The sequence below is a fragment of the Varanus komodoensis genome, unplaced genomic scaffold, assembly GCF_004798865.1.
Source record: "Varanus komodoensis strain SLA01 unplaced genomic scaffold, ASM479886v1 scaffold74, whole genome shotgun sequence".
NCBI classification, from domain to species: Eukaryota; Metazoa; Chordata; class Lepidosauria; order Squamata; family Varanidae; genus Varanus; species Varanus komodoensis.
In genome coordinates this window covers 1-130,342 of record NW_025336401.1, presented here as the reverse complement: position 1 = coordinate 130,342, position 130,342 = coordinate 1, and the positions used below count along the sequence as shown (strand labels likewise).

The 130,342-nt window shown below is 52.2% G+C and overlaps 2 protein-coding genes and 2 long non-coding RNA genes across 5 annotated transcripts; 1 reads left to right on the top strand and 3 right to left on the bottom strand.

The window, feature by feature from the left end:
- Positions 1–13,324: 13,324 nt before the first annotated feature.
- On the bottom strand, positions 13,325–40,510 carry GABRA3 (gamma-aminobutyric acid type A receptor subunit alpha3). The gene is made up of 10 exons (XM_044452782.1): positions 40,468–40,510; positions 34,306–34,433; positions 31,588–31,712; positions 27,668–27,735; positions 22,495–22,715; positions 21,655–21,737; positions 20,033–20,167; positions 19,200–19,352; positions 14,798–15,009; positions 13,325–13,669 (listed from the first exon to the last, which is right to left on the bottom strand). The coding sequence occupies exons 2-10, from the start codon at positions 34,392–34,394 to the stop codon at positions 13,325–13,327; spliced, it is 1,431 nt and encodes a 476-aa protein (XP_044308717.1). The 5' UTR covers positions 34,395–34,433; positions 40,468–40,510.
- Positions 40,511–65,501: 24,991 nt separating this feature from the next.
- Positions 65,502–110,008, top strand: LOC123034984 (gamma-aminobutyric acid receptor subunit beta-4). 2 transcript variants are annotated; one of them, XM_044452806.1, is made up of 9 exons: positions 65,502–65,596; positions 68,116–68,204; positions 76,799–76,866; positions 94,781–95,001; positions 101,787–101,869; positions 102,693–102,830; positions 105,784–105,936; positions 107,761–108,005; positions 109,616–110,008. In XM_044452806.1, exons 1-9 carry the CDS (start codon positions 65,517–65,519, stop codon positions 110,006–110,008), a joined length of 1,470 nt encoding a protein of 489 aa, XP_044308741.1. In that variant the 5' UTR covers positions 65,502–65,516. The 2 variants fall into 2 exon arrangements, with proteins under 2 accessions (XP_044308741.1, XP_044308740.1); XM_044452805.1 differs by having other exon boundaries at positions 65,517–65,596; positions 107,761–108,017.
- Positions 102,246–127,524, bottom strand: LOC123034985. Its single transcript, XR_006416868.1, has 3 exons — positions 127,168–127,524; positions 106,772–106,776; positions 102,246–102,258 (listed from the first exon to the last, which is right to left on the bottom strand). It is a non-coding gene; the product is annotated as an uncharacterized LOC123034985 (long non-coding RNA).
- A 1,672-nt stretch (positions 127,525–129,196) lies between these two features.
- LOC123034976 lies at positions 129,197–130,002 on the bottom strand. Its single transcript, XR_006416867.1, has 2 exons — positions 129,791–130,002; positions 129,197–129,518 (listed from the first exon to the last, which is right to left on the bottom strand). It is a non-coding gene; the product is annotated as an uncharacterized LOC123034976 (long non-coding RNA).
- Positions 130,003–130,342: the final 340 nt, after the last annotated feature.

Below are 130,342 nucleotides of genomic sequence, written 5' to 3'. Positions count from 1 at the left end.
CTGTTGGCGACATGCAGGTATGTGAGGGGGTGTCCCACGGAGGTGGGTAGAGACCTGTTCTCCCCTGCAGAGGAAGGCAGGACGCGCTCCAACGGAGCCAAGCTCAGGGAGCCAAGGCTCCATTTGGATGCCAGGAAGCACTTCCTGACAGTCGGGACCCCGAGGGTGTGCAATGGGCTTCCACGGAAGGCAGTTGAGGCCCCCTCAGTGAGGGTGTTCAAGGATAGGCCGGACATGCACAAGGTGGGCATGTCGTGAGCGGAGCCGGCTGGAGCCGGGGGTCAGACTAGATGGCCCAGGAGACCCCTTCTGACTCACTCTGTTTCTTTGTTTCCTTTTTGGCTCAGAGGAAGCGGGGCTCCTCTGTTCTGGACTGGGGTGTTCCACTCTTGTGTGTCTCCCTCCCGTTTCCTCCCTCCATGTCCAAGAGTCAAAATAATGAACAATGAATAGGACACAAAAGGCTGTCCGACTAGAAACAGAATTGTAGAAGTGGAAAAGCCACTGAGTCCGATCTCCTGCTCCACACAGGAATGTAGTTTAAAGCATCCCTGGCAAAGGGCTGTTGAATCTATGCTTGAAGGTCACCGCAGGGCAACAGTGCTCATACCTCCAAATTATCCCACCTGACTGAGTTTGGAACTTAATGCCCAACCCTAACCCTCTAAAGGGGGGGCATTACTTACTTCATAAGGCATATGGCTGAAACTGTCACCACCCCCTAGATATTATAGGGTTCCCTGTGAAATCCAGGTTAGGGTTGGAAAAACCATGGACCTCCTGATGTTTTTGAGGTGTGGAATTTGCTTAGAATGGGCAGATAGAATGAGCTGGGCAGAAAAATCTCCATAAATGTGGGATTTTAGAAACCAGTGGGGTGCATGGATAATTGTGCCCCATTTTAGGGTTCCCTGTGAAATCCAGAGCCTGGAATGTGTTTAGAATGGGCAGACAGAATGAGCCAGGCAGAAAATCTATGTCATCACCTTTGTGCATCTTAAAATATCCATTCTGATGGCCTGTCCTGGGCCAAACCTTGATCAAACCATTTAATATTGCTGGAGTCCAGTGCACTTAGCTGGAACTGTTTCAAGAATGAATACCTACTTATATCAAGTGCGAAAGCACTGAAGACAATTAACATGCAACAAGAAACCTGAATATAACCTCAGCTCCTGCCCTCTCGGCTTTACACATTCTCTTTCCTTTTCCTAATGTTGATTTTCCCCCTTTATTGAAAAGGCTGCCCTGCAAAGCAATGAAATCCAGTTGGTGGTTTGCACATCTGTGGTCCCAGTGAGTTTGCTCGCTTTCTCACATCTCTGGATCTCAAATTGTTCTTTGACTGCAGAGTCCTGAAAAGGTTCAGATGATTTGGGGACTGGAAACAAAGGCCCACCGGGGAAGGTGGAGGAGAGAAGACTGAGGGGAGCTGCGATGTGAGGCTGCCACGCAGAAGCGGCCCCAGATTTCTTCCCCGTCGTCCCAGCATGCAGGACACATGCAAAGCACAGGGAGCCGGGGTGCAGCAGAACATCCAGAAGAGCCTGCTGGCTGCCAGAGGGGCCCGACAGAGGAACCAGCAACGTAGGGAGGCCATGGGCTCTCCTACACTGGAGGCATGAGAGATGCAGATGAACTGCCCTCTGCCAGGGATGCCTTCAGAGCTGCCAGGCTGCTGACGGGGACGGGGCGTTATGCTCACAGGACTCCAGTCCTCCGTCAGCTTCACTGGCTGCCCATCGAAGCCCGGGCCCAATTCAAGGTGTTGGTGATGACCTACAAAGCCCTAAACGGCTTGGGTCCTGGCTACCTGAAGGAGCGCTTACGTCCGTATATGCCCAGCCGTCCCTTGAGATCAGCAGCAGAGGCCCTTCTCCGGGAACCTTCCGTGAAGGACATTAGGAGGGTGAGTACCCGGAGGAGGGCTTCCTCTGCGGTGGCGCCCAATCTATGGAATGCGCTCCCCAGAGAGGTCCGCCTGGCACCGTCGTTACTGGTTTTTCGGCACCAGGTAAAGACCTTTTTATTTAAACATCATTTTAATTGTTAAAACATATGATCTGGCCAGGGCAACTTCTTCTTCCTTCTCTTTCTCCTCCTATATTTTTATTTACTTAATTTATACTGATAATTTTAATCTTATATTTGTAAATCAATGTATTTTTTGTATTTTGTATTTAATGGTAATTTATTATGTGCTATTGTATTTCATTGTATTTTATCGTGTTGTAAGCTGCCCCGAGGTTTCGGCAAGGGGCGGCATAGAAATGTTATAATAATAATAATAATAATAATAATAATAATAATAATAATAATAATAATAAATTCCTGCACTGAGCCAGGGCTGGACCTGATGGTCTTACTGGCCCCTTCCAACGTGGTATTCTATGATTTTGATAAAGCTCTTTATTTTCCAGATCTGCCTCTTTCTCGTCCTTGACAGCTCTTCTTTTTGTTATTTAATCATTCTCTTTCCCCTAGCCTTTTCCCTTCTCAGCTTAAATTTGTCTGAATTTCAAAAACCCCAATCCTGTCCTGACCCATTGCTTCCTCACAATTATTTCTCTTTTGCCCTTTGTTTCTAAACTTTGAAAGGGTAGCTCTGTTTTCTGTCTCTGTTATTCCTGGCAACAAATCCTCCGTCCATTCAAGTCCAGGTTTTGACCTTTCTGTGCAATGGAAGCTGCCTTCACTAAGGGCTTCCCCTGATCATTTCTGTATGTGACACAGGATTACTTCTCACACAGAGTTTGTGTAGTCTAGAGATCCCTTTCATCTTTCTTCATGACCAAGTCTTGCTATTCTGTATAATATTTCAAATATTCATTCAGCTCTCAATTTTGATGTTGCTAAATCTTTCCAGGTCCTAGTTATCTCAGTCTGGCCACTGCCATTTTCTCTTGGCTGGTCTCCCATTTTTTCCTTTTTAACTTTTTGACTTCTGAAGCCTAAGTTGCAATGCGCTGTCTCCATTTGATTTCTGCACCTTAGTCATCTCCAAATTAGCTCGATAAATTGGAAGCCCCTCTCTAATGCTGCCTTTTTTCCCTTCCTTCTTCCTCTTTTCTATATTTGCCCGCCTGCTGTTGACATGCTTCCAATTTGTATTTTCTCTACAATGTCCTGTTTTCCAACTCCTCCTTACATTTGCAGCCTTCTCCCAACTGACCCTCAGTCTGCTAACATCTTCAAAAAGAGATGCAAACTGACTTGAATGTTGCTTCTGCCTCCACCCTGTGCCTAATTCCTGACTCCGACAGACAGACAGACAGAAATACATTGCATCCCCCTCCCCTCCCTCCCTCCCTTTTAAATTTAATGCCTGCCTTCTTAACACTTGTGGGCCTTTGGGAGAGACTTTTTACTTTACCTAATTAGTGTACTAATCTCCCAATCATTTAGCCTTGCAAATTGATTAATACCGTTTAAGAGCTGACAAAGAACAAGGGTTGTCTGCTCAAAAGGCTGCCCACTCCAGTCCACACGAGAGGCAAAAATCCTAAGAAGAGAGAGCCGGAGGGCGTCCAAAGTGGCAGCACCTCGATGGCAGTCAAGCAGGTTGCCAGGATCTCACCTGGCTGCAGCCTTCCCAGGTATGGAGAGATGCTTTCTAGCAGTTCTACTTAACTGATAGCCATTATCTCTGAAATGCCATCTATTCACAACACTGTCAGAGGTATGTGTTACGGAACTCTGTGCCGCTCTTGTCCCTCCTTGGTTTCTGTGCAGGCTATTTGTTGGGTGGCCAGTTACACAATGATGTGGCGAAGAAGAGCAGAGCGGCTTCATTCCTTCCTGGGCATCCCCACTTGAACTGCTGGCAGAATCTGATGGCGCCCTGGCTGCTGCAGAGGAGCCCTATTCCATGCCTCTGAGCATGCGGGGCAGGCGAGAGTTGGACTCCACCCCTGGAGGGTAGAGATGCCGCACCGTGGGACCAGCCCTGCACAAGCTTCCAGCCCTGCAGGATTCATGCAGCACGGACACCGGAGGGCAGTTCAGAGCTGCTGTCCGCCATCATGAAGCCAACCCCCTGCTGGCACCTGTCGCTTCCTGGCCGTCTTGGCATAGGTCATGGGTCCTCAAACTACGACCTGCGGGCCGGATGCAGCCTGCCATGGTCAAGTACCTGGCCCAGCTCAGAACTTTTGAACTCGTTCAGAGAAAACGGTCTCCGAGCGAGTCCAAAAGCTCTGAGCTGGCACAGGCATTCTCTAAAACTGAGCGGAGAGCAGGCGCACATGCCAGCTTGTAACAGCTCCCTTCAACTGCGCGTGTGCCGGCTCCCCCCCCCCCAATTGCACGCATATACTGAGCAGGAATACGGAGCGGGAAACAGAAGAGAGGAGGACGGAAGAGAGAAAAAGACACTAAAAAAGAATTGAAGTTAAGAAAACTATAGCTTTTTAAATCTATCTTTAATTATGGGAGCCATGTCCCTGGGCTGCAGACCAAGCCGTGGCCGCCTCGCCAAGCCTGGGGGCGGACAGACTGAGGCGGAGCGGGGCTGTGGCTCCTGCGCCTCCACTGCAGCCTTCTCTGAGTGGCAGAGCGGCAGCCATGCTTCCCCCTGTGGTGGGGAAAGGTGGGAATCGCCCTGCTTGGCCGGCCACGGCCCGTCCCTCGCCTCCCCTCGCCTCGGAAAGCAGCCTGCACCTCCCTCCCGGCCGGGGGAGCCGCCCCATGTCTGCCTCTCCAGCCTCCAGCTCCTGCTCCCTCAGAACCGGGGTGGCAGTGAGGACTACAATTTCCATCATGTCCAGCCAGCATGGCCAATGGAAGTTGTAGTCCAACTCATCTGGACAGTACCAGTTTTGGCAAGGTTGCACGAAAATATGGTAGTCATTAGCTCTGCATCCAAATACAGACATTGTATTGTGGGAATTGTTCTGGGCCGAGTTGCTTCAAATACTAAGAGTGGCATCAACAGTATTTATCCTTAGTATTTTTGCTTCAGTCTTTGTAAATGCCAGTTGCAGTCATCAGCTACATTATGCAAAATACTGTATTTAGCGCCTTGGTTGTGTTGTAGCTCTGTCCTCGAATATGGACATGCTCTTCCCCACCTCATCCTGGGCTTCTGCTGCAGCCCGAAGAAGCAGAACAAACATTTTTTATTTTTAATTATTTTTTAAATTTTAATTTTTAAAATTAATTTTAATTAATTTTAATGTGCAGTGTGCAGACGAATTTTTTCATATTTTTTCAAACTATAGTCTACCCCCCCCACCAGTCTGCGGGACAGTGAACTGGCCCCTTGTTTAAAAAGTCTGAGGACCCCTGGCATGGGTGGTCCCTTTGCAACTGGATATGATCTTGCATTTGCAAGGCAATGGGAATCCCCTTCCAAAGGTTCCTTGGCCATCCATCCCGCTTGCCCCGTGGGCCCCTCAGGACTAGCCAGTCCGTCTGCTTTGCTTCCTTCCACGGAGCCTGCTGTCACACAGAGCCCCCCCCCCCCCCCCGCCCCAGCTGGCCCGGCAGGTTTTGCCCAGGATCGCAGGAGGCCCCCAGGGCCCTGGCAGGATCTGGGCAGCTTCAGGGCTCCCCCTGCTGGCCAAATGCCAGGCTGACAGTCCCCCTGGTTGCAGGATGGCTCCCAGCCTCGGCTGGCTCTGGCATGGAAGAGCTGGCTCTTCCCTCGGATGCTGGCTCCGTCATCGTGGGGCCTGAAGCCCTCACTCCTGCTCCTGCTCCTGCTGCTGCTCTGAGGTGGCTGCTGCCTCTGCTGCCTCCCTGGCCGATGACCTCCTTCGGCTCGTTTCCCGGACTGTGCTTCAGCAGACACCCGCTGTGCGCTTGGCCTGTCCGGCTCTGCAGCTGGGACTTGTGGCTGGGCCGGCGGGGGGTTGGTTCGGGCTCTGGGCACCTTGCCAGCTTCCGGGCTGCTGCAGCTGCCCCAGCTGCCCCTGACCCAAGTTGCACAAACGCCGCAATTGGAGGTTTGATCCAGATCTTGCGGGCGCAGGTAAGTGTGCTGCAAAATGAAGTGCTTGCCCTCTGCCAAACGTCTTTTCAGGGGAGCAAGAAACCCTGTGCGGCTTTAGTCCTCGTGTGATCTGCTCTTTCACGTGTGTCCAGGTGCCCTGATGGGGAGCCTTTGCCTGGGCTTCGCCCCTCTGGGAAGCTGATCGCCCCTTCGGGCTGTCTGGGTGCGTTTCAGTGGGCCTTGCTGGAGTGTTCGGCGATGCCAGCAGACAGCAGGTGGCGGGGTCGGCTCTGCACGCACAGAAGGAGGCAAAGGGAGCAGGCGGCCCTCTTGCTGTCCCAGAAGTATCTCAGGCTTGGCTGCTTCAGCTACATTTGGTACTTCATTTCTGCTGAGCAAATACAGTGGCGCCTCGGCTCACGAACCTCATCCGTTCCAGGACTCTGGTCGTGACCCAAAATAGTCGTGAGCCGAGTCCAATTTCCCCATAAGATTCAATGTAAAGAAGGTTAATCCGTTCTGTAACTATTGTTTTTAATCAGAAAAACGTGAAGCAACGTGACGAAGAACAACAAAGATCGCGGCCATCTCCCCTGCACTCGTCCGTCATCCCAGCGCACTGGGGCGGCGGGGGGAGGGGGACGGTACGATCGCGGGCGTGCTGGGGGGGGAGAGATGGGAGTGAATGGGGTGGGCTGGGGGGGAGAGACGGGCGCGAACACAGGCACGCTGGGGTGGGGGAGATGGGTGCGATCGCGCTGCGGGGGCAGATGGCCGAGATCGCGATGGTGCTCCTGCAGGAAAGACAGGCGCGATCTTGGCCATCTCCACTGCCCCCCCCCCCCCGCCCCCAGCACGATCACAGCCATCTCCCCACTGCAGGGTTGGGAGATGGCCGTGATCGTGGTCGCCACCCAATGTGGAGTTCGCAACCTGAGTTAAAATTTTTATGAAATGTTTGTTCGCGACCCGATTTGGTCATGAACCGAAGCGTTCATGAGCCGAGCTACCGCTGTGCCCTAAAAGAGAATTCAGTGGACTTGCTGGTGCATGAGACGCATGGCGGTGCTGGTCAGCAGCCAGAGCCTGCACAGGGCCGGCACCAGATAGTCCTCCATTGCCGCATGTGCGATTTATGGCAAGAAGGGCTGGGCTGTGGCTTGCAGAAGGACGCCATGCGATCGGGTGCAATCCAGGGCCGTACCTTTTCATTGCAGGGCAGTCCTAGGCAGGTCTACTCAAAAGTAAGACATGGTCCATCCAATGAGACTTTCCCCCAAGAATGTGACTATAGGACTGCAGTCTTGGTTAGCTTAACTGATAAAGTGGAGTATACGTAATTAAAATAGTGCCCCTGCTTAATTAGGCAGGATTTATGCATACAAATATAAAATACATATAAAATTGCACATGATTAAGTCCAAGCACTGAAAAATAATCCTCCAGGCTGTGGGAGCACAGTGATCATGAGTTTGCCAAATATGGCTCTAGGTTAAGAAGTGCTGCAGAGTGGGGCAACCCCCTCCCAATTTGAACACCCACACTGGTGTGGTGATGGCCGACCAGAAAGTCGCTCTGGTTGCAGGCAGCCAGATCAGTGAAAGCATCAGCCCAGAGTGCAGCAAAGAGCAAATTCTACGGTAGATTCGTTAGGAAAGGTAGCAAAGCAGAATTGCCAAGTCAGGCTGCCCTTTCAGAAAACTGTGGGATGACCGCACTCGGACTGTGGTGTGGGGGCTCGGTTGCCGAAAGGACGAAGGGACGTGCATTCTTCCCCTGTCAGACCTCTTGGGGCAGGAACTCTCTTTTGTACTCTGAGAAGCAGGAGTGGAAAAGGGCCTGCGTCCATTTTCGAGCGTTCCGGGGGGGGGGGACATGCCCTGCAGCAGGGGGAGCTGCCGAGGGCAAATGGGCGAGGGCAAACCTGGCATTGGTTCACTCTTTCCGTTGCTGTGCCTTCAGAGAGGCATTTCAACCATTTAGAAAGGGGGCAAAACTGCACCAAAGCTGGGAGCCACCACGGACACGTCTGGCAGCCCCAGTACAAGAGCCTCTGCCACCGAAAGCCCCACTGGGGCAGCACAATCCATTCCCTGGTGGTCCCTGGCTGATGGGGGGGTGGGGGGCATGTGGCGGCCTAGATGTGCAGCCGGCACCAGGAAGCACTTGGTCACTTGAAGGATTCCTCAGTATCGTCTGTCCGCCCATCCATCCATCCATCCATCCACCCGCCATCTCTGTTTCCTTTCTGGTTTGGAGAGGTGGCGGCTGAGCAGCAATTCTGGGGCCTCTGTCTCCTGCTGCACGGCTAGTGCTGGCCAGAAGCTCTGAGGGATCCGAATGCTGGTGGGCACAAGCCAGCCAGCTGGCAATACGGAAGGAAGGCCGTTTTCATTTCTTCCTCACACCTCCTTAGCCATTGACAGAATCCTCCGTCTTTGTCACGTGGTTTCAACCAGAGGGCATCGTTCCTGCCTGGCCAGGACTGACATTGCTCAGGCGGCCAGTTTGGGGGCGGCAGTGACTGTGTTGCCCCGTTAAACAAACACATTTGTACGCTGATGAGTTGAGCAGCATTTTCGATTCCAAAAATGTCGGACTGTGCAGTTGCCGCTTCCGCTGGGGTAGTGTAGTTTGCTGGTGACTATGTGCTTCATACAGTTTTGTGCCTATGTGTGAGGGTGCATATAAAAATATATACACTATATTTCTACCCTACCTTCAAAATGAAACAGTCTTCAGGGTTAGCAGTCTTCTGTGGAAATGACGGATGTGCTGTCAAAGCTGGAGAGCCGGATGGGTCTGCTGCTGAAGGAGCCTGGCTGTGCCGCTTTGGGCTCTGGGAGACCAGCGGTCTCACACACCACTGAAGCAAGCAGGGAATTCTCTTAGGCTGCCTCTGATTTTTAGATACCCTGTGAAAAGTGGAAATGGGATGGGGCCACAAATGGCCAAGTTGCTGCCTGTTGGGGCAGCCCTGGAGACACCAGAAAGGGCGGGCGTCTTCTCCCAGCCCCAGCCCCCTCCCCAGCCCCAGGCCAGCGGAAAGGGGGTCTCAAGTAGCAACGCTGGTGACCTTCGAGGTGTGCAAAATACGTAATGGGATTTTGGGAATGCATTTGCTTTGTTCCCCTCAGATGTTTGTGTGTTTATTAATACAGAATGCAATTTTCAGCAGACATCAAAGGAAACACGCAGCATTCAAATCAGTCCGTGCTGTAATGTGGCTACAGAAAGGAGAGCTCTGGGGAGGCTGGGGTTCCCCACCTGCAGCCCTTGCACCCCGTGGCTTCCTAGCCCAGCAGGCCCCATGGCAGTGGGACCTGCATTCAAGGTAACATGCCCGCTGCCCAACCTCTTTGGGGAAGGCTCCCCACCTGCCATGCGTGCTCAGGAAAGTGCGCTTGACTAGAAGGTGGGGGGCAGCAGGTGGGCCCCTCCCAGGCTGATCCAGTGGGATCCACCATTCCTTGCCCTCCAGGGGACTGCACAGGCAAGGATAGCTGCACCGGGACACCGGGAGACAGGCAGCGTGCTGTGGGCACAAGCCTGCTTCTAGCTCGGCGTAGTGGTGTCCAGAAGGCATTACCTGAAACCAGCAGTGCCCAAATGTGGCTGCACAGCCTCTTCCGCAAGCAGCGTGCAGGGACAAGCAGGAGCCCCGGGCACCCGCCGCCCCTGCTCCAGCAAGTGACGCTGGCCACAACCGCACGCGCGATGGCCTTCCGGGTAAGCAGGACGCCGCTGTGCCACGCACCGCTGGGCCAAGTAGGGCAAACATCATGGAGTTTGGGCATTTTACAACCCGCCTGGGCAAAGTCCCAGGCTGTTCCTCTTCTTGTGTACCACCCAGAGAGCTTCAGCTACTGGGCAGTACAGGAATAACAGTCGTAAGAATAACTGCGTATATCCACGGCTGCCCTTCATGAGCAGAGCTCCCTTACTCAGAAGGTTTCAAGGTCTTGTGCTGCTTCAGCTTCACTGAAAGTTACACTAGAGTCCAGTGCCCCCTTTCGACACACACTTGGGCTTGCAACATCCTATTTATGTTGACAAAGAAAGGGGTGCGTGGGCAAAAACCCAAAGTCAGTGTTCAGTTTCCCCTCCCCAACTCCAAAAGTAGGCCTGTAATCCGAGTAGGGCCAAGTGAAGTGAGACGGAAATATCAGAGTTGAGAAAGGAAAAGCAGGCCGGTTGCAACCGAGCTTGTGGTCCTGCCTCATGCCTTTGGAGGCAAAGTGAGAGAAGGGCCCCCCGGGGGCGGCTCCTGGGTGCTGGCACCCCTGCCAAGCGTGGGGATGGCGACCCTGCAGTGGCCCTTTCCCTCTGGCGCACTTCAGAGCCCCAGGGGGCCCACAAATGTGGCTTTTGGTGTGTTTGTTTTGGAGTCAGAGCACAGCAGTGTTGGGATGGGCCCATGGGGCCCTCAGGTCTAACCCTTGCTCAACTCCAGTTCAAGAATCCTGGCCCTAATCAAACTCTTGCATATTTTTCCTTGTTCTGTGATTGCAAGCTGCTTGGAAGGGCAGTTCCCCTTCAACAATTAATGGTCTGACAAATAGACAAAATGATTGCCACCTTTCCTTGTGCGTGTCCTGCAAGGACAGGCCATAGATATTGCGATGCCATAGAATGCAAAATGGAGCCGATCATACGAAGGCTTGCTCAGAACCCCCAAAGCAGGAGTCCTCAGGTAGCCGCCTCTAGGAGCAGGGTCTCTGCCTAGCAGTTGTGGGGAAACAAAAAGAGAAGGGGGCTTTGCACTTGCATCCTGCTGGTGGGCCTCCTGGGGGTGCAGCTTGTGAGGCACTGTGGAAATGGGGGTGCTGGATGAGACGGCCTTGCAGGTGTGACCCAGCACTGCTCCGCCTCGAGTCAAAGTCTGCCGGGAATGGGCCACTCTGCACACACTCCGAGCGGCAGGAGAGAACGGGGAAGGGGGCAGAAAAGAACTTCCCACTTCTGATGGTAGAATGTATTCTCAATAGCTGCCAAGTACAATAAACCCCTAGCCTAAAATGTTCCAAGTGAACAACTTTTGTGAGATGAAAATTTTGAATACACAATTCAGGATGAATTTTGATAAACATTTTAGGTGTTCAGAATTCAAAAGCTGGAACATTTGCACCAAAACTTGATGGAAGAGTCAACAGAACTCAAATTGAACATTTTAAGCCAAAACAATTGTGAGACAAAATGGAATCAGAAAAGCAACATTTAACCAAGAATTGCATGTTTTATGTTCATTATTTCAAAACTGGAAAAACAAAAAGCCCTCTCAGACAAACATTCTTTTTTAAAAATAGAAATGCTGTACCCTACTCTGAAAGGATGGGCTGGGACCGACTCTGGTCATCCCTAGACAGGAAGAGATGCGGGGCTACAGGAATGGGGAATGCGGAATTTGCTCCTCTAGATCCTAAAGAGCATGCATAGAAACCAGAAAGTTGCCAGAGCAGTTTTTACAATCCTGAGATTTAGCTTTTTTTCCCCTTCCTCTCTGATGATTCTTATTGTCCAATTCTACTCCTGAGTCACAAAAAAGTGTACTAGTTTTCTTATGGAAGATTGTCAACAGTGACCTTGCAGGTAGGGCTTTGCAGAAAATGATGGATGCGAAGATCTCTCCACTGCACCCCAACCCATTACATGGGCCTCCTCTAAATGGACGCTGCTTAGCTTTCTGCTCAGTCCTTCCCGACTTCCCATGGAGAATTTTAATTTGAGAAACTGCACTTGTGCGATTCAGCCTCCATTCATCCTCATTGTTTCCTCTAACTTTCCCCTGCAGGTGAACACTCATGCGCATGGAGACTGTGCCTTTGAAAGGCGTGTGGCTGCACTCCCAGGGTCAGGTGGGGAGGTGATGCTGCCCCCTGTGCCCCAGAACGCCCCCCCCCCCAGCAGCGGAGGGCACCGCCAGCAGGGTGGCTGCGTCTGCTTGGGAAGCACTGGCTGCCGCAGCCCCTTCACCTCGTTTGCCAAGAGGGCGGCCCCATTACCTGGAGGGCTTCAGGGGATCACCCACCCGCCCGGGTCCTGCTTAATGTTAGTCAGGACGAATGCCCGCCGCTTGCCTTCCCTTCCTCCCGTCGGTCTGCCTGTCCACCCATCCGCCCGTCCTTCCTTTTCTTGTCTGTTTCAGCAGCTCAGCTCCTCCGATGCTGGAGACTGAGCGGGACCGGCAGCTGAACGCGTCCCTTTCCCGCCCCAGGGCTTAACGCAAGACCCGCTGGGCAGGCCTCCTTTGCTCCGCTGCTCTTCTCCTGGGCTTGCCTGCAAACTTGTCCCCTTTTCAAGAGGAGAGGGCTGAGGGTCTAACTTGATCTCAAAAAAACAAATGCTTTTTGCGTACAAACATTTCTATTGCAACGTTTCAAAAGAGATTATAAATCCACATATGAAGAAGCAAAGTCAAAATGCTTGTGTTGATTCAGTCATTCACACGGATACATTCTCCAGAAACCATGCTGCACGTTTGCCCTTGCGCGACTCGACCGGGGGCGGAAACAGGAGGGGATGCAAACTGCAGCAAGAGCCAACTGTGCACACAACAATATTTACAAAATCCGAAAATCCATTCAACATGACAGATAACCAACACACGGATGCCACTCTGTGACCACAGATGGATAATTCAGAGCCACAAATCCAGGGAGGAATTCCGAAGGAGCTCCCCCGCGGAGAACAAAATGAGGAATGCGAGGAGACACACACTGCAGAGGCGGGCACAGCGTGTCACCCGCTCCCACAGAGCCCTGGGAGCTGCCGTGGCGCTTCCGCCGTGGCCAGTGCCCCAGTCCTGCCAGGCCTGCCGGACTCCGAGACCCCCCCGCCCCGCTCGCCCGCTCCCGCATCATCTCCCGGCGGAAACCCAAGGCGGAGTCCCCGAGTCAACGGAGCTTCCTCAGCAGGGAGGGGAGCAGCGCGGCGGGCGGCTGCGGGCTTTCTCGGAATGGCGGGCCAGAGCCACCCGGGCAGGCCAGGGGGTGATGCGGGCGGGAGGGAGGCAGGGAGGCAGTGGCGCGACACTGGCGTCCACGGGGAGGGGTGGGGGGCCAGTCGGGGTCACAGGCGGGTGCAGGGGAGGTGGCTGTCATACTTGCGATGCCGGGGCCCACTTTCCCGCGAAGCTGCCCCTCCACCAGCCCCATCGCACGCACGACAAACATAAAGATAAAGAAGGAGCATGTTGAATGGGGTTTCTAAGGAAGTCTCCTTAAAAAAAATCACAGTTTGATTCTTATGAGAAAGGAAGGCAGTCAGCGGAAGTAAAACGAACCCGAATAAAGAGAACATGAGCGTGGAACCGTGAAGTGAACCTTCACCCCACAGAGGAGCCTCCACCTGGGGGTGTCCGCGTGGGCTGGCGGGAGGGCCGCTTCCTTGGGATCACTCCTTGGGGATCATGCCCTTGATGGCCGACTCCCGGTTGACGTACGTGGCCCAGTACACCATGTTGAAGATGGCGAACAAGATGGGAAAGACGATGCGGGACAGTTTGTCCACTTTGCTGACACTGTTGTACGTCTTTTTATTCTCGGGGGGAGGCTTCTCTTCCAACCGGGGCACCTTTGGGGGGACAATGACTGTGGCAGGCACGGCCGCGGTGCTGGCCGCGCTCTTGGCAATGGTGGGGAGGGCAGGCTCTTTGGGGGCGATGTTGAGCGCATAGGTGGTGCCCACAATGTTGTATGTGTTGTTCGTCTTCTTGGCCAGCGTGATGGGCTCCTTTTTCTGGGGAGAGAAGCAGAAGCCTTGGGATGCTGGTGCAGCTCTGGGGCACCACGCACAGCCCAGCACGCCAGGGCCGGCTGCAGGACAGCGAGGCCCGTAGAGCTCGGCCTGCCGGAGGAGGAGCCCTGTGCCAGCTGCCAGTTCCCCATCGCGGGGCCGCTCCCCAGCAGGGCGACCCACAGCCCCACGGGATGAGCTGGAGCCTGGGAGTGCCGCGACTGGTGCGCCAAATGCTCGTGATTGCCGGATCAGGGGATTATCTTGTGTCGTGTGGGGGCTGCCCCAGTTCCTCACCCCCTGCCTGATGGGTTCCCAGCGTTCGCTTTGAAGCCCTGTGTGTCCTGGCCTTTTTGCCTGGAGGGGAGCCCTCCCTCTGCCAGGCCACCCACGCCCAACGTCATCCCGGAGGGCCACCGTCCCAGCTTCGCTGCAGTGGTGCTGCTGCACAGGACGCCCGCCTTGCCGAGCGGTGCCTGGCACCACCTCTGCCCCCGTTTGGGGACAGACTGGGCCCTTCCTGTCTACGCGGGTGTTTTAAGGTGCTGATAGGACTGAGCTGCTCGAGGCATTGACTGCCTTTGGGAGATGATGCCATTTCGGCAGCTGTAGTGTGCAGGACATTATAGCAGCCTGGACTCTACCCTCTGGGATCTGCAGGAATGGACAACAGCTTAAGCCATCCTAGTAAATAAATAGAGTACGCAGCTGGATGTGTCTGGCAGAGTCTCGCATATCACCTCCTTCCTGCTGAGGGACAGCAGAGGCCTCTTTGCTGGTGCCTGCCCATGGAGGACAACCTTCGGCTTTCTCAGCCTGGCTCCCACGGCTGGGCAAAATGAAGTCATCCTTATTCTAAACACTGGGGGACACTGCCAGCTGCACTGAGGGAGAAGCCATTTGGAAGTGATTTCCAGGTCGCCAATATTTGATCAGCTTGTGCTGGGCACTTGCAAGGCATGAAGCAGCAGCCGGAGGATGCGCGGTGGCTCTTTTTGTCTTTCTGGGGCGCAGCCCGCAGGTCAGCATTGCCAATCACGTCTGGAGCGAGTCCTCCAGAGGAGGCAGTTCTCACATGCACGCCCCACTCCCCATGCGCTCTTCGTACCTCGCACTCTGGGGCTTCCTCACCTTCATTTCTTGGGCCTCCAGCACCTTCTTGCCATCCCAGGCCCAGCTGCGCTTTGTGAAGTAGTTAACTGCGGCAAACTCAATCAGCGCAGAAAACACAAAGGCATAACAGACGGCTATGAACCAATCCATGGCCGTCGCATATGCCACTTTGGGCAGTGAGTTTCTTGCGCTGATGCTCAGAGTGGTCATAGTAAGCACAGTGGTGACCCCTGCAGAAACACAACCAGAGAAGATGCTGTTGGAGATGCCCCAGAAGGACACCCCCTCCCATCCCACCAGGCCACCAGGCCTCCTTGGGCCACCGGGCCACGGCACTGCCCACAGCATGCAACTAAGAGGTCCCGGAGACCAAAGGAGCTGGTGCTGTATCTGGGCACAGTCCCACCATCGGCACGGATGGGGCCGTGCCCAGCTGCATCATCAGCACATCTGGCCCAAAAGCAAGACACCTGATGCCAGGCAGTGATGCCTAGTGGAAGGAGGCATGGCACCTGGTGAGAAGGGGCGGAAGAGCTCCGTTCACATTCTGGCAGTGACCTGCCAGCGTTGCCCCATGTACATGCCCTCCATTACCCAGAGTCCCTTACACTGCACCGGAAACTGTTGAAGGCCACACATTACAGAGGGCTATGCGGGCTTTGTCCATGAAGGCCAGACCTGGAATACTGCGCAGAATTCTGGTCTGTGCACCAACACACATGTTGAAGGACCAGAAAAGAGCAACAAAAACCATCAAAGGGCAGGAGCAGCACCCCTGCCATCAAGGTTGCAATATCTGGAACTGTTTTGCTTAGAGAAAGTGGGATTGATGCAGGAACACAAAATGATTCATGGGTCACAGAAGGTGGATACAGAGGCATCTTTGCCCTATCCAAGAATACATGAATGCAGTGGGGTCCTCACATGAAGCTGATTGGTATGAGATTAAGGACAGACTGAAGGAAGTCTTCTTTTCCCAGTACCTAGAAAAACTATGGACTTGACTTCCACCAGAGGTAGCGATGGCCACCAATTTATGGAGCGTTAAAGTGGACGGAGCCCGTAGGACTGCCAACGGCTGCTTGTCCCCAGTGCTGGAGGCTCCATCCGTATCAGAGGCAGTAGGGCCATGTACACCAGTCCCTGGACAAAAGGGAGGGAGGCTGTGTCCTACTCCGGGCTTCCCGCTGGGGCTTCTGGTTGGCCCCCGTGGGAACAAAACACAGGGCCAGCGAGGCCTTCAGCCCGATCCAGCATGCCTCTTCTTAGGTTTCGAATGCCAAGCCCTTGATCCCAGGGCTAAGAGCCGCCCCATGGGGAGCACAGGTCAGCTGTTGTCCCTCTCAAGCCAGGGATGGGTGGGAGGGAGGCAAGCCTTGGTCGCTTTTCTCTCTCGTGTGGAGGCCAACTGGGTGGTGACCTGGAGAGCTTTGGCAATGTCCCAGTCAAGGCAAAAGGCCTGAGGAGGCAGCTGAGACTCCTGTCCGACTAGAGCTGTGCTGGGAACATCAGTGGGGAAGGGGACTTTGGGGGAAACCCCAGGCCAAACCCTCATCTAAACAAAACCTTCCCCCTGCCGACCATGAGATGGTGTGTAGGAACTTTGTTGGATTTTGGCACAGCCCCCTTCTTTAACCATCCTCCAGACCCTGCCCCCCCCCCCCCGCACCTCCCTTTCCTCCCATGGACTAGCACAGGCCTGTGTTAGGAGTTCTGCTAGGAAGCCGTACAGACTCACCCCCGTTTGATTACCAACACCTGTGTGGGGAGGGAATGAGAAATTTCGGTTCAGCTGAGAGCACAGCAGCAAGGCAACTTCTCCCCGTCTCCGCTCCCCTCACCACCATGGCTGCTGGGCTGGGGCACGGTGATGAGGAGCAGGGAAGAAAGCTGTGTAGCACAGACAGGAGACACGTCTTCCTCAGAGGCCTCACCCAGTGCCAGCGTCCTGGGAATCACAGCAGCTGCTTCTGGGGGCACCACACGCCTCCTTTCTTAAGTACAACAGTACCAGTGGAGAGGGCTGGGTGAGGCGCTCTGAGGGCAGCCTCCCAGAGACTGGCCGGAGCATCCAGGAAGACCCTGCAGGGAACTCTCAAGAAGGTTGCGTCGTTGTTCGGCATCCAACAGGAAAGCCAGAAAATGAAGCAGCCAGCTGAACTTTGTGCATCAAATGCAAGAACAAGATCTTTGAGATCCTGAGCACCCACTGCGGCTAACACTCAAGGTCCTGTCAAGGCTGGAAGCGACGCTCCACTCTGGCTGTCAGGTCACCCAGCGTGGTCTGAGTCCAGCTTCCCTGAGATGCCTAGCCAGGCTCCAGCAGCTGCAGGTCCAGCTCAGAGCACCTGCATGCAAACAAAGGGCTGGTCATCTGCAGGCCACTAGGCTGGGCCACTGCGGAGAAGGCCCTGTGCGGAGAAGACACCAGAGCACTACAGCTCCCACCTGGCAACCGTCAGTCCTCTTTGGCTGCTGAACCCAGGAACTCTGCAATAAGAACTGCCCTTCAAATCCATTCTGGCTCCGGAGACCTTCTAATCGCACTCCCCAGCACTTCTGGAGTGAAGAGTTGACGCAAGACCAAAAAATGAAGGAATGAAATTAATTGGCGTAAAAGCGGGGGGAGGAAGGCCCCAGGGACATGCTGATGGTGTGGTGTGGGTGGGAAGCTTTACAATTTAGACCTAGCGTGGTTCCAAAGAGATCCTTCTTCAGGAGTGCTATGAATATAACCAGAATGGAACTGTTATATTGTTCTGTGTCACAAGAACTCTGATAGCTAAGCTCATAGTGCTTTATCCACATCATGAATAAGCAGAATAATGAAATGATTTATCATGTAGAAATTTCCCAATTAAATACCAAAGCATAAACAAAAACGCAAAAATATGGCAAGGAAAGAATGTGAGGCTAACCAATGTAGGTTGCAAATACTTCAGCTTAAAGGAATAAACCAGTTTGTGGGAAAGGTTTATATTTTTCGGGCCTAGAAAAATATACATTCATATATGTCAACAATAAAAATGACTGTAGTCATTTAACCAAAAAAATGTGTTTTATACAGACGTGCACAGAAAAGCAGATCATCTCACTGTTGTGCATTCTGAAAGCTCTAAAAGCTCCTCTGGGACACGTTTCTGCAGAAGGGGGCGGAAAGAAACCGAAGGCTGCAGTTCTGTGCCCAATCGCCTGAAGGAAAGTCACACTGAAAGCACCGGGATAACTCTGAGTAGACAAGCACGAGAATGAGGCTAAAAGCCCAGAGGGAAAAACAGTTGAGCCTCAAAACTGGTTATACCTGGATAGACCTAAAATGCCTTGCAGAAAGCAAACGCCAACATATGCGAAAGAGGTCCTCTTAAAAGCAACGATGAGAAGTTATGCTATAACAAAAAAGAGGCACTGCTGTAAACCACCCAGAGAGTTTTGGCTAATGGGGGTACAGAGATGAGATAAGGGACAACGAGGAACCATGCTGGCTGGGAGGCGCAAACGGCACTCCAACGTGCGTCGCGAGGTGAGTGGGGGGCACAAACGTGATTCCTGTGAACAGTTTTCCTATTGATGTTTTTGTGTATACACACACCCTCCGGTCCTACTTTGCTGATTTCATAGTGTTCCTGAAGAAGGATTTATTTTTCAGTCTTTCTTTCTTGTGTACCTGGAAATTTTCTGTCTTCTATTCTTTGCTGCATCTACCCAACGATTCTAGTGCTGGAGGACCAAATGATCTTGCCTCCCTTTCCAACTTAATTAGATTGCATGACTGGGGCTTGGAAAGAAGTTGCTAACCAAGTTCATTGGTTCTGCCCAGGCCTAACCCAGGAAGACCAAATATTCTGGTGAATTCTGCTCCCCAGACATCAGTTTTCCCTGCCCTCGCCCCCCATCGGAATGCTGCAGGACCTGCTAAGACAGTGTCCTCCCAGGGGCTCATGGAGTCGGAGGACTTTTGTGAGCTCTGGGGAAGATTCTGCAATTTAGAGCCGCTGATCCTGGCGAGGTCCTGCTTTGGAATGGAGCGGTGGACCATCAGCATGGTTTCTCCTCCACAGCGGCCTCCCTGGTGCTGTAACATGTGACTGGTTTGGGATTTCCTGCAGCGCGTCGGATGGGACGAGCAGCAAGACACGCAAGAGCACCTTTGGTGTGGGACTAGCAGTGAGGATGGCCAGACGCGTGGTCTTGCCAGGTGTTTGTTAGTAAGACAGTTACACCGTTGCTCTGTCCCTTTCCTGGGGAAGATCTTTGAGTGGGGCCTCATAAAAAGTTCACCAGCATGGAGTTCGAGAGGCTGATGGAGAGGCAGGCAGGAAAGCCTTGGGGCAAATGCAGGTGGATCTTCTCCCCTCAGCACCATTCCCTCCCTCTGCCTTCTCCTGGTTGCCCCCGGATCATGTCCCTGCCAGAAACTCACCGAACACTGTCCGTGCTGGGACGCTCTCCCTGTTGAGCCAGAAGGAAACCTGGGACAGAATGACGGTCATGATGCAGGGCAAGTAGGTCTGGATGACAAAGTACCCAATCTTGCGCTTGAGGTGGAAGTAAGTGGTCATCACAATGTAAGTTCCTGGAGAGATTGAGGGGAGGGGAGATTACCCAAGAGAGAGGCATTCATATCCTGCAGAACAGGCAAGGCAATTCTCTGGGGGTGTCCTTAAAACTGCCAGCAAGCCCTGCATGGTGCAGTTATCGGCTGCATCTACCAAGCCTGTTGCTCCCAGCTCTGGGGCTCTTGGCAATTCACGCAGGCCAACCTAGTCATCTCCTGGCAGCCCATTCTGGCAGCCTAACAGCTTGGATACTGCTGGAGTTGGGACTATATGTAGTCCTTCCACCTGCAACATCTGGCTCCCCAGTTGGGTTGCTGGAGGAAAACAGAAGGACCCTCAGACCGAGCCTTCTTTAACATCATGGCTTGATGAACTGGAACTGTTCTGCTGAGAGGACTTGCTTGCAGGAACTTTGTTTGGGCCTGTAATTAAGGTGAGAGCAGAGACTTTGGCTCCACCTGCCCGCCATGTGGCAAAGCCAGAGTAAATAACCCTGCTGAAGGAAAAGGAAACGAAGCGTGACCTTCGTGCTGCCCTAAATGACTTTTCCCTCGTCCTAACTGGCCACAAGGGCTGTCCCCACATTGCCTCTTGCTCCCTGCCTCAGCTACACGGCCAACTGCCCAGATCATTTAGGAGGCCACACTGAGCCCACCAAGGCAGCCCGGAATCCTTGCGAACTTGGCCGCTGCATTACCTGTGCTAGACTCAATGGAGTCTCTCCCAACGTTGTGACCAAGGAGGTCATACTGATTGAGGCGGGACCCTCCTTCAGCCACCTCCACCTTTCCCAGAGTCCAGGTGTAGATCACCTCTGTCTTGGTGTAGGCATCTGTGGAGGACAGAGGGAGAGCAGGAGCAGGAGCGATGCTCTAGCAACCCGGTGGGAAACAGGGAAGAAACGGGGTGTGGCAGCTGCCTGCAGGCAGCCCCCCCAGATGTCCAGGAGGACGTGGCCTCCTGTGGAAAGCCCCTTTGCCACGCGTGGTTTGAGAGGGAGGCGGAGGAGATGTCCCCGGTGTGCTCCACGCTGTGCAGGCCATCACTGGGACTGTGGGCTGCAGCGGCGCCCTCTCCTCGGCACCCCTTTGCCCATGTGACACTGGGGCCACAGCCCAAGCGGAGCTCCCTCTGTGCCAGACTTCTTCCAGTCAATAGCCAAGCCCCCTGGAGCTTTCCTGGTGGGGAGGCCTAGGACTCTTTCCTCAGGGCTCCCCTGAAGCACCTGCTGGGGAGGAAAGATCCCCCTGGGGCTGTTCGCTCCGGGGCCGCTTGCTGCCTCTGGAAAGGCTAGCCCCAAGGAAGCCGCCGGGGCCACCATGGCAAGGGTGAGTTGCAGGACCCACCGTGGAGGGAGGAGGCCTCTTGCCAGATGTGGCCAAGCAGGAGGGCCACCTCCACCTCTGGACTGGCGGCAGCAGGGGGTGGGCAAGCTCAGGGGGCTCCAGTGTGGCACAGGATTAGATTACAGCATCCACAGCACAAGCAAAGGCAACCCTTTCCAGAGTGCATTTTCGGCCCGCCTTTCTTCAAAACTGTCCAGCTGCCATTTATTCGCAGTGTTTGAGGGGAGCCCGGTGAAGCCTGCCCAGCTAAGGAAAGCCACGTTCATAGCGTGTTTTACTGTATCACACTATATATTGAACTGCAACTAACTTTGCACTAATTGCGTGACAGCCATACTAGAGGAGGAGGAGCTGCAGTACAGGTTGAAAAAAAGGATAACGTTTTGAGACTACTGTGTTCAACAACGGATCTTCAACAGATTTTTTGAGCATGAAGAAGTGCATCAGGGAGGAAAAAAATATGGGAGTTAAAATGGATGAAAATAATAAAATCTTGAGCTGAAAGGGACCTTGGGGATCATCTAGTCCAAATTTCAGGGTCATCTAGACTGTGGGGCCCAGCAACTTGGGAAATGGTGATTATGAGTCATTTGTTCCATTCCATTCCAATGCCACCAAATAACTGAAGCATTCTGGGCAGTTCACAACAGTTTATGCAAAAAAACGAAGTGTGCACCTACAGAAAAATAGCATTAAAATCAAAGGCAGAATTTAAGATAGAAAGTAAAGCCCTCTGAATACTCCACGCACATTCAAGAGACTAGGCCTGCAAGAGATCCTTGCCTACCCGGACACGAGTCCTCCACAGGTCATTCATAGCTATTAAATGCCTCGGCAGGCTTGCCCAGGCGCTGAAAGGATGCAAGCGTGGGCATTCTGCCAGCACAGCTCAGAGGCCTTGGCTGACCAGACTGGTGGGCCGCTGAGAACCAAGAAAGCTGCCTTTGGATTCTGCCGACAGCAAAGTACTTACAGCTCCCAAACTTCAGTGGACAGGCATGCACATCCATCGGGAAATCCTCCAGGTGCATGGGGCACTCGGCATGGATGGTCAGTCTGCAAGACATTGTGGACAGTTGGCGTCATTAGGTGTGGACACCTCAGGAAGAATCCATGGCTGACCTGCTTCTGCCACTCCTAGCAACGGTTGCACCGGTAATTTGGTTTGCCAGCCAAACTGAAATGCCCCAAGAGCGACACAGAGCCCTGTAGCTTGAGCTTTTCCACTGATTGCTCTCACTGGGGTCCCAGGCCTTGCTGCTGTGCATGGATGCCTGTCCACAAGATATCATGTTTCATGTGGCATCATGAGTGGCACACGTTTAAAACAGTGTTTTCCCATGTGTGCCTGGTTTTCTTAAGAGTTCCAGGCATTGCAGACCAGTAGTCATGGTGGCATTTTTTCATTTAATTTTATACTGCCCAAAATGCAAAACTCTGGGTGGTTTACAGCCCTTCCCAACCATGACCATGATGTAAAACCAGCCATTAAAATCCCTGCAACACAGAATTTAGGAAAATCAGAAGCGGTTTCCTTAGATCCCGCACAATGACTCCTGCACGGAAGCTTTCCAGTGGCCTTCGCAGCTTCCCGAGGCAGAGACACAAGCAGAGCCAAGCCCAGGAGAGACACTGACGCGGGGTCACTGGCCTGGCTGCTCGGTCAGGTAGACAGGAAACCTGCTAGAAAGAGCTTGGGGCATTGGTGGGCTCTTTTAGACGTGCAGACTTCTAGCACCTCATTCGAGGAAGCCATGAGGGCTGGGTAAGCAACAGGAGGTTATGGGCTGGGAAAGGGAGAAACCCTTCCTACCTCATGGTGTAGAGGAGGGTGCCGTTGTCTACTAGCCGGAGCAGTTTGTTGGGCGTGGTCATGTTGTGCGCTACTGATTTCTTGCCATTGTGGAAGAAGGTGTCTGGGGTCCAAATCTTGCTGGCCAACAGGTTGTTCAGCGGGAGTATCTTCATTGGACCATCAAACTTAAGCCTCTCATCTCTCCAGGACTGCCGGAAAAACACATCAATGGTGTACTCCTGCCAGAAAAGAGGCTGGTTAGATTTTAAATATTTCCATGGTAGATGAGTTGCTACTTTCACAGAAATAGGCCAACTGACCTTATAAAAAGAGAACTGGGTTTCTCAGGACTTTACACCTTAAACAGCCTTGGCAATGCCTTAGGAAGACCCCAGACTGTGCCACAGAGCTCCTTTGTTCCCCCCGCGGGTGGCAGTGGGGCCCCTCTTGTGCCTTTCAGCCAGAACACGGCGAGCTGCGGGAGGGAGGGGAGAGGCCAGCCCCCCATGCCTTGGCCGAGCTTAGAATGCCCATGGGCAGAGCAGGGAAACGCCTGGCAGGGTGCTGAGGAGGCCCCGGGTCTGGCGGGGCAGCCAGCTTGCGCACTGTGTCTGAATTAGGCACGGCTGGCCCTCGCTGGCCGGCGCTTCAGCTCCCGTTCCATGCTATCAAGCTAACAATCACCGCCTTCATTTCCACACCACCCCATAACCAAAGGTCTCTGGATACTTCACAACTGCATAAAAACAAAACAATAAAATGCAATACAAGTACCATAAAATCAAAGCAGCATTCAAGTGAATGTAAAACAACTCAGACATACAGCAGAATGACCTTGTACAAGGAAAATCATCTAGGAGGGGCTAGCCCCTCAAACTCTAGTAAGCCAAGTAAAATATTCAAAAGTCTCGGGTTCTTTCAGTCTGGGGACACCTTGGCCATAGTGGGGAAGTGGCTCCATAGATGGGGAGCCACCTCAGAGGAAGGCCACCCCTTGCGGCCGCCCACCCTCGGAGCAGGCGCTAAGAGGAAGGCCACAGAGGTCAAGCATGAGGTCCAGGCCGGTGGGGAGTGCGGGGTCCTGAAGTCCCTTGGGGCCTTGGGACAGATGGAATCTCGCACACGTGGCTGCTAAAGGGGCAGTGATGCTTGGAGGGGGCCCGATACAGAACAGGCTGCCCCCGAGGCCAAGGGGTTCACCTGGCAGGCCATCACATCTGTCAAGCAGAGGCACTTGGCAAGCAGCGACAAGGCCCCCGCAGCAAGCAGGGGGTTGCTCTGGGCTGCTCCCTCCTCCGCTGTGCGCGGATTCTTGTGGACCTGCGCTTTCCTCTCCCCCCCGACCTCCAGGAAGGAAGGAAGCAGCTCGCCCAGACAGGCGTAGCCTTCTCCTCACTTCTGCGGCTGGGATGCCACACTCCAGGCATTGCCAAAGCCCGTGGGCACCAGAACGGCCCCCTCAGCAGCTCACGCACCACCCCATCTCTTTCAGCCAAGCCAAGGAGGTGAGCCCCGCTTTCCACATTCTGCCTCTCCTCCCAGTTTTGAGTCTTTCTTTCCTTTGACCTCCCCACCATGCCCCCCCACCCCAGATTCCGGCCCTGATATGATTAGGCCTGGCAGCTGCTGCTCCCTCGCTTCTGATCTGCCCCTGGCTCTCTGCTGACAGCATTTCCTTTTGGTTAATCGCCGGCTCTTCCCTTTCTCCTGCCTCAGCAATGTCCTAGCCTGCTTGTGAGCAGAAGGACCCCCGTCTGTGAGCGGCATTCCGTAACCCTGCGGGCAGACCTCCGCTGCAGGCTTGGACAGCTTTCCACAGCCAGGCTCCCTTCTCCAGGCCCTGACTACGGGGGAGGGCAGTGGCAGGCGAGCTGCCGGGGGTCTCCCGATGGCGGATCTCTGCAGCAGCGCTCTGGGGATCAGCATGACAGCTGAAGCCACGCAAGATGCTACGGAGATCCTCTCCGCATGGGAGACCCTTTGGAGGACCGTTCCGGTCCTGTCTCCTCTGCAGTGGGGTGGCGGAGGCAGGGCTCTCGGCACCTGGACGCTTTGGACAGAAGGGCTGAAGGCCTCCTCTGCCCACCCCGTCCGAGCAGTCTCAGAATCCGCTGCTCCCGCTTAGCTCAGCTGCAATCTCCACACTGGCTGGGGGGGGGGGGCAAGGGGAGTTCCTCAAAAGCAGTGTATTTTCATGAGCCGTTCCCGCTGCACAATGCAAAGTACTGGGGCAGCTTTTGCGTATATCAGTAACTGACCGATTTAGCCTGACAAAACTCGCTGCCGGAGCAGTTGAACATTGCTAAAACGGGCCTGCTGGCTCTTTGGCATTAGCATGTTTTTCCCTAGCCCTGGGAAGCTGCACTCCTGAAACATCCCTCCCTCCACGCACGAATGGGCACCCCAGCTGCTTGCAATCTCTGCCTCTCACTGGGCAGAGCAGCAGGGGCTGCGGGAGGGTCACTCCCATGCCGCGCGTTTTCTGCAGCACTGGCGGGGTCGGGGCCTGACCTTCCCAAGACCCTGTTTCAGGGACCTGGACAAGGGGACCTGTGGGTCACAGCTCTGGGGCTACAGCAACGTCTCCTTTCCAGCTGTAAGGAACAAAGCCCCCGGGAAGCCAGAGGGCCCGAGCAGCAGCCGCCAGTGCCAGCGAGACCTCCTCCTCTGAGTGCTCCTTTCCTCCCTGGCCAGCTCCATGCACCCGTCAGCTGAAAGGGAGGGCTGACGAGCGGTGTGCGGACCTTTTCAAGTCCCCACTCCAAAAATGATTTGTGCTGAGCACTGGAAGCCCAACAATAAGTGCAGGTGAACCCCCCCCCCCCCGCAGCAGTTGCCATGGTAACAGTGCTGTGGGTGATTACTGCTGAGGAGGCTGGAAAAATGGACACGGCCAGCCCTGGGCAGCTGCTGGGTCCCCTCTCTTTCCATCTCCTCTCCACAGCAAAGGGCTGCTGGCACCAACTGGAAGGGCTGGGCACCAGCACCGAATCTGCCCCATCAGGTGGCTGGGTCGAAAGGGCTGGGGCTGGCCACAGATCTGCTGCTGGCCTGGCCTCCTGTCCCAGGGCTCTGCCAGTCCACTGGATGAGCCGGCAGCCTGCCAGCGCCTCCACAACACCCTGGACCCTGGTGAGGGCTCGCTACTGCCATTTGCTCCCAAGGGTCCCAGCTCAAGAGGACCAGAAGGGGACTCTGCAAGGGCTCTGAAGGAGCAGGCAAGGGGCAACCACCGCCTGGGCAGCAGGCAGGTGTGTGTGTCTGTGTGTGGCGGGGGGGGGGGGCACGTCCTTGGCCTCTTCTCCCTCAGTCAGGGGCCTCCAAGGCAATGCTGACTCAGGTGTTCTGCAGGGATGAATGGCCCAGAAAGAAGGCCGACAGCCCAACACACGCGTGTGCTTCCTTCTTTGTCTGGCCTACTCCTGTTCCACACATTTTGTAAAATCACACAGCAGAGAAGGCCTCCCATTTCTCCTTTCTTCACAGTTCATTATACATGCTCCCTTAATCAAATATGCTCCACCTTAGAAGTAATTATGAGATACTCCCTGAGGGCTGGATGATTGAATATATTAAGTTGCATGACAGCAAGCAAGAAAAGCCAGACAATATTAAGAGCGGCAGCTCAAGTGACGTTCCTCTCTCTAGCGTCTCCCCCTGCAAAGCGGAGCAGCTCTTCTGCGGTGAAAGTGGCTCCGTGAAAGGGAGCATTCCCAAATGGGATCCGAAGAAACATTCCCCGTGCCACTCATTCTCAGTTTAGCCCCACCATCTGGAGGAGTCGAGCTTCCTATGCCTGGATGGTCCCATCCTAGTCTTTAGCTGTGGGGGAAGTGGTGGGCAGCCTGGGGGGACCCCACAAGACACTCCCTGCTGCAGCTTCACCAAGCTCAGTGGACCAGGGCCTTGCACCGGTTCCGCTGTGGAAGATGCGTCCAGCCACCCTGGGCTGCAGGGAATGTGCAGATTGGTAATTCACAAGGTGGACTTCAGGGCTGTTTTAATTAGGGCCTTGACTCAGTCCTTGTGGCTTTCGTGAACCATTTCCCCAAAACTTCTCTGCGGGTTTCCCTTTCCCAATTTTTTTCACACGGGAGATTTAAAGGCTCTTTTTCCTTCTTTGCAGCAAAAAGAACCCTTTCCATCAATCTTCTCCAACGAAGCCCTCCGGATGTTTAGAACAACAACTCCCATTACCCCAGATGATGGTCAGGGATGATGATGGCCAGAGGTGCAGTCCAAAATGGGGCAGGCTCATCCTGCCAGTTCCTTGGTCCCGTTTCTGGAAGGCAGCAGCTGGGGCCAGGACAGGATGGCCATGCAGGGGGCGGGGGAGGGTCCAGCCCCCAAGGTGGGAGGCCTCTGACATCACAGGCTGGGCTCCTGTCCTTTTAGTCTCACAGATGTTCCGTGCCTGCCCAGCCCAGATGAGTTGTGGCATCCTTCCCGCCAAGCTTTCCCTCTTTTGTCCTCCACAGAAGCCCTGAAGGAAGGGGTGCCGTGCAAACGCTCTTCTCCCGGGAGGCTTGCTTCCCAGGCACTCCAGGCAAGCCACAAACAGTCACGTCTTCTGAGAAGTGTCGCATGTCTCCAGGTCTCTCACTCGGAAGGGAGCAGCCAGGGAACATGCACGCAGCATCAGGCTCCCGCAGCTCCTGGTCACGATGGCTATTTGAGAGTCAGCGCAGCGAAGCCGGTAGAGAACTGGCCGGGGACTTTTCAAGTCCTCACTCAGCCGTGAAGTTCGCTGGGAGACTCTGGGCCAGACACAGGCCCACAGCTGTTGCTGTGAGGATAGCACGGAGCTATATAAGCCACCCTGGGTTCTTTGCAAGGGGAGGGAAGATGGGCTGCAAGAGTGGAATGGAATGGAATGGAATGGAATGGAATGGAATGGAATGGAATGGAATGGAATGGAATGGAATGGAACTACTATAATAAATTAACATTTATTATAGTGGATATCAAAAGTGGCCTTTCTATACCAGCTTCTGTGGAACGCAAGTGGGCAGGTTGAGGCCTTCTCGTGCGAGGCGTCTGGCCGGCCACAGCGCACCGTGTTTCCTCTGAACCAGCCTGTCGCACAAGGAAGCTTTTTTCTCTCCTGCTTTTAACGTCCTGCTCCTCAGGAAGGAAGTGTTGCCTGCACCCCCCCCCCACGCCACAGTCCTCTTCAAAGAGCAGCACCTACCATGTCTGTGTCTGAAACAGGACCGAAGCTTGTCACATAAATGTTTGTCTTGACTTCTGTCACAGTATCTACGGAAAGCAAGAAAAGCGTGTTCTTAGGGCAATTCGCATTTGCAGGGCTCATGCTGTCCTTACTGTCCTTTTCTCTGAAACCTCTGTGCCGACTGCTTCCCCAGATTACGGCTCAATGGCTCAGCCACATAGGCCACAGCGTGGCCAATTTCATAAATGAAAGGTGGAGCTAGTGGGACTCCCTGCGCTAACCAAAAACTAGGGTCTACTCTCTTGGGGCCATTTTTTTACCCCAGACAAAAGTACCTCAGGCAAGGAAAAGTCTGTTCTGGCTGAAAATTTCCTGCAAGAGGTTTCAGTTAGCACAAGAATGGCTTATCGGCAAGTTCAGATAATTTAAGGTTTAATTCTTCTTGAAACTACACAAAACAAGAAAATCTCCATAACAATGCTAGGACTAGTGACATGTTCTCTAAATAAGTGGTTTGGCATACTAACTTTAAAAAGGCATATCAGAGCTTTCCTTTAATGGATTTTAATTCTGCTTGCTAAGAATCTTAAAAAAAAAAGATTGATGTGACCTGTTCTGAACCTTCTGTTGTTACTTTGGGGGGTACTGTTTGGGGCATAAAAGTACCCCATACAATTACTCCAGTGGAGATTTTGGTGCACTCTTGTACTCTGTGCATGTTCTGGTCTATAGGGGGGAAAAAATAGGAAAGGCAGGTGGCTGAAATTTTGGTAAATTTTAGATAAGACTCTTTGTACAATGTCCAAGAAAGACAAATCGATAGACTACTTATGTCCATTCTGATAAGCAAATTAGCAAAAGTGGACTAGATAGAAAAACTATTAGCTGGATCCAAAACTGGCTGTTAAATTGGGACACAAAGAGTGCTCATCAATGGCACCTTCTCAAACTGGAGCAAGGTAACTAGTGGGGTGTCCCAGGGTTCAGTCCTAGGCCCAGTGCTCTTTAACATCTTTATAAAAGATTTAGATCAAATTTGCAGATGATAAAAAAGTGTGTGGCATAGCAAACACTCTAGAAGATGGAATGAAGATCCAGAATGATTTTAGTAAAGTTGACTGCTGGGCTGAAAACAATAGAATGAGATTCAGGAGGGGTAAGTACCAAGTCCTCCGCCTAGGAAAAAGAAACCAAATGCACTGACACAAGATGGGGCGCATGTGGCTCAGCAGAACTGTTTCCGTTTCTCTGTTTCTTTGCAACAGGCTTGCAAGCCCTGCTTCTCGGGAGCACAGGGCCAAGGCTGGAGAAGGGTCCCCAAGGCGGCCCCCAAGGCAACAGATCCCAGGTGCCCCTTTCTCTGTGCAGAGATAAAGTCTTTGCAGGGGAGGGGGAGGGGGGGGCGACTGCTGCACAGTAGAAGGCAAACGTGTCTCTGCTTCCGTGTGCAATCCACAGTGCCAAATTGTCCTTCCTCCTAAATAGTTCCTCATGAGACCACACCAGGGCCTTTCTTTGCTTTTCAGCATCTCGCTCTCGCGAGTCACTGCGTTGCCATGACAGCACTGCCAGGCCATAAGCAAGGAGTCTGGCTCTTTGAAGCCAGCCAAGCTAGCGGGTAGCCACACAGCCATTTTCCTGGAACTGGAGGAAGGGGCCTGGAGTGGGTCGGATGTGCAGGAGGAGAGGATGCCATGGCTACACCCTCAACCGTGGACACCGGTGAGCAGGCCATCCACGCAGGCAGCCCATTCCCTCTCTCCCGCTTCTCTGTGCCTGCCCAAAAGGGCCGTGGCTCTTCCCAGGAGGGGCACGCTGGACATTCAGCATCCCATGGTGCCTGTCGCATCCCAGGCTCGGGCACCGGCAAACACAGCCTGGAAATTCCCTGCGAGGCACCGGGGACCCACATGCTTGTCTTCCTTACTTGCCCATCTCTCTCTTGCATTGCCTGAGCCTTCCAGGTCATTTCAGCATAGAAAAGGGCATTGTTTCAGGCTGGCCACATGCAAATGTCAAGCCTTAGTTGCTATGCAGGCAGTTTCTGCCCGGTTCCCTCCTAGATCAAGAGGAGAAATGCCCAGCCCAGGGCTCTAGAGGCACGCTCTGCTGCAGATGCTCTTTGCCAGTGGTGCCAGCTCCCCCTGAGGCCCCAACGGTCTGCTGGGACCCCTCCAGGGCCATGGAGCCCAACCTCCCTCCTGCAGAGAAGAGGGCTGCCTTTCAGTTTCAGGCTGCCAGAGGGAGGTGTCCTCGCTACAGGAGTGCCATTCGGAAGTGCACTGGCAACCCCCTTGTTCTTACTGGGGAGGGGGCAGGGAGGAGAGGACCAGCAGGCCTGCCTCTCATGGCATGCCAACATCATCGAGCAGCCCTGTGGGGGCAAGCACTCCGCTGCTGCATGGGGGAAGCCCAGTCTTGCAGTCTGACCGACGGGGTAGTTCTGCTCCCACTACACTCAAGGCTACCGAAGCCCCTTCGCCCCAGCTGCTATCCTCTGGGTGCAACAGGCAGGGCGACGCACGTGCTGTGGAGATTCTGGGAGGCAGCACATGCACCTGGCCCGTTCTGCAGCACCCCGAGGGGAAGGGGTGCTTGCTCCCCAGGACAGGGGCGGACTGCAGCGCAGCCCTTGGTGTATCATTCGTGTCCTGCCACTCCAGGCTATCAGTGCAGAACAGGAAGGGGAAAGGGCCGCAGGCTTAAGCAGCTGGGATGTGGAGCTGCTCACAGGCTCCATCCGATCGTCCACCTATCCAAATGCAGAGGGGCTGCGCCACGGATTCATTGCAGCCCAGCAAAGGGATGCTGGCCCCATACAGGGAGGGGCAGCGGGGACAGGCAATGCTTCTTTGGCTCAGAAGAGCTTGATCACCTCTGACCCACAGTTCACAAATGATCCTATTCAACCTCCACCAAAATGTCGCCAGTATGGCACAAAAGATACCTGGAGCACAGCTGCCAGGCAGCCACTGTGGGGCTGCTGTTGATTCCGATGCAAGTACACACCAGTTTACAGTGTGAGTGTATGCAAACAGCTTGGGGGAAGGCAGAAGTTGTAAAGGCTCTTGGTGGTCCTTTTGCCCCAACTGAGTGAAGGAGGGAAGAAAGGGATGCACACAGGCCTCACTCCGTCCTGACTGAAGAGCTTCCTCCAATCACAGAATCACAGAGCCACCGAATGGTGGAGCTGGGAATGGCTAGAGAGCTGTGGGGTCCAACCTCTGCTCAGTGCAGGACACCAAGCTAAACCGTCCCATTCCAGCTGCCTCTTGAATGCCTCCAGTATAGGACAGCCCACAACCTCCCTGGCTCATGCGTTCCATTCTCCTGCGGCTCTAACTGTTGGGACATTCTTCCTGACAGATAGCCGGAATCTGGCTAGTGGAAGTTGGATGCCAGCACTCAAGAAGGCAGCTCAGCCATTACATGCCTTGTATTCTGCCAGCTACTGCAGCCTTCTGGTCCACAGTTGCTGAGTCTGGAGGAAGAAGGAACATGCACCTTCCTGAGCAAGGTAGCAAGAACAGCAGCCTTGCCTGCCTGCATCACCGTCTTGAACTTCGCTTGCTGAAAAGCCAGCAAACTCAGCTCCTCGCTCTTCTTTCCTTCCCCAGCCCAGTCAGGGACTCTGTGGTGAGAGAAAGAAAGCACTGGGGTGGAGGTGCCTGCAGGAGCTGAGCAGGATGCTTGGAGCAGCCTGGACTGGACGATCTTACTGGGCAGACCTCAAGCGCTCTGCTGGAGCGGATCCCAGGAAAACGCCATTCCTTCGCCAGAGGCTGGTTCTGAGGCTGAGCTGCTTCGGCTCAGGGGAAGGAAGCCCCTTCCATGCAAGGAGGCCTGAGGGTGCCTTGAAGGGGAAAGCAGCTCCCCTTGGATGCTACAGAAGGGCATGGAAGCAAATGCTCAGGCACAACCAAAAGCAACAGACTCACCTCCCAGGCCGGGCCGCAGCCGGTTATCATAGCCATCCAGCAGCCGATCCAGGATGCGTGTGAAGATGGTGATGTTGTCCTTGTTGTCGTCATCAATGATATCTGGGCCGTGCTTCTGCGCAAGGCTGGAACATCAAGAGAAAGCAGGTGCAGTCGGGGTTGTGCCTCTACCATGGCGGCGCACTGACAGCCGCTTGAGGTAAAATTCCAGTCTTCTGCAAGGGCCCTTTTCTTCAGAACTGCCGGCCTGTCGCACATTTTTTACGGGGACTCTCCACCACACTGCTGCCAGAATATGCTATCCAGCAGGCTCTGCTCCCAGTGTTAGTTCCCCCACCAGGCCTAATTCACAGCTAACTTGCTTGCGAGAAATTGCAACTGCATCTTAGTCAATATGGAGAGGCAGGGCACCGGAGGCTCTCAAGGGCGACTGCTGTGTTCATCAAGCGCTCCGTCTTTGCAGGCTCTGGCCTTTTTACTGCATCCTGCTCAGAGCAGCTCAGAGTTTTGATTAATTGCCCTTTGTCCTCCTGCCTACTCATGTTAAATTACTGGGTGGCACTGCATCTCCTTGTGCCTGGAACATCAAGATCACAGTCTGGGATTCTGCTATGGAAAGGAAGGGAAATGAAGAGAAGCAGCCACTGCCAGAGGAGAATTCATTGCTGCTGCCAAGCCTTCCTCAGCTCGGGAGAGGTGAGCAGGAGCGGCTTCCTGTAAAAGTGCTGATGTGACGGTGGTTGTCGCAGTCGTGGTGGGAACAGTGCTAATGCAGGCTGGCCCTCGTGGATGGCGGGCCCATTCCAAGGGTCCCGGGCAGAAGAGGAAGGCAAGCGTGCCTGGCTCGGGCTGTGAGTTTCTCATGGCAGAGGAAGAGCGCATGGCCCTGCTTGCCAGAGCAGGGGGCTTTCAGAGGAGGCCTGCATTGTCCAGCTGTTGCTTCACCAAACTCACAGAATTTCATGCATGGGGCAGGGGGATTCAGATGACGGCTTCTTTTTTCCGTCACTGCATCTTTTTCTTTCCCCAGAAGCCCCCAAAGGAGGGAGAGGCGGGATGGATGCCCCATGGCTCCTCACAGCTAGCACAAGGAGTCCTTCCACTGGACACAGCCAGAAGCAAGGGCTGGTTGCCCTGTGGCCTAGCGGGGGCCCCATCCTCCTGTCCTGCACCTTCTCCTGCTTGCCCTCTCCCTGCGGCCCATCCCAGATACCAGATTCTGGCTTTCTTGCCATGATGCCTGCCAGAGGTGGGGATGGCAGTGGGGACAGGCTTATGTCTTCACTGCTCTCTGAGAAGCACGTGTGTGCCTCTTCAGTGTGTTAAAGGGGTCTCATTGCACAAACCTCTCCCACAGAGTCTTAAAGCCATATTCCAAACCAGACGGGATAGAACTTGCCCCCTGGATGACCCTCACCCACTGTGGCAGGCAGGCCAGGCAAAGAGCAGCAGGAGCAGGGACGGCCGCCACAGCCAGCACAGGATCACGATCCAGTGCGGCTTGTGCTGGGCCGGTGCCGCCTTATTATTTCAGCCCCCTTTCATCTACATTCCCGGAGAAAGGTGAGAAAGCAGCAGCCCCAGACAGGAATCCAGTCGCAGTGCCACGCCTGCCCCGCAGCAGTCCTCCTGCCGTCGCCACAGAGGCCTCAGCAAGAACACGGCTGCGGACAAGGGGAAGCTCGCTCTAGTGGCAGCCCCTTCCAGGCCCGTTGGCAGGGGATCGGCAAAAGGAAAGAGCGCTGCTGCACCCACATCCTCTTTGCAGACCTCCCACTGGGAACGAGCCTCGCAAGAAGCACTGCTGGCTCCAGTCGTGCAGCTCCATGTTCAGGGGCAGTCTGAGGTGTCCGGGGGTGCCAGCTGCCCCAAAGGTAAGCGGCAGAGGGCAACGGCCACCACTGTCCGGCCTGTTTCTGGGCTTCCTGCAGGCCCCTGGCAGGCCACAGCTGGACAGTGGAGCTTGGCCTAGCCAGGCCATGAGTATGGTAGCTGCAAGTTATGGAGCCATTCTTCCTGTGAGCAGATCAAGAAATGGCTCATTCTAAAAACCAATTTCTAGCTACTCTGGGCTATGCTTGGCCCAGCACTCCTGAAAAGAAAACTCCGAGCAACCCCTCAGGCGTAAGAGGAAGCTGCTGCCCTCCGCTTGGCTCAAGCAGAACTCAAAGAGGGAGCCAGACAGAGAACTTGGCCCCGTGCAGAAACCCCCGGAGCCTGAAGCGAAGGGCTGCTCGCGGGCACAGCCGTTCCCCACCCTCATGGCTGCTGCCTGCCATGCGCCGGAGCCGCTCCACGTTCCCAGCAGGCCAGGCATCTACAACAGCCCCCAGTGGCGCTGGGGGCTTGGATGAGCACCGCACCCACCGGCCTGGGAGAGCTGTGCTGCCTCGCGGAACGCTGTGGCGAATGGCTTGGTGGTGGCTTCAAGGGCTACCTGGAGAGTGGCTGTGTTGGGCTGCCGAATAAATGGGTCAGGGTCGTACTGGGGTTCTTCCCTGTGCAGAAGAGAAGGAAGCAAGTCCTAGTGGGACAGGAGGAGGCACATGACCAGGAGTTACTGCAGCCCTTGCAGCCTCCCTCGCTGCCCGTGAGTGGCAGGTACAGGTCAGGCTGAGGCGGGGAGAAGAAATGGCCCACCCGACTACTCAGTGTGTTGACTCTCCCCCACTTGTGTTGCAGAGCACAGGCGTGGCCCCCCAGCCCGTGGGGCCTTACCCTTCTGCAGGGAGAACATAATGCATGAGCACAATTCCAAGGCTGGCAGTACAGAGAGGAAGCTGTGCCCAGGCCCTCCACAAGGCCATCACTCCAGGATGCAGCAGTAGCCAGTAGACTGTCCACACCTGTCAGAGAGGAAGAGAAAGGGGGGCTGTCACGTGGGCTGGCAAAAAGGGTGCTTCCTTTGCCCTGATGGCTTTGCACTGGGCGCAGCCCCGCTTGCGGTGTGGGCCTTGGGCTGTCTGGACCACCAAAGCCTGCAGAACATCACGTGCCGAGGAAGCCACGCTAGGCATCCGCTGGGCACGCTGTTTCCACTGTGCCCTCTTGGGGCAGAGCCACACGGACCGCTGGAGAACTGGCAGCAGGACCTTGCTTCCGGCTGGCCAAGAAAAGAAGAGGACCGTTGCCTCAGCTCAGTCTCCGTGAGGCCACCTCAGCTGCTCGCACATGCACCAGTCCACCACTGGGCTGACCCATGGTACCCTGCAAGCGTGTCCTTTCCAGCGGGACCCTCTCCACAGGCGCAAGAACTGCGGAGTCTGAATGTTCGCCAGGTTTCCACCAAGGCATACTTTTTCTGCTTCTCTGAACCCTAACCAACCTGCCCTTTCTAGGGCAAATTAATTAATTATCCCATTAAAGAAGCCCAAGCCCTTGTCCCATCCAGACCATGATATCATGGCACAGTCCAGTGCTGAGGCCCAGAGGGAACCCGTGACAAGGGGGCATTCCTGCAGTGGGGGTGAGGGTGCGCTCCAGCCATTCGCCCCCTGGCAAACCCCACCAGGTGTGCTTCCTGGGGGGCTCTGCAACTTTTCAAGGGCTGAATTCTGTTTCTGAGTAGTGAGTCATGAGCAAAGGCAAGTAGACAAGGCCCCAAGTACCAGCACATCTGGCTGAAAGCTCTGACCACTGGCTAGGGTGGGAGGGGAAGCGGCACAAAAGCCCGGAAACACTGGTGGACTGGGGAAAGGTGTGGGGCCAGCGAAGGAGAGGGAATCTTTTAGGCCCCGCTTGACCTATGGATCTGAGGCTCTGCCTCTGCACTGCCCCAGCCTTCAAGTTTATGCCGCAGGGTGCTCCCCTGCTCAGCGACAACGGAGGGCTACTGTGCGCTGTGGAGATGAGTGCCAATCGCCTGTCCTTGGTGCCCTGGACACCAGAAAGAAAGATGTAGGGCCATAACAGAAGATGAGAACAGTTCAGTTTGGAGAGAGAGGGTGGGACTCGGGCGGGCTTTATTTGTTTTGCTAGATAATATCCAGTCGCTTAGGAGGCCACAATTCACATTGTGCTGGAAGTCGGTCCTGCTATTGGGTGGTGCCCGTTCATAGGTGCAGCTCTGAACTTAGACTGCTTTTCCTCCCCCAGCCATTATGGGTGAAAGCCCGCTAAAAGCCATCGCTGCATGGCTCCTGCCATTTGCACCTATGGCGCCCCCTGAGGAGGGGCAAGCAGCGGGGGGGGGGGGCAGGCTATGCCTCTGTTCCTCAGCCAGCTCATCCCCCCAGCCTCACATTCTGTGGACGGCCCATCAACTCTCCCCCTAATGGCTGAAGGTGGCACTGCACACTGCAAACGGACCGGTCTCTTTAAATTAACGTAGATTAATTATCGAATTTTTAAAATCACTCTCCAATAAAATCATCGCCAACCTCTAATAACCCCAAGGAACATATCCATGGTATTCCCTTGGTATACATGTCAAACATTTACTCTGTCGTTAGCATCCCTTGCTGTATGTCCCTAGTCTGTTGAAGGGTGGGGTGTACAAAAGGCGAAGCGGGAGTCACTAGTGGTTTCCCCTGCGAGTGATTTTGCACTGTGAGGTAGCACTGAGAGCTTCGGCATTTGTGGAAATGGTGAGCCCCAAAATGAAGAATGCAGCTTAGGAAAATGCTGCTAATGCTTTCAAACAGGGCTAGGCAGCGGAAAGCATTCCTGAGTGGGCCATCTTTTTTCCACAACATCTGGAAGCCCTTGTGAGAAAATTGTGCCTGTGTCATCTTTTCACAGCCCACAAGCCTCCTGCTGCCTAGTCTATCTTTTTACCCTGCACTAGTCCTGCCATTTTGAGAATTGTCCTGGTGGGCCTTCCAGCCTCATGATGGCAGGCATCAGCTTTCGAGCGCAAGAGCTGGCTCAGGGCCTGCTGGCTGCCTTGCTATCTCTGTCCCAACTCCCCTGGCAGGACATGACTTCCAGGGGATGCTTCTACCTGGAGTGACCTAAGTAGGCTTTTACACATGTGGTAGTTAGTCTCAATGCCCACCTAACTGTGGCAAGCAGAGTTTCACTGGATCAGGAAGCCAGCTGCAAGGTCACCAGATAAACATTATGACAAGATAATAAATGATTCTATCATTTCTTTGGGATAACATTAGCCCCTGACTCTCTCTCTCTCATTCTCTCTCTCTCTCTCTCTCTCTCTCTCTCTCTCTGTGTACGTACGCGTGCATGCACGCACACACACACGGGAGAAAAAAAGATTGAGAGTGAGGGAGACGCTGTTTGTAATATACAGCCAGGCACTATGCTGAGACAGGCTGTGGTCTTGTGTTTAAGCTGCATTCGAATCCATGAATTGCTGCAGTCGAGTGTACGGGAGGCATTCTCTCGGCACTTGCTCATTCTCAGAGATTCCACTTTGCTTTGGCCTTGGACAAAATAGAACACAAAAGGGAGAGAGACACATAGATCCTGGGCCACCACCATGTCCTTAACATCTTGGAAATATGCCCATTTCTCTCTCTGTTAAGTGATGACCAAGCAATCCACACCATCCCTATATTTGGCATAACAGCCATGTGCTACCCATGCTCATGAGAATTCAAAAATGCCAGCAGTTGGTGGCATTTCTCACCTTTTGATGTCTCGCCTGATCACCCATGAACAGAAATGCAAACAGATCAGAATCGTGAGACTTAATTTTGCCTTGCAGCCAGCAAGGAGAGAATTCGTCCCACACAACACACACAGACGGAGCAGCCAAAGCGCACCTTGGCACCACACAGCCAAGCCATGCTGTAGGTATGAAGCGGCTCTGCCAGTGGAGCCATTTGCTGGCAATGTCAGTCCGACGAGGTGGCTGCTCCGCAACGCAACTTACATCAATGTGCCCTTTGCTCATTCAGGTGAGGGCATCAATTCCCAGACAAATCTCAGACCTGGCTCCACCACAAGCCCGAATCAAGCAAACCAGCAGAGGCAGCAGCCAATGCCTGACACTTTCTTGGCACTGCAGGCCAGCCTGCCATTCCAGCCCCTGCTGCCAGCTGGGCCACTCGCTGCCCCAGCACGCTAGACGGGCAGCTCCAACAGACACCTGCCCTGCTCACCCCGACGCTGGGCATGCCAAGCCCAGCAAAGTGCTGGGGCAACACCGGGGCCCGCTTATCCTGCCCCAGCCCTTTTGCCCGCCCGCCCCAAGCCTCCATTTCTGCACATGTTGCTCTTCCCTAGGAAAAGGTCTAGGGGCTCAAAGGCCACATCATGGACTAGCCCATGCAGAGGTGCCTCCAGTTGTAGCTTCCATGGCAAGTGGGACAGATGGAGGCTGCAGCAGTCAGACATGACACAAGCAGAGGCGAAGGGGCCCGGGCTGCCAGGTCCCTCACCCCACCTTCCCGAGTGCGCCTGTCGGTCCTGGACCCGGGCCAGCAGCTGTGCTCCCTCTGAAGGACTTCAGAGGAAGACGAAGTCCTTTGGCTGAGCCTGCTGTTCCAGCTCTGGCTTGGAGCTGGCATCTTCCCTGTGCCGCAGGGCTTATTCTAGGCCCAGCGAGGCAGCCACTGCAGACAGCAAGAGCTGAGCAACGGAGCTGTGTGCATCCTTCCGCCTCTCCTGCACTTGCCCTCTGTCCTCGGCCACTGACTCTCCCCACTCTCCACCCAACGGTGGGCTTTCGGACGTGCACTGAGGGAAATGCATTCTCTCTCCCCAGGCTGCTTTCAGCAATGTCACCCATGGGCCCAAGAGCAGCCTAATGCCTGAGAAAGGGGGGTTCACTTGATCAAGAGGCAGTGAACCTGAAGGACACCGCAGTCGCAATAGCAGCTCTAGTAGAAAAGTGGGCGTATTCAGCAGCTGGCATATTTACTACAGTGTCTCTGTCTGTGTGTATAATTATGCTAGGGATCCGTCTGTACAGTGAGCCACTTGTTGTAAACATTTGGCAGGAAGACACCCACAGAGAGGATGGGATGGGGAGACAAAACTGAGAAGAGGGATGAGAAATGCCGGAGAACAGCTCAGGGGGCATGCTGGATGCGTGCGTCTGTGTCAGAGAAAGCAGAAAGAGAAAGGCGCCAAAGGAAAAGATCTCTCTTTGTGTGTGCATGAATGAAGAGTGGAGGGGAAAGGAATTGGCTCTTTCTTTAGCCCCAAGGTTTTCTTTAAGAACTGATACAGATCAAGGAAAAGAAAATGCAGCCAACAGTGGGACAGCTCCAGGGAAGAAATGCATCAACAAGCAGTGCTGAGAGTGCTGGATGTGGGGAGGGCCCTCAGCACGGGGACTCCCCCAGCTGCTAAGAGCAGACTCTGGACAGTGCTGGAGCGGAGGGGCAGCTGCCCTGCGCTTGTCTGCAGACTCACCCCCATGTCTTGTGAGCATTCGCAGGAAGAAAAAAGGTGATCTCGTCCTCCGGACGCTTGGAAGGACTAGAAGCGACAAGAGCAGTGGGCACGGCCATCCCCTCGTGCTCTGCTAGCCAGTGCATGGCAGGGGCCCACGAAGAGCTGCAGGTGCTGGCACTGGTCAAGCAGACTTGCCCAGGCAAGAGACGAATCACTGCCCAGGCCTCCAGAGCCACCAGGACCCACCCCACCTCACTGCCGAAGCTGGGCAGGTGCTTCAGAAGCCCCATGGAAGAACATGGAGCTGCTGGAAGTGGCCCTCCTTCCCCCAAAGCCTTTCCAGGAGGGGCAGCAGGCTGGAGGAGGGGCTCCAGAAGCCCTGGCAGCTGCAGCCCAGCCCCCTCCAAGTCATCTCACCCCCGGCAATGGCAGCAGCCCATCGCAGGCCAGGCAGAGGGTGTCCCCGGCCCCTGCAAACCGGCACTGGGGGTATCACCTGGAAAAAGCCTGGCACGGAGAGCTTTGCCATCTCCAGCTTTGCAGCCCTGCTCCCTCAGCCTGCAGCACCCCATCTCAGGTCGCTGCTGGCCGCTCCCCACAGCCCCGCACCTGGCCCCATGGTGGGGTGGGACTGTCGCTGCCTGGGCTGCAGAGGCCAGCGAAGGCACACGGACGGAGGCAGCCGGCCTCTCCCAGGACGGTCGCTCAGCGTGGGGCCTTGCCTTCCCGTCCCTGGTCCTCAGGGTCTCAAGCCGCCACCCGGCGGCTGTCAGTCGTCGGAGCCCGTGAGCGAGCGCTCTTCAAGGCTGTGGCACTGCGTGGGGGCTCCCGGTGTCACACTGCCAGCCGCCGGCCAGGCATCTCGAGGCGAGGCTGGCTGAAAAGAGGGACGGGGCCGGGAAACGCGACCGATACCCCCCGCCCCCCCCCCCGCCGCCTTGCTCAAGTCGCTTGCTGGCGCTGCTCCGTCCGACCTGAGCGCCGACGGGCCGGCACAGCGCGCTCGCGGGCGCCTCGAGAGAAGAGGCCGGGCGGCTTGGCGGCGGGGTGGGGGCACGCGGGTCTTCGGCCCTCGCTGCAGAAGCGCCCCCGGCCGCCCTGGCCGCTCGGACGGCCAGCACCTCCCGGGGCCACGGGGGAGGGCGGCTGCTCGGCCCAGCCCGTGCCCCGTTCCTGGCCGCCCACCCCGGTAACTTCGCTGTATGCGTGCCGCGTGCGCCATGCGGAGCGCGACGGCGGCGAGGCGAGGCGAGGCGAGGCGCTGCAGGCGCAGAGCCGGCCTCCGGGCTTCAGGGTCCCCTGGCGGCGGCCGGCGGCCAGCCAGGGGCTTCGCGGGCTGCCCGCCCGCCCGCCCGCCCGCCAGTCTTCCGGACCAGCGGCAGCTCCGCGAAGCAGCCGTGCGGAGCCTCCGGTGTCCGCACAGGAAGCCCCCGCAGCTCCCGCCTCGCAGCGGTTGCGCCCCAGAGCTCTGAAGAGCGGCTCCCGTTCCTGGGCGCATCCGCACACCGTCTACGACCGCCGCCCGGGAGGGGGAAGTCCGGCGCACCGACGCAGCCCGGGAAAAGCAGTCGCCACTACCTCCTGCGGAGCGGCCCGAGTCCGGTGCCCGCCTAGGCGGCTCTCCGCGCCGCGGCTCTCCGGCCGTTCTTCCCTTCGGCCCCCGCGGCGCGCCGGGCTCTTCTGGCTCGGAGGACGGCTGGGCGCGGGCGGCGGCAGATCCAGCGGTGGACGGAAACCAGGCAGCGGGGGAAGCGCATTTATCGGCGGCGCGGCTGCGGCTGCGGCTGCGGAAGCTCGCGGGCTCTCGGTGCACCGGAGGGCTGAGAGCGCCGCCTCGCCTTCCGCCGCGATCGCCGACAGCCGAGACTGGCAGCCCGAAGCCAGGAGAGGAGAGGAGAGGAGAGGCGAGGCGAGGCTTCCTCCCGCGCTGCGCTGCGCTGCGCTGTGCTCCCTCTCCTGCCCTGCCCTGCCCTGCCCTCCCCGCTTTGGAGGAGGGCGCAGCTGCAGCTCGCGCGTCTTCTCGAGGAGCGGCGGCGGCGGCGGCGGCAGAAAAGGCGCGTCAATGGCGCTCCGTCTCCCGAGCGAGCGAGCGAGCGAGGCACGGAGCGCCTCCCTCCCCTGCCCGCCTCTGCGCTGGCGTCGCCGGGGCTGGACGCGAGCGGGAGGCCTGCCGGGTGGGCAGCGCACGGAGTGGGATCCCTCGCCGCAGTGGGAGCGGGTGTGACGAGGCACCGGGCGACCTGTTGGCAGGAAGGAGTCCAACAGGCTCCTTCCTCGGGAGGTCGCCCTGTCCCCGGGGCCAGCCAGCTGTCGCGGAGCACAGGGCGGCTGCCGCCGCGCCGGGTCTCGGGGGTGGGCAGGGATATCCCGCCGGCAGCCTGGGAGGGGATGTCCTGTCGAGCAAAGGCGTCCTGGAAGCCAGGCGCAGGCAGAGGGCGATCAGACAGGAGCGAGGGCCCAGGGGCAGAAAGGGGCTGCTCTGGCGGGCAGAACCAGACGCTCTTGCTGTGTTCTGCGGTATCCGACCATGGCTGCCCTGGGAAGGGAGGCTTACCTTCCAAAGACAGCTGGGTTCTGGGGAAGGCAGCTGAGGTGAGGCACGAGGCCACGTGCGAGGCCATGGCATGGGCCAGCAAGAGCCAGAGAGCCCTGCTGGGAGGGCCCTCCGCTGGAGGGAGCAGCTGGCCAGAGTGCAGGGAGCGGCCAGGATCCCAGGGAGGGAAGAGACTGCACCACGGAGCCGTCCAGAGGCAGGACGTGGCTGCAGCCACCCAACCCTGCTGCTGCTATGCGGTGCCAGCGACACTGTTGCTGGGGAGGTGGCCCCACCAGACCCTCTTCTGTGCAATGGCGGGTCCGTCTGAAGGACCCTCCTTGCAGGCTGAGCTGGGGCCCCCTTTGCACAGGAGCTGACTGCATCTCGGGCTTGAAGGATGCCAGGGTTGCTCAGGCCCTTGCCGCTGGTTCACTCTCAGGCTCAGAGGCAGGTGCTGAGCAGCTATCAAGAGACCCCCAAGCCACCAAAGGATTCAGGTTGATCCAACGGCGACTGTGTCCCTGTGAGAAAGAAGGGGTCAGCCCATGAGGAAAAGGGCAGTGCTTGTGCACAGTCCCAGGCAGTGCTGAGCTGCAGCACTGGACCGGTGGGGGGGGGGGGGCTCTGAAGGATTAGGTCTAAGGGCGGAGAGAGCTGGAATAAGGTCTCAGCACCAGACTTGCATGCTGCTTGAAGTGGATTTCTTCTCTGAGTTTGGACTGCCTGCTGATCTTGCTGTTGGCATTGCTGCTGACCATGACTTATGCCCTGCAGCTCCATCCCTTTGCTAGCACAAGTGGGACATTTAACTTCCAGCAGGAAAGGGGCTGAGTAGGGCTGCTGCCCTGGAATCTCAGAGATCCAGATACAGCCAAGTGGCCACTGCGCTCTTGGGCACATGGCACGGCCAAGAAGATTGTGGCATGCTTTTTCTGAGAAGCACATGTAATCAACATGCTCAGCACTACTGAGTGGCATCTGAAATTGGGCAGCCCATGGAAGAAGTTGAGGAAGATCCTGCTGCAAAGCGGAGCAAGAGAAACGTTCTGAACTATCTCAGGCACTGGCAGAGGTTGGCCAGAGAAATCATTTGCATGGATGAGGGAAGAGAACAGGGAAACGGCAGAGAGATTATGTCACCTGCTTTCCTTTGTTTCTTCTTCATGGAAAGAGCCACAGCAGAACCATTGTTACAATCTCTTCCTGTATCCGAAAAGCCAAGAAAGGGAGATGGCCAAGAAAGAGGATTTAGAACAAATCAGCGAACTAGGCTGGCATTCACTCAAGAGTTGAGCTCTTAAAGAAATGAAACGTGGATTCACACAACAATGAAACATCTAGCACAACGTTAAGTGTAGCCTTTCTACCTTATACCTACAAAGTGGTCCGTGTGAAACCGGGTCTTTCTCACAGGGTATTCTTTTGTTTATTTATAGCGTAAGGAAGAGAGCAGAGGCAGCTGAAGCTAGTCTTACCAGACTTGCTGGAAGAAAACATTCTGAGTCAGATGGCTCCTTTCATTGGCTATTCCTGTGTGACAATGTCCCAGAGAATCATGGGATTCCCTGAAGCTCCTCGCCAAGATGACTTGCACAACAATAGGTGAGGTGGAGTGACTGGAAAACAATCCACTGCATAAGGAGAAGCCAGCAAAGCAAATTCCAGGCTACTCCGTGGGCCTCCACCACCTATATGCTCAGGCAGCTTCTTTATTAGATTAGCATCCTGTTCCACCCCTCCTGGGAACTTGTCTGATCCATCAAGAATGAGAAGCCTCTGATTTCAGAAGAATTGAAGACCAGCAGATCTACAAGCAAGGCCCATGTTCCCCCTTTCCTGTCTGACATAATGCACTGCTCATACGTGCTCTTGGCTGAATCCATCATTCGCCACAGTTGTTTCGTACATTTTTCTATGCTGCCTTGAACGGCTCTCCAATCAACTGCACAATACTTCCCTTCCCTTAGCAGATGGAGAGGATAAGATAAGTAGCGGACATCTGCGCCAGCCCCAAAGGGCCAGTGATACAGATGCAGGGGTCATGTCCCCTCAGGCCAGAGGAAAGATTGGTCGTGATTGAACCTGGACTTGGCAATGCCTTGGAGGAAAAGTGCCTCTCATGCCAGCTGTGCCATGTGAAGGTTTCCACAGGAGGGTCTCCTGGAGCTCCCACAAGCCGTGAAAAATGGAGCAGAGCCTCAAGACTCACATGTGGGCCAACAGCTTTTGTTGGTTTGTTTCATTTTGTTTTGCTAAACAAAATTTCTTGGAAGGAACATTGCAGCGCTCACAATACTGGACTTCCTGGGAAGCACCTTCACTTAAACCTGCACTGCAGGCAAATGCAGGAGGTGCATCGTCCTTGGCTGTGGCTAAGTGAGATTTAGCATTAATTGTGCAGGTGGGTGGGGAATTTCAGGGAAGTTCTCCTAATTTGCAGAAGCAGACATAGTTATTTGATCTACATTCCCTTAACTGGAAAACTCATCAGTCCGTGTTCAATGCTGTGTTGAATTCCCCCAGCCCAGGTGTTGATGAGGGAGATACAGGTGGTATAATACTGTGACAAGAATGTAAGCAGACTGTGTCGGATCAGGTCCAAGGCCCATCGACTCCTGCCTCATATTCCCTACAGTGGCCATGCAGTTGCCCCTGGAAACCCACAGAAAGCAGGACATGAGTGGAACAGCTCCCTCTGCTGGCGTTCCCCAGCAATTGGGACTGAGAAGCATTTTGCTTCTGATGCCCAGAAGGTAGAAGCATCCTGACTAGCAGCTGGCTAGTTGCTGATAGCCACTGCCATGGGACAGAGAGCACATCTGTTCTCTCCGCCTTCCGGCAACCTTGGCTCAGAAGCATCCCCGCGCCTGTTTCCCTCTGCCCTCCCTTGGGAAAAGTCAGCCCAGCTGTGGTTATTGCTACTTCCACGGCCCCCAGCCTGTCCAGAACGTCTCAGCTGCCAGTTGTGATTTCTCAATATGCAAACACAAAGGCAAAATCCAAGGCTTGTACCCTGGTACCTTGGCTCACGAACGCCTCAGTTCATAGAATCAGGTCGCAAACAGAAATTTCAGGAAAATTTTTCCTCAGGTCACGAACTCCACATTGGGTGACAATCCAGGGTGGGGGAGATGGCCGCAATCATGCTGGGGGGGAGATGGCCGCCCATCTCTCCCCCCCTGCCCAAGCGCACCTGCTGATCGTGTTCGGAGGGGGGGGGGAGATGGCCATGATTGTGCCCCTGTTCCCTGCCTGAGCGTGACTGCGATTGTGCCCATCTATGGCGATCTATGATGATGTATGGTGATCATGGTCGTGCTGTGCGGGGGGGGGGGGGAAATGGCTCCGATCTTTGTTGTTCTTTGTCACCTTGCTTCAATTTTTTGTGATTAAAAAAATTAGTTACAGAACAGATTAACCTTCTTTACATTGAACCTTATGGGGAAATTTGACTTGGCTCATGACTAATTTGGGTGGCGACCAGAGACATGGAACAGATTAAGTTCGTGAGCCAAGGTGCCACTGTCCACTGGAAAGCCATTGCGCTAAATCTGCATGTTCCCAGTTATGCCGTATGATTTTTGCAGCTGAACCCCACAGAGAAGAGCTTCTCCTGGGGGCCCAGCACTAGGAGCAGAGCCTTCCCCGTGGAGGCTCACCCGGCAGCTTCAGACATTGCATGGACTTTAACAAGAGAGGGAGAGTCACTTCCGTTGCAGCAAGTGTCTCTTCTCTTTCTGTCACCATGGCCATTTTAGACAAACAGGTCCCAAATCTGATGCTCAGCCTGGACTTGTTTTCACTAGTTTTTCTTAATTAAGCAGCATTTGGAAACTAATTAACAGATTATGTTTAAAATAACTTCTCAGAACATTCACACCTCGACACTGGAAATCTGGGTCAGAAGCCGCTACTTGGCAGAACACAAGGTCAGGCTGGTCTTGACTCACGTGAGACCGTCAGGGCAGGGCCACCACCGCCCCCCTTTCCTTTTGCTTGGGACACTCTGTGATCAGCTCTTTATTGTCTGATCTGGGCAGCGGAAGCTTCAGCTCGGACTCCGTGGGCATCAGTCCAACCAGAGTGAGCCCCATGGCTCTGCTTGTGCTTCACGCTGCCAGCTGTCCTGCCACCCTCTTGCCCCAGCTTCTTCCAGCGCCCTTGCCTTCCCCTGGGCGCTCTCTGTCCAGGGCAGCGTCCCTCGCTTCTGGTGCAGGCCTGCTGCGTGGCGGCTGCAAATGTTGGCTGGCTGCAGAGGAGCGTTCCGGTTGGTCCCATTTCCAGCCTAGACCGCCCATTCCGTCCTTCTTTGTGAGCCTTCCTGTTTGTGCGCATCCCTTGGCTGGAGCCATGCCATCTCTCCAGGCTGCCTCACCTTGCCCCGTTCCTTCACGGGACCGTGTGTCCATTCGGGTAAGGATGTTCAGGTGAAGACAGGCCTGAACCGAGCGGAAGAGCTGAGCCGTGCCGGCCACCACCTCCATGTCCGTTGCTCCCGTGGGCCTTGATCCGTGTGCGCATGGCCCTGCGGAGAGCGTGGCGACGGGTCCAGTCAGTGTGTTGCTGGCTTCTCCAGCTGAATGGATGACATGAAGTAGCAGAACGGAAGCCATTGTTGGTAACTCCCATCCTTAGAAAGGCGACTCTTCAGGTGAAGTCCGTGAGCCGAGAGGTTCTGGCTGGCAACTCATGGCCTCTCTCGCTGGCCCGCCCCACAGAGGCTGTGAGAACTGTCTGGAAGAGATGCCATCAGACGGCACAAGGCCAGTGGTGCCAGGGGTCATTTTTCATCTCGGCAGGTAGGAAAAGCCACCCAAGCGATGAAGGCGCCAATGACTTCTGGCACTTGGAAGTTTTATGGCGACATGGCTAATGAAGACACAGGGCTGCCGCCCGGCCGCGTGAGGCGTGGGCAGCGGCGGCGGGAGAGGCGTGGTGTGGGGAGAGCAGCCGGGCCCCGGCGAGCGCTGCCGGCGGGCTGGAGAGGCCCCTCTCGAGGAGCGAGACAGGGCTGGGAGCACCTCCGCGTCCCCCAGGCAGCCCTCGCCGCAGGTGCCCTGGAGAAGCTAGTGCAGGCCGTGGCTGGGACTGCAGGCGGAGGGGAGCTGTTGGGGAGGGGGTCAGGAATGCCTGTGGTTGCTAGATAAGCGGGCTGGCGGAGTCGCTCCGCGTCTCGCCCCGGATCTCTCGTTTGGTCAGCCCTCTCCTGCGCTTTGCTTTGCCTCTGGCAGGGCCATGGAAGGCCTCTGACATGCTCGCTGAGCATTACTCCCCCCCCCACCACAGGAGAATTGCCTCGCTCGGGACTCGCCCCTCCTCTTGCCCCCCCCCACACACACACTCAGTTGCTGCTGCAATCGCTTTCTGCTTCTGAATCGGGGGATGCATTGTCAAAGCCAGCTGCTCCACGAGCTCATTAGCTGGTATCCATAGCAACCCATCTCCAGCTTAACTCAGAGACACCCCCCCAACTTTCCATGGTGAAAAGACGAGCACCCAACTCTGCACCCCTGTTCAGGGTGGATTGCACCCCACATTTCACAAGGCTTTCTGTTCAGTTAAAGATTACATCCTTTAACTCCGCATGAGCACGTCTGCTAAAACGGCAGCGGCTCCCTGGTCCCGTTTGCAAGCGCAGCAATGCACGAAAGCTTACTGATGAGGGAGCTGAGTGAGCGCTCCCTGGCCTGTCCCTCCAAGGCCTCCATCTTCCATCTTCTCCCTCCAAAGCTGGCATTCCCACGAGACAGTGAGGCCCGGCCATCGGAATTTGGCTGCAATGAAACACTACAAAATTGGGCTAGAATCCTATATTACCTCCTCTGGGAGCGAGTGCCCTTAAACTCAGTGGGGCTTGCTTCTGCACACACCTGCACAAGGGCGCAGAGAGTGTTTGCGTGTTACCGCAGTATCATTGCCAAGGAAAAGGAAAGGGGCTTCTGGGACTGTACAGTCGGGTGCCAAAATAACTTGACTCACCATGGTTGCCATCCAAATGCCTCAACATCAATCCACAGTGAGACCGTACTTGGAGGACAGTCTGCATTTCAGATCACTCAAAAAGCATATTGTGTTGTTGGGAAAGGTGCAGAAAGAGGCAACTGAAATGGTGCGGTGACTGGAGCCACTGGAGGTACCAGCCTGTAAGGCAACTCGCATGGGAGACGAGGTTGATGTGCTAGGCTGTTCTCGTGTTTGTCGCATCTCAAGCAGATAAGACAACCTCTAATTTTTGCTTTGCTATTTCTGGTTTCAAGAGTCTTAAATGCCGGCATGTACAGGTATATCTCTAGAAAAACAGCAACTGTCTCTGGAGCCTCTCTGCCCACTGAGAGACAAAGCACATGAGTGAGGCTGGCTAGTGCCAAGACAAGGAGCGTGGCGGCTCCCGGCAGAGACCCTAGAAATATTCACAGTTCTTTGTTAGAGCTATTTGTGGATTTTCCACTTTCGCAGGCTCCTGCTTTTTCAAGCTACTTAGAACCTACGCCTGGGCTTGGAACCGATCCCCCATGGCTGCGGGGCCCTGCGGTACAAGGAACACCTTTCCCCCGGCGTATAAAACGGCCCCTCCCCCATTTTTGCCTTGCCGTTTCTGGTTTCATCTTGTACGCCAGTAGAGCTACCGTGATTGGCAGTTTGGCAGGCAGTGCCTGGGAGAATGGAGGAGGAAAAGCTCTTAGAGCAGTCATGGGCTGCTTCTTATTGGAACAGAACATGTTTAATAGTGTCTGTAATAAGCAAGGAACTATAACTGTGGGCATTTGTGGGCCTTTTCATTGAACTACCACTTTCTCCCTCAAGTTACAATTGGTACCATCTGTTGTGTTTCTGAGAAGCTTAATTGCACGGTTCTTTTTGAGGCATACCTGACGTATTTTGTCTCTTTGCTTTCCAGTCAGTTCCAGGAGACTGACTCAGCAGAGACTGAGGATATGCCCTCCCGCCCCCTGAGATCGGCGGCAGAGGCCCTTCTCCGGGAACCCTCCGTGAAGGATATTAGGAGGGTGAGTACTCGGAGGAGGGCCTTCTCTGCCGTGGTGCCCCACCTATGGAATGCGCTCCCCAGAGAGGTCCGCCTGGCGCTGTCCTTATTTGTTTTTCGGCGCCAGGCCAAGACCTTTTTATTTAAATGCTATTTTAACTGTTAATGGTTTAGTTGTTGATTTTAAATTGACCAGGCTGTGTCCACTGTTTTATTTTATTTATTTGATGATTTTTTTTTGTATTTTATGCGGGATTTTATGATTGTAAACTGCTCATGTGATGGGGTGGCATATAAGTTGTTTAAATAAATAAATACTTCCTGCCCACTGGTCGGCAAAAAATGGGGACCTGGACCTGCACAATCTAAGTAGTGTTCTAAAGATGGACTGTTCGAAAGAAGCCACCCACAGCCAGTTCTGCACTGGCCACTCCGGAACCCCAGAAGTGCCATCGTCCACTCACAGAGCACCGACAAACCACACGTGGGCCACTGAGGACACAACCCTGGACCCGGGACAGGAGCACACCTGCTGCACCCTAGAACCTTTTGCCCGTTGAATTCTCTAGGCACCCAGAGGTCTTCATTCTTTCAGTAAGAATTGAATTCGGGTTGGGTTAGGGAACACTCCATTTTCTACCTACAGTTAGCGCTGCTTCCCCGTCGTTTCTACCCTCAGTCTCCTTTTTCCTATCCATTCTTGTATTTTCACATTTGATTCAGTCAGGACTCCTGGGGAACACAGATCTCCATGCTCCACTCCGAGTTTTCCAAAACAAAACTTGAAAATATGAGAATACTGAAGGGATCTCCTGAAAGGGCCCCTGTGAGCCCCCTGTTCCCACCACAGCATCTTGGAAAGTCAGTTCCAGAACTCACACTCAGATCAACAGCTTTCCTAACCTTTCTTGATATCTCTATTCCATAGAGGGAACACAGACCTTTCTGCATGCTCTCTTGCCCATTTCCCAATTTCTCAGTTTCCTTGGCTCTGCTTCTCCCATGGCCCATGATTGTGACGCTGCACTGTGGGTTTGCCCCATTGTGTCCAGCTCTGCAATCCTGCTGGCCAAATCACTTCCTCCTCGTTCTGTAATCAGCACCTGTCACTTCCCCACCTCTGGCATCCCATTTCTCTGGCCTACGTATTTAACCAAGGTGGTCGCTGCCTGTCCAATTTAACCAACACTTCAGTTCTGCATCAAAGCCACATTTTAGTAAGCTCATGTAAAGCTTCTCTTCTTTGAGCCAAGACTTTTTTCCTGTGCCTAATAGCTAAAACTGCCTTGGTACCAGTCCGCAGCTTTTCCGCTGGGGCAACTTGTCTTTGGACCGAGGCTCACGGGGACCTGAGAAGAGCTTTGCAGCCAGGCTCAGCTGTGGTGGGAGTGCTCCCAAGCCCAACGTCCTCAGTCCCGCAGGGGCTGGTTGGCTGCACCCATGCAAGGGCCACCATGACTGTGTGCATGAGGGTCCGTTGGATGTAAGCACTTCTGTGCCGGGGCTTGTGTGCAAAGGGCAAGCAGCAGCAGACACACCGAGCAGATGCTCCCCACCATCTCCTGGCCATGCATGTTGGTTTGAATTGGAGGCTCATGGGGCATTTATTTATTTGTTAAATTTACTCCAGCACAAAAATGCCCATATTGTGCAAACAAAAATAAATTAAAAATGAACTACTCAATTGTAATTAAAATTATAAAAGTAAATCCATTAAAACGTATCCATAAAAATGAAAAACAGTACCCTTCAGTTCAAATTTACTTCAGCAGCTAAAATGTCAAAGGCGTGTTAAACTAAAAATGTCTTTGCCTGCAGGTGGAAAGACAGCAAAGGTGAGCAAACCAGGCCTCCTTGGCATGAAGTTCCAGAGTCTGGAAGCAGCCAACAATCCTGCCCCAGGGCTTTGTTCTCCCGCCTGGACCTGCATCCCATTCCCTGGAAGTCCGGAGATTCTCTGGGCAAGGTCAAAGGAAGTGGCACGTGAATGTTTCTGTCATCAGCTGTCCACACAGCAAGCAGAGGCTGCTGCAGCGGGCAAACAGCAGGCAGCTCTGTGGCCACTCACAATGTCCCCCCGTGTTGCATGAAGGCTGTTCTCGAACTCTGTCGCCTGCAAGGGTGTGCCAAAGAGCTGCTCTCCCCACAGCAGAGTGGATGAACTGGGGGAATGCCCCTACAGGGGAGGAAGGGATGTGCGGGGGGGGGGGAGCCATTGCCATTTCTTAAGGCACAGAGAGGGCCCCTTGCCCTGCCACGGCAGTGGGTCTCTGTACCAAGCTGAGTCCAGCCCTGTGCGGGGGAAGGTACGGAGCTCCAGACCTGGAGATGGCTACCTCCCACCACCCAGCACAGTCCGGGAAGCCGCTGGTGGCTATTCCATCGTGTGCGGGCGACGTCTCCCCCGCTCCCCTCAAGGCACGACAATCAGCCTGCAGATGTACAAGTACCTAACATGCTTCAGTTCATGGAGTGCAGGGATGCCGATGCAGAGCAGGCTGGCCGCTCAGGGAGGAATGTGGGAAAGACTAGAGGTTTGTGTCTGGCTCCCCAGAGATCGCCTCCAGCGTGGCTGTTCTCCTGTCCTTTCTCTCCCCCGGGGCAGCTGAGCAGGTGGTTCTACTGGAGAAGGAAACAGGGCTGGCGGGGAGGGCTCAGTGTCTCCTACCTTCCCTCTCCCGCAACATCAGGCCTTCCCGAAGGAAGGAGATAGTATTTGTACTCAAGGCTCTGCTGCCCCCTACTGGCCAACAAAGACACGCCGAGAAAGTGCAAGACTCTTACTTGGAGAAATAACATTCCTGAGTGACTCCTGCCAGGGAAGGAACGGAAACCAAAGTACCTGGCAACTCTCTTAGGGACAAAAGGCTGAAACCTCCGCAAGGCTTGCCAGAAAACCCACATGTTGGACATTATATGAGTGGCGCCGGCTTGTGCCGGGGATCAGACTAGACAGCCCAGGAGGCCCCTTCTGGCTTGCTGTGTTTCTCTGTTTCTTAAACATCTTGGCACAAAAAGGAGTCACACAGCGGGGGGGGGGGGGGGGTTGAAGGCCCAATCCAGGATTGCCCTACTGAAGGGTGATGGCGTAACGGAGGCCCCTGTTGCTACCAGCAGAGAACAGGAGCATCAGGTGGCACATGCTGAAAGACCAGAAGCTAAAGCATGGATCCTGTGTCCAAATAAACCCGGGCTCCTTTGCTGAAGCTGACCAAACGGCTGTTCCTATGCAGCTCTTGAGGCGACATCTGTCTCTTGTGCCCACTGTCATCTATCCTGAGTTGACATTAAAGTCTGAGTTCTGAACTGTCCCCTTAATCTTCCTTACAGACTGCTCCTCTTTCTTTCTTGAGTAGGCAGGATGTGCAAAGCACCTGTGTTGTACCCCAAAATGATGTGGTTCTAGTGCAATCTGTGCAGGCTGTGCTTTGGGTGCCTTACTGGATTCAAATACTATGACTCTGAAGCAAAAGTCATGGCTGATGCAAGAGATTTCCTCCTGGAAGTGCCCCGCAAATATATTACAGCGGGCCTCAAATGGAGCTGGGATTCCCTGTGGGCCAGCAGGCAACAGGCTCTGGATGACCCTAAAAAGCTCCTCTGGGCAGCAAATAGAAGATCAAATAGAGGCACTGAGATCTTGTTTCTTTGTTGCCCTCTTCGCCTGTGAACTTCCTTGAAGGGGTTCAGCCATATCCATCTGCTAGGAGCTTTTCTCCACCTGGAGTCAAGTGGTCTGCTGGGTTGTGCCATGGCCCTCACCTCTGAGGGCATGACAGTGCTGGACAAGTGCTACCACAGGGAGAGCTCTCATGACGTGCCCACGAACTGGCTGTCTCCATGTTCCAGTTTGACCAGGGCTTACAGAGGAGCACAAGCCATATCAGCTGGATGTGTGCCCCACTCCGTACATCTTTTGGGCCAGTGACATCTTGAGGTAGTCCATGTTTGTCCTGAGCTACCCCAGACAGGATGCCCTTGGCATGGATGCTGAAATCACGCAGACACAGCTGGCTGAAAGGTGGGATTTGGACCTGCAGACAGATGGAGACAGTGGATCTGGACCAGAGCACACTGAGTAACTCTGGCGAGTAGAGGTTTATTAAAGCCTGAACTGTCTAGACTGAGGATACTTGGATTTGTGCCCCAAGTGATCAGCCTTACAAAGTATGGGGTTATGTCAACTGTATAATTTTTAGGCATCTTTGTGGCATGTTTTAGTCAGTAGCATGTATTGATTTTCAAACATTTAAGATCAGTCTGAGCCCTGGTAGAATAAGGTAAAGGCAAAGGTTTCCCCTTGACATTAAGTCCAGTCATGCCTGACTCTCGGGCCGGAGCTCACCTCCGTTTCCTGGCCGAGGGAGCCAGCGTTTGTCCGCAGACAGTCTCCGTGGTCGTGTGGCCGGCATGACTAAACACCGAGGTGCACGGAACACTGTTACCTGCCCACCGAAGTGGCGCCTTTTTATCTCCTTGCATTTGCATGCTTCTGAACAGCAAGGTTGTCAGGAGCTGGGACGGAGCAACGGGAGCTCACTCCGTTGGGCAGATTCGAACCGGCGGCCTTTCGATCAACCAGCCCAGCAGCACAGCAGTTTAAACCACTGCGCCACCCGCATCCCTCGAATAAGTTTGAAATGTTTTAAAAAGCTGCAGTGCTAACAGTGATACTGCATGTATTCCCCAAACAGCAAAGAGTTCTGTAGCATCTTAAAGAGTAACAAATGCATGCCAGCATCAGCTTTCATGGACTAGAATCCACTTGGAATTGCCTCTTACCATGGCTTAGGCCACATTTGTTGATCTTCAAGGTGTCATTAGAATTTGTTGTTTTTACTGCAACAGACTAACACAGCTGCACTCGTCCTGAAATTTATTCTGAAGCAATTAATCTAAAATAATGAAGTCTGTCTACTCATATCCCACGAGCAAGCAATGATAATCCCCTGCCCCCTAAAACTACTGACTACAGTGAGTAGTGATGCTTAAGCAAAAATCTTCGGGATTTAGTGAAGCCAGATGAATTCATAAGCACCAGACGTCTCACCAGAGCCACCTTTTGTGGGGAGGTGAGTGTGAAGGGACTGACGCCGGCCCTCTTCCGCCACCCTCATCCACAAAGGGCCAGTGCAACAGCAGGGGCACACCTGACTGCCCTGGCCTCACAGGAGCTCATCCTTGCTAATATATGCCCATGGTGTTGCCGCAAAGGCACAATCAACTCAGTCCCAAGACTACATTTGCCTTGCACTATGGGAACCAATGATCCCAACGTTTTGCTCTGAAGAAAAGGCAAAGAAGTCCATCCCTGGGGTTTTCTGCGATTCCAGCATAGTTTCAGATCAGCACAATGAATATATCTCTAATTCTTGTCAAGTGGCAGTGGGTGCTGGGTTTGCTCCCTATTCCTCAACCCAAACAAGTCAAGTGGGACCTACCAAGATACCACTAAGACAGGAGGCCAGCCAGATGTGCTTCCAACTCGTGCACCAGAGGCAGACAAGCCAGCTCAGTCCGTCACTCTTGCCCGAGGCTGGACGTCTGGCCTTCTGATACCGATACCGCTGTTCTTCTATCGAGTCCGCTCAGGCCTGCATGGAAACACCCACCCTTTCCCATGTGACTCACTTGTCAAAGACCCCAGATGGTCCCACTCATCATGGGACCAGTTCCACATACGGGCACGCCTTCATAAGCCCAGAGGGAGGGTGGTCTGGGGCCATTGGTGTTGTCCATTTTGCCCACCATGCAGTGAATGGATCCCATTGCCTTTGCGTGGTTGCAGGTGAATGCTGCTTTTCCGTGGCAGTGGCTAGTCAGCAAGGAGCTGTACTCGGGTGAAGTTAGCGGGGCAGCCGTGTGTTGGCAAGTCGCCTGCACCGCTGCTGCCCAAAGGCCAGTCACGTCAAGGCCCGACGTGAATGAGGCGCTGCTGGCTGGAGAGGCTTGCTGGAAACAGAGCTCCGCCCCCTGCCCCACTTCAGAACTTGGCCAAGACGAGGCAGGTGGGGGCCGGACGGGGGTGCCCCTCGCTCGCGCACAGTCCGGCCCAGCCGCATGGGGACCTCCTCTGCTGCGAGCACCTTTCTTCCGCATGGGCCTGAAAGGGGAGGGGGCTTGCCAGGGGCACCGTTCCTTCCCTCCCTTGGAAAGTGGACAAGCGGTGGCCTACAGCTTTGCAGCCTTTGGGGCTGCGATACACACACTGGGGGGGGGGGGGACACTCTTCCACGCAAGCCCGCACTAGTTGTGCAGGCTGCAGGGAGCGTGAGCAGAATGGGCAGGAGGCGTGTGGGGCAGGATTTAAGCCAGGGGGTGGTGCTGAGGCACCTGATCCTTCCCGTCCCCCATGCTGAGAGGGTATGTGGGGTGCTGTCAGGAAAGGCTGTGAGTGGGGGGAGAGGCCATAGGGGTATTTTTGAATGGCTGGAGGTCCAGGGAGACCCATGCCTTGGCCAGGCCTCCATCACAGCTGTTGGCATCTGCCACCTCCTGGCTCACTGCGGTTGGGTGCAGAAGCATTGCCCCCATGCTCCATGCCACGGGGCAGGTTTCATGGCAGGGGGTGGTCTTGGCTGTGCTGCAGGGTCCCAGCCAGAGCCTGCCCGGATGAAGCACTGCCTGCCTGCCTGCCTGCCTGCCTGCCTGCCTGCCTGCCTGCCTTCTGTAGTGGTCAACACCGCTGAGCAATAGCTCTCGGGGGGTCCGGAAGCTGCCCTGCCATGCGTCCTGGCCTATGCCAAGCCCCCTCCAGTCCCGGGCAGCCCCCTTGCACCCCTGCTGGGACCAGCGCCCTGCTGACCGTGTCTCCCCATCACCCTCAGCCTGACGCTGGGCTTTTCCAGAGACGCAGGTCGCAGGATTGCCTGTGCCTGCAACGCGTTGGGTGTGAGCCTTTCTGCCACAGGCACGATCGATCAGGCACTCCCCTTGGAATCAGTAGTGCAGCAGCGGAAGGAAAGCCAGCAAAGTGAGGCGTCTTTCTCTTTCTGCCTTCTGGGTGAGAAACTGGCGGCTGCGTTTTCTTTTGTCTGGGGAGGAGCAGCTTGCAGCCACGGGGCAGCCAGCCAGTGGGCGATGCGTGGCGACGTGCGTGGGTTCTGCAGAAGGCTGCAAGGGAGAACCCTCCATCCCAGGCGCAGGAGTGGTGCTGAGCGCCCGCAGAGGCCCCCGTCATTTGCTGGTCCTTTGCAGGCACTACAAGGAGGTCGCCCAGGCGTGGGTCCTGCTTGAAGCAGCCTTTCTCCGTCTGCGGGAGCCACCCCCATGCACCGCTGTGTGGAGGTGAGGCAGCCGTGCAGCCATCCCCAAAAGGCAGCTGTGCGGCCCCGAGCGAGGTCTGGAAAGCGCCGAGTGCCCGCTGGCACAGCCGCCACTCTGCTTTGCAGCTCCAGCACTGGCCTGGGCGCATCGACCGCTTGCCTCTTCCTCTGCCAGTCAGCTCTGCCTCTTCCTCCCTCAGGAAGCGCCTCCCCCACCCCCGGGTGGCTCCGGCTCCACACCCCCCGCTCAGAGACGGGACTGGGGTGCCACGCTCCGGCTCAGCAGCCCTGCCCTGTGTGCTCACGGTGCACCTCTGCTAGGGGTCGGGGTGCTCTTTCTGGGGGCTGGTGGAGAGGAAGTGGCCCCGTCAGCAGGAGCAGCCCCGGTGCGCACGGGCGGCCCCAGTGCTGCTGCATCCGCGGGCGGGGGTGCAGGGGGCTGCCCCCAGCTCTGGGCCCCAGCCGCAACCCTTCCCCACGAGTGCATCGATGGAGTGCCGCCGCCGCCGCCCCGGCCACTCCCGACAGCTGGCGTCTTCCGGTGTGGCACCCAGGGAGGCTCCGGCCAGCCCTGCCGGTCGGCCACATCGCTGTGCAAGGGAATTGCCGGGGCCTGTCTGCTCCCCCTCAATACCCTCCTTTATATCTTGCTGCAATGATACCTGCGGTCCATGTGCAGAACTGTCATTATATGCACCCCATTAATGACGGTACCCCATTACTCAAACAATACAAAAGAATGAATGAGAACTATTTTGCTGCTTGGATGAGAAGCGGGCGGGGGAGGGGAGGGGAGATTTCTGTCTTTAGGGTTTATTTCTGTTTATTTGTATTTTTTCTAAAGAGACTCACATTATTATTATCACCAAGATAACAACTCTGTGGAAGTTTGTTCTGTGAAAAGCCACCCTGGATGGCTTTGAGGGGGATTAGCCAGATTCACGGAGGATAAGGCTTTAAGGCCTAATAGTCCGGACAGCTGTCTGCTTGCCTCCACGCTCAGGACACATCCAAGCGGTATCAGCGTCTAAGTAACATTGCCAGGCGGGAGGCGTGGTCCTCAAGTCCTGCTTGTGGGCTTTTGTTCACCGTGGGAGCAGAATACTGCAGGATGCTGCCTCTGCTCTGATAGACATGAAAGGATGATTTGAAACAAGGGAGTAGAAAGATTTAAAAAGATAACAAAGAAAATTACTTAGCCCAAAGGAGAGGAGGGGCTAAGGTCAGATAGCACAAGGTGGGAGAAAAGGCAGGATGGCCAAATACTGACTCAGTGACTTCCTGGTTGTTTATGGACAAGCTCGGCAGAACACAGTGAGCCTATTGCAGCCCACCGGGGCAGGGCTGGATTGGGAAGGAGGGCTGGTGTTGGAGCAGCATGGAATAGGTGGGCAGAAAGATCGTAAACTCCCAGTACCCCAGCCAATGAGGGGAAAGGAGGAGGGAGAAGCGGCCGGAAGCAGGGTTCAAAAGGGGGATGTGAACATGTGCTCAGGTGAACAGGAAAATGGGAAGGAAACCATTTTTTTGTTCCCTTCATTGCAATAAAGTTTTAAAAAGAACTCTCTGCATGCCTGAAATATTTTTCTCTTCTGACAGAAAGAGTGTCATAACAGCTCTGATCCAGCTCAGCTCTTCTTCTGTTTTCCCTCATCATACTGGGTAGGTTCTTCCTTCCTGTCCTCCATTTTCTGTCAAGCACAACCCTGGAGAGGACTACCCAATGCTGTGAGCTCCCCTGATCCAGTGTGCTGCAAGCCCAATAAACATGTCCAGGATCCAGTGGGGAGAGGCGGACACAGGCACCGGAGGCTTCTACAGGGGGCACACGACCATCTCTGCCCAGCTGGGCCCCAGTTGCCCTGTTCCTGTGAGGTCCCTGAGGCGGAGAGCAGGACTTGCTCAACATCACCCAGGGAACTTCACTGCCAATTACGGGCACTCCAGTTCTGGGCCACTGCTCCAATCCCTGCACTAACCAATGTGCCACACCTGCTCTTCATCTGACCCCAGCTTTCCTGGGAACCCCATGCAAGTTCACATGAGAATGTGGGGCAGAAGAGAAGGAGTCCTTGGCTAATCAAAAGGAATGTCCAGCCAGCCTGAGACTATCAGCTGGTATGATGCTTTCCGGTTTCCCCTGGTGCTGATTCTACAGCTGCTGGGAGCAAGAAAGGTAAATGAGTTTTATTCCTCTTTTTGAGAAAAATAAAACCCAGCTGCTACTCTCTATACTGTTTATAACTCCTTTAATTTCACTATAAAGGACGTAAGAACAGCCATGCTGGATTGGGCCAGGGTGTGAGGTTCTGAGGCAGTATTGGGGCTCCCTCTTCTGGCCAGAGACCAGAATAGTAGCCTTGGGGGTTGCAGGACCGGGCCCACAGTCCATTGCAGCCACCTGGGCTGTTATGAGCACCACCTGGGAGCCCTGAGGGAAGAGCTACACAAGAACCAGCTCTTCCCTCCAGGTGCTGTTTCAGCAATGAAGGTCTCTGGTGTTGCTGGAGCTCTCTGTGCCTGCTAGAACCTGTTCCTGGAAACTGCCTGTCACCTCGCTCCTGCCTCTGCTTCTGGACCATGCCCAGCTCCACCTGCTCCACCTGCTGCTCCAGTCTCACATATCTACTTCTCCTCGGCTTGTCTCTCTGGCTTTTGACTCCTGACCGGCTTTGACTAGTCTGCTCTATTCGGATTGATTTACCTTGTGCTTCTGTTACTGGCCTTGACCTCTGGACTGCTTGACTGCGATTTGGAACGGGCCCTTGGTCCTCTGGGTCCTAGTCCCCTGATCTAATACCCAGCTGCCCATGCCCTGGATGCTGACACAGGAGTCCATGTAATACAGCATTTTGTTCACACAGTGGCCACAGTACAAGTAAACAGGGCCTGAGTACAAGACCACTGTCCACCCATGTTCCCCAGTAATTGGTGCATATAGGCATACTGCCTCTGATTCTGGGGGTATAGGCATTTGGACTAGCAGCCATTGATAGTTCTATACTCTGATTTGGCCCATTCCCTTTAAAGTCCTCCAAACTGGTGGCCACCACTAGAGGCAGACTCCACAGTTTAGTGGTGTGCTGTGTGAAAAAGTCCTTCCTGAATTTCCAACACATCAGAGGACCCCACTGTGTTCCAGTATTGCGACAGACAGAGGAAAAGGTCTCCCAGTCTACTTTCTCCACCTTGGGCATTACTTTGGATGCTTCTGTCATTTCAGCTCCACAGCACAAGCCGTTACTCAGCAGAGTTTCCAAAGGGGATGTGATGGCTTCAAATTTCACCAGAAGTGCCTCTCTGGAGAAAGAAAGGGAAATAAGTTGGATCTCCCATTTCTGAAAATAAAAAATCCAGCTGTTTTCCAGAAATGTCTTTCCCTTGGGAAAATCAAATGAACAGTGTTTAGGATCATGACCCGCAAGAAAGAATGCTGAGGTCGCAGGTGCTGGAAGACAAGAAAAAAGTAATCAGAGCCCCAAGGCCCATGGACGTTGAAGCAAAGCAGCTGCCCGCCGTCTGTGCAGCCCTTCCCACGGCACCTGATGGGCCACTGTGGAGCATGAGCTCTGACCTGCGAGGGGGTCGGTCCCACCAGCTTTAGGGCCCTGCTGGAAATCCCCAGCCCGCTAGTGACACATGCTGGACAAAAGGTGGCAGCAGCCGCTGCTGCACGGACGCCACCCGAATGCAGCGGGCTTCACTGAGAAGACCGCCCAGGCCTTCCCGCCCTCGCAGCAGCACCTCGAGAAGCGAGTCGGGGCCAGCCGCACGACCTGGACATGCTGAGCCGCTCTGCCTGGGCACTGAAAGAGGATCTCCCAGTTCAGTGGCCCAGCAGGGCTTACGCTCCAGCCTGCTTGCCCTCGGCAAGGATGCTCCTGGCCTCCCCTCATCCCGCCTTCCCTGCTTTTCTGTGCGTTCCTCCTCCTGCCACACCCCCTGCCAGAGCGAGCGCTGCAGGAGTCTCTGCGCTGCCTGTTCTCGGAGCTGGCAAAGAAGAGCCGGCCCGCACTGCATCCAGCAGCCCAGGCAGTTGCTAGGCAACACTGCACGAAATGGCAGTCATTCAAACCAACGGAGGCCCTTCCTGGCTCCTTCCTTCTCCAGGCCCATTTCAACTGTCAAAATAGGCTCCTCTGGTCCCACCCGGTGCTTGGAGCACAGGGGCAGAGCCATGTGCTTCCAGAGCATCCGCAGCAGCCTCCTGGGGAAAAGGGAAGCTGATTTCTGTGCTGTATCAGAAATCTTGGCAGACATGAACTATAATGCAGTTAAAGGCGGTTTGGTAGCCATGGGGAGCATGGATTTGGGGCAGGGGGCAGCTTTTGGCAAAGTCCCTCTTGACCAAGGTGAGATCTCTTCATGGAGCCATCCAGTGACATCAAATTGAATTCAGGACATGTAAAAGGAAGCACTTCTTCAAACAGCAGGCAGTCAGACCATGGAGTTTGCTTCCACAGGATGCAGTGGTGGCCCCACTTTGGAAGCCTTTAAAGGGGATGGGCCAGATCAGAGTAAAGTATAAAGTTTTTGATGGCTGCTAGTTCAGATGGCTATATGCTCCCTCCAGAATCAGAGGCAGTATGCTCATATGCACCATTTACTGGGGGACACGAGTGGCATGGTGCTCTTGCACTCAGGCCTCCGTTGTGGGTGTCCGGAGGGCAGCTGGTCACCCCCTGTGTGGACCGAATCTGGCGCTAGAGGGACTCTTTTCTTGGCAAAGGCGGCCCTGGTGCCAGCACCAGCCCCTCTGCCCAGGAGGAATGCTTGGCTCAGAAGCACCCTTAAGCTGCGCACCTGATCCTACACAGGATTGCTTTGCCACCTCAGGCTGTACCCTCAGTCTCTGATTAGCTTGCCTGCTGCTCCCAGTGCTTGCACCACTGTCTTGTCTGGATCACCCACGAGTCCACATCCAGTCCATCACTGCATCTAGACAACGGGTCAGAGCTTCTTCAGATTCCTTTGCAACAGTTGAAAGGGGGCACAGGTGTGTGTCACCAGGTCAGAACATTAGACAATGTCTTCTAAGAGCTTCATGAAGGTGTACAAGGTTAGGGGGATAATAGAACCCGCAGGTACCTCATAAGCTAGGAACAAAGAGCCCGAGCACCAACTCCAGCAAGTAGGGACAGAACCACTGCAAAGTGTGCTCCTAAGTCCAGTCCTGGCCAAATGGACCAGAAGATGCCACGGTCAGTTGCATCAAGTGCCAATGAAGGTGCAGCCCTTGGTTTTGTTGCTAGTGCTGGCTAACCACCAACACAGCCGAGGCTGTTATTGTCCCCAGCCCGGCACTGCACACAGATTGGAAAGGCAAGAAGTGTGAGCAGGGGAAGTGTCCGTTCCAGGGAAGGCAGAACGGCCACCTTGGGGAAAGGCTCTTCATGCTGTGCATGGAAGTGAGGCTGAACACAGCAGGCTGGAAACTGGGCGGAGAGTCCCGCTATTGGCACCAGGGAGAGCAACTGGTCAGGCACGGGCTGTGTCCTCAGCTGTCCTCATGGCCGGGCCCTTCAAGTCACACCTGCCCCCTGGCTGAGCTCCTGGCTTGCCTGGGAGGTTTCTTGCCTCAGCAGGGCTGCTGGCCTACTTAAAACCTGAAGCACACCTCCCTTGCCACCCCTCGCTCCCTTTTGCTACCCAAGAATGTGCACTGCCATGATTCCGTCACATGCAGAGGACTCTGCCACAAGCCCAGGGATACGCAGGGCCTGACCTTCACCTGGCTTTGTCACTGCCAGCACTCATTAATTCCCGTCGAGGCCTCATTATCACCACCATTCCTCCTCTTCCTCTGATCTTTTCCCTCTGTACTTTCCTGGCCATTTTGGGGCGTTCTTTCTGCTTCCCAGAGGAGCTGTTCACTCCCTTTCCCTCTTCATTTCCTCTCTTGTTTTGGCCTCAGCACCCAACTCTGCAGTCCCTCAGTCATGCAGCACGGCTCGTGAGCAGCTCTGGCAGGGCAGGTAGTGGCTTGGTGCTTGTGCAGGGACACCAGCTTTCCTTTTGGAAGGGTGTCTTGGCTCAGGCTGCTCCCTGTCTGAAGGTGTGTTTCCCAGGGAAGAGGAGCCGAGAAAGCAATTCAGCAGTGCAGGACTCTTCCTAAGACCGTTGGGTTGACTTGAAAAACAATTTCTTCTGGCTGCCACAAGATCACAGTCGCCCTCCCTACCTCCAAAATACCTGGAAGGATGAATTGGTAAGAACAAAAGGGATTAGATTGTGGAATTTGCCATCTTCCTATTAAGAAAACATCACTCCTTTTTCCCTCTGAGGGAGACTTTTGAGTTTCTCTGTCAAGCTGGTCCTGCAGGTGGCCTTTCTGATGAGCACGTTTGCCATTCATCAAAAGCTCAGGCCACCTTTGGCAAGGGAGGCAGGGCAGTTGTCAGCACAGATGAACGAATTTGCTCTCAATTGTTTCTGAGATGCCGATGGAGTACATACATGGCTTTTGATACCGCCATGTTCGTCATGTTCTCAGTGCAATCCTTGATGGTCCAGAATCCTATTTCCAGGAAGGTAAAGGCAAATGACTGGTGGCTTTGACACCATTTAAGCAAAATGAATGGATTACCCTGGCAGGCAATACACAAAGTGGGGAAGGGCAAGAAGCACCTGCATAACCCCCCCCCCCCCGCAATGTTCTCCTTATGCCCAAAAGTCAGCACTCAACCACTCCATGCAGTGCCTTCCAGATGGTTCTGGCACCGACTGGCAGAGCTGTTCAAGGTCAGAGAGCGCTCAGGGAATGAACTGCTTATAGCTCATGTTCAGTGTTGCCATTTTGGCTAGTCTCTGGAATTATTTCTAAACTTAAAAGTTATTTTAGTGTCAAACTGGACCAAACATTTTAACTCCAAAGTGAATTCGCCTGTTAGGTGCCACATAAGTAGGTGTGTCATAAGCAGAGCTGGCTAGGGCCAGGGGTCAGACTAGATGACCTGGGAGACCCCCTTCTGATTCGCTCTGTTTCTATATTTCCATAAGTTCCAAGTATAATCATGTATCTGACCAGAACAACCCAGCAGTGTTTTAGCACCGCATTTCATGAAGTAGTGTGAAGTCAAGGAGAAGTTAGATAGTTTTAGCATGTGCGAGGTTAGCTGCCTTCCAAACATAGGCAGAGTTCAGGTGGGTGATCAGGAAGCATTAGATTGCCCAGCCAAGCAATTGCCATGAGCTCAATTTTCTATTTTGTTTGCTACCTTTGATCACCCAGCTTTGCAATTGTTATGTCTGTGTAATCACCAAGATGATTTCCTTTGTAAGTTTCGTACAAAGCATTTAAGACATTTCAGTTTACATTTGCAAGTGTGTATGTTTGGACCTTGCTTGATTACCCAGTGTGATGTTTGGTCTAGGCCCTGAAAGTAAAGCATTACCATTTTGCTCATATTTTGTCTCTCATAAAGCATTCCCTGGAACTTCCTGACATGGGGCAATTATACCCAATATCCAACTTCTGGGAAAGGAACAAAGCCAGTTCTGAAGGAAAGAGATTAGGGTGAGGCGGAGCAGCTTCTACCAGCTTTAGCTGCTCCTGGGCAGGAGTAGCCTGGCCACAATGGAAAAGGTGCCAGTAACCTCATGACTGGATTACAGCCATGTGCACTATGTGAGGCTGCCCCTAAAACTTGTCCAAAAGCTGGAGCTAGAGCAATAGATGGCAACAGCAGAAGGGGACGGCAGAGAATGAGGTGGCTGGATGGAGTCACTAAAGCAGTTGGTGTGAGCTGAGTGGGCTCCGGGGGACAGTGGAAGACAGGAAGGCCTGGAGGAATGTTGTCCATGGGGTCGCGATGGGTTGGACACGACTTCGCGACTAACAAAAACAACAAGAGCAAAATGCAGACATTTGGCTGTTTTGCAACTCCCTTCCTGAGGGAACTGCACTGACTTGCCTATTTGTTACCAGCCAAGGTTTGGTACTAGTGTGAAACCCTGGAGAAGCGTCTTCAGAGTTTCCCTGGAGTTCCCTGCCTTGGGAGGCACATGGGCAGCAAGGGTATGCCATATCCCACGCTTGAAAAAATTCTTGGTTAACCAGCTGCTGTTTTTAATATTGTGCTTGTTTGTTTTATGGTTTTTGTCTTTTATTGTTCACCGCTCCAAATCACACAGAATTGTAAGAAAAGTTGCCACTTGAACAAGAGACTTCACTCTGCTGTGCCGGTGTCCTGTCAGGACCAAAACCTGGCGGGGATGATGTGGGCGTAAAGGGCGGAAGCTCAACTTGAGCTGCTGCTCAGCTGAAACACCTGGGCTGCTCTTCCCCCTGCTGAAGATGCCACAGTGAGATCCTGTGCAACAGTGCCACGCCCCCGGTGCTTGTCTGCTCCCGCCCTGGAGCCAGGAGTGCCCCTTCTGCGGACACCTTGCTGTGGCCATGTGCGGCACACTTGTCTGTGCCCCAGCCTAGCGCGAAGCCTCTGATTCACTTTCTAGGCATGTCCCCGAGGACCTGGTAGGCATGCCAGGACGAACGGAGCTTCCTTCTCTGTATGGAACGCGACCGTGGCCTCCAGCCCTCCTCCCCGGGGTGATCAGGCTTAGCTTTTGGAGCGGGGCTGGCTCCAGGCATTCTTCGGCCTGGAGATGCTGCCATCCTCCCCACATGCGACAGGAGGAGGCCCGGCTGGCAGTGGCATCGGCAAGGAGCGGCCCCCGCCCTGCACGCGAGGGCACTGAGGCAGCTCGGGGGCTGAGGACAGGCCACGCAGCTCCCTCATGGCCAGCTCTGCCCGCCTCAGCCACATCCCACCTTGGCGTGACAGGCTCGACTGCCCCACTTCCAACCGGAGCTCAAGCCTTTGGCAAGCCAGCAAGGGTTAATGTTCCCAGATATGACGTCAGAATGCCGTTGATCTATCAAGCATTTCTTGGTTGGTGGGGGGAGTTTTCCCACTCTTTCCCCAACTACTAATATCTTATTCCTTAGGCTACTGCTGCAAAGATTGGGAGAAATCAGGTTGATTTCAGGAACTGCTTTTTTCGTCCCCGCAGAGGCCAGTCCTCCCCCACCTCTGGATGCTCCCTTCCCTTTTCTCCCCACAAGTCCCCCCAGATACATTCCGCAGCAAATAGCGCTGGCTCCTGCAAACCTTTTCTAAAAATAGGGAAGGGGGACCCAGCGAGGGGCGGGAGGAGCAGAGAGTACGAGTCGCCTTGCTCGTTAACTCTTCCTCCGGCTGGCCCACCCCACCCCTTTCCTCTCCTCTCCTCTCCCCACCCCTCCTTCACGCATTGCTCTCCTTTCTCCTCCTCCTCCTCTCTGAAGGTGGATAGTCGGAGCGAGGCAACCTCTGCAGGGCTGCATGGCGAAGTAACAGGGAGGGGGCAGCGCCGGAGGGGCACGGGCAGCGGGTCTTCGCGTCGCCTCGTTTCCAGACCTTCCCCGTGGCTTCCCCTCACGCCGCGCCGCCACCCACGGGAGCGCGCTCTGCGTTTTGCGGGCGCGGATGCTCTTCGTCCCCCGGGACCGTCCGCGCCGCGAGAGATGCTTCGGTGAGAGGATGCCGCTGCCGCCGCCGCCGCCGCCGCCGCGCCCGCTGCATGAGAGAAGGAGCGGAGCTGTGAGCGGGCGCTAACCGCCCGCGGAGTCGCCCCTTCAGACGCTTCATGTGATCGCGTGTCTGCTTTCCCTTGGTTTTTCCTCGCAAACCATTGCCCGGTCCTCAGGACATTTGCGCCCCCGCCTCCTCCTCCTCCCTGCCGGGAGGCGCAGATCGGCGCTCCGTCTCCCCTCCCCCTCCCCCCCTCTCCTCCTCCTCCTCCTCCTCCCTCCCCCTCCCCACAGACCTTCCTTCCCTCCATGGTGCTGCTGGTGGAGATGTGGAGATTTCAGGCAGACGGACTGAGTGGACTCGTCTCTGCTTTGGCAGCCCTTTGTCTCGCCTGCTGCGCCCAAAGGTAAGTGGCGGCGCCTCTCCCGCGGATGCCCGGGCAGCGGCGGGCGCCGCTCCTGCTGCGCGGCTTGCGGGATCCGCCGGGCTGCTGCTCCTGCGCGGGGGCGCCGGACCTGCTGCGCGGCGGGGGCGCGAAGGGAAGGCGGCGGCCGGGGCGCAGGGGCCACGGGGCAGGGCAGGGGCAGGCGGCGCGCCAGGGGGGAGCCCGGCCCGGCGTGCCGCCGGTCCGGGCAGCGGCGCCAGGCCCGCGCGGGCCGGAGGCCAGGTGGAGCGGCGCGGCTCTTGTCAGGCGGCCCCGGCAGCGCCGGTGCCCGCGTTCGGGGCGCCCCGCGAGCAGGCCGGGGCGCCGTGCCCTCGGCCCCCACCTGCTCGCTGCGGCCGAGGGGCAGGGGCGGGATGGCGGGGCTCGAGGCCGCCTGCGCCCCGGCCGCGGCGGGGCTCCCTCCGCACACGCGCCGCGGCGCCCTCCTGCCTGGCGAAGGACCGAGGGCGCTGCCACCCCGGACCTCGCCGGGTTCCCGCGCAGGAGGCCAGCCTTGGGAAGGGGCAGGACGGCCGTCTCCGCTCCCGCAAGCCTGACAAAAGCGGCGTTTCGGGAGGGCACCGACCTCTCTACGTGCCGATCCTCCTGCGTCCTGCATCCCGCCCGCAATTTTAGGATAGGAGAGCAAGCCCACGTTTGGGAAGAAGAGTTCTGTGTGAGTCAGGAGCTGACTGCAATCGCAGCTGAGCTAATAAGATGCACAGTCTGAACCGTGATCCGAACACCATGCAGGGCAAGCCTTGTACGGAGATGCTCTCTATGCAGACATCTACATTTGCGTGCAAACGCGAACACGGACGGAGGCATGCCAGGGCTGCAAAGTGCAAGGAAGGCGAAGGAACTGCCCCGTAGCAGCACTCCAGTGAGCAGACACTGAAGGCCAGAAGACCTGCTGGCTCCCTCTGGTATATTCCGAAGGAAGGTGTCCGACTCAGAGAGCCATGTGCTTATTCTGCTCCAAAATCCCCACTCGTGTCCCCAGATTCGCTCCTCAGTGTGTTTGTACTGCATTATTGGCAGGAGCAATCGCCTGTTCTGATCTGAGGTTCCTTCCTGCTGCTTGCACAAACTGAGCTTGCTTTGCAGTTGCTAAATCCTGAAAAGGAAGCTGATTCCTTGCAAGGAAAGGCCCTCCTCCAGTGAGGCCAAGATGGAAGTACCTGTGGGCTAGCATCTGTCCTGGTCTGAGGGTTTGTCATTTGTATGCCATGTCCTTGCAGGAGAGTGGGGTGTAGAAGCAACAGACACGCTTCTTGCATTTCTTCATTTCCCTTTCATCGCTCCCACCAGCGCTTGCTTTGTTTCTCCCATTTGCAAGGTCTCTCCCTCATTCACACATGCACCCTGAGGCACACCTTTGGATGCGGAACAAGGTTGCCAGCCAGCCTCTGCATGGAAAACAGCCAGCTTAGGAGCCGAGGCTCACTCGTCTGCCACCCCCACACGGATGGAAAGATGGAGTCTCCCTTCTCCTAGTCTGTTATAAGGGCAGTTGCTCCACAGAGGGGGGAAAATCAATTTGCAAAGGCTCTAGAATCTTTAATGTTGAAGTGGAAAAGAGGAGGAGAAAGAAATGGCATCCTTGTTCTGGAAGCAGAAGGCATTGGGGTGGAAGGGGGAGAGATGCAAAAGGCAACATGTTGGGAAAGACAACATGAGAAAATCCGTGTGTAGATGCAAGCGAGTGAGGGGGCTGGTGAGCGATGGAGGAGGTGTGTGTGGAAGGCTCAGGTGGACACGGTGCAGTGTGGTGAAGTCTGTTAACATGGTGATGTGCACCCAGATGGCCAGGCAGCAGCAATCGGAATGTGTGTGTGGATGCAACGTACACGGTGTTCTGTGTCTGTGACCCGCTCTGCGGTTTGCAAAAGCTTACTAATGGAGTACTGCTGAGGGTCCCTGTGGGGGCCTGGTGTATGGGACTGGATGGGGCAGGGAGCCCCTCCTTCTCACCCCTGCACCTGGATCGGTCTCTTGTGAAGTTCATGCATGTTCCGAAGTGCGAGACAGGATGGGGGATGATCTGCTTATGCCCGTCAGGCACATGAGAAGGCAGCCTCTGGGCGAGCCGCGCTGGTGCTCCGGGAGGGCTTGGGCAAGAGGCACAAGCCAGGCAGCTCAGCCAGCCTGCCTGTGGTTCCCCACCCCAGACACCATGGCTGCTCCCCTCTCTGCTGCCCGAGCACCTGCAGGCAACCTCCTTTGCCCCCTGCAAGAAGCTCCAGGCCCGTCCATGTTGCCCCCAGCTGGGCAGGCAGCAGTTCTGCTGGCTGCCCATCCTGCAGTATGCTGAGGTGTGATGGTCTGGCTGGTTTGCAGATTATCATTTTATCATCTGTTTAATGCCTACACTTCCCAGCAGCTGAAGTGCCCTGGGCAGTTGTGGGGTATGGCCGTGTGTGCCCTGGGGGTGGGGGGTGGGGCGGATGTGAAGCCGTAATGTAATGGTGACCAGGCCACGGTGTTCTTCTTTCTTCCAGCCCCTCCACTGGGAACATTTCGGTGGTGAAAGAAATTGTGGACAAGCTCCTGAAGGGGTATGATGTCCGTCTGCGCCCTGACTTCGGAGGTATGCCAAGCCCGCTTTTCCATAATCGTGGCCTGGGGACAGGGCGCCGGGGCCCTTCTGCCTCTGCCCTCAGCAGCGGAGGAGGCGTCTTGCAGCGCCCCCAGCCGCGTGACCTGCCCATTTGTGGCTTCCACATGGCTTCTTGCTCCCCGTCAGGCTGGGAAGGCTCAGCCCTGCTTCCCAAGCCTGCCAGACTCACTCCCCTTTCGCCTGCCGCTGCTCCGCTGGGCTCTGGCATGCGATCAGGCGGCGAGGCGGAGAATGCCAGGCCAGGTCCACCGCCTCTCTGTGCTGAGAGAGGCTGGGGGTGCGGAGCAGCCATTGTCTGTGGCTGGCTTTTCTGCAGTCACTGCAACTCTGCTGCTGCAGCTCCACTGCACGTCCTGCCAACGCTCTCCCCAGCCTCCCCAGCCTCCCAGCAGCGCTCTGCCGCCACACTCGCCTCCACGCCGCTTGGCCAGGCCCTCGCCGGCCAGTTGTCCACCTGCCAGCCACTCATCCACGTCTTCCCAGGATCAGTGACTTGCACACACGGGACTCTCACTTGTGCTATTTCTCTCACGTGCTGTGGATTAGGATGAAATAGCCATTCAATAGCAGCTGACATTTTCTTTTCTTCTGAGAGATGTGGGCATCTGCTAACTTCAAAAAAGGGGAATCTAACAAGAACCAGAAACAAGGAAGAATTAGAAAAATCATTCTAGTGCTGATTGTGACATCAACAAATCTCAATTCGACCTTTGATCAGCATGATGTTGGCACCAGAACATTTGTTATTTTGTTTAGTTGGTTCACACACTGCCATATACACGTGTGCATGTTTTCATAATTCCTGATTGTTCTCCTGTTTTTGTCTTTGTGATTGTTTTGTGAGAAGTCTGCTCACCTACCATGTATGTCAGGCTTTCAGTTGTTCATATTGCTACACATGCATCATCTCATTTTGCAGAAGGACTGAGGCTGAGGAAAAAGGGAGGGAGAGGTAACTCTTTTGCACAGGCATGGGGTTTTCATCCTGTCCTGGAGGGCTTGCATGGCCTGTGACAGAGGGGTCTCATGGCTTGGGCCTTTCCAGGAGCGATCACTGTCCCGTGAGGCCCAGATGGCCCAGGTGGCATGGAGTGTCCGCCATGGTGCAGCTTAAGTGCCTTCTGGGCGAGGGTAGCCTAGCCTCGGTAGCTGGTGCTTGTAACTTCCGGATTAGATTACTGTAGCTTAGTCTATGAGGAGCTGTATTTACAGAAGTTTTAGAAGCTGCAACTCGTACAAAATGCAGCAGCTGAATGGATAATGGAGAGCAGACACTCTGCGCATATGATGCCAGAGCTAGCCTGCTTGCACTGGCTGCCCGTACGTTTCTGAACATGGCGGAGCGCCCCCCACAGCACCCGCCTGCCTGTGCACTGCTCACTTTCTCTGTGGCACTCCTGCAAAGGAAGCCCTGAGAATGGGAGCAATATCCCATCCTGAGGGTGGCCAAGATGATTATAGAATGAGGTCTGAGTGGTGCCAGCCTAAGACTTGTCCCTGTTCTCAGGCGTTTGATAGCCTATGATAAGATTTTTAAGGGGGTCCTGGGACTTTGGTGCAAAATCATTTTATATTTTTCTGCAAAATTATTTTATGTATTTATAAATTGTTCTATTTCACTTGATATATTGCATTTTAGGAGTTTAATCTTTTTAATAGCTTTGGACATTGGCAATACAAAAATATAATGAATAAATGGATGGATGGGATGAGTGTGTTATTCTATCAGTTCCTGGCAGAGGGGAGATTTCAACCAGGGAAGTCCACTAGCCACCTCTGAAGCTCCACTATTCCAACTTGGTAGGATAACAGACTTCCCAAGGGTTTACAAAGCAACTTAGGATTTCAGACTTTTTCTGCAGTTGACCTCTTGTCCTTTAGGTATGTATTTCTGTGAAGCAGAAAGAAAGAAATAAGCTACGGAATGGGCCCAGCAGTGGGACAGCTTGTTAAGTGGGTCGGGGGCCATCTGCTTGGGTTCCTTTCTGGCCTTTCTTCTTTCCCGTGTATCTGCATCAACAATAGAGAGTAAAACTTGAGGATGTGAAGATATGTCAGACAACTCCAGGCGCTGTCGGGTCTCAGAGATTTGAAAAGAAGCTGGAGGCTTTGGGGAAACTGGGGAGTGATACATGGCTTGATGGGCAGGGGTTTAGCCAATCCAACAAGGTTTTATCAAAAGACTGTTTCAGGGAGTCTGCAAAGGCCTACTTCACACATGCGATGAGAGCCAGTGTGGCGTCGTGGTTAAGAGCCTGGGACTGGGACTCAGACGATCTGGGTTCGAGTCCCCGCTCAGCCATGGAGCCAACTGGGTGACTTTGGGCCAGCCACAGACTCTCAGCCCAACCTACCTCACAGGGTTGTTGTTGCGGGGATAAGATGGAGGAGGAGAATGATGTAAGCTGCCTTGAGCCCTTTGTAGGAAAAAGGCAGGCTACAAATTGGAAAATAAAATAAATAAAAAACCCTGTAGGTGCTCAGAAGCAAAACAGTGGGGGTAAAGTTTCTAACAAAGTCATTTCTGTGAAGTAGCTTTGATTTGCATGGACATCATTGAATTTCCCCCATCCCAAGAAGGAGTTGCACTGGAGAAGCTGAAGTGACTGCCACGCGTGGCCGGGGGTCTCCACATGTAGGGAGAGATCTCATAGCTTTTTGTTTTTGAGCGCTTCCCACCTCCCACTGGGGAGCTGAGCTAACGTGTTGTTCTTTTATTGATGGAAAGTAACCACATGGATTCAGCCCCATTAGCAAGTCCAGAACTCCAGAAATGAGACAAACATTAGGGGGCAATCCTGCACCCCCACCAGGAACTGGCAACAAGCCTCGGGGACTTTTCATAGTCCTTCCACCTGTACCTGGAGCCCAGAGCCTTTGCAAGGGGCCTGCCCTGCCAGCACCAAAGCAACTTCCTCTCAACTTTCGATTCTGAGGAAGGAGCTAGTAGGGACGGCCGAGAGAACCTGCCGTGGAAGAGGGCTGTGTGTCCCCGCAGCTCCCTGCCACTTCCACAGGGCTGTGCTGGGCTGCAGGTATGTTGGATGCTGTTCGGAACATGCCAAGGACGCACGTGCCATGACAGGACCCAGGAATAAGGGAGGAAGGGAGGCCAAGTCTGGGGAACAGGCGCTCTTCAGCCCAGATCAGCATCCAGGCAGCAGTGGGTGGGCTGGAGGGAGGACGCCTGGCTGTAACCATGAGCAAATAATGCAAGGAGGTAAACTGGGCCACTGCTTTCAAGATGACTGAGTTCCCAGTACTGGACTTTTAACGACAGCAGGCGGAGCAAACATCTGATTCTGGGCAACTGACAGGGTGCCACTGCACTTGCTGCTTTTCCTGTTGCTGTCTTTGGAACTTCATTGCTTCCTGCCATTTTGGTGTTCCCTGTAAATCTGCCGATTGGCCTAACCAGGAGACAGAAACAGGGAGAGAAAGGGAAGGAGCGCTCCAACTAATTCTAAAAGGAGGACAGGCCTGTTGGGGATTTCATTTCACTATTAAATTTTAAAATGCTTTGTTAGCTTCAGGCTCAGCTGAGTGGCTGAGAAGCATCCACTGTTTCCCTCAGAGCCAATAATCTGGGAAGCAGAGTGGATCTCAGGATCGCCAGATGACTCTCACTTGCCTCCCAACAGTTTGTTCAGGAATAGAAAGAATATTCATGCTGACATCTCCTTCCCCATCCCAACGCCTTGCACAAAAAGCTTTCATGGAGCTATGAAGAGATGCTAGGGTGGTTCATCAGACAGAACTAAAATGGAATTAATAACCTTTAATCCAGCCCTTTATCTCCCTTCGAAATGCTTTTTCTGTTTGCGGGAGAGCAGTGGGGGCCTCAGGTGGCTGAGCTCCTTAGTGAGGCGGCCCTTGGCCCCTGGAGGGCAGTAGGTCCTGCCTCTCTGCCCCCAAGACGACCAATCCCACTTGCACAAGCGCAGCCCTGTGGAGCAGGAAATCCCGAGCTGAGGCAAGCCTGCGAGGAGGGAGCGGGCAAGCGCCCCGTCTTCACTAAATGGGAAGAGGTGCCAACTAGTCAGCTTGATGTCATCTCCTTGTTCTACAAAGATTATTCAGGAGTCAGCATGGCGTTCTGCAGCACAAGTCATGTCAGAGTAACCTTCTCTGTCTTTGGTAGATTCACTGGCTTGACAGATCTGGGAAATGCCAGGAGGACAGGATCTTGATTTCAGCAAGACTTTCAACAAAACTTCTCCATGAGATTCCTCTTGGCAACTTTATACAATGTAGGCTTCATGACAATACTGTAAGGTCTGTGGCTGGCTGTCATCAAAGGCTCCTCAGCCAGGCGAGAAATGGCAAGTGGGGAGGATTTGATACAAAAGTAACAGAAGTATACGGCTTGAATTAATATGTGTACCAGAATGCATTCACCTTTTGGTAGTCACATTTCACCATGTTTTGCACTTCAGTTTTCCAAAAAAATGTGCAAACAATGCACCTATTAATGGAAAAATGTTCAAAGTATTTATATTACCAAAAACCCTTTGTAAAAATGCATAGATTAGGCAGAATGCATACACAAAAGTATATGAATTTCTATGCAGGCTTTCTTTCCTTTTTTAAAAGGCAAATTGATGTGGAAATGGGTCACAGTGGAAAAGTTGGGAAAATTAAAGAAACTGAAACTGTCATATTAGTGCTTCAAGTGCTTCAAATAGTTTAACACTTTTAGTACTTTGTAGTTTAACATTTCCAGACAGGGGACTGCCCCCTCAGCTCCTTGCTTAGCTGAAGATCCGGAGTGACAGTGGCTCAAACCAGCTTTGTTTCCCGCCTGCAAAGACAAACCCTATGGAGGGCTATGGAATATCTAAATCAGGCTATTTGGAAGTTGTCGGGTGGGAGTGAGGAGTCCAGACGTGGAACTGGGAGGCACACCGGTGCTTGGGAACCACTCTGTCCACAAGAAGCCCTCTCAAAATACTGGTTTCTTTTGGTCCAAGCAGATGGAGGCGTAGACCACAAGGGAAGGGAGAGAAAAGAGTGGTGCCTCCTCTGCCACATTGTATTGGAGCAGGCATTCATGTCCTCTAAATCTTCCTTGCCTCTTTGAAGGCATGTGATCTTGTAAGAATCCAGTCATTTAATTAATCCAGCAATATATTCAAGAGGACAAAACTGCAATGGAGTCATTTAAACTGTAGAGGGCTCATCATAAACAAGCCCCTCTCTACAAGTTTCCATGATTCGTGTTTCAGTGGCAGAAGTACCAATTTCAGCCCTTAACTGGGCCACTTCCACCAGGTGTCCCTTATCTGGATCCACTTGAAGCGGACTGTAGGCTTGGGTTTGGGGTGCAGAAGGCCATTGTCTTGGTCACCCTGTATGATGGCCTTTGCAGGGAGAGGGACAGGGGGAGTGTGACCCTGTTGGTCCTCCTGGACCTCTCAGTGGTCTTCAGTGCCATTAACCATGGTATCCTTCTGGACAGGTTGGCCAGGGTCGGAGCAGGAGGCACTGCTTTGTGGTGGCTCCATTCCTACCTGGCTGATCAGGTCCAGAAGGTAGCGCTGGGAGACAGTTCTCTGCTCCCTGGCAGTTGCATCCTGGGGTGGCACAGGGCTCAGTGCTGTCCCCATGCTTCCTAACATCTATATGAAGCTGCTGGGAGAGGTCATCCAGAGGTTTGGGCTGAAGTCTCAGCAATATGCTGTTGATACTCAGCTCTGCCTCTCGTTTACATCTCACCCAGGTGAGGCTGTCACTGTCCCAAACTGGAGCCTGAACTTGGTAATAGACTGGATGAGGGTCAACAAACTGAGGCTCAATCCAGACAAGATGGAGGTGCTACTAGTAGGGAGGGCATCAGACTGGTTGGAGGGGCATTGCCCTGTCCTAGATGGGGGACACATTCCCCCTAAGGGACAGGATCTGCATTCTGGGGTGCTCCTGGACCTGGGTTTGTCCCTGGAATGCCAGGTGAATGTGGTGTTCAGGGGTGCTTTCCTCCAGCTGTGGCGGATTTACCAACGGCTCCTATCTGGGCAGACAGAGCCAGAAAATAGTCACCCATGCACTGGTAACGTCCAAAATAGGTTATTGCAACACACTGTATGGGGGCTGCCCTTGAGGATGGTCTGGCAATTATAACTGGCACAGAATCAGGTCACCCAGTTAGTGACAGCAACTTCTAAAGCAGCCCGTATAACACGTATATTAAAAAACCTACACTGGTTACCATTTGTGGCCAGGGCCAATTCAAGGTGCTTGTTTTCACAGATAAAGCCCTGAGCAGCTGAGGTCCTGGTTACCTGAAGGAGGGCCTGCACCCATATGTGCCTCCCCAACTGTTGAGATCACTGCAGGGGGCCCTCCTGCACGAGCCAACTCCTGGGGAAGTGAGAGGGGCAGCTGCTGGAAGGAGGGCCTTTTCTGCAGCTGCTCCCCACATCTGGAACGCTCTCCCCAAGGAGATTTGCTCGGCGCCTTCCTTACATTCCTTTTGGCGCCAGGCAAAGATCTACCTTTAAAAAAACATTTTAACATTTATTAGATGCCACTTAACCTCCATTTGTATTTTAAATTATGTAATTCATATATTGATTTTATATTTATTAATATATAGCTGCTGTTTTATACAGGTTTTTTTAACTGTTTGGTTGTTAGCTGCCTAGAGATGCCATGGGCAAGATAAAGGCCCCAGGGCTCGCTGTGCTGAGCTCAGACCCCTGTCCAGATGTCAGTGTGGCATGCCTCTCAGTGGCCCAAGGTCCAGTTGTCCTGCAGAGATACTGTTTTGGTCAGGAATTATGACATGCAGATGGCTGAACCTGCCTCATAGTGGAAATCAGATGGCCTTTCAAAGTCTGTGATCCCGGATTGATTCCCAAACACTCTTCTTTGGCAGTGATATGAAGACGACTGTGGTTGTTTGCCAGGATATTTCTGAGCACTTCCATCTGTGATTCCTTGCCATTGCCTACAAAGATCAGATTCTGCTCTCTTTCGATGGCTATAAATGTGTGGCAGCAGTTGGGTGGCCATATGCTCACTTGCACAGAAGCAGTCATCAGCTGGAAGGGCTGCCAGAGGAGGGGCTCTCTCTCTCAGGGCCGGCCAGGCCCAGCAGAGCTGAGCAGGGGCCCAGAAGTCGTGTGTCCACAGGTAGCAGCGCTTGGCTGGACAGGTCACCTGGGAACAGTCTCCTGGGAGATTCATCTGTACCAATATTTTATGCACACTAGCATGCTGCCCCCCTGCTTTTGGTGACCTGTCCCCCACCACACACACACACAATTCATGAGTGTCCACCAAAGATCGCCATCTTCATGTCCCCCCACCCACCTTCTGTGCTGGAGAGAGGCACTTTCTGGAAGGAGGATTGGGAGGTCGCTAGGAATGTGGGTGGGGGGGACTCTCCCTGCTCGCCACTTCGTACGGAAAGGGCCTCATTCGTTAGGGAGAGGATTCTTTCCTGTCAAATGCCATTTCTGCAGAACATCTCCTGGTTCAAAGTCTGAGCCAAACCAGGCTTTGCATGCACCAAGGCAGAACTGTGAAGAAAGGCTGCATTCAAAGAACAAGTTCTTCATTCACATTTCAAAAATGGAGAGAGATACCTACATGTTCCTTCTGATAAATATGAAATGTCAAAAGTTCTTAGGCTCTATGTGTTTACAAACATTCCCATGACCGTATGATGATGCCACAAACCAACTCTGCAATGAAGCATTTTGGGTAAAGTCACTAAGACAGCAAGGTGTTTCCACTGAGGAAGACATTCCCCCTGAGCTGGGAACAAGCTTCATTCAACTTTCTCCCGAACAGGCATGTGTAGGCTTGTGTCATAAATTAGGCTGTGTGTGCCCAGTTTGCTGGGCTAGATAGCGACCATTCATATAGGACAGCTATTAGTCAGCTGCCACTCCACAAGCTCCTTGGAGGACCCTCCATGCAAAGCATTCCTAGCCAAACTCTCCCTGGGAGGGGGGCATTTCCTCCCCCTCCCCACGCACACACGCACGCTCCAGGAATTCACGTGGAAAACAGGCCAGGCCCAACACGACTGCGGAAGGCCGATGCTGCCCCGTCCTCAGAAGTGGGGGTGGGGAAGGATTTGGAAAACTACAGGGTAGTCAATGGCAAGGAAAATACTAGATCAGATGAAAAAGGAGTGTATCTGTGAGCAACCTGATGCCCATGCAGGGATAAGTGGACATCTTCATGGCGCTGCTAAGAGTCTTTCCTGGCAGGTGATCAGTCTTCTTTTTCTTGCTCCAGCTACTCATGTAGCGGACTTTATGAAAGCTGTATATGGAAGCATGCCATATCCTGATAGCAGCAGAGCATTGGATAAAGTCTCCCACTTCCTTTTTATTTTCCCATTTTAGCATAGATATTATGCTGTGCCTTTGCTGTTGGACCGTCCTGAGACTTTTATGTATAGGACAGGGTACAAAAGTTGTAAGTAAGTAAATAAATAATATTTGGGTTAGCAAACTGGCTGGAATGCTAGATTATCTCCTTGTGGGAAACCTCACTTCCCAGTATGCTTGCCCCTGACACCCACTTCTTGTCCCTGCCCTCTTATGTTGCAGGCAACCCTGTCACGGTTGGGATGAGCATCCATATTTCAAGCATTGATCAGATTTCAGAGGTCAACATGGTAAGTACCGAATGTGTGAAGTAATGGTTGCCTACAACTAGAGTTTGTGCACTGCTAGTTCCAAATGATGCTGCCCCGGCACCCTGTGCAGAGCAGACGGACTGCTCCGAATGAGTCTCTTCGCTAGCCCAGCCTGGAGGGGTGACCAAGGTGCACTGCACACGCCCTCCAGGTGCAGGCGCAGCAGCCTTTTGTTAGCCTGCTACAAGAAGTGCAGGCAAGATCACGCTCAGCCTGCTCCCATCGCTTTCCATGGGCTTTCCACTGTAGGAGTTTTTCAAGCGCTGTATGGTTCCTCTGGGGGCAGTGGGGGGGTTACATACCGCAGCGGGAAGGCCCTGGAAGGCCACTGAAATGTCTGCCTGGACTTTGGGTTAAATTCACCTCTTGCCAACAAGGAATTCCGTGCTTGCTCAGGTCCCTCCTAGGCATCCTCCAACCTCCCTCTGTTGCTTTGGTGCTGATGAAACCCAGCTGGAGGGAGCTGATATCTACCTACCTACCTACCTACGGTATTTTTCACTCTATAAGATGCACATTTTTCCCCCTCAAAAGTAAGGGGAAATGTCTGTGCGTCTTACAGAGCAAATGTGTGTGTGCCCAATGCCCGGGATGCTGCCGGCCCGCCTGCACCACGTGGCACCACCTGGCCGGCATGCGCTCGGCGCACGCTGCTCCACACACCCCCCCAGCACAGGTGAGAGCTGTGCCGCTCAGGGGGAGTGGTGCGGAGGAGGAGGAGCTGCGGGCTTTAACTCACCGGCCACACAGAGAGATGGACTGCTCACCCCTACTGCCCGGGAAGACCTGCCATGGAAGAGGATGCCGTGGAGGAGGAGGAGCCACGGGCTTTAACCCGCCGGCTGCACGGAGAGGCGGAGTGCTCACCCCCACCGCCCGGGAAGACCTGCCGCCGCCACGCCGCCCGGAAGACCGCTGCCGGCCCGGCTGCACCATGTGGCACCACCTGGCCGGCATGCACTCGGCGCGCCCTGCTCTGCCCCCCCACCTCCGGCGCAGGTGAGAGCTGTGCCGCTCAGGGGGAGCGGTGCGGAGGAGGAGGAGCCACGGGCTTTAACCCACCGGCCGCACGGAGAGACGGACTGCTCACCCCCACTGCCCGGGAAGACCTGCCGCCGCACCGCCCGGAAGACCACCGCCAGCACGCTGCCGGCCCGGCTGCACCACTCCTGGCCGGCACATGCTCGGCGCGCCCTGCTCTGCCCCCCTAACAGGTGAGAGCTGTTAATCACAGGTCAGCGTGTGTTTTCAAATGGCAACCCGTCTTTTAATGAAGCCCATGGGGAAGTGATGGGGAATGTGCCTGTGATTATCAGGAAGCTTTCCATGGATCCCTCCTCTAAAAACTAGGTGCGTCTTATGGTCAGGTGTGTCTTATAGAGCGAAAAATATGGTATCTCCCATCCATTTCCCTCTTCAAGGAACTCAAGACAGTTTTCATAATGCTTCTCCTTCTCTCAATCTGCTCCTCACAGAAAACCCCCAGTAAGGTGGGTTGGGCTGAAAGTACTGGCTGGCCCCAAGTCACCTCTCCGGCCCCTGGCTGCATGGGGAGCAGAATGCTCGCTCGGGGCCTCACTTCATCCCCCGGATGCCACACTGCCCCCGGTGGCCTTGGGCCCAGCCCACCTGTCTGTCCCTTGTGCAGTGGTGTCCAGGAAGTATGTGCTCCATTCATTCTGGCCCCGGGATTTGCTGCTATTAAGCCTTTGATCTCCAAGGGACTAGAATCGATCCTCTTGCATGTGTGTGTTTGAGGCTGTATTGATCATCTTGCTCAGTCAGACATCCCTCCGACACTGGGTAAGGCTCTCCATCTCCTGGGCATTGCTGTCTATGCTGCCAATAAGAGAGGGTGAAGTGGGAGTGGGAACGAGGGGAAGGGGAGAACCCACCCTGCCCGTGGCAGCTTCCCTTCTGTTCAGTTCACATAAAGCTGCAGTAGCCTATGGGGGTGGCCGGAACGGTGGTTTCAATGCAAAATCCAGCACCCCCTGCCACCCAGACATGACATCAAATTCCAGTTGTTGGACTGGGGGCTAAAAGGGAATGTCTTTCAGTTTAAATTTGGCAGTGAGGGAAAGGGCGTGTTTTTGAGATTGCAGAGAGCTGGAATTGTTTGTTGATTGGTAGAAAGATTTCTCAAATGCTAGGTATTGGCTTGAAGTTTTTTGTTCTCAGTGTAGTAACAGAGGCATCACAAGGCCCCTAGCTCCAAAGGGGCACCCCGAAAACCTGTTTTGGAGCAAAAAAGCCAAGACCAGAAAAGCGAGGTTTCTGTAGTTGAGTAGCACAGCTGTATGCATTCCTCCCCATTCCTACTGACCTCAGAGCAGAGCTAAAAAGAAACCTGGGCTTGGGGAGAGTTGCTTCCAGCAGGGGATTCAACCGATCCAGTCACTGCCTCCCAACAAGGAGTACTACGCATTTCATTAAGAGCTCTGAGTATCTGCTCCTTTAAACCAGCTCCGGCTCACAGATGGCCACTTCTGATCGTTTCCTATTGTCTTCTGCTTGAAGGCATTTGCCTTTCAAGGATTCCTCTGATCCTGAGGCTGTGGGCAATTGCTCTGCAGACACCGGCCACAGGGCTTGTGCTTGAGCTGCAGGAGCAAAGCGTGGTCTGTTTGCCATGTGTGGTGTGCACTTGTGTTTAGTAGGTGGAAGAGAAGGGGTCAAAGAGGCAGGCACCCCATTCCATGCAACCCTAGCTTTAACTACGAGGGTTTGTTTAATGTTTGAAGAAATATATAATTCGACAAACATACATCTTGCTTAAAGAAAGGTCAGGAATCGGAGATTAAAGATGCAATCCTATGCAGGTCCAAGTGGAAGTAATCCACATCGTGTTTCCAAGGAAATATACTGAAGAATTGATGAAATGATTTGGAGAAACCAAGTTTGGGAAGGAAGAATTCCATAAAACAAATCCTATTTGAATTACTGGGCCAACTTCATGAATTTTGAGTTGAATTTTGAGTTATTTTGGGAATTTCCCCCCAACATGCATCACTTTGCCCTCACTTGCTCTGAGTCTTCCCAGTCATTTTGTTGGCTACTATCACCATCTGAAGAGGTCCTACTCCTTCACCCCCTCCCCTTTTCACTCCCCTACCACCATCGTTAGCCAAAGAACTAACTGAAATTAAAAAGTCATGTTAAAATCCTGCACTAAAGCATTTGTAGCAGGCTTGCTTCTAGTCTGGGGTGAAGATATTAAGTAATTTTGTGTCACAGGATGTACCTGGTCGCCGGGCACAGAGAAAACATGCAAGAAGAATGAGGGCATTGCCCATTTGCTGTACGGAGGTGCAAACCCTTCATGCCTTCATCAAAAGTATATGTTAGAGCTGAGTTGCCATGACAACAGATGAGTTTGCACTGATACCCAGATCCTGATAATTAATCCTTCATCAGATAAGTTCCCTTTAGGATTCAGGTAGGAGCTGCATTTCCCTCCAGGCGTGAAGGTTCTTCTCAGTCAACTGTGGCAAAGAGGAAAGAACTTATTCACCAGCCACCCAAATGCCACACTTGCGTGGCTTGCTGGAAGTCAGCGAGGGAAGGGCAGCCGCACGGAAGGCTTGCCTCTAAAAAGACACCTCATATTTACAAGTTTGTAGACACAGGAGCACAACCCCATCGAAGACAGAGTGAAAATTTCCCCATTGGAGGAACAGACTGCCCACCAGCAGCACCTCCATCTTGTCTGGCCTGAGCTTCACATATAAGTCCTCCTCCAGACCATCACCAAGTCCAGGCACTGGTTAAGGACTGTCACTGCTTCACCTGGATTGCCTGAAAACAAGAGGTAGAGATGAGGGTCATCTGCATACGGGTGACGCTTCAGGCCAAACCTCTGGATGGCCTCTCCCAGCAGTTTCATGTAGATGTCGAGAGCAAGGGGACAGAATAGAGCCCCATAGAACTCTATGGCACAAGGGCCATGTACAAAGTGACAGTCTCCCAATTCCTCCAGAACCATTTCAGCAGGACTTCTGGCCAGGGGTGGTATAAATCTAAACATCAGCAATATTCCTCACTTCCACACAATTCTTGCCCACTAGAGAAAACCAAGCCACATGTATGTCTTAATGCATGTGCTGAGGCAAAGACATAATGGTTGTCCTGGTGGGAGCTACCTAAGATCCAGTGGCCTTAGTATGGATTTTGAGATGCTTCAGAAAAAAAGTTATGCCAAGGTTAGCCAGTAGGGCAGGAAGGAGATCTGAAGCAGCCTGAATGAAGCACACCTGAATTATTGGCTGAACAAAGACAGATGCTTCTGCTTGAGCTGGACACATGCCCTCAACACTGCAACCCTTTGATTATCTAGAGAGCACAAACCTGACTCTTCGTGTGTACAGGACCCTTCAGGGGATGGCTAGAGAGCAGCACTCGCATTATTATTATTATTATTATTATTATTATTATTATTTATTAGAACATTTCTATGCCACCCCTTGCCGAAGCCTCGGGGCGGCTTACAACACAATAAAATACAATACAATACAAAAATAACAATATAAAATTAAAATTAATAATATAAAATAAATAAATAATATATAAACGATATAAAAGAAGTTAGAAAAGAAAAGTTAGAAAAGAAAAGAAGGAAAGGAAAGGAAAGGAAAGAAGTCGCCCTGGCCAGATGAATAAGTGAATATTGTTAACAATTAAAATGACGTTTAAATAAAAAGGTCTTTACCTGGTGCCGAAAAACAAATAACGACGGCGCCAGGCGGACCTCTCTGGGGAGCACATTCCATAGATTGGGTGCCACTGCAGAAAAAGCCCTCCTCCGAGTACCTACCCGCCTAATTTCTTTCACGGAGGGTTCCCGGAGAAGGGCCTCTCCCGCAGATCTCAAGGGGAGGTCAGGCATATATGGATGTAAGTGCTCCTTCAGGTAACCAGGTCCCAAGCCGTTTAGGGCTTTATAGGTCATAACCAACACCTTGAATTGGGCCCGGACTTCAATGGGAAGCCAGTGAAGCTGTCGGAGGACTGGAGTCATGTGAACATAACGCCCCGTCCCCGTCAGCAACCTGGCAGCTCTATTTTGAACCAACTGAAGTATCCGGACCGTCTTCAAGGGAAGCCCCACGTAAAGCGCATTACAGAAGTCAAGGCGGGAAGTCACCAGCGCGTGTGTCACCGTCGCCAGGCAGTCGTACTCCAGGTAGGGGCGCAGCTGATTAATCAGCCGAAGCTGAAGGAAAGCGCTCCTCGCCACCGCTGTCACCTGAGCTTCCAATGAAAGCTCCGGGTCGAGGAGTACTCCTAAGCTGTGGACCTTGTCCCTAAGAGGGAGTGCAACCCCATTCAGGGCCAGGTCAAATCCACCCTCTCCGAAGCCCGATCCGCCAACCAACAGGACCTCCGTCTTGTCTGGATTGAGCTTCAGTTTATTGGCTCTCATCCAACCCATAACCTCGGCCAAGCACTGGTTCAGCACAGCCACTGCCTCACCTGGATTAGTGGAAAATGAGAGGTAGAGCTGGGTATCATCAGCGTACTGATGATTCCGTAGCCCACACCTCCTGATGACCTCTCCCAGCGGTTTCATATAGATGTTAAACAGCAAAGGGGACAAAATGGAGCCCTGTGGTACTCCATGGCAAAGCTGCCATGGCGCAGAGCCATAGTCCCCCAGCACCACCTTCCGGGATCGGCTGTTGAGATAGGAGCGGAACCACTGCAAAGCAGTGCCTCTGACTCCCAATCCCGCTAGCCTATCCAGAAGGATACCATGGTCGATGGTATTGAAAGCCGCTGAGAGGTCCAGAAGAACCAACAGGGACGCACTCCCCCTGTCCTTCTCCCTGCACAGGTCATCGTACAGGGTGACCAAGGCAGATTCAGTACCGTACCCGGGTCTGAAGCCGGACTGAAATGGGTCCAGATAATGAGTTTCATCCAAGAGTGCTTGGAGTTGTCCCACCACCACCCGCTCTAACACCTTGCCCAGAAACGGGATGTTGGCCACTGGTCTATAGTTAGTGGCCATCTCTGGATCCAGTGATGCTTTCTTCAGGACCGGATGGACTACCGCCTCCTTTAATGGGGCAGGCACCCGACCCTCCCTCAGAGAAGCGTTAACCACTTCCAAGATCCAGGTCCCAATCCCGTGCTTGGAATTATTTAATAACCAAGACGGGCAAGGGTCCAAAAGGCAAGTGGTGGGACGTACCCGTCCAAGCACCTTGTCCACATCATCGGGCCGCAATAACTGAAATTCATCCAATAATTCTGGACCAAACGGCCGCATTGGCGTCTCCCCAGAAACCTCTGATTCATTAGTGGAGTCCAGCTCGTGACGAATCTGAGCGATTTTCTCCCTGAAATGTCTGGCAAAGTCGTCACAGTGGGCCTTTGAGGGTGGAACCAGATCTTCCTTGGGACCCGGGCAAACCAGGCCTTGCACCACTCGAAAAAGCTCCGCCGGATGGCATTGTGAGGAGGCAATGGAATCGGAAAAAAACTTCTTTTTCGCCGCCTTCACCGCCACAGTATAGGCCTGATAGTGGGCTTTCAAGTGTGTTCGGTCAGATTCATCCCGTGATTTCCTCCACCTACGCTCTAGCCGTCTCCCAACCTGCTTCATCGCTCGCAATTCAGGTGTATACCAAGGGGAAGAGCGGGCTCTGCCCGGTGGGAGAGGACGCTTAGGAGCGATCGTGTCCACAGCCCTGGTCATCTCCCTGTTCCACAGTTCGACCAAAGCCTTGACAGGAGCACCAGTCTTGTCAGCCGGAAACTCCCCCAGGGCCTTCAGGAATCCATCCGGATCCATCCGGCTCCGGGGGTGCACCCACACAATCGGATCCGCACCCTTACAGAGGGAGAGGTCGCTCTCGAGCACAAACCTCACCAGGAAGTGATCTGACCATGACAGGGGAGTCAAACATAAATTTCTCACCCTCAGGTCACCCTCTTCCTGCCCCGTCAAGAAAACCAGGTCCAGCGTGTGTCCACATTCATGGGTCGGGCTGGAGACATGTTGAGACAGCCCCATGGCCGTCATGGAGGCCATGAAGTCCTGAGCCGCCCCGGTTAGACCAGACTCAGCATGGAGATTGAAGTCCCCCTGGACCAACATCGTGGGGGTCCTCAACACCAGGACTGAGACGGTCTCCGTCAGCTCAGATAGGGAGACTGTTGGGCAGAAGGGTGCACGGTACACCAACAGAATCCCCAATCTGTCTCGTTCGCCCAACACCAAGTAGAGGCACTCCAGCCCTGGCCTTGAAGGGAACGGAAGTCCCGTGAGAGAGACGGAGGCTCGGTAAACCAATGCGACCCACCCTCCCCTCCCCTCTGGGCATCAACAGTGCTGAACCAGATACCCAGGCGGGCACAGTTGAGAGAGGGCAACATCCCCCCCCCCACCCAGGTCTCCGTTATGCAAGCCAGGTCGGCCCCCTCATCCACAATCAAGTCATGGATGAGGGAAGATTTATTATTGACCGACCTGACATTGAGCAGCAGTACCGTCAGACCCGAGGGGTGGTTGACAAGGCTACCTGGCACCCTCTGGGTGGGGGAAGAACCAGAAAGAGGGACAGGTGTCAGCCATCTGTCCCCTCTTCTTCTACGCGGACACGTTCAGCCCCCACTGCTGTTACGTCCATTGCCCATGACCACGCCAATGGCAGCGCCCGTGCGCTCCCCAGGAAACATGAACGTCGACATGGCCCGGGACAACTCCATAAAAACAGATTAAAAAGGATAAAACTATAAAGCAGTTAAAGAAGAGAAGAGAAGAAAGAGAGGGGAGAGAAAAAAAAATCCCCCTTCCCTAATATACAGCGGCAGGCGGGTCAATTTCAACCAAAGCCCCTGGCCAGCCCAGCCCCCCGCTCGGCCCCCAAACGGCTCCCAAACGGCGGCGACCGCCCTTCGGCCGCCAGCCGCGCTTTGAGTCCACAGGGCGCTTCCAAAGCCCCGCCCGGTCCCGCATGCGCTCACCTGTGCGGGCGGGCAGGGCAACCCGAACCGGACCTGCGTGCTGGCCGGTGGTACTGGCCTCCGTCGGTGGTGCGGCGCGGCAGCGTGCAGCTGTTTGTGCGCGAAGGTCCTTCCTTCCTTCCTGCCGAGCGGGGGGGCAGCGTGCAGGTGCTGGAGCGCGATGGTTCTTCCTGCAGCGCGGGGTAGGTGTTTCCTGTCCGGGCGCTGCTTCTCCGTGCCGCCGGCCGCGCTTTGAGTCCACAGGCAAGTCTTTGCTTTGGCAAGTCTGCCTGGATTGAGCGTGATAGCACATGTGCTTGCTATTGCAAAACCCCTAGAAATGTATTTGAAAAAGAAGCAGTTTTGTCCAACAAGGTAAAGCAAATATCTTTTCACAAGGAAAGTATAAAGAAAGCTGCCACTGCAATAGCGGAGCCCACAGAATTCAGCATGACTGTTTTATACACACACACAAGATTTTGGTGAGAGAAGGGATTTAGCTGTAGTTTCTTCATGCAAGCCACAATTTTTAGATACAATACAATACAATACAACACATTTCTATCCAGCCATTTTTCCTTTCAAGGAGTTCACAGCGGCTTACGTTATTCTACCCCTCCTGCTCTCAATCTTATCCCTACAATAATCCTGTAAGGTAGGTTGGGCTGAGAGTCTGTGACTGGCCCAAGTCACGCAGTGAAGCTCCATGGATGAGCAGGGATAGAACCCGGATCGCCTGAGTCCCAGCCCGGCACTCTGACCCCCCACACGTCACTTACTTATCCACCCCTCCAGAGTCTGAGGACGGCCAAACCGGGCCACCACGTGCTCCGCTGAGCTTAGCAGCTGTGAATGGCCAGGAAGGTACTCAGGGAAGATCATGGGGACATTTATCAAGGTTGGTTTTGTACAGCGGCTGATTAACATGAACAATGCACTTCTCCCACTATTGCTTCTTTCCCCCAATTTTAATTAATCTTTTTAATGATAGTACAGTTTGTAAAATAAAAATAAAACAATAAAGAAAATATAGTAAAAAAAACACCAAGGGATTGTGAACAAATATGCACAGATGATCAAGTACAAAAAAAATTAAAACATCTTTTTAAAAAATCGCTGAAAGTCAGCAATCATTATCCTCTCTACTCTTTAGAACTTATCTAAAATTCACTGGAATTTCTACTAAATTGCTGTTATTCAACAAAGCCTCAATACAAACATCAGTCTCCAACACTTTTCCCAACTATTCCATTCCCTTTACACTTATCATTAATTTCATTGGATGGTTCTCTTTTTACAGAGTTAGTCTTACCATTACTGCTTATTCACTAACTTATTTTTCCAATCTTCTATAATTGAATTTCCTTCAGCTTACCATTTTAAGGCAATTTTAACTCTAGCCACAATGATCATGCACTTAAATAACTCTATTCATCTTAATTCAACTTACTATAACAATAAAGCCTAAGTCTTTTGACTGTATTTTCAAAGATTCCACTATATATAGTTAATATCTCCAATGTAAAGTAAGCTGTGCATAGTGCAATTTCCACTTATTATATTCTTTAGCTGGGTTTCTATTTTGCCATTTGCATAGTCAAGTAACTTGTTTTTCTAGTCTTCAGTGGTTGAGTTTTCTGCTTTCCCTTTTGAAGTAATTGAAACTCTAGCCACAGTTATCATGTATTTAAATAACTCTACCATGTCTCCTGGCAGATTTTCTGGAACAATGCTCAGCAATATAGTCTTAGCATTCATGAGAAAATCAGTTTTCAATTTCTTCTGTGTTTCTCCATGTATTTCTTTCCAAATTTTAAAAATTACATTCCATGACCACCACTTATGGTAAAAAGGTCTGTCCGTTTCTTAACATTTCCACTTCCCTATATAATTCCTGTCCATTTTCTCTATATCTTTTGGAGTAATGTACCACTGAAAAACATCTTATACCAGTTTTCTCTCAATGCTTGACTAGCTGTAAATTTTACATCCTTCATCCATAAAGTGTTGAAGTTGCTTTTTTAAAACACCACAGTTTTTATTAAGTATGCTATCTTCCAAGAACTCTGCCCCATAACGTAGCAAATAAATATTTTTGATGAATGAATAAACAAACAATTAAATGTATAACCATGAAATAGGCTTCAATCCCATAATCCTTCAAAAAATTATAGGAGGAGACATCTCAATATAATGTCTTTCTTTTGAAATATGCAGCATAATATTTCCATATTAGTAGATCTGATCTGTCAAATCCCAGAAAATAGGAGAGGATGTGTCAATAAGTTTAAAAACAACAGTTTTTCACAAAATTGCATGAAATTATGCCTTCTAAGGGGATCAGAACTGGTCTGACTTGCGGGAAAAGGTGCAGGCAGCATTGTGCAAGGCCAGCCCGTACACCTATTGCAGAGAAGCAAGTGACCCAGTCTGCACAGGGCCAAAAGGCTGCGATGTTTTGCACATGCGCATTCAAGATATACGCTCTCCTCCGCTACAGTAAATGGCAATCATGTGATATTGCTGCACAGGTCCATGCCTGCTGTGGTCTCCATCGTGCCTCAAGCCGTTCTTCAGCCTGTGCAGGAATGTGCTCCTTTCCATGGTGCCAGACAAGGAACTGCAGAGCATTTTGGACTCTATCCAGACTTTATCTCTGTCTTAGCTGGATACTTCCCACTTCTGGATTCCAGTGCCTTGCTGGTTCTAGGCAGATGCTGGAGGAAGTGTAGCAGTGGTAGCAATAGTTGCTGTTTTCATTTCCACACAACCCAATACCTGAAGCTTTCTGAGTGGTTCACCATAATACAAAATAGTAAAAATGGATACAAGAAAATACACATGCAATAAAATACTGTATACAATCCCCTAACCCTGTATAATATCTAAAATTGAAAACTGTCTAAACACCTAAAAAAATCAGTAAGAACTAGACCTGTGACAACAGCTGACATATCCCATTAAGCGCCTTTCAATGCCTGGGAACAAATGACAGTCTTAAGCTGGCACCAAAAAGATGACCAAGTTGATGCCAGGCAGGCCTCAACGGGGAGATCATCCCATAACTGGAGCTGCCAGTCAGAAGGCGCTCCTTCTTCTGGCCCTCTGTTGCAGGTAGCAGGCAGAAGACGACTTCAGATGCAGACGACTGTAGTGCCTGGGTGGATTAAGGTTGGGAGAGGCAACCCATTCGGTTCTGCAGGCCCAACGGCACTATGGAGCTTTATAGGTTAAAACCAGCACTCTTAATTAGGCTCAGAAGCATACAGGTATCTAATGCAAACAGGCCAGAATTGGTGTTCCATGTCCAGACCTTCTGGTCCCAGTTATTAATGTGGCTGCCACATTTTCAACAAGTTGCAGATGATGAACAGTCCTGCAGGGCAGCCTCATATAGAGGGCATTGCAATCATCTAGCTAGCATCAGGGCCCTGCCTTTCCTGATGACCTCCTTTGGGGAGGACTACAGTACAGTTTCCTCCTTCACATTTGTCCTTCATGTAGCATCACGCACTCTTAAAATGAAAGGAGAATTCTACTGCACTTCTGTTTTTTGAATGTGAGTGCAAACCTCCTCAAGTCAGACTTTGTTTCAGACTTTTTGAAAATTCTACAGTGCTGAATTTGGGTAAAATTGGGTTTGGGTTTCACTTTAATCAAATTTATAACATCCATATTGATACTGGTACTTCTGCTTTCAGTAACACTGACACCAGATTGGATGTGAACTGGGAAGCTCTTTCATATCCAACACCTCACACAAGAATCAAGGAAAGATGGGAAAATATGTGTATCACCTGAAGCTTGTGCTAGAATCCAGCTCAGCTCTCCTGAGAAACCAGAATAGATGGATTTGCAATCCATGGTGCATCTGTAAGGGCAGTGGAGGATGGGGGTGATATTTTACTGTTTCACTGTTGGAGGAAATAAAGAAGGGAAGGCATGCATGCCCATCTCTTACGGACAGGATGGCAGCTTAAAGATCACTGAGCAGCTCTGCTGGAACAAGACACTCCCAAATATTTAGTCCTGTTCTACATACCCACACACCTGTTCTTAAGCCACTGGAGAACCAAGTGCATGGAAGAGGAGATGTGTGTGGAGTGCTTGGTATTCCAAACGGATGCTGAGTTGCTAAGCAACTGAAAAGGCAAAAGTGGCAGGAGAGAATCTAGTGAGATCATGGAGGACTAGGCCACAAAACCCAATCTGAGAGGGAGCGGGGTGTGGGGGTACTTCAGCCTATTCTGAGTTCAGCTCTGCCCATGGCAGCCCTCCCAGGAATGGCTGAGCCCCAGGCCTGGAGCTCACCCACACTTGCACACCCCGAGCAGCTAGTCCCCAGGAAGAAATCCTAATTATAGTGCACATTACGGACATAATTCCCACATCCAGGGTGCCACATGTGCAAAATGAGACAGGCAGGCCAGTTGGCAGGCTCATGATGTGAATTAATATGGCCAGCAGATCAAATGAAGACACAAGTCTGGCCTTGTAAATTATGCTGTTAGCCAACAGTCACTAGCCCAACATGCACCGAAATATTAAGAAAGGGGCTGAAAAGGACAGAGCAAAAATAACATCATTAAATATCATTAAATCAGTTATACTATTCTGGTTGTCCCATCTCCAAAATTGTAGTGTAGAGCCACAAAAATAATAGGAAATGGCCATAACAATGACTGGGAGGCTGGAGCCCCTGTCAAAAATGTCCAACAAGATAAGATCTTTTTGGTTCGGGGGGAAAAGGGATACACAGAGCATAAAACCGAGTTTTTAAAAACCCTGTATAATGTGGAGAGAGTGAATATACAGTAATGTTTCCATCTGTTTCTCTCACTTGGGATCATCCAGTGAGACTGAATGACAGGTTTGGGACTACAAACAGATGGATTTACACCTTCACAATCTATGACTTTGTGGTATTCGCTGACCTAAGACGTGTCAACAGCCCGGCTCACACACAGACCTAATGCACACACGGCCTTTTGGATATAGGAGGCCCTTGTGTTGCTCCCATAGAGCAACATTCCCAAAATGTGGGAAACAAGGGCCTGGGAAAGGGACAGGGGCTTGCTTCTTGCTGCCCCACCATCCTGGGATCCCATTCTGCCCCTCCTGCATCCTCCTTTTCCTAGGATCCTAGAGTGGGGCAGGATTGCTACTCCGTGGATGTAGCTTCTACCCTGGACATGTACTGTATGAACAGAACCAGAGCATCTTCCAGATGCATCTTAAGGCTGCCCAGTTTGGCCAGACACTTTGTGACCAGTGGTGGGGAGGCTGTTTTACAAAGTATGCACCACTTCACACCTGCCATTCCTCTGTCTGCTGGTGGTTTGCATTTTAAGAAAATGTTCCCAACCCCTGAAGTTTAGTTCTGCCAGTAGACCTCCAAGCAGCATTGTTAGCCAGCAGCGTCCCATAAGACAAATACCCCAGGGGGTTATTACTTTGCCCACCCCATTTGTGGCACATAAAGGCTGAGGCAGCTCCAGCAGGATCTGTCATGAAGTGCACTGCAGCATCTGCCTCCGTGAGTGAATCTGCTGCCCTCAGCCATATCATGGAAGCATAGATGCTTCTTTCACTTCAGTGGTCCCCAGTCACAAACACAGGTGGGCACACATGGATCCCTGACTCACCGCACTGCAGAGTTAATGCTGCTTTGCTGTCTTGCTCAGGCAGATGGCTGGCCAAGCGGAGTAGCACCATTGCAGCTTCTCATATGCCCCCACCACCTAATGCACAGAGTTTTCCGCCACTGAAGACTGCAGTCCCGAAGAGAGGTGGCTTCCAGAACTTTAGCACCTGAACAGCTTCTGAAGAGGGCAGGCAGAAGACACCCCTCTTGGGTCCCTCCGGCACAAATCTCTCTTGCTGGGACTTCCTGGAATGGAAGTGTGGGGGAACTATGACCTGGCTCAGGCCCAGAGGGCATGTGACCTGGTTGCCTTTGCCACCATGCCTCCTGCCCTGCTAATGGGCCTTCTCATTCCCTCAACAGGGAACCTTTGGAATGAGATTTCCTCCTTTCTCCCACTTGGTGTTTCCCCCCTCACTTGCATGCTCAGCCGTGTTTGTGGCTGGAATCTCCCAGGTCCAGATCTCATTCCTTTGTCCCATGGCAGGTAAAGTGGGCCTTAGTAGGGCTTGAGTTGTACATCCCTGCAATAACCCATCAGGTACAATAGCATGACATGGATGTAATGGACTAGCCCCTTCTATAACCTTTTATCCCTGGCTATTAGATCTTGGTCCAATCAAGGCAACTGTTTGCATGCCCAAAATCGCCAACTCCACCCTTGTATGAGGGAAAGAGTTGACTTATCTGGCCTAGGCCAGAGTCTCATGTAGCGCAATTAAAACCTGTGAATTAAAACAAACCTGGCCTACCTGCAAATCAACAGGAGAAGAACTCCAGGAAAACACATATCCTATTGCTCAAATTAACTTGTACCCTTCAGATACAGGTCAGAATGTTGCAAGAGCAGCTGAGCAATGTGCCTCTGAAGGCGAGATTCACAGGGCAAAGATCAGAAGGGGGTCCTGATCCTGGAGACCAAAGGATGCTCCCTCTGAGCCACCATGCCAGGCTGCAGACCCACCATGGCAGCTGCACACAGACATGCCTGAATGCAGAGACTGAATGTTTGAGTGCTCCTTCCTGGAGGAAAAGCATTTCCATGCACATACAGGGCAGAACAGGAATGTTGGCAAAACTTGCCTCCACCCCGCATGCACATAAACATTCTAATTTAACATGGGGTGCAAAATATAAGTCGTGTAAGAAAGCTCGTCATGTTTTGAGCCTTCATCGGCAGTTTGAACAAATACGGCTCATTGGCTGATGCTCGGTCATGTGCTTTGTGGACTGCCCTGAGCCCTTGTACTTGAGTTCCCGTTCATCTTAAATATCGGGAGATGACTTGACCCTCCCACCACACAAATTGTTCTTAGTGAAGATTTTATTCCTGTCAAAACATTTGGATTGATGAAACATAGAAACAGAGAAACAGAGCCAGTCAGAAGGGTCCTCCCGGGCCATCTAGTCTGACCCCCAGCTCCAGCCAGCTCCGCTTACGACATGCCCACCATGTGCATGTCTGGCCTAAATTAGTTAATTCCTTTGATTGTGTGAAGCTTTGAATGAAAAATGTGTCAATTCAACACAAATGGAGAGAGCAAAACATCATGTGTGAGGGACCAGGCGTGTGCCAACCGGTCCATATTTGGTAACCTTTTTCAGACTGCTATATATGCTGGCGCCTCATACTTTGAACTTAATTCATTTCAGGAGGCCATTTGAGCTCTGAATCGTTCAAAGTCCAAAGCAATTTTCCCCATTAGAAATAATGGAAAGGGAATTAATCCTTTCTCCGACCCTGAGCAATACCCATTTCGGTAAACTTAAACAGCAAATATGGCCTTCTGAAAAGAATTAAGTTTGAGGTATGATCAAAAAATATGGTGAATGTTTAAATTTTTAAAAATTGCAGTAGGAGACTCATTGCTATTGAAGCTTTTTTTACCCGACTTGAGTGCAAAAGGCCAGCCATTTTTGCTGCGACCACATTGTTTTCAGTTCGCTCACCGTTCAAGCACTGTTTGAACTATGGAGCGATTTTATCATGACTCGAACGTTCGAAGTTAGAGTCATTTGAACTATGAGGCAACACTGCAGAGAGTCCTTGGCGTGGCTCTGTCTTGCTCAGCACAAAGGGCTGTGAGTGGTTGTTCCCAGAGGGTCCCATTCTTGTCTTCTTCTGCCATTTCTGCCCTAACAAAACAGATGCTGATGTATGCTAATATGCTGCAGAGTTTAGGCTGGTGGGTGTTAATGGGACCTTGGTACTCTGTGCAATTCTGAGATGAGGAGAATGGTAATTTTCAAGGACCGAAGAAGGTTCCTTTTTCACTGCCTGGGCTTCTTCTGAAGAGATACCAAGCAACCAGAGGCTGTAGTGCTTGACAGATAAGAATTAGCAATGAAGAGGCCTTGTCTCATTTGCTGCTCTCTAATTTTGACTCCCATCTGAACACACAGGACTGTTCTGTAGTTCTGTGACTACAAATGTTAGGGGATCGGTAGTCTCGACTGAGCAGCCTCCATGTGAATGGCCTGCAACATCTGGGCACATGTTACTCCTTTCTGTCCATATTTCTGCATCCAGTGCACACTTGCTTCACTGCACTGGCACATGCAGAGTTGATTGGGCTGCCTCTCAAGAGGCAAGCAGAGAAAGTCATCTCCCACTTGCGTGGTGCACTTGCTTCTTTCACTTTTATCGGGAGCCCTTTCAAAACAATTCCAGGTAAGCAGAGCTATATCAAACATCAACCCCAGAAGGTCCTTCTGAGGAGAACACAATGTTAAATGAATTAGTTTTAGGCATCCCTTAAGGGCCTGTGCATACACAGCCGTAGCTTTCAGCTGGAATACAGTTGCACATGCATGGGGCCACCACTGGGAAATCCCCACACCGCCTAGATGGCAACTTGGTCACTTCCTAGTTGACCACACACAGAGGACCTCTGGAGCGGACCCAAGTCTGTGGGGAGCAACTTGGAAGTGGTTTACCTGCTCTTCATTTTGTGGCAAGTGCCTGTGTCCTCTGCTGCTTGTTTAACCAGCTGAACATTCACAAATGACTGTGCAACTGTCACTAAGTAGCCACTGGGTGCAGTTTGCAACTAGGCCATCCTTACGCATTTTGGGGTTTGGCAGTCCCTCCATGGCAAAAATATTTTGGTGGTGCCCGGTGCTTTTTTGGTAAAAAAAAAAAAGTGCCGGAACTCACCTCTTGTTAATCTTTTATTTAAGGTTTTTTTAGGGTAATCTTTTATTAGCAGGACGGGTGTTTGAGAAGTAATTAGTGTTTTTTCCCTTATTTAATTTTGGGGTTGCACTTTTACACAAAAAATTAAAAAAAGATTTTCAATTCACCAACTTTTTTTAAAATAAAAAAATGATTTACCTTTTGCAAGTATCCAGTCACTCTACACACACCGACACTGTGTAATGAAACATAATGGTCGCCACCCACAGTAAGCACTCAGCACGCAACCACACGACCACTCACAAGCCAAGCAGCGTCACAAGCCGAGCAGCGCCATCACAACCAGCGCGGACACACAAGCAGCCCGCATACACCATTTTAATGATTTTGCCGCCAACCTGCTATGCCCAACAGGGCGATTCAAAATCACGTGGAAAAATCCGTCGAAAAAAGGTGCCGGAATGCTGTTCCGGTGCACTCTATGACTGAAAAAAGCCTTGGTGGTGCCCATGATGGTCTCTTCAATTCTCAGAGGTGCTTGCAGATCCACAAAGCTTGGGGATCCTTGCTTGGGACCTAGGTGCCTAAAGCAATGCCTGCTGATTCTTATAAATTGCTCAAACTATAGAAAACATACCAAATGATCGAATGAAACTTTTGTTGTTTCTTGAGATGGTGTTGCACCCTTTTCAGTTGGAAACTGGTACTGCCATCCAGGCTGACCTTAAAAACTCCTGTCCCAGTGTTCATGGCAGATTGGCAAGCAGACTGGCAGGGGATCACTGCACACTGCATAATCTGCTGTCAGATAGCACTGAGTCCCTTCACGACCACCATTTCAAATGCTCTTGGACCAAGCAGCCACACGGAGTGCTGGATCGAGGCCAACAATGAGCAGCCAAATCCCCGCAGGCGCACCCAGGAGAGGATGGCTGTGTGGTCCCAGCAGTTGCAGTGGACCCCCCATCTCTGCCATCTGCGCTGCTCAGCAGCATCCCCGTGGCTGCTTTTTGAGGTTTGCGATGCTCTTCTGGACCCCCCTCCCCTTGGACTGCCTCTGGGACTTCTCCCCAGGAGAACCAATTGCCTAAAATGTCCTCCACACAGGAGTAGATGAGAGGCGTTCTTCAGCAATTTAATGGGCACTGCATTTGTGCTTCCAGGACTATACCATCACAATGTATTTCCAGCAAAGTTGGCGAGACAAACGCTTAGCCTACAGTGACTTACCTCTGAATCTCACCCTGGATAACCGTGTAGCTGATCAGTTGTGGCTCCCAGACACCTACTTCTTGAATGACAAGAAGTCCTTCCTGCATGGGGTGACAGTGAAGAACAGGATGATCCGTCTGCACCCAGATGGGACGGTTCTGTATGGACTGAGGTGAGTTCGGAACGGAATGCTCTTTCTGACCACCAGCCTTTAACTTCCAGTTTTTGTTGCAGGATCTCTCGTGTCAGGTTCTGATGTACTGTGAATGACCGCACCCCATTTTTGTATGAGAAACCTGGCTTGTATTCACACAGGTGGGGTAATTTAAGTCAGGTGCATAGGATATTGGTTTGCTTTGTACTGCCTAGTTCTTCCCTTCAAACATGTACACATGCAGAGATTAAGCCTCACACTTGTCGATAACACAGGACTCTTTGATTCTTGGGATTCATCTTGTGAATCTGTGGAAAGATTGCAAGCTCTGAATGGGAGGCAGAAAGAGCTTCTCGCATTTTTATAGTGCAGGTCTTTGGCTACTTTTAGAGCTATTACATGACACAATAACAACCTCAAAATGTTCAGATTCTTAAGCCCTGTAGCTAAAGCCTCCGTGTCCGTGTAATGGCGATGGGAACATAAAAGCTGCCTTGTACCTACCCTGATCATGTGTCCATCTAGCCAAGAATGGCAATATCGATGGGTACCGATGGCTAAGCAGACTTTCAGACGGGGGGTTGACTGAAGATGCTGCCAGAAATTGAACCTGGACCTTGCACCATAAAAAGCATGTGTCCTACCCATAGACTGCAGAGCCTCCCGCAAGTCTTATGTATCACTGTATGAACCCTGGCTGAACAGGGACTGAACTAGACAGGTTGCCCCACTTGGACTCGAAAAAGCCAAGTTTAGCCATTTCAAGGTAATGTAAACAAAGTCCCATGGCAAGCCATTCTGAAGAGAAAAGGAGCCCAAGACTGACAGTCAAATGATTAAGGATCTGCTACTTGAGCTAAATTAGTTCAAATCTCCAGAACCTGATGAACTTCACCCTAGAGTCATGAAAGAGCTAACAGAAGAATTCTTGGAACCACTCTCTATTAATAAGCTTTGAAAATTCATGGAAGACAGGAGAAGTGCCAGATGACTGGAGAAAAGCTACTGTTGTCCCAATCTACAAGAAAGAGAAAAAGATGAACCTGGAAACTATAGATCAGTTAGTCTGACATCAATCCTGGAAAAATTCTGGCACAAATTATAAAACAAACAGTCCGCAAGCACCTTGAACACAATGCAGTAATTACTAAAAGTCAACATGGACTTTTCAAGAACAAATTTTGCCAGATGAATCTAATTTCATTTTTTGGTGGGTAACCTTCCAAATGTACTGTGAGAACGCTGTGGACATAATCTAACTTTAGCAAAGCCTTTGATAAAGTGCCCTACAACATCCGGATTACCCTACTGGCAAAATGCAGGCTAGATAGTGCAACCACTAGATAGATCCACAATTGGCTGCAAAATCAGACTCAAAGAGTACTTATCAACAGCACATTCTGAGGTGGGTGCTGCAGCTTTAGGGTTAGGGTGATTTAGATGAGGAAGTACAAGGGAAGATAATTAAATTTGCAGATGACCCAAAGCTAGGTGGAATAGCAAATACCCTGGAAGACAGAGATGAGACACAGGGTGAACTCAATAGGTTTGAACGCTGGACAGAGAACAACAGAATGAAATTCAATAGGGACAAATGCCGAGTCCTCCACTTAGGAACAAGAAACCAAATTCACTGCTACACTTGGCTCAACAAGACTGCAAATGAGAAGGATCTTGGGGTTGTTGTAGACCACACGTTAAAAGTGAGCCAACAATGTGATGCATTTGCAAAAAGGGCATATCCTATTTTGGGCTGCATGAACAGAAGCGTCACATGAAATGCTAGTTCCACGTTGCTCAGCACTAGTCAGACCTCACCTGGAGTATTGTGTCTTGTTCTGTGCACCTAAATTTTATTAAGACACAAACAAGCTAGAAAAGGTAAGGAGGAGGGCAACAAGGATGGTTTGGGGAATGGAAGCACAGCCCTATGAGAAAAGATTGTGAGATCTAGGCATATTCAGTCTCATGGAGAGAAAACTGAGGGGTGATATATGCTTAGCATTCAAAAGGCTCCCACAAAGTGGAAGAACCAGATCTCTTCTCATCCATTCCAGAGTGCAGGACACAGAATAACAGACTTAAGTTAAACTGGTTTTAGATTAGACACCTTGAAAAAATTCCTCAGTGTCAAAGCAGTATGACCATGGAACCCATTACCTGGGGAATTGTGGGCCCTCCCTCCCTGTAGACATGCAGAAAGTGTCTGGACACTCACATGAGTGGAGTGCGGTGATGTGGTGTCCCGTAGCAGCAGGATCGGACCTGATGGCCCCTCCCAGTTCTGCCATTCCATGAGTCTGTGCCCCTGTGAGCCTCTTCCCTGCATACTTTTCCATCATGCCTCCGGCGAAATGGAGAATGGACTGAATGCGTATCATGATGGTGTGGCACTGCAAAAGCTAAGGGAATGTCAACCACTTTGAGCGGGCCCTCAGTTTTAGATTCTAAGATACCATGTGACACTAAGACCATTAATTGGGGATGCGGTTGGGTATTCTGCTGGCAGTTCCCTCCACAGTTTTCCATGTTCTTCCTTTTTTCTAGTCCTGGTGATTAAGAGAGCTTTGGAAAGGAGCAGTTTTATTTTTATAGATCTGCACAATGTGAATTTGAATATGCAGACTCTACAGGGCTGCCTTTTGGTATGGATCTGTCCTCTGCACCTTGTCACAAGTTCCTTTTAATCTGAAGTCAGGGCACACAAAAATGCAGCCCCCAAAATGTCTGCTTGCTTTGTAAAGCTGAAGACTTTTCTCTCTTTCTTTTCTTTTTTCTTTCCTTTTTTACTAGATGGATTGGTAAAATAGAAATTGTGGGTGTAGCTTTGCAAAGTTAAACAATTCTGACCGTATTTCAGAGAAGCAAGGAGAAAGTAGTGTTTGGGCAATGAAGTACAAGTGTAAATCCTTTTACAGACTCCCTTAATATTTATTTAATGTGGTATTGCTGTACCAGATTTCTGAAACCAAGCAAGACAATTATCAAAAACTCCAGAGGAATGGAACCTAGTCAGACCCTTGGTTCATCTAGCAAGGTTTGGGTAGAAAATACAGTAATCAAAGAAAAGCAAGCTTAAAACAAACCCACATTTAATTTCCCTGGAACTGGGCTGTCTTTTGAGCCTGTAACCAGGCAGGATCATCCCCCAGTGATGTTGCAAAGAAAGTGGACGTGAAAAGCTGCATCTCTGTTTTTCTGCATCTCTGACCTTGGCAAAGAATCACATGAGAAATGCAGCAGCAAGGTCAGGAGGGGCTGCAAAATCAGTGAGCAGGTGTGATACACCAGTGTCAACTAGTCCTCATTATTCGGACTAATCGCTTAGTCAACGTCTGCTTCCCTGTAGCTTCCAGTCACTGATTCTGTTCCTGTCCTCCAGAAGAATGCTTCCCTCTTTCCTCTTGGTCATCTCTTTTCCAGGCTAAATATACCCAGCTCAGTCAACTGCTTCTCATAGGACTCGCCTTCCAGACTCTAAACCACCCCATTGTGCTTCTCTGGGTGTGCTGCACTGCTGTTAATTTAGGCGAAGACATTTATTTATTATTTCAATTTATATGCTGCAACAATAGCCCATACTTGGGCTCCCTTTGTGACTAAAAGTCTTTTAGTGGTGTTCTGAGCAACTGCATTCTGTCTCATATGATATCTGGATTCCCACAATTAATATATAAAACCAGAATGGGGACCGTTTTCCCCCCGGGGAGAGCCATTGACTTCCAGAGCAGTCGGTTAGGATGGACCCGCAGCCCACACTGGCTTGAGTTGGTCACATTGCAGTTTGGCCTTCCTGGTAACCAAGAGGAAAGGCCTCGTCTGTGTAAAAGCAGTCCAGCCCGTCAGTATTAGCAGCAAGCAAACAGCTGCCCCAGGAGCTCTTGCTTGCAGGTGGCAGCAGCGCCCGGCCTGGCGCAAGCCAGAGGGCAACGGCAAGACGGGTTCTCCTGCTGCAGCAACCCTGAGTGCAGCAGGCATTCGGGATGGGCACCCCAGGGTAGTTCCAGCCCGTGGGGACCTGCAGATGAGCTGGAAAAATGCTGTGCGATGCATTTTCGCATTCTCCACTTCAGGGGAAAGAGGGAGAATGCCGTTGTGGATGGCGTGCCCCACAGGTGCAGAATAACATAGACAGACAAGTTGTGTGAGGCATGTGGATTGAGTCACAGGCATGTGAAGCGAAGCTGCAGCTTTCGGAGGGCTGGGAATGCCCCTGGAGGATGCTGCCATTTCCCTGCTGCTGCTGCTGCCTGATACCAGGGGAAGAAGCAGGAGGAAGCTGGGATTGCTTTGCACTCGTGGAAAGGGTGTGCTTAGAGCCTGCAGTTGTGCAAATGGCTCTGGGGCTTCCTCCCCCCAGGACTGAGCACCTTTCCCCACCCCTCCTTTGGAAGGTAACCTCTCTACCTCTGCAGATGTGTGCGCGCGTGTGTATTTGTGCGTGCGTGCATGTGTGTTTCCCGCCATCGCTTCAGTTCTATTTATAGCATGCCAGGCAGCGGCAGTGGCTCTCCTCAAGGCTTCCTACAACCATCGTCACAGACAGCAGAAAGATAAATTTAGCACGCCACAATTCTTAAAGAGGCAGCGGCTCGCCCAGGCTGGTCCCTTCCACTCCAGCTCACCATGAGCCTGCCTTCGCCTTCCTGAGCGTCCACTTCCATGCACACTCCCCTTCGTCCTTGCAATCCCTGTACTGCAGGGACAGCAGCACGTCCCTGGTTCTGCTGGCCTCCTCGGGTGTGTGGCTGGATGAATGCCTTGTGGAGCACTGTGGGAAGGAGAGATGCTGCCTCTCCCCAGCAGGCCACCTGCACCAATGCACACCCCGGCCGGGCGGGAGGCAAGCTCTTCCCTGGTGTAGTTCAGAGCCTGAGTGGAGGACGGGATCCTTCTAGGACCAGGGGGCAGCAGGCCTGACTCACCATTTCGGGCACCCGGGCTGGAGAGCGGCGCAGACACTTCTGCTCGCTGGCGGCCCCCGAGGAAACCAGCATGTCTTCAGCAGTGCGGCACCCCCTGCAGCTCCGCGGAGGCCCTGGGCCAAGGTGCTCTGCTCACCGCCCAGCCGCCTACTTGCCATCAGCGCCTCCCTCCCTCCCTCCCTCCAGCAGCGCCCGCCCATGAAGGGAGGACTTCTTTGCACAGGTGTTCCTTGCTCACTTATGACCCCTTGGCCATGGCAGTTTTCGGAGCTTTCTTCTGATGCCCTCCTCCTCGAGAGCGATGCCCAGGCTTTCCAGCCCTCTCCTCAGCTTCTCCTCGATTGGGCGCAGCCAGCTTTTAGCATGCCAACTGGAACAAAAGCCCTGCGGCACAATTAAATAGTGGCATTGTCTCACCGTTCCGCTGGGCTGCAGCCCCACCACAGCTCCCCCTTGCCGCTGGTTATTAGAATGTACAGAAAGGCAGATGAGCTCAGCCCGGAGTGGGGGGGGTGTTGTTTTTAGTTCCCACAGTGCAGGAGTTGTTCCCCTCGTGCAGAGAAGCCAAACTAGAGAGGTGAGCCCATTGCAATGCAGGCAATCAGGGAGGCCCCTGTGGCGCCCTTTGCACTTGTATGTCTACAAAAGACAGTTTTCTCAGTTTTTCAGCCTACAGATCCGCGTTTGGCTGTTTGGTCGGAAAAAGCAAATCCCTCATCCTACAGCTGTGGCAAAACCCGCTGTTTCATCAAGCATATTTGCATGCCTACTGCAAGTCTGCAGAGACACTGACCCCCTTTCCCTGCCACACGGATTGGCACACACCCCTGCAACAGGAGGCAGCACAGGGGTCCAGTCTCACATGCATACACATCCATGGAAACATACGCGGGGACCACATTTCTTGCCAGGCTACGGACAACTCACCGCACCCGTCAGTGTTTGCGTCCTGCGAATGCGGGAACAGCCACCATTCCATGGGGTGGGCAAGTGAGGAGTGAGTGGTGTGTGTGGTCGAGCGCAGCAAAGGCCGTCTTGAGGGGGTGGCCATGCTGCCGGGGGATGCGGCTGCCGTGCTTCCTGTGCTCCCCAGGGCTCTGGGCAGGTGGCCGTGGCTCTGCGCTGCGTGCCAGGTCAGCCTCCCAAGGCTGCGCAGGACAGCCCCGCCACAGCATGACCTGGCAGCTGCCGAGCGCGGCTGGCTCCGCAGACTGACCTCAGGCCCCTTTCGGTGTGCTAATTTTGCACTCGATGGGTGCAGAAGTATTTGCCATACTGGTATTTATGAATTTATTATTTGGTATTCATGAATTTCTAATTGGTGCTTCTGTGTCGGTGAATTGGGAATTATATAACTTGCTTATGTAACATATGTCTCCTGATTTGTGAGTTGTATGTGCCACAGTAGGCAAGGTCTCTGTTTGGATTTTAAGCACATTATAGAGAACCTTTTAAGCAAGATGCTCCACTAGATGCTGTTTCTAAGTTTATTTTGAACTTACCAACGATGCCACAAGCTGCATAAGCATCCGGATGCTCCCTCAGGTCCCCGAAGGGGCCTGGCTATGTGCATTCTCTCATTTATAGACCTGTTTTCTTGCCTTCAGACATCCCCTGCATCACCACCAAGCATCCTCTCTCCTCCCACTCTACACCCCCACCCCCTGCCGCCTCCCCGTGCCTGGAGAAGCGAGCGCCTTGTAGCAGAGGTGCGGGCTGGCTGCAGTGAGTCAGGAATGGTGATTTAAGCCACGCCATTGATGCCGAGAAGAGCTGCTCCCGCACCCTCCCTGCCCACCGTTGCCACAGCCTCGTTCTCTGGTTGTCATAGAAACAACAGTCTGCATGCTAATTTTCTGCCTTTATTTTCTTTTCCAGAATCACAACCACAGCTGCTTGCATGATGGACCTGAGGAGATACCCCCTTGACCAGCAAAACTGCACCCTGGAGATTGAGAGCTGTGCGTATCAAGTGTGGATGTGAGCAAGGAAGGCAGGGGGGTGCAGGCTTCCCTTGCTGGGACCGGCCTCAGCCTTCCCTCCAGTCCTCAGCCACAGTAGAATGCAGCAATGGCCACAGTGGTGTTTGGGCAGCAGCACTGGTATAGCATACCTTTGCATCAACAGTGGGCAGCGGCAGTGGTATGTCATGCCTTTGCATTTCTTAAAAGAAGAAATTTAAGAAATGCCCACATCCAAAAGTGACCTTTAAAAAGGTTCAACATGCAGGCAACAAGATCTGGATGGAATTTTGTTTCTGCCAAAATCACAGCCAGCTGATCAGCTCATTCCCCATCCTGGAGCCCCTGCATGCCCAAGCACTGGGTCCTTCCTCCGCAGCCCTGCCCCGCTGCCTGTTAAATTTCCATTTGCAAGGGGAAGGGGGAAAGTTGCAGCAGTGCCCAAGTACGAGGGGTTTCTGCCCTCAGGCAATCTTTAGTGCAGCAAGCTCCTTTCCTGCCCGGTGCCTGCTCACCTGCATGCTGGACCAGAGACTGAGCAGCCATGTTGCCTCTGCTTAATGACACCACGACCCAGGCAGGGGGTTGATTTGCCCCTGCAAACCTGTCTCCCTTCAGCAAGTCCTGCAGATGCTGAGGCTTCCCACCATCCCACTCTTTCCATCCGGAAGGCACCGGGCTCGTGGCTGACTGGCAGCACAGAGCAGCTGAGCTCGGCCTTGGCGATGGCCAGGCCCTGCCCAGAGGCTGCTGGAGCCCCGCTCAGCTCAAGGGCCGCCGCAGCCTGTCAGCCCAGTTGTGACTGTGCTCCTCTCTCACCCAGATGGCTACACAGTCGACGACATCGTCTTCTTCTGGCAAGGAAACGACTCCGCCGTGACTGGGATAGAGGTGCTGGAGCTGCCCCAGTTCACCATCATTGAGCAGAGACTGGTCACCAGGGAAGTGGTCTTCACCACAGGTGGGCTCCCGCACGGGGCAGAGGGGCAATCCCCTGGGTCACCATTTCCCTACTCCCTCTGGGCTTGATACTCCTGGAAAAGGGGGGACAGGGCACCCACTTCCCCCACTGCCAGAAATGCTTTTGGCCGAGAGGCCGTGGAAACCTGGTTCTTCGCACACGTTACTCGACTGCCCTGGTCGCTGGCTGTGCTTCTTCCTAGACTTCGGCAGGGGATGCTCAGAGCGCCTTCTTCCACTGCAGGCCCCGTCCATGGCCTGGCATCCCCCCCCCTCTGTTGCCCAGCTGTAACTGAGCTTTCCCAGGCCAGGACTGTCCCCCCGCCCCACTGCCGCCCATCCCCTGGGTGGCACCTGCTGCTAGCCATGGCCTGGCTGGCTGGCTCGCCTCCCACCTTCCTACAGGGCTGAAGTGACTCGGCTCACCCTCCTCGTGTAGAGGCTGGACAGCCGCTTAGCCTGGGCATGCCATGATGCCGCTTCAGGGGCACTGCCCATTCCCACGCCTCAAAGTATCCATGTTCCTGGCACGACTGCATGGGCACCAACCCCTCCGAGCCTAGCTATGCCCTTCACCATCCACAGTCCTGGCAGGAGGGACTGAATGCAAGCAAAGCAAATCCATGAGAAAGCCAGCCTCTCCCCCATCACTCCCCAGTCCTTTTGCCTTCCAGAATGGCTGGAAGATTATGTCCTTGGAAATGGGTGTAGCAGCCTTACTCCTTAGTAATAAGTTGTGCATTGTCAAATTATTTTTTAAACTTAAAAATGTTTACCCGCTCGTAGAAACAGGTTATAAATTGTGTGCTTTTCATTTTATTAAACCTGCATACATTTGCAACATAGTTCCAAAATATATTGACTTTTACAAGCACCATCTGAAAGGAGCAGCAGCACACACTCACTTCTAAGTGGACTTCCATGGTTTTGAAAATACTGAAAATTAAAAACAACTGCATTTTAACAACTTGCTACTTGATTAATCAGAGGCTCCTTTCAAATCAACTGCTATGATTTAGCAGTTTGAATGCTTATGAATCAATGGAATGGTCTAAAACTCACACTTAAAAAGCCATTTTCTTGACTTAAGTAAAGATTGGGGTGTCCCAGGCCCTTCTGTGCCAGGACACAGACCCCCAGCAGGAGCAAACCAGGCCCAGCATCAGTGCTGTGTGTTTTTATCGTGCTCGTGCTGCTGGGTTATGTGAGCAGCAGTCTGGGCTGCCATGGCACAGCGGGAAGGGCAATCTGACCTCTCCCAGGAGATCATTTCCCCAAAGCTTCTCCTTTCATTAGGGGTCCAGCTCAGCTCCGCTAGTGCCCAAGGAGGTCCGACTGAACCGGCTAGAGCAGAAGCGATCCCTCTCGTGCTGCGCTTCTGTGTATGCCACCCAAGGGTGTACCGGCTTGTGAAGCCACAGCCTCGGATGCCTGCGTGCCTCGCCCAGCCTGCTGCCGCACACTCCGTGCAGGCTGCCCCGGGAGCCACGTGGAAGCTGCAGCTCCTGCAGATGCTTCTGCCAGAATTTGGCAGAGCGGCGTCCTGGCTGGAGGCATCAGGCACTGCCAGCGTGCTGGTGAATGCCTCTCGGCCGCAAACGCTGAGGCCCTGAGTGTCCGGGGGGCCCCCGCGCCCACATGAGCTCCCCGTCAGTGGCTGCGCTGCTCCGGTGAGAGCCGCTGCCTGCGGAGGCTTGGCTTGGGACTGGCAGTGCTCCTCGCCCAAAGAAGTTCGGTCATCCTCCAGTTTCTCTGTTTTCTGCCAGCAAGTGACACCATCAACACATTAGCTGTTCTTGATTTTATTACTGATGATTAATTGGTGGAGGGTTGCAGCTATTTTTACCTTATTTATACTAGGTTTCAAGTACCTTATTTATTTTTACATTCTGTAAGTCATTTTGGGTGGGGAGAAGTGCAGCAAACCTTTCTTAAATCAGTAAATATTAAACATGTGATTAACATTGCCCCTGGCTTGGCTCTCAGCACTCTAGGACGGATCGAGAGCTTTGTCTGCTGTCTGGGATCTCTTCTGATCATGAGCTATAAGGATACCCATGAAAGGGATTTCCTAGACTTGTGGAGGCCAAGCAATTAGCCAAGTGAAAGCGAAAACTGCAGGAACAGTGGCCAGAGAATAATTTTATCCTAGAATTGTTGAATAGCAGAGTTGGAAGATGCCATGAAGGCCACTGGGTCCAACCCCCAGCTGTTGTGGGACACCCAGTCACACTGCCGCACTCATATTAATATTCCAGATATAAATGTTGGCTGGTATTTCTGAATCAGGTATAAATGACTTCAAACCATATGGTCCTTGTCTCCAAGCAGTAAGGCTTCATCGCCTATATTAATGTTCAGCTCAGCCAAAGTTTAGTTCCCTGGGCGGGGAGCCCTGCTGGGTATTGCTTCGCCAAAGCTGCACTGCACATCTCCACATCGTTCATCCTTGGCCCCATGAGGACCCTCTGCCAGTCACATCACCTCACTTGCACTGGTTCGAGCTAGAACGCGGGGTCACGGCTTTGCTTGCAGTGTCTCTGCGTGTTAAACCAGCAAGTAGTGTCTTCTGTCAATTAAATGAATTGGTTTTTATTTTTAAATAGGAATTTATTGTTGAATCATTTATCTGATTCAATCATTTATACAGGTGTCCTATCCTGTATAATTTCATCACTTTGTATTAGCAATTGTTAACGAACTTTAATTTGGGATTATTGCTGTTCCTCAGTTACTTGGTTTCCAGGCAAATGATTTTGTGGGAAAGACGTTTATTTGGAGAGAGAGCCAAAAGCAACACGAGGGCTCCATGGGGGATGGGGGGACGTTAATGCAGAAGCAGCCTCCACTGGGCTTTGTGTTGCCAGAAGCCACACACCAGATATTCCTGGAAAGAATGATTTGAACTTGTCCCTTTTCCTAAATCTCTTGCTTTATTATCCTCTAACTGACAGGGTCATACCTTCGATTGTCCCTCAGTTTCCGGATTAAAAGAAACATTGGATACTTCATCCTGCAGACTTACATGCCTTCCGTACTCATCACCATCCTCTCCTGGGTCTCCTTCTGGATCAATTATGATGCCTCTGCAGCCCGGGTTGCGCTAGGTACGTCTTTTTCTGTGGCCGCCTCACAGACAGGAAGAGACGAGGCTGTTGCTCGGAAAGGTCATCAAGCAGTGCTTTTGCACAAAGTGCCTGAGCATCTCCTGTTGCTCCTTCCAGTTATGCTGAGGATGACGGTATGCCAGAGCTGGGCAGCACTTATGCCAACAATTGGATTAGATTGTGTTAATGACATGCAAATTTGTATAATTAAGTGCCCAGCTTGGCTTCATCGTGGTTCCTGTATCCCACAGTGTAACTCTGCGATAGGCTGTAGTGCTGAATGCGGGAAACTGCCCCATACTGGCTCAAACCGCCAGGATGCCTGGGCCACCCTTGTCTGCCCACTGGTTGCTCTCAGAGTCTTAGGCAGAGAAGGCTTTTTCTTCCCAGGCCTCCCTGGACATGGTGCGGACAGCTAGATCTTCTGAGAACCAGACCTCCTTGGGACCTTCTGCTTTTATTTGCCCATCTCCTGTTATCTAATTGTCCATCCTGACACAGATAAAGGAGGAATTTCACTATGCATGAGAAAATTCAGTGTCCAGTCAAGAAAACATGCACATGGTGGGCATGTCGTGAGTGGAGCCAGCTGGAGCCGGGGGTCAGACTAGATGGCCTGGGAGGCCCCTTCTGACTCTGTTTCTGTGTTTCTATGTTTATGATGGTTAGTCTGGAATGTGAAGCCAGTGCAGCAAAAGTTGTAAATTCTGTTAGGGTTCTCAAGAGGAAGAGCTAGTTGTTCATGAAACTGTAGAGAAGCAAAGTTCCCTGGCTTTTGATGATGATGATGATGATGATGATGATGATGATGATTCTTCCTTCCAAGATTCGAAACTGTCTCTTTGGAACTGTGAAGATGGATCTGAGAATGTTCTGCTTCATTAGTGTACATTTTGCAATGATCTTTTGTGCTCTGAAGCTAGGAAGCATTTGAGGGTGTGCATTGCCCAATGTGTAAGAGAGACTTTTAGGCATTGCAGTGGATAATTGTTGCTGCTTTTAAAGCTTTTGCCCCATGAGGAAGGTGCAAACTTGCTTTCAGCTTAAGAGGAACCTCTGCATTGAACTGCTCCAAGCAATTCCTCCGTATGCCACAACTTTCCTATCTGCTGATAAAAAATAACTGATGCCTATATTGCTGTTATTTCTGCTAGAAGCTTTTCTTCTGCCTTTTTTAATGTTGTTGCTGGATTTCACCTTAAGGTGAAATGTGTAAGATTTTGAATGATTTCGTGACAGTTCTTGCGGGAGGGGGATGTGAGCATCTTTACACTGTTGATGAATTTTGTTGGAACAAATCAGGGTGGCTCTGCTTGGTCAAAACATTTACGGAACTGGACAAAAAGTAAAAGAATCTGGATAAGTAATGGTTTTCAGGAAACTGTGTGAGGAGTCATTCATCTTTGATTTTTTAAAAAAATCACAAATAAATAAGACTATTTAAAACAAATGTTGCTAATGTTTACCCTAATATTTTTTAGACTATGAGTGAACATCTGTCCTTAGAAATGAGTCCTGGAAATTTTTAATTGGATTTCTAACATGTTTGAACTGAATGTTAACAATTTATCTAGCTGTCTAAATGCAAGGCAAACCTCAGCATTACTTGTGAACAGTTCAACACTTTTTGTCCCATAGCACCTACTATTTTGGAAAGCAGTAATTCAATCAGTCAGGCAGTCAGTGGTATGTAAGGACCCCTGCTGAAAGGCCCGTCTTCACAGCGGTGACTATTTCTTGCTTTGCCTGATTGGCAGCACTGCAGAACAAACCTTTGTTGCATGATCCTTGCAAAATAACCAAGCAGGCATTCTCTCTATGCAGGAGTTACCACTGTGCTCACAATGACAACTATCAACACCCACCTGCGGGAGACCCTGCCCAAGATCCCTTATGTCAAAGCCATCGATGTTTATCTCATGGGCTGCTTTGTTTTTGTGTTCCTGGCACTCCTGGAGTATGCGTTTGTCAATTACATTTTCTTTGGACGAGGCCCCCGGCAGCAGAAAAAGCAGAGCGAACGAATCAACAAGGCAAATAGCGAGAGGCACCGATATGAGGAGAAGAGGGTGAGAGACCAGGTTTGTCACTGTCGTCTTTGCAGAGCTGCTTGCTTCACCCACACCCATATAATGTGCTGCATCTGCATGTGCTTTTGGAAGGAAAGGGGCGTAACCTTTCTTCGCCTGATATTTTGCAAACCCACTTTCTCTGCCAGATATTTTCCTACCACTTGCTCAACTTTTGGAAAAAGGTTAGAGACTATGAGGGGTCAGGAAAAGGGAGAGGACAATGCTGCCTGATTAAAAAATTAATAATAAATGTGGTATCTGCAGCATAAATGTTAATAGCAAAAAACTGGAAGGAGAAGCAGGATCCCAATTATTTGACTGGTATAAAAAGTTTGAAATATAGCAGTTAATGACAAGTTGACCTGTGAGATAAAGGTGAAGAAAAGATTGGTAAAGAAGAATGATTTTAATAATACAGTGGTACCTTGGTTCACAAACACCTCAGTTCATGACCAAATCGGGTCGTGAACAAAAATTTCATAAAAATTTTGACTCGGGTCGCGAACTCCGCATTGGGTGGCCTGAGTGGGGAGATGGCCACGATCATGCTGGGGTGGAGGGGAGATGGCTGAGATCGTGCCCGTCTTTCTCGCACGAGCGTGCCCACGATCTCAGCCATCGCCCCACGCAGTGCGCCCACAGTTGTGCCCATCTACGCCCCCCCAGCGCGCCGGGATGACGGGCACGTGCAGGACTGATGGGCGCGCCCGTGGTCGTGCCGGTGGGGACGGGGAGATGGCCGTGCTTGGGGTGAGGGGGAGATGGCCGCGATCTTTGTTGTTCTTTGTCACTTTGCTTCACATTTTTCTGATTTAAATAAATAGTTGCAGAACGGATTAACCTTATTTTCATTGAACTTTATGGGGAAATTTGACTTGGCTCATGACCAGTTTGGGTCATGACCAGAGTCCTGGAACGGATTAAGTTCATGAACCAAGGTACCACTGTATATGGGGTATGTTTATTGAACATTTATTAATAAAAGGGGAGGGTAATAAACCCTCAAAGGATGATTTGCAATTTTGCAATTTTGGATGGAAGACATGACCGTGGAAAGAGTGGAAAATGAAGAAAAAAAAATACTAGGCAGCCGTGGTCCTGGTGGAGGGGTGCACTAAGGGTGATTTCTGCTTGTTAAATTTTGTTTATTGAGTTCTTTTTTCTTTATTATATGATTTTGTATTTGCATCTTATAAAAAGAAAAAATAACAAAGCAGTGCTGCCTAGTCATCTATGTGGCACCCTTATTTGTTTGTTTTTTTATAAAATATAAAGATGAAGGCGACAGAGTGGGATGCATGCACTCTGAGAACATCCACCCTCTGGAATCCAGGGGGATTTTGCTTTCAGTTCCCAGTAGAAGAGGAGCGATTGGCAGTGCTAGATGCCCTCACCTGGGATACCCTGCCCAAGGCCACGCCGCATCTCCACCAGAGCCTGGGGACCTACTGGACACCCCCTCCGAGCGCTCTTGGCGCTCTGGCCCCAAGAGACTGGTTATTTATTGGTGCAGAGCAATAAAGAGCAATTGGTGCAGAGTGTTTGCCCAGGGAGCACTAGTTGCACTGGTTTCATGCGTGCTCCGCAATTCCTCTTCTGCTTTCCAGGTTGACCCTTACGGGAATGTCCTTCTGAGCACACTGGAAATGAACAATGAGTTGCTGGCCACGGACATGATGAGCACAATGGGAGATTCTCGAAACTCTGTCATGTCTTTTGAAGCATCAGGAATCCAGTTCCGCAAGCCACTGGCCTCCCGAGATGGATTTGGACACCACCCCACCTTAGACCGCCATGTCCCACTGGCCCACCATGCTGCCGCTGCCTCTGCTGCCGCCCGCAACCGAGCGAACTGCCGCCTCCGCCGGCGCTCTTCCAAGCTGAAGCTCAAAATTCCGGACCTGGCAGATGTCAGCACCATTGACAAGTGGTCACGGATCATTTTCCCCATCACCTTTGGATTCTTCAACCTGGTGTACTGGCTATACTATGTAAATTGACGCCTGCCAGCCATGGAAGAAGGAAGGAAGGACACTCAGACTATGACAGCAACGCCACCACCAGAGTGCTGCAGTCTTTGGGGTTTGGGTTTTTTCCCCCCTAATCATGACAACTTCTCAGTTCTCACTCCACCTCACCTTTGGTTTACGTTTCTCCTAAGCGTCTCTTCTCTTTTTATCATGTTACGTGCACACAGATTGTGGGTGGGGGCAATGTGGGTTTGTGGAGTGGGGGGGTGGCTGGCCTCCAGGTGTAAGCAGGGGCCCAGCTGGTCTCCCTTCCCCCCTCCCCCCTCTTCATTTGCTAGTTTTTTCTTGGAGTTCCTGGCTGGGAGTACTTCACCACGTTGGTGAAGGGGCGTGGGGCCTGTATTCTTTTGAAAAACCACACGTTCTAATGGGTGGACCCGCATCCATGAACTGTGGGATGGCTGGCAAGCGCCTGGCCTTTTGATCTGTTTGCTGAGAGATGTCTCAGTTCCTATTCTTGGGGTCATTTTTATCTCGCTCTTACTTTCTCTTCCCCTCTCCAAGTTCTTACTTTGACCGACAGAACTGCATAGTCACACTGCATGCACTTCTTTTCTTTGCTTTCTTTCGGATTCATGCATACACATTTATCTGTCTAAAAACAATGAAATATTTATTTTGCAACCCTTGAGGCAGAAATGGGGAATTACTTGTGGGAGGGGAGCAGCGGGGAGGGTGGTGCCCCAATCAGAGTCAAAGGCATGTTTTCAGACTTCCTTTTCTAGCCTTCAGAGTTTGGGATCTTTTTTCCTAGTATGAATGTTCGGGAATGTGTGCAAACATGTTTCCTTTGGTGTGGGATGGGGTGGGGGGATTTTCAGTGTTGTTTCCTGAAGGAGAGTATCTGTGATGGATAACTGGTAGCAGTGGGGAGTCCTGTGTGTGTGTTGTGCTAAGTGCCAGGAACGTAGGGGAGAATCCCTCGCTCAGGGAGGTGCAGGCAGCTCAGTGCGACAGATGAGACGGGGGCGGCCAGGGCGATGTGCGGTTTCCGTCACACGGTGCCCCATGGACCGGAGGGCTGGGACCGTGCTGTGGAGTTTTCCTCTGCTGGTGGGGGCAGAGGCTCTTAGTTAGCACATGGAAGGGGAGTTCTTTCTGCCTCTTGGCGTGAGCCAAGCAGGCAAAGTGGGCTCTGCAGGCAGTGATGCCTGGGGCGACTCTGCACTGCACACCCTCCAAAGCATTTCTCCAGCAGGAGAACGCTGGAGGAGTGCTGATGCCCCGACGGCCCTTCTCGCCCTGTATAAGGCAGGTAGCAGGTATGTCGAAAGGCTGCTTCCTTCATTCCCTGGGAGGAGGATGCAAGGCCTCCTTAAAAGCATGTAGGAAGCCTGCCCGGTCAGCGGGAAGGTGGAAGCATTCCCGGCTGCTGCGCTGTGAGCTCAGAAGGCTGGAGTGAGTCATCAGAAACGTCTTCACATGCTTTGGAGAGACTGGCCTAAGAAGTCCCATGTTACTACACACAGCAAACGCCATGTGGGAGCGCAGTTCAGAAATGCACAATGCGTATCCCAGTTGTGCTGTCCATTTGACACGCATTTGCCTTTTTCTGGCTTCAGCATGATCTTTTGTCCCACACTGTTTTCACAGTGCCCAAAGCTTAGAACTGACAGCAACTCAAAAGCCAATGGGTAGTCAGCCTTCTCAACTAACAGCTGCAGATGGCATGCACAACATAATTCATGGCTAATGATACTCTGGAAACAAAAGAACAGCATTTATTAATTACATCCATCCCAGAATCTCGCACTGCTTTGAAAGATCCTCCACCTTGGCAGGTGGCGCTTGACCTTCACCAAGGCAGAGGTACTGCTTTCTGTCTTTTGGGGACCCGTGTGCGCAGATAGCTCTCTCTCCTTGGCCAGACCTTTCCTGGGCTCCATCGGTGGGGTGTGCCTTCCAGCTGGGCAAGGGGGCACATGGCAACTGATGCGAGTGCAGCATTCGGCAGTAGCATTCGGCCGCTTCTTTGATGCTCTTTGCACACTGGCAGTGTGGCATAATTCTGGCTGGAGGTCTCTGAGAAGGAGTTCATCAGCATTCATGCCTGTGACATGTGCTTCTAAGAGCTACCACACAGGCACGCTTTACACACTCCATATTTGACCAAGTTGCAGGCCCTCGCAGCATGCCCTCTCTCATGCAAACACACACACACACACACACACCACCCCCCACTCTGTGAGGAGTTTCCACTTGGGCTTTGGATGTGCCAAGACGTTTCATTTTGTTTCACCGACTCTGCATTTGTTGCAACCCAGGAAGCTTGTGCTTTAAGACAAGCAAAGAAAGGGGGAGCCCATGCCCGGCTCCCTGCCATTGCCTGGGCAGCAGGTCTTGCTGCACCCCCAGGCTGCCAGTCTCATGCCTTCTCGCTGGCCGCATGCTGCACTGAGCTTCCCCGGCGCCCAGCCCAGCCCTGCCCTGCCCCTGTCCTCCAGAGCTTCAGTCCAGGATTCACGTGGCTGTCACCATCTTGAGGGACTTAGCCAGGGCTTCCTGCACATCACATCTGGCAAGAGCTTGATTCGGCATCACCCGTTTCCACCTCAGTCCTCCATCACCTGAAGTCTCTTGCCAAGCAAGCCCGAAGGCTTATTGCCCTTTCCTCTCAGCCACTCCCCGAATTTTAGTCATCTTTTCCAGACATTCTTGCCTTCTCGTGCAGGCCTCCTGAAGACGTGCCACATGGTCGTGCCACTCCTGCCTGTGCTGTCCCGGGACGCTTGGAGCGGTGGCAAGTGGGAGAGCGGAGTGCCTTGGCGTGAGAGGGCAGCACGGGTTTGTGCCACTCCACAGCCTCGGAGCAGAGGCCGGCCGCCCGCCCCAGCTCTGTGGCTTGGTCATCCTGGCCAACGCGAGGATGTGCAGTCTCCGTAATTCCTTTTTAAGGAATGGCACGGGAGAAGAAGAGAAGGAAGTGCCAGAAATCTCAGGACAGTGCAATCTCCGTGTGTGCTCCATTTTTTTCTTCTGGCACAAAATAGGGCCACAACTCAGGGACTTTTATGAACTGGGAATACCATCTTATCAATCCCTCAACCCCTCCATACCCACCTCTTCCTCAGGAGGGTGGGGGATGTAGGTAAAGAAGCATGCAAATCAAAGGCTAGGGAGAGAGGAAATGCAGCTGTGTGTGACGACCATGTTAGGCTTTTGGAGGCCAGAAAACTGCCTGTCCATATTTAGTAAATTGAAGCTGAGGACTACGTGGAGGCTTCTTGGGCTTGGGGCATCTGTACCAGCATGGAGCCAGCCTACATTTTGCAAATCATTGAGGGGACAGTTTTGGCTGAGCTTTGCCCCCATGGACAGTAGCACAGCCCAGGAACTTCTCAGAAGCTGGGCAATTTAAGGGAAGCCTGGTAACAGAAGAGAGATTTGAGAATGATAAGTAACATAAGGAAAGAATAAAGCCAGGGACTGGTGGTGCCTTGGATGACACTGGCATGTCAAAGAGTGCATCTGGTGAATTGGAGTTGGCCTCTCGGGCGAAATGGGGGAAAGCATTCTGGTATGAGAGTCTGAACGGTTTGGATGGGTAGCCAAATGGGGGGGCTATTGCTCAGTGGTACAGCCCTTACTCTGCAGGCAAGTTGTCTCTAAGGCTCAGCCCCTGGCTTCCTCTCCCTTTCTGCTTGAAAACCTAGAGAGCTTGCCAGTCAGTTCAGGTGGTGCCGAGCCAGATGGACCCAAGACCTGACTCAGAATATGGCTGAGCTCTCATTCCTCTGGAGCACCAACTTGCGACAGTGGGATGGAGTTTGTTGCTGCAGATTGTATGCAGCCTTTCCTTGGGTTTTATTTCAGTTATGGTTTATCGTATGACATTACTGACATAAACCCAGCAAGTAGCTATTAAGGAGAATGGCTGAGGAGGCAAAGCTTCATATTTTCACTGCAGAATCTGCAGGATTCAGTTTTGAGAAAAAAGCCGAAGTGATGGGTGGAGATGTGTGCTGTGCCACCATCATATGGCTGGATTGGGTGGGCATCCCGTCTCATGGGTGCAGTTCTGCCTGCTTCTTCCACACTGAGTAAGAAGGAATAATTATAGCCTGCCAGGGCAGTTCCTCTTCAGGGCGTGCTGGTGCCAAGTCTTGCCATGAAGGTGAACATCGGACACAGAAAGGACACAGGCTCCAGAAAGAGCCAATATCTTCCAATTTCACCCCAAGTGTGGGATAACCCAAGGATTGGGTTGATACCCTGTGCCGGATGGGCTGCAAGTATGTTTCCATTTGTGGAGCAAGTAGCACGGCAGCCTATAGGACTATTCCTGTTTTAGAATCGGGCATAGATTTTTACCAGGGAGATTGGAGTTAGTTGCAGTGGAAGACTTTCCCTGTTCTCATGTCACCGCACCAATACGCCCCAGTCGAGCCCCCTTTTGCTCTCACAGCAACTCTGCAAAGAGCAGTCCTGAGTGAGCAGTGAATCCAGAGATGCCTCTCAAAAACCGATGCAGAGTGGGGAACAAGCCCTCTTACGGTAGCTCAGCCCAGGAGCACTTCTGTGGCTGCTGCTTGTGCAACCCTCTGAGCTGTTCTCTTAATGCCAGCATTATGCAGTCTGTGTGTAGGGAACCTCAGAAGCCCAGAATGCAACTTCTGGCTGTGATCTCGGAGCCAGCACTCGGCAATCTGCATCCCAAAAAGTCCTGACAATTTGTGCCTCCCTCATCCAGTACTTACTCTGGCAGGTTTCATACATATTTCGTATGTCCACCAGACCAGATTAGTAAAATGATGAATTTGTAAGGAGCATCCTTGAACTGTTCCCATGTCCAATCTAGATGAACTGTATTCCAAATAAATGCTCAAATAAGCCGGGAGAACCTTGAGGTTGAGTGGCGTGGCGACCAGACTTTTGTTGATTAGGGCATTAGCAGGCAGCACTACCAAGAAGTTAGAAGTGAACGGTTCCACAGCTGCAATAGCAGAGAAAGGTCACATTTAAGAACATGGAAGTAATTCCATCCAAGCCTCGACCAGGAAAGAATCTACTTCTTCATTGATGTTCCTTTCAAAAACCCCAAAGTGGTGCCATTATCAGATACAACATCTGTGAACATCAGTCTTGGCTTATGTGCCTCCTCAACACACAAACTCGTACATCACCGCCACCTGGCTCTTCATGCACTCCCATTTTCTGGCTCAACAATTTTGTCCTTGTTCATATATGAAGATGTTAACATCGAATACTTATATTTTAAAATTGGAAATAGTTGACCATCTCAGAGTTCAAAGGAACTAATATAAACCTGAAATTCCCTTTGACCTAGTAGAAAAGCTTCAGGATATTTAAATAACTTTATCCATAGATAATCCGTTGGACCAGTGTTCATTTGCTTCAAGAACACAAAAAGAAAAAAGAAATGCTTGGGGAAAGAGGTAGGAAGCCCATGGAGACCCCTCCCAAGGTATGACAAAGGGCACTTGCCTACCTCGAGTGGGACGAGAGTCCCCCCAACCAGCCACCAGTGCTGGGTCACCAGTGGTGCCCAGTGAGACAGAGTGGGGCTCTTTGGAACCCAGCAGGTGCTGGTGCACATGATGTGACCTGGTGGGGGGGGAGGGGCAAGGCCTCCGGAAGGGGTCCCATGTCTTCCCTTTTCGAGGAGGTGAGGGTGAGCAGACCTCCCCTCCCGTTCTTTTCATCATGCCTCATTTTGTTGGTGACATGGCATACCAAAAATGCACTGCTGTGATCACTGTTGGCTTCTGGGCCACATCTGGGGCAGATTCCGGTGTCCCAGCTGGCACCATTATCTGCAAAGCATCTGGTGACTTTTCTGCCACATGGTTGACAAAGCTCCTATTTTATTGAATTGGCTGTGGTAGCGGTGACATGAGATGGTAGGCTGCAGACTGAAGTGGAACGAGATTCAGGACAAGATTTTAGTATATTTTTCTACTCGATGTGAACATATTTTCAATGTGTAAGAGGCACAGGTGAACTCATTGGAAAGTTGTGTGGCTAAGCAGACTCTGCCTACAACTTGTCCATTTGTCAGATTAATGTTTGCCCCACAGCAGCCTGCAAGTGCACCAAGAGATCAGCAGGTTCCCTCGCCCTTCCTTAGCACCGTGTCGCTGCCGGGGACTGCTGCGCATGAACTGGAATGGCAAGGAAGTGTATGGAAGAACAGAAAGTGGCATTGTTCAGCCAGCCCAAAGGGGAGAGGGGCAGAAAGGTTGCAGGATGAGAGAACCCGGACTGTGTTCAGGCTGAACATGCCAGTGCCCTTCCCTGGTGATGAAATGGGCAGCTCTGTCCCTGGTCATGAAGGACCCCAGAAAGGCCTCGGATCCTCGCGAGGCATCACAAACTACACTATCCCATTGCAAACACTTGCCTGCCTATTCATCCTCTCCTGTCCTGCCTGAAAGGACAGTTATCAAGCTTAGCCCAGCGCCAAGCAAGGTGGTGTGGGCCACTTTGTAATTTGTAATATTGACAGCATAGGTATTTGTACTAACTGGAGATTCTACTTTGCAGTTTACAGTAATGAAGGGGATGGACTTCTGAGTGATTCCACCATGGGGTTATCATGACATGGCAATCAAGAGCTGCAGAAAAAGCTTTTGCATGCTGGACACAAGGGATAAGATACCAAAGGCAGCATTTTTTAAGATGTTTTTGCTTGGCCCCCTTTGAAATTATGATCCTTTGCCCAAACTGGAATACTGCAAAGGACAGCAGGGATCTGGCACCTTCCGTATTTAGGAAAGAGAAGAGTATGGATGGGTGCAGTCTTGTTACACAAGAGGAAAGTGGCCTTCTGGGTTTGGAGTCCCAGTCTTTGCAGCGTGCCATCCCAAAGCTCATCTGCGTGTGGCTGTCCTGTGTCAGTGTGCTCTGCAAAGGCATAGCGAGTCCAGTCCCTTCTGCTGCTGAACTCAGGGCAGCAGTGTGCTTCAGGAGAAAGAGCCCGAGCGTGTGCCATCTTCTGTGGGCCAAGCATAAACAGGAATGGGTCTGTGAAATGTTAAGTTTTCTATATTTCTATAAATGTCTGTTATGATCTCGTCTGTTAGGTGCTTGTTCTCTTGCATTCAATATGGCATCAGCAGCCTATCCCACTGGAGTGCCAGCAGGTGTGTTGTAAGGCACACTTTCTAAGAAGGGTTTTGGTCAGCTGAGTCATCCCTTCTTAGCAGATTGTGAACTCAGGTCAGTTTCAGGGCCAGAGCAAGAGGATGCCAGATGTGCTGGTGGCGATTTCTCATGTGCGTGTGTGTAACATCGGTTGCTGCTTGATACATCACAGCACTGTATACGTCATTTCATCATAAATCAGGTGAGTTCTCTCCAGAGGATGAGAATTTAGCGTAAAGGGAAGCAGTGCTGCATTGGCAGACATACACAGTTTCGCTGAAAGGTGAGCCGGGTGGCACAATGGCAGATTATTCCGTGAACAGACAGAGAAGTTATTCCTTGACCCGGGGAGGATCTGGCCTTGTTCGAAAGCTGATTCAAAAGCATATGCCTCTAACAAAGAGGCAATGTTTTTTACTTGGGAGATATGGAATGGAATTAAACAAGGAACAGGCAGAGGATCCCCATTGTCAAATGAGCATGTGTTACAGAATGAACTGCTGTGAATGGTCTCTAACCTCCTCTGAGTGGCTACTCTGCATCCTGTACAGTGTCCCCCACAAAAAAAAAGGAAAAAAAAGGAAAAACACCTGTTTTTATTATCTTTCTTTGATTTGCATTTTTCTGCATGAAATAAGCCCTTGATCTTTGTCTCTCCCCCCTCCCCCACAAAAGCAGATTCTGCTTAAAAGTGTACAAAACAGAAAAGGAAATAATGTTTCTAGCAAAGTGATTTAGATGTAGTTTTTTTTAATAAAAAGGCAAGAAAAACAAAAGAAAAAACCTAAGAAATGAAATAACCTAAAGAGCCATCTTTGTCTACAGGTGTGACAGCGTGGCTGGTGAGCCCACACCTCCTGTCCCCATGCAGCCACTTCTGCGACTGGACAGCCATCGAGAACCCTCATTCTGCAGAAGGGAAGCAGCTGTGGCAGGACGTGGAGCTTCACCAGTCACCTAATGCGTCCTTTCAAAAACTGTCTCCTTTAATAAATATGTTGGTTTTTCTTTCAGCGATCCTGTTACTTTAACAGTGACAGTTTTTGGAAGATGACAATGAGCTAATGTTTTAAAAAAACTTGAAAATAGTTTACAGTTTTGTATAAAACATGATCAATATTAATGTTTTTTTAAATGCTCATAACAGTGCCAAACAAATGTCATGTCTGTGCATTCATGTTTTTCTTTTTTGGAAAAGTGTTCAAACACACACATACTTACACTTCCTTTTTTAAAAGCAAACAGTAATGTACATGGACTAAAATGTATTTTAAAATTGTTAAATATCAATTGGTCAGAAATCTTTCTTGCTTTTTTTCTAACCCGAAAGAGAAATGACACTTTCAAAATACAGCCTTCATAGAAGACATGTTCTTTTCTTTCCACTGTCAATTTGAATGCGGGATGTTTTCCTCTCTTCTCTATACTTCGTTGATATCTGGGGGCATGTGTGCAAACAGACAAATTTGAAAGAGCTTCCTGCACAGAACCCAGCATTTGCCAGTGGGGTCTCAAAGCACGGTAGCCATACCTGTAGGAATGTGCTGCACACAGGTGTGGTGGCGGCGGCAGTAGGCAACCTCCAGATGGGGATAAAGAGGAGAGGGGTGGGCCATATTCTGGCAACTTTTCATAGCACTTGGAAACAAGGAAGCTGGACCAGGGACCCCACCAACGTGATGGTCCACCTGGCTGCTCAGCCAGAGTGAGAGGGAACCGTCTTGAGCCTGCAGGCGGCGAAAGGGGACTTATGATCAGCTGCCACTGTTGCCAAGCTTGCTTGCTTCCAGCAGAGCCTATAATAAAGCACACTATGATTTGCATGATCCTCCACGGTAAATAATGCTTCGAGCTCAATTTTACAGCAATGAGGGCTCCATATTGCAAAAAACAAGATTGTCCACTGTCATGGAAAGCCATCAGGGATTCCACATTCCCCTAGCCAACTGGCCAGAATCCCACAAAGCAATTCCCCAGTCAAGCTACCTGGACCAGATACTAGATTTAGCACATGGCAGCCCAGGCTGTGGAACAGACATGTTTACTTAAAAGGATGAAACATAGGGGTGGAGTACGAAAACCATACAGGCAAAAAGGAATAAAATAGGGGAAAGGAGGGAAGGGAGAGGGGAGTTGGACAGCAGCAAAAATACAGTTTACAGCCAGCCAAGTTCCCAAAACCCCAGGCTTCAAGCAAGAAAATAGTAAAGCCAACCCTAGCCTTGGCCAGACACAAAGGCTCTCCCTTGAGACAAGGCACAATGCACAGGCCTTCGCGGTGCTCCTGGGCACGGGTGGCAGCACGGGACCCCAGAGGGGAGCGAGGAGTTCCCCAGCCTCTGCTCCCCCACACCCTTGGTCAGCTGGCCCAGGGGCGACAGCCCAGCTCCCAAGCCGCGCCCCACTAGCATTTGCTGCCGGGGTGGGGTAACGCGGGGCCACGACAGTCAAAATAGGAAAGGCTTGGCAGAGATGGAGGGAAGCTGTTTGAGCAAGCTCTGCCATGGTAGAGCTCTGCTGCCATCTGGTGGAGGCAGTGCAGAATGCATCCCTTTTGGATTTATCCTGCACTTACAAGCAGTTGTGGATAAAGAGGAACGGTTAGGGGTTCAGGTGATCTCTCTCTCTCTCACATACTTGCTACATAATTCTTTTTATTGAAGCTTAGAATGTATGACTTCTCATATGTATGTATAACATGCACTTTTACAGAGTGCTTTACAGACTAAGATCAAATTGTCTGCACAAGCAGAATGTGAAGTGACAAATAATTGGACATCTGAACTTTTTTATACGAGATAGTAATGTTATAAAATGTATGATTCTCTGCACTTGAATTCTATGTAACCTTGCTGAGGCCTTGACCCAAAGAGTGCCCCTGAAATCATACAGAAATTCAAAATGTTTGTAAGAGTGTAACACTAGTGCAACAGAGATTGTTCAGCTGAAAAAACAGTCTTAGTTCCAATAATGCTCAGCTATCCTAGGAAAATGGATATGCACTGAAAAGACCGTTACTGACACCTACCTTTCTGCTTAACTGTTGACTATTAAAAGTGGCATGCTTTCCCTGGGTAACAGTGTGTGACATGCACTGAGTGTTGTAGACATGCTCTGGCAAGTGTGCTGTTGCACAGGCCAAAATGTCCACAGATTCAAGGTACAAAAACATTGCGATGGTTGCAGGAACCAGTGCGCGTGCAGGTCTCTTACAAAGGAAGGCTGGTGTCAGTGGAACCGTGGCTGCTTTGGGCGCTCATTCTCAAGGACTGCTGGCTGGAATCCCCAGGAATCAGAATCAGAATGCAGACCTGGACCAAGCCTGGGAAGTGGAGATGCTTGCCTCCTGCCCAGCCTTAGGCAGTGGCGCTTCTCCAGGTCAGGTGAGAGGAGCGCAGCATTTGCCCTCATCGTGCATCACCACAGAGGAGGGCAGCCCAACTGCGGGACCAGTCCAATTACAGCAGAGGCGAGGGGTGCTTGCTTTCAGAAGGTCCCTGCTTCGTGATGTTTGTTCAATAAAGAACATTTTACAAGGAAAAAGTCTGGCTTTTGAATGGGTGAAGGAGGAACCTCAGGTCACAAGGTTGTTCTGCATTGCTCTGTATTGTTGTCTACAAGATCATTGAAAGGCTGCAGAAATCGAGCAAGATCATCCCCCATCATGCAAAAGGTCTGTCTGTCTGTATTTGTTTGACTGTTTTGTGTGAGCACCACACTGTGACTAGGAGAGTCAGTTAAGCATCTCTGGGAAGGCTCCACCTGGCAGTTGGGACCAGGGCTAGGGCTGGAGCTCGGTCAGGTTCACAGAAATGGTGAGGGTTTTAGGGTTACGGTTTTGTGGTTAGCGTTGCGGTTTTAGGGTGTGAAGGTGAGAGTGAGGGTTACAATTAATGAAACCACCATTCCCGTGAAGCTGCCAATGCTTGGAAGTTGCTCAGCATGTGCAAAAAGGATGTGCAGTGTTAAACAATGTGTAGAAAGTGGGCCTTTGGAAATCCCTATTGCAGCACAAGTGTTTGAATCCCATACTAGGGCTAGGACTAAGGCCCATAGGATTAGGAAAACTGAGTTTCCCATTTAGGTGTAGAGGCCTGCAGGGTGTTGAGGAAGGGCAGAAAGAATGAACTGTGCAGGAAAATCACCAAGAAGTGGGCATTTTGGAAATTCCTATTGCAGCAGGTATATCTGAGTCCCTTTTTTAGAATTAGCCCCTTCGGGAATCACTGCCTTGCCATGGTGAAGGGGCTTGTGTAGTGCAATGAAGCTATGAGCTATGCCATGCAGGGGCACCCAAGATGTGCCAAGATGGTCAGGTCATAGCAGAGAGCTCTGACAAACTGTGATCCACTGGAGAGGGAGATGGCAACCCACCCCGGTCTTGTTGCCATGAAAACCCGTGGACAGTATCAGAAGGCTAAAAGATATGAGGCGGGAACATGAACCCCTCAGGTCAGAAGGCGACCAGTGTGCTACTGAGGAAGAGCAGAAGGCAAGTACAAGTAGCACCAGAAGGAGGGAAGAGACAGGGCGAAAGCCACCAGGACACTCAGTTGCAAATGTATCTGGTGGTGAAAGGAAAGTCAGAGGCTGCGAAGAACAAAACTGCATAGGACCCTCAAATGTAAGATCTATGGATCAAGTAAGCTGGATGTGTTCAAACATTAGGTGGCATGAATGAACAACATCCTGGGAATCAGTGAACTAAAATGGGCAGGAATGGGTGAATTTAATTCAGATAACCATCATATATACTACTGTGGGCAAGAATCCCTTGGAGGAAATGTAGTAGCTCTCATAGTCAGCAAGAATACAACACTCCCCTGACCCCAAGCAAGGCTGCAAGCCAACAGTCAGCCCCTCTGCCCACCTCGCAGGGGAGGCGATCACCCCCCCCCCCCACCACCACCACCCAAGACTGCAAGTTGGTGGAGCCGGGTCTTCTGCCAACCATGCTGAAAGGAAAGAAAGGGTCTGGAATGGTATCTTTAATACAGTAATGGATCTATCACCAGGTGTTTTGCAGCCAAACTCAATCAGTCCTGATTTACTTGCTCTTCGGTGAACAGTGCTGCGATCCTAAGCAAGAACTACTGAATTCAAGCGAGACTTCATTCCCCATAAATTGATACGGGAATGACCCAGTACTGTTTCAACGTGTATCCTGCCTGCACCCATTAATGCCGAACTGCATTTGAGTCACAATATGGGCCGGGGGCGGCGACTGGGAAGCAGGGACCCCTCCCCATCCAAGGCAGCCCCCGCCTGCTTTGCACATGCACGTGAGATCGGGGCTTCTCTGGCAGGGCCCCGCCTGGCTCTCCCAGGGTATCTCCTCTTGAGGCTGGCATTGCTGCCTCAGACTTCCAGGGAAGGGTCTGAGCCTCCCTCGCCAGGGGGTGCGCAAAGAAAGGGGGGCAGCTGAGTCTGCCCATTTCCAAAAACAAGCAGGAGGAGCAGCCCTTCCCTCCTGGCCGATTCCTTCCCTTCCCTTCCTTCCCTCGGGCGGCCATGTCAGGAGAGGCAGGGAGGGCAGGAAAAAGCCTTCAGAGCCACGCTAAGCGTGACGTTAAAACCTCCGGGGTGCAGAATAGTGATGCGCAATCGGTCCTCGCCATCTTGGTAGTGTACAACGCAGAGAGGTGTCTTCACCCGTCAGCCATATTGGTAGTGGCCTTCTCCGCAGAGGCGCATATCTAGATCTACAAAATTGTAGATCCGGATAATGGCATTCCACAACGTGCCACAGCTATCAACGTGCCAGCCTCAGCCCCTTTCCCAGGAGGACGAAAGCGCTCTGTCGCGGTTATTACAAAATTGGAGGTGGGGGGGAGGTGGCAGTAGCCGCTGGAGCCACATTTTATACTCTCAAATGCAAATGAAATGCATCAGATCGTGTAGTGAGCGTGATTTGTGCGTTCAACTTGAGTGCAGGGAGGGGTTTGTCAAGCCGGGGGCTCTACGCTCAGCAACGAACCTCTCTGAAGCCTGCCCCCCAAAGCGTGGGCCCTCAAAGAACGCTGTCGCCCCACCCAGCATCCTAATGCAGCTGATTTAGAGATGAGGCTCTGAGATGAGAGAAGCGTTTGTGCCGCCGTTTTTCCTGCAAGGAACCTACCAAGGCAGCTCACACGATTTCCATTCTCCCTATTCTGTCCTAACAACAGCCCTGTGAGGTAGGAGAGCTGCGAGTCTGCATCTGTCCCCAAAGCCTGGAGGATTGAATTCCTACTTAGAGTAGACACAGAGCAGGAAAAGGAGATCGTGGCCGAAGCTTCAGCAGTCGTCCTGTGAACCAGTGCACAGAGGAGGGGCGGCAGCTCTTCATTTTCGTATGTCTATATGTGCGCCCCTGCGAAAGCCGGCCACTTCTAACATGGCGGAGGGCTAAACTCCCTGCAAAACAACCAAGATGGCGCCTGTGTCGTCACTTCCCTCCCTCCCTGCCCGAGAGTGAGGGGCTTCCTTGCCATTCCTAACATGGCTGCCGGAAGGGGACGTGTGGCTTTTACTTGCCCTTTTTTCCCAGAAAAGACTTGAAAGTGCCGACGCGGCCGTTTACAAGCGGAACGTTTCTCTCCAACTGCTTGATCAAGCCGTTGCTTGAACAAACTCACCATGCTCACCATGTTGGTGGTGTCTGACGCAGAGAAGAGACTTCCCGTCAGCCATATTGCTAGTGGCCTGTCCCCACGGAGGCACGTATCTAGATGTACAGAGGGTACGGCCAGATTGTGGCCTTCCACAAAGTACCGGCTGTCCCGCAGCTGTGCCCGTGCCTCTAGCAGCTCCGTTGCGGTTATTAGAACAGTGGGGGCAGCAATGGCTGTAGCGCTTCGGTTGCGGCTTCCTTCCACGAGGGCTTCCTCACTCTCTCGCTTCCGCCCCCCAGTTCTGCTGAATGGATCAAGCAAGGGGGGCTGTCCAGGAAGCGCCCCTTGCCCTGCCTTTCCCCGCGATTCCGAGGAGTAGCGTTGCCAGGCACGTGTCCTACCCCGCGTTGCTCTGGTGCGCCATCCCAGAGGATCGGGCTCTTGACTTCAACAGGCTGATCTGTCTGACTTGCCTTCCCCGCTCGATCCCCTTGCATTGGCTTGAGGAGGTTTTGCATGCAGGGATGGTGTGAAGCACTGAACGCTCCTACAGTCATTGGGACTCGGACTCGGGCAGTCCAGGTTCTAGTCCCTGCTTGGCCGTGGCACAGAGTCTCGGCCCGTCCTACCGTGCAGGTGTGTTGTTGTGAGTATCAAATTGGGCAAAACATTATGCAAGCTGCCTTGAGTTTGTTGCCAATTGCAGCATCCCAAAACACCCCAAACGTAGTTGGCCATATTAGGTTTAGGAGTGTGCAGCAGGGTAGGGTTAGGGTTAGAAAAACGAGGTGTTCTGATATGATTTTGATGGTTGGAATGTGTTTAGAATGGGCAGAAATGATGAACAGTGCATAAAAAGCTACTCAAGGAAGGCTTTTTCAAAATGGCCACATTTTCAATGGTAATTTATCCCTATATTATGGTTAGGGTTGTGCACCAGGGCAGGGTTAGGATTAGGAAAAGGAGGGTTCCTGATAGGATTAAGATGGCTGGGATGTGTTTAGAATGGGCAGAAAGGATAAGCTGTGCAAAAAACACTACTCAAGGAAGGCCTTTTCAAAATCGCCCTCTTTTCAGTGGAACTTTACCCCTATACTAGGGTTAGGGATGTGCACCAGGGCAGGGTTAGGGTTAGAAAAATGATGGGTCCTGGTATGATTTTGATGGTTGGAATGTGTTTGGAATGAGCAGAAATGATAAGCTGTGCAGAAAACGCCACTCAAGGAAGACGTTTTCAAAATCGCCCTTTCCAGTCGCAGTCGGAGTCTGGCCAGGTACTTCTGACTCCGATTGGCTGAGGAGTCTTCAGTGAATGGCACTTGCTGGCAACAGTGCCTGCACGCAGAGAGGGTGGTCAGAGGTGGCTCCTTTGGCAATAGACACCAGCGCCACACACTTGGGGCGCTGTCTGGACGGGCAGGGTGGGGCGCTGTTCACCTGTTGGACTGCAGACTGGGGAGAGAAGCATGTCGGCAGCCATTTCGCATCTCCAACAATGCGATATTCTGGAACAAGTCTGCATGTGCGAGTATAAGTAGCAACCCTAGAAAGGTTAAACCCAATACAGTAAGGAACATTTAGAGAACATTCAGTAGGATGGCTCTCCTTTTCAGCAAGGGTGGGAGAGGAGACTGTTCTGACACTTTGTCAGACTTTCTAGTTAAAATAAATAGTCCTCTGCAGTGTTCAGCTCAAACATGGCAGCTGTCTTGCTCCACTGGTCCCACCTCCAATTGGTCCTTACTCCTAGATCTAATGTTGAAAGCTGTTTTTGCTGTGCCTTCACAAATTCAAAACATGGAATTAAATTCCCAAACCAGGACTTTGAGCTCTGATTGTTTTCCTTCAACTCATCACCATCTTCTAGGGTTGTGTACAAATTTTGTGAACATTTTCCGTTGGCCATCATGAATGTAATTCTGAGCGGGAACGCAGATCCTGGGAAATAATGATTTCTCTAACATGTGGGTGTGGTTGAAAAAGAGTACTAGCCCATTTGCACGAATGTGCATTTTCCTTTGAAAACACACATTTCCGTGCTTTAGCCAATGTGCATTTTGTTTTACAGAATGTGCCTTTTTCCCAATCAAAACTGCATTTTTCACTTCCGGCAGCCACACCGATACAAGCGGACAGGAGCAGCCACAGGGTGGGGGCACGGTGGGAGGGGGAGGACCAGCCAAGCTGCCCACCTTGCAGGTGACGCCCCAATCGCCGCCTGGCACGACAGAGCAGAAGCAGGTCAACTGTGTGTGTCAGCTCCTCACCATGTGGAAGCGCCGCAAAGATCATGGGAGGGGGCAACGGCCCAGAAACCTTATTTTTCCTCTTTTTTCCCCTAAGGTTATTCTTTTCCTGTTCTCTCCCAACCTTTTCAAGACATTTATTTGCTTGCTTGCTTTTAATCCTACTGGGGAGAGCCAGTCTGGGAGAGAGATGCTTGGGACCCTCCCCAGTGCTCAAACAGGAATGAAGGTGGCCGGGCTTGCACTGCTCTGCTGTTCCTGCAGCTTTAAGTTTGTATCTTGGGTTCATCGAGGAACCGCATTCCCACGCACTCCCTGTCGGGCCATTGCAATACAAATGTCCGTAAAATAGCACCAGGCAAAGACAATGCAGTGACAATAGTGCAATGAAGCAACGCAAGGGTGACTTCTACAGGACGGGGCCGTGTTGCTGCCCTGGGCAGTGGGCGTCTCTACCTGTTGAATGCTGCCCTGCCGATGGGAAAGCTCAGCCGTGGATCGCTTTCTCTTTCCTGCCTCCCAGAGCCAGCGATGGCCCCATCCGCAGTCCTGGAGCGCCCTCGCGTGGCCAGTGCCATGAATTGCGCCTCTTGAGTCTGCCGGCCCTGTTACTTCGATGCCTCTTTGACCCGGCAGCCCAGTTGAGGCCACGGCGCTGAAGCTCCGTGGGTAATTTATGGACATGTGAGATACCGATTTATTTTTTTGTTTGCTTCTAAATGGTGGGCCCTTCCCCGCACAGTGCGTAGGAGGAAGGAGGGACACAAAATGGCGGCCCCTGGGCTGCCTGAAACAGAAAAGGGCAGTACACGCCGAACTTCTGGTAAAGGATGGAAATCCATACAGGAGGGGCAACCGCAGTTCTCTGAGGCAACTCTACATTTGCTGAAAGGATAATGAAAACACTACACTCCCTGCATTACAGGGCTACACTCCCTGTAATAAGCCATGATCAAGATGGTGCCCCATCATCACTTCCTTCCCTCCCTGCCCTACTGTGAGGGACTTCCTTGCCTCTCCTAAGATGGCCACCAGAAGGGGAGGCACAGTCCTTTTCTGCCCTTTTTTCCCGGAAGGTCAGTCTGCTTGGCAGAGCCGACGTGGCTGCTCGCAGGCAGAACATTTCTCCCATGTGATTCGACCCATGAGACCCCCGTTTAGACTGTGGGTTTCTCCTTCTCGGCACAGCTAGCACCCCGCTTACGGTCCCACGCAGCTCCTTCCTGGCGTCGGCCTCACGAATGACGGGACTGCCAGCATCTCCCCGAAAGGTCAAAAAATAAGAGGGGTGGTTAGTATTGTCCAGTCATCATCAGCACAGGTTGCTCGAAATCACAGGCTGGACAGCGGTGGAGTAGGATCACAAACGGCGAGAAAAATGAATTGTGGTGGAAGCCTACGCATGTTGAGCCACATGTGATGACCTGTGCAGGAATAGCTACTCAAGGAAGGATGTTTCAGAATCATCCCTTCGAGTGCTATTTCCCCCCGTAAATTAGGGTTAGGGTGTTCACCAGGGTAGGGATAGTGTTAGGAAAACGAGGTGTCCTGGCATGATTTTGATGGTTGGAAAGTGTTCAACATGGGAAGAAATGATGAGCTGCACAGAAAAAGCTAATCAAGGAAGGCTTTTTCAAAATGACCCTCTTTTCAATGGAACTTTACCCCTGTATTAGGGTTCGGAGTGTGCACCAGGCTAGGGTTAGGGTTAGGAAAACAAAGTGTCCTGGCGTGATTCTGATGTTTGGAATGTGTTTATCATGGGCAGAAATGATGAGCTGCGCAGAAAAACCGATTTAAGTAAGGCTTTTTCAAAATTGCCCTCTTTTCAAAGGAACTTTACCCTTATAATAGGGTTAGGGGTGTGCACGAGGGTAGGGTTAGGGTTAGGAAAACCAGGTGTCCTGGCATGATTCTAATGATTAGGACGTGTTTAGAATGGGCAGAAAAGTTGAGCTGTGCAGAAAAACCTACTCAAGGAAGGCTTTTTCAAAATCACCCTTTTTTCAATTGATCTTTACCCCTATAATAGGGTTAGGAGTGTGCACCAGGGTAGGGTTAGGGTTAGGAAAACGAGAAGTACTGGCGTGATCCTGATGGTTGGAAAGTGTTTGGAAGGGGCAGAAAAAATGAATTGCGCAGAAAAACCTACTCAAGGAAGGCTTTTTCAAAATTGCCCTCTTTTCAATAAAACTTTACCCCTATAATACGGTTAGGGTGTGCACGAGTGTAGGGTTAGGGTTAGGAAAACGACATGTCCTGGCGTGATTCTGAGGGTTGGAGTGCGTTTAGAATGGGCAGAAAAGATGAGCTGCACAGAAATACCTACTCAAAGAGGGCTTTTTCAAAATTGCCCTCTTTTCAATGGAACTTTGCTCCTAAAATAGGGTTAGGGATGTGCACTAGGGTAGGGTTAGGATAGGAAAATGAGGCGTCCTGGCATAATTTTGATGCTTGGTATGTGTTTAGAATGCGCAGAAAAATTGAGCTGCGCAGAAAAACCTACTCAAGGAAGGCTTTTTCAAAATCACCCTCTTTTCAATTGATCTTTACCCCTATAATAGGGTTAGGGGAGTGCACCAGGGTAGGGTTAGGGTTAGGAAAACGAAGCGTCCTGGCATGCTTTTGATGGTTGGGATGTGTTTAGAATGGGCAGAAATGATGAGCTGCGCAGAAATACCTACTTAACGAAGGCGTTTTCAAAATTGCCCTGTTTTCAATGGATCTTTACCCCTATAATAGGGTTAGGGGTGTGTACCAGGGTAGGGTTGGGGTGAGGAAAACTAGGTGTCCTGGCATAGTTTTGATACTTAGTATTTGTTTAGAATGTGCAGAAAAATTGAGCTGCTCAGAAAAACTTATTTAAGGAAGGCTTTGTCAAAATCACCCTCTTTTAAATGGAATTTTACCCCTATATTAGGGTTATGGGTGTGCACCAGGGTAAGGTTAGGGTTAGGAAAACGAGGTGTCCTGGCATGCGTCTAATGATTAGGATGTGTTTAGAATGGGTAGAAGAGCTGCGCAGAAAAACCTACTCAAGGAAGGCTTTTTCAAAATTGCCCTCTTTTCAATGGAATTTTACCCCTATGTTAGGGTTACAGGTTTGCACCAGGTTAGGGTTAGGAAAACGAAGTGTCCTGGCATGCTTTTGATGGTTGGGATGCGTGTAGAATGGGCAGAAATGTTGAGCTGTGCAGAAAAAGCTACTCAAGAAAGGCTTTTTCAGAATTGCTCTCTCTTTAATGGAACTTTACCCCTACATTAGGGTTAGGGGTGTGCACCAGGGTAGGGTTAGGTCCTTTGGCAGCAGCACATCAGACAGTTACTTTTAGTACATCAGTCTGCCTCTCTCCATCTGCAGCAAAGAACACTTCGTCGATCACTGTCTGATACTCGTCGTTTCTCCGATGAATGCTCTGGGATATCAAGTGCGCATTCATTTTCTTTGGGGTCCTGGAGCAATCAACCCGAGCTGCAGACAATAGACGTGGCCTTGGTCTGAGTCTCTTCTCGAGGACCTCTGATGTGGACTGTCTACTGCATGGGGGAAAACAAAGGAAGAACGTCGGCCGCTACCCCACCAAATGACTTGGTGCTCAACACTGCGCTCCTAAATTTCACGCAGATGGGTTTCCCCCATCAAAAAAGAAACCATGTCAACAAGATTGGTAAAACTGCATGCAGACTGAGAACCGAAGGGAAGGATTTTCTCAGGCGGCTCTTGCCTGAGGTAGGCTTCAGGAGAACTACACTGCCAGAGGCCATCAAGCCGCCGTTTGCATGAAGAGAGAGATGAAAAATGGATGTACTCCTACGATCTCTTCCATAGCCAGAACCTTCACACTGGAAATTATCTCTCAGCGATGGTCCTTGAGATGGCAAACAAATGATTTTGACAGCGTTGGTCTCTTAGGCACGCTGGCCAAAGGAAGATCCGGACCATATGAAGGCGAAAAGTGCCATAGGGAAGGCATGTTAAGTAAGCTTTCCAGCATGGACTCTGATCAAAACTGGCCATTCCAACTCTTTTTCCAGATAATGACATGAATGTGCGTGTTTGCTCCCCTCTATCCATTTTGCCCCTTCCCAGGGTTCCTCCCAAAAATAATTGAGACCTCCACAAAAGTGCAAGTCGCAAGGATTGCTCAGCTTATTCACTCTCCAATACAGACAATAGTCATCATACTGAAAGTGCGTTACGTATAAAAGGTCATAATACTAAGAAAGGGATCAATGTCAAGCATTACTGGTGAGAAAATGGCTTGCCACGTACAACCTCCTCTCCCCACTGGAGCCACCTTGGAAGCTGGTCAAAGGCATTTGCAGGGAGGAAAGGGGATGGGAGACCTCCTCCCCCCCCC

Excerpts from the sequence above, each read along its gene's own strand:
- GABRA3 (XM_044452782.1), bottom strand. The coding sequence starts at position 34,394 with ATGGCCTTGTGGAGGGCCTGGGCACAGCTTCCTCTCTGTACTGCCAGC. Across the intron at positions 31,713-34,305 it reads TATGTTCTCCCTGCAGAAGG|CCTTGCGCAGAAGCACGGCC; the intron begins GTAAGGCCCCAC and ends TTGATGTTCCAG. Across the intron at positions 19,353-20,032 it reads CTCCATTGAGTCTAGCACAG|GAACTTACATTGTGATGACC; the intron begins GTAATGCAGCGG and ends CAATCTCTCCAG.
- LOC123034984 (XM_044452805.1), top strand. The coding sequence starts at position 65,517 with ATGTGGAGATTTCAGGCAGACGGACTGAGTGGACTCGTCTCTGCTTTG. Across the intron at positions 95,002-101,786 it reads ACGGTTCTGTATGGACTGAG|AATCACAACCACAGCTGCTT; the intron begins GTGAGTTCGGAA and ends TTTCTTTTCCAG. Across the intron at positions 108,018-109,615 it reads AGAAGAGGGTGAGAGACCAG|GTTGACCCTTACGGGAATGT; the intron begins GTTTGTCACTGT and ends TCTGCTTTCCAG.